Raw genomic sequence first — 129,687 nt, forward strand, 5'->3', positions numbered from 1 at the left:
TTCAAAGCCCTTTGCCACTGTTCAGTGCCAACCTAACGCCTTCCGAACACTCTCTGTATTGGCTAGAGTCACAGCTGCCCTAATGGAGCCCCCCTCAGCTGTGGCGCAGAAACTATCTGCTGCGCTACAGCCAAGGTCTGCAATACCGCCTTTGTGCACATCACGTACCTCTGTCCCTACGCTGCGTCAACTATACTGCCTGAATCCACCGCATGCATGGACCTCTGTTACTCAGAGGCCTTCCTCAAGAAACAGGACAGTCTTCCCAGAGAAAAACCAACCTTCACAGCATCAAATGACTAAACTGCCTTGAGGTCAACACTGCCTATTTCCTGCTACAGAAGGTTACAAAGCCTCTTCCTGATAAACAAGGCTCATGCAGGCATTTCAGCTGGGTCCTGAATTCCTGCAGGAAGGAGGCTGTGTGCACTTCTAGTTGGCTAGCTAAAACATTGAGACCTTCAGCATGCCCTGCACTGTGGAAATCAAACGAGCACCATCTGTGCAAGAACTCGGGAAAGCCATTTCAGGTGGAGAGGAAGCTTCAGACCCCAACATAACTGGCCCAGCCCCACCACCACCACCTACAGGCTTGGCTCCTGGGATGGGAGATGAGTACGCAGTGCCATTGGCACATCAGTGGTTCAGGTTTAGTACAGTAACAGCTCTAAACAGAACACGTTGACCTGCTCTGCTAAAACCTATAGTTTATGTTCCCAGCACCTTCAAATACTGCTCATGTCTCACCTAATAGAGACTCGGTACTCATATTCTCGAAACCCGCAGTGCTCCCCTTCCTCTCTCGCTGATATCACTTGCCCCAATCCCCTGCAATTCTGATCCTGCTACCCGTTCTGTATCTATGAGATTATCACAGAACAGTTTTACTTCCTACGTCCAGGGGTCAGGCACCCTTAATGTAAGTCCTCTGTTAGGTCTATCAGCAAGCTCTTCCAAGCCTGAACACTCCTCAGGTGGCTCCTACCTTCATCTATGTCCCCTTCAGACTTCTTGCCTGGTGTTAAGTTACATTGTTTTTATGCTGAAAAACTCGGACTCTCATCTCCTCCTTACCTGGAGGGCCTGAGTGGACTGGCAAACAGCTTTAGGAACAAATGCAGAGGCAAGGATTCGACAAATCTCTGCAAGAGGCAGCAGAGTACTTCATGTGAAAAAAACATTATTCACAGCTTTAAATGAAATAAAAAACCCCAAAGTGTCCAGCTAACACACAGTCACAAAAAACAAAAAAGAGGAGGGGAAAAAAAAAAAAAAAAAAAGGTGTTCCTAATTCACTGGAGGTATTCCCCTTTGCCTAGTGGATTAAATACAGCTGTATCTTGCTTTCAGGTGTCTTAGGGGCGATTCTGCACCAGAAATTTTGCAGGGGACTCCTCACACATACATTCCTCTTCAAAAGCAACTTCCGATAACCCACTGCCATCCATTTCACTCTCGTGGTATCCTGATCCTAGCCTCACAAGCAGCATATGGGGAGCGACAACCAGCCCATCAGTCCTTGCTGGGCAGTTTCTGAAGAGACAGGATATACAACCTTGTTACCGTATTCAGACTCACAATGCAAAACTCAAACTTTCCCCTTCCCCCCGCCCCCAACTTGGATATATGCATCTGCACAAGTACACAGGGAAGAGCTCTGGATACACTAGCTAGTGATTAATGTTGCTGCATTTGCAGGGGACTGCAGGACTGTGAAGTCATTTCTAAAGACCTGTACCATCCTACAGCAGTTTGTAGATTTGATAGCAGGGGCAGGAGAGGAAGAGGAGGAGTCCTCTGTTTTATGAGGGACAGCTGACTTTCTCCTGTGGCTTTGTCACCTCTCTGAATGGCAAATTAATCACATACTTTGTGCTCCTTCAAATTGCAGCTGACCAGTGTATGGTGAGAGCCCTGAGAAAGGGGGCAATGAAGAGGATCCTGTTGCAGCCAGCGTACACTGCTGGCTATTGATAGATAGGGTCAACTGCTTTCAATGAGGCACTTGTGCAATAGTTGTTACTGCCATCATTTGTCATGGACCCATACTTAGGATTTGTTAGTACAGCAGCAAGAAATCAAAACAGGGCATGGAATAATTACAGTTCAAAGATAGTCTGGACTCAGCCCGCTCCCTCAGAGGGCAGAGCCTTTGCAAGCCCATCTCCTGCTGAAGTCTGCCAATTTTCACAAGGCATCTCTCCCCCAAGCACAGCCCAGTGGCCAGAGTGAAATCAAAGTTAAGATTCTCACCAAAAGAGCATGGAAAGTTCCTCACGTAATGCTGCTGGTGGTTTTGGAACAAAGGGAATTGACAACAGTATGGAGAAGAGGAGGTGAGAAGCCAAGTTTCCAGACCTTACAGGGACTCTACAGGTGAAAATTCTGTGGCAGGCCAGCACCATGAGAACGCATTTTCACTTGCATCAGAATAGTGAGAGGCATCTGTGGGCCTTGTACAAGAACTGAGAAACAACAAGGCAAAAATATATCACAATCACCTCAGCAGGAAAACAGGGACCTTGCCCCTTTACCCATAACAGAGGTTAAGAGTCTGGTACAATTATTTGCTAATCAGATTATTACACTAACTCTTAGATGTGGAGATTTATGGATTTGATCAGTGGAAGTCCCCAAGTGCAAAGTCTATAAGGTCTGTTACTGTATCAGAAAGTAACAGCCTACTTGAAAACAGCAAACAAAGAGACAAAAAAAAAAAGGAGAAATTTACAGTTTAGGTAAGTAACAGAAAGGAAAAAGACAGGCTTGACATTAAGCATCTTAGCACTGAAAACTAATGATAGAAAGCAAATCTCCGTTCCAAGCTGTTGAAGGCTAGATGCATTTCTGTGGTGAAGGTCCTGGTTTTCCTTGGCATCTGCTGTTGGTGACCTTGGTACTGGGCTATAAGAACCTTTGAGAAGCAGGAGCCCAGGCAGTAGCGTTATAGCCTTGGACTTTTAAAGCAGGCTTTGATTTGCAGCAACACCAACTTTAGGAAGGCAGTGCTCCACCACAACCAACATCGGTCATTCTAACTCAGTTGCCTCCAAGCACCATTATACCCATGACAGTGCCCACAGGGCCAAAAGACAGGTTTCTTGAGGGTAGCTTGGCAAGTCTCCTACCAGCTATCACACTAGCTGCCAAAGGCTGGCACCTTTTGCCGTTGCTCCCAAAATGCCCTATGGTCAGTCACAACTTTTGGGAGCCCAAACTATTGCCCTGGGCTGCACAAAATCGCTGTCCTCCTCCCTGCCCACAGAAGCCCTCCTAAGTCCCAAACTTCCCGCTCCACAGGCCCTCCTCAGCCTACCCCCCCCTCAAAGTCCTTGCGCCCCCTTGCCACTCCGGGCTCCTCGCCCCTCATTTGCTCCGGCCCAGCGGCCACCACAGAAAAGACACATCCCGGGACCGAGAGAGCGGCAGAAGGGAGGGAGACGGAGCAACAACGGCCCGTCGGAGCCACCCCGCCCGAGCCACTGGCCGAGCGCTCTCCTGCCCGCTTCCAAAATGGCGGCAGGCGCGCGCGGCCAGGGCGGGGCGGGGGAGGAGCAGAGGCCGCCCCGGGGCAGCGGGGCGCATGCGCGCCGCCCGGCGGCCGGGCCGGGCCGGGCGCAAGATGTCGGCGCAGGGGGACTGCGAGTTCCTGGTGAAGCGGGCCCGGGAGCTGGTGCCGGGGGACCTGTGGGCGGCCAAGGCCTGGCTCATCACGGCGCGGAGCCTCTACCCCGCCGACTTCAACATACAGGTAGACGCCACCGCCGCCCCGCCGGCGCAATATAAAGGCGCGGCGCGGCGCGCCGCTCCCCCACACGGCCTTGCGGCGGGCGCTGCCTGACTGAGCGGCGCTTCGGCCAATGGGGGCGGGGGGGCGGGGCGGCCGGTTGCCGCGGTGACGGGGGCCGGCAGCGCCTGCAACGACGCCGTTCCGTCCGTTACTCGCCGTGGCGGCTGCGGCGGGGCCCGGCCAGGGGGGCGGAGGCGGGCGGCTCCTCTGGCGGGGGCCGGGCCCGGCAGCCGTAGCAGGGGCCGGAGACAGCGCCCTGACAGGCGTCCGGGCCTGGCCCCCAGCTCGAGGCCTGGCCGGGCATCCCCAGAGGGCTCCGGCCCGGCAGCCGTGAGAGGGCCCGGAGCGGGCAGCCGTGCTCTGCGGCCGAACGCCCTCTTGCAGACTCTTCGTCGCGTTTCGCTCCCCCCTGAACGCACAGGGCGGCGGTCGGGAACGGCAGAGCCGTGCGGCGGCGGCGCGGCGGGTGCCCAGCCTCTCGCTGTCGTGTCCGGTGGTTAAAAATAAAGTGGTCGGCTTCTCACTGCTCGTTGTCTTTCACTGCAATAAAATCCACTCCTGTGAATGCTTTGTGAAAGAGGTGGAAGTGTTGTTTTTTTAATAACTGAGGGGAAGGTCCCTTTCTGCTTCTTGTGTTTGCACGTGATGAAACATTGGGGTTTGCTGTTGTAAAAAAAATAGCCATTTCTAATGGAGATTTAAAGTACCTCTCTTGCCTATGGCTTTTGTAATAGCCTGGGTTTTTGCATTGCATTTGACAGGAAACAAACCCTGGCCAAAGAGCTTTGAATTCTCACAAAGTTTTTTATTTGTGTAAAAATGAAGCCAGCACGTTAATATCAGAGTACGTACGTTATCATAAAGAAGTTTATGCGTAATTTAATGTGTGGTTAGATAGCCTAAACTCGGCTCCTAATTTCTGCAGCAAATGTTGCCATCCTTTCATTTTCTGTTATTCAGACTGCTCTGGCAAATTGGGGACAGTTTTTTAGAGTGGAAGGACTAATCTGATTCATAAATATGTTTAAGAAAACTAATGTTCTCTTCTTCCATCTTGCAGTATGAGATGTACACTATTGAGAGAAATGCTGAAAGGACAGCATCTGCAGGCAGGCTGCTCTACGACATGTAAGTAACCAGAGCTGGAACTCTACTTTTATGCCAGGTGCTCTTTTCCGTAAATGTCAGAGTTTCCAGAAATATGATGTGGGTGTTCTTGGAAATCCATGTGGATAAATTAAGCAGAAAAGGTCTTATTAATTAAAAATAAACAGTAAAAAGGAAGGTTTTATTTTCCATTTGCCCATGCACATTCTTTCATAGGAAGGTTTTGTCTTGGAAACAGATTTTGAGATCACTGTGCATTCCTTGCCTCAAACTTTATTACAGGTTTGTGAATTTTCCAGACCAACCTGCTGTATGGAGGGAGATTAGCGTTATTACATCAGCATTAAGGAATGACTCGCAGGACAAGCAGACACAATTTTTAAGAGGTAAGGATTCTATTCAGTGAATAGGGAGAGTCTTGAAGGAATCTAAAGATAAGCCCTCTGCTTACATATCTAGCGTGGCAAGTAAATGTCGGTCTTTTTAACTTTACTTGTGAACTGCATACGTTTTTTGCTCAGTTCAGCCTTAGAGACTTCATTCAGTGTGTTAGGTTAGATTTAGGAGACACAAAGGGACATGAGAAGCTGATTCCCATTTCTTTGTCTCTGATATGGGTAGACTAAGTCTGTCAGAATAACAAGCACTTAGAAAAGAAATTGCATAGGGAATAAGTGGCACAGGACTTATGATCATTGTCCCACTGATTGCAGAGTGGGACTTTATGAATGATCATAAAAATGGGGGGAACTCGTACGCATTAAATGAAGGTTATGAAAATGAACAGTGACCGGAAGGCCTTGGCGTTCACTGCTGGCAACCACGGGCAGTTTTGAAAGCAGGATTTACACCTGGCAAATTATAATCTGCTGTTTGAATATGTGCTTCAGAAGCTCTAAGGATAAGCAGTGTGTAACTCTGCATACAGGATATTCCAGTTAACGAAACATTTGTTTTTTCGTGTTTCTTTTTCAGAGAGAATACATAAAACTTACAGGGAGAATATGTTGGTTTCTTTTTAGTGTCTTATTGGAAGTTTAAATTGAAAAAACCTACCTTTTAATAATGAAAGTATTAATTGTAGAAGTGGAATGTAAGTAAAAAAATAAATGAACATTCTTGAAAAAGCATCTTAAATGTCAAATATTTAAGTATTAGAATTTTTAGTATTCCACTCATTAGCAGTCTTACTTGTTAATTCAAGTTCTGTGCACCCGAATAAACACAGATAAATATTCATATTGTCTTCTCTGAAAGAAACAGCCATTTTTTTTCCAGGCATAGATATTAAGAGCAGAAAAAAGCATAAGGAAATCTCTTTCACTCTGCATGGCAAGGTGATGTTGACTAGTCTTTTACCCTTTGTCAGTCACCTTTACAATTCAGACATAGTAAATTAAACATTTTAATTTTTTTTTTTAAGGATTATTTGAAACCCTTCCTGGTCGGGTCCAGTGTGAAATGTTACTGAAGGCCACAGAGCAGTGTTTTAACACATTAGAAAGGGCAGAAATGCTACTACTACTTTTGCGACGTTTCCCAGAGACTGTGGTGCAACACGGGGTAAGAGAAGAGAAGCTCATAGTAACTATTCAGGATATTGGCATTCTGTTTCTTGAGATTTTGCTGAAACGTATTTTCCTTTGCCTAGTGAGAGGGTGAGTCTTTTTATTCATGTTTAATTGTGGCTAATAGTTCAGCTTGCTGTATCTTGAGGCTACCACCAGGAAAGAATTGGGCAGAAAACAAATGGAAGCAAATAAAACAATTTTTTGTTTTGTAAATGCAAAGAATATTCCATGCTTTTTGAAAAAGCAGAATAGCACAAAAAAGAGTGTAGGAGAGTATTACAGTCTAAGAAAGAATACTGCTTCAGCTTTTTGTCAGTAAACTCTCATTGAGGGCAGAGTGCTTTGAGGTTATGACTAGACTCTTAACAAGCAGCATGTTTGCTTTGACTTACGAAACTACAGCTGGAGCTCTTTAAACGATGACCGACTTTATTTAAGGACAGTTTAAGGATACTTTAAAAATAGTTTAAAGACTATAAAACCTGTTAGTTCTGAGACTGACTTACACTAACACATTCTAGCTCGTACTAGCGTCAGGCAGAGTGCCCAGTCAGTTACTACAGCTCAGGTGACAAGCTGCAGCTCTAACGCCTGGTACCTCCATTGCTTTCACCTGTCTGTGCACGTCTTTACTGATAGAGTTGCATGCACAATTTGTCTTTTGGTCTTGTTTTGCTATCTTCTGGCATTGCTTTTCACCTGTTCTTAAGTGGGGATAGTTTAACTATCTATTTAGAGACTAGCACATGCAATTGCCATATAGTGAATTGCTACTTGTGCATCCACTGAATTATTGTTCAACTCCATTTAATCGCAGTTCAAAAAGTTTCTAAAACCACTGGTCCAGTGTTTGATTTTCACCTCTGCTTACACAGGTAGGCCTTGGAGAAACGTTATTAGATGCTGAAAGTATTGAAGACCAAGAATCCCCAGTGAATTGTTTTAGAAAATTATTTGGTAAGAAAATCTTAATGTTCTTGTTTTATTATACAACTGTTTAGTATCGCAAGATTCTGAGTTCAGTAAACTACTTTCAAGATATTAAGATCAGGAAACCGCTTTAGTCAGAAGAGGCTCAGGCCACATTAGGCCAGGCTGACCATATGGTACAACTGGTATTACAGTCATTCATGTGAGGTTCTTTGTGATCCTTTGTCGTGTATGGTCAGCCAGAGATGGAGGCTTACGCTGCTGATTGAGAAACCTTACTTAAGACAAATAGAACAAAAAACCCCACAAACCTAAAGGATTTTTTTGGTTTGTTTTCTATTTTAGTTTGTGATGTTCTTCCTCTAATAATTAACAACCCTGATGTTCGACTTCCTGCCAGCTTGTTATATAAATATCTGAATAAAGCAGCGGAATTTTATATTAACTATGTAACTAGATCTACACAGACAGAAAGCCAATATCAAGGTAAGAATATTTTTACAAAATGAACCTTTCTTAGAACGTATTTTAGTATTACTGAAGTGACGTCCATAAATGGAGAATGCATTACTTTTATATAATATACCCCGTAGACAAGGATTAATAGTAGTATTTGATGTTTCTTAGTTCTTTGATACCAAAATACCTCATGATGCTTCAACTATTTAGTCATGATGCTCATGATGCTTCAACATATGTACTGAGAGATAGGACAAAATGTCCAACATCTTCTTATCCAGCTTACCAGCTCTCTTGCACAAGGAGGCAGAAATGCCTACTGCTTCCTGTTAGCCTTCTCAGTAAAGAATGGTCACCCTGAAAGCTCCGATGTATATTTTTACATGTCTCCTTCTTGAAAATAAAACCATTTGTTTTATTTCTTTATGAAGAGAAAAATGTGCTGGTTTTCCTAGGTTCACAAGATTCCTCTGATATTATGTCTCCAAGCAAGCGTAGCTCTCAGAAGTATGTAATAGATGGTCTCACAGAGAAATCATCCCAGATTACAGATCCTTGGGAGAGGCTATTTAAAATATTGTCTGTGGTGGGAATGAGGTGTGAATGGCAAATGGATAAGGGAAGAAGGTGAGAAACGTGTACTTTTCTGGGTATTTCTTCTCAAGGAGAATTTTTTTTTTTAATTCTTAAGGAGATGGGTTGAAGAAGGATTTTAACATGAGGACATTTTGTGTAAATTCAGTGCGACTTTTTTGTCGAGACTGTACAATGTAAAGCAAAAGCATGGATCAGGGAGCACTTTTAAATTAGTCTCTAAAATAAATCTCTGTTGATAAAAGTCATGCATAAGAACCGTAGTCCTGTGGGGTATCCTTCCCTAGGTGCCTCAGCAAAGAGAAGCATGGTAAATGTTTAGTGAAGTTTCACTGGCATGCATTCCCAGCCTCCACTGACTTGCAGCTGGGGGATTTCCTCAGCCAAAACATTTTTTCATATTCACTATGGATTCTTTCCTTTAGTTTTGGAGTCTGTGTAACATCCTGAATTCTTTTTGTCTCTCTTTCTCAGAAGTTTTGGTGATATTTTGCATCGAATGAAAGACCTCTGCAGATACATCAGTAACTTTGATAGTGATGCACATGCTAAATATAAGAATCAAGTAGTGTATTCCACCATGTTGGTCTTCTTTAAAAATGCATTCCAGTATGTCAGCAACATCCAGCCATCGCTCTTTCAAGGTTAGTTTCTAATGTTTCAACTTTGGTAAAGAGTTCTTTGTGATTTCATTGCTAATGTCTGAAAGATCTTTTCTCATTAGTCTTTTGAAACTATCCTCTTACAAAGTGACGTGGGTCTTTTTTAAAATTCTCCCAAGCCGTCTTACCAGCAGAAGTAGTTCATGACAACTGCAGTAGTGGATCAGACCAAAGATCAATCTAACTTAGCGTCATGGTTTCAGCCTTGGCCAGCAGCAGTTAGTTGTCTAGCAAAGAGAAAAGTAACAGACCAGATGTCATGAGAAACATCCCTAGGGTTGATTCCTGCTCTGCCATCAGCATCGTGTTTGTTTGATTTTCTCCTCTGATTCTGTTTCTTAGAAGCTGACGTTTTCCTAGCTTCCTTCAGTCAAAAGACTGTACAAAAAGCTTCCTCAAAATAAGTGAAGATATTTCTGCATTAGGAACACATGACAAATTTATAATTAATCAAATAAAAACTGAATAGGAAAAGATTTCCTGAAATTCACAAGCTTCCAACTTGGCTTTCTTTGTATAGTTTAAGCATAATCTTTAAGGTGTGCTTTGCACATTAATCTTAATTTGTAATTAATTTGTAAATTGAACATTTAAAGCATGAATATTACCTGTGCTTTTTCCTACCCACTCAAATCCGCCTTTGTGGCATATCGGATTGCTTGGAACACCTTGGATTGCTTCTTCAGGGATTGACTGGACTTTTCAGGGATGGCCCAGAAGCTGAGGGAAGTTCTTTAGCCTTCAGTTTGTTTAGAACTTAATTGAAATAAACATCATCATAAAGAGGAATTTTCAACTCTTAGTAGTGTGCATTTCCCGCTTCTTCACTCACTGCTAGGGAATTCCTTGCTACAATAACAGTTGTCACCATAGGTAATTAGTACTTATTAGCACTACAATTACTGATTTGTGATAAAATTACAATTTTAATAATGTGTATTGTGTTCATAAGTTTCATCACAATTTCCTGCGTGGACTAAATGATCATTCGAGTAGTGAAACAATACAAATGATGGGTTTTAAACAACTTCACAGAAAGCTGGGTAATCAGGTGAACAATGTCAGTAGATAGCTAAGCTCAGAAGACAAATGACCTGGCAACTTGTATGCAAAGAACATGTAGTCACTTTAACAAATACAGGAACTACTTGAGTTGAGTTTTTTGTTCTGTCCAGAGGAAAGAAGAGTTACGGTGGGGCAGTGAGATACTTTAGCTGTGCATATAGTTTTAGCTGCTAGATTCGGAGTTGAGGAAGCAAGGAAGTAAAGTACTGGTGAAAATGTTCCTTCCTAAGTTGTGCAATTGAGTATGTTAAAGCTCGTGTTTTCAGACTGAACCACCAAAAAAAGAATGTACACTGAGATAGCACAGTGCAGTCCCGTTGGTGCAGCATTTCTGGTAGCCTCTGTCATTTCCTGACATCAGGAAAGTATTTCCAAGACATCTTTTACTCATTTCTGCTTTAGCATTAAAGTTCAGTGGTACTCAGTGCCTTTCATATCCTTTCTATCATTAGGGTTTTTACTCCTCTTTGGAGGGCTCACTGTAGAAATGTAGAATCCTACGTATTTTGGAAGCGTAGTGGTGGGGAAAAAAGCTGTCTCCTTAATCCAGTAGCTCCGAGCTTTGATCTGTGACTTTCTTCTCATGTGCACGGACTTGCAAGAAACCTCTTGAGAGAAAACTTCAATGCATTTCTCTTACATAATTCATATCTGCCTTGCCGGAGACTTGAGAAATGAATGAGGCAATTCACACCTCTCATAACTTACCGGCTGCCTGCAGGCTTGGCAGGAGTTGCTATTTGGGCTGATGCTTTTAGGGGTTTATTTATAACACTCTGTGCTAGAAATCAGTTAAAAACTCTGTAAGCTTAGATTCTAGAGCTCAATTAGACAGAAAAACACAATATTGCTCTTTGTATGGCTGTGTAACTTTCCGTAATGGAAGAGAAGGTTTGCAGCCCAAGTCAAGGGTGAGGTTAGGTTTTGTTTTGTTTTAGGACTGGAGGTTTTGGAATAAAGGCTACAGTGCACTTGCCTGCTACTGAGAAGAGAACATTTCTTTGGAAAGCAAAGCACTTAACTGGTATTCATTCAAATCAGTATGAGTAAAAGAAAAACCCACTCCTTTCTTCTTAGGTGTTAGAAGTAGGCAGTTCTTGAGATTCCAGTGATAAAACTCTTCCAGCGTCCCAGCTGGGGTACTTTCATATCTGTTTCTCATGGATGCTATTTTCTACATTATGACTTGGCTCTGTTTTCAGTTCACACAGGTTAGATTCCAACAGAGTGGAATACATGATGGTACAGGAGATGTGATTTCAATGTGTTGTAGCCTTTGTGTAGGGGTCATTTCAATGGTGGTATTTAGTTTGAACCTAGTCAAAGGGGATGACATTATTTGTTAAGTATGCCAGGGTGGTTGTTTCTTGTAACATTAACTTCTATTGTAGTGGACTCCTTACACATCACTTTTGAGTAGATGGGAAAAGCTTAATATGTGTTCTTTTATGTCAAGAGATGAAATGAATTGTCCTTATACTAAGCTCTCAAATTAGTTCTTTGCAACTATGAATGAGGCCTTAGCCTCACATTTTTCTGCAAATAGAAACAGAAGAAATGCACATACTGAAAATACTTGTCTGCACTACTGTCTTATCTGGTGGAGATTTCAAAAAGGGAAAACAGATTAATGGATTTCCCCTTTCCTTTATATTTCTCTTTGTCTGAGCTTTGCACATCTGTATACAACTTGATTGTGTAAAAGGAGAAAATGTTTTGGGAAGGAAAGCTTTCTCAGTAGTGGCCACGTACCAATGTTGTTTGAGATTAATAAGTGTTGTTCCTGTTTATATCTAATGAAACTTAAGCATTGAGGTCTGAAATAAGAGGTACCAGATCCCACCGGATGTTCTGTGACACCAGTGGACGTAGGAATTATGTCTTCTGTGCTTCAAAATGAGGCTTCTCTAGAGGCTTTGGGGAGTGATGATGGGCTCTGGCCGTCAATTAAAACTTTAATTCTGTACACTGAGATCAGTGGGGGTAAAGCTGACACTGAGTGATCCTGCTAGGGAAATCTTGTGATAAAATACACTCATTTCTTTGAGGCATCAGTGCCTGTCAGCATATTGCTTTGGTTTCTCATGAGAATGTTTTGAGAATATTGCTATGCTTCACAATATTTGTGGCTGTTAACTTCAGAGCCATTTGTTCTGTTCACCTGTTGAATAGTTGTACTTATATAAAAGCAAATAATGCTTGATGAGAGAACACCTGCTGCCCGAGCATATCGTGTGACTGCTTTGTAAGAAAAGGATTCAAAGATATTCTGAAGCTCTCAAGCAAACTCTTGTGACGTCTGGTAAATGCATTCTGACCTTTACCGTAAGGCTGCTTTGAGAAAACCATAGCTTTACCAGCATAGTTTAAGCTTATGCAACTTAAGTGAATTAATTTCAGATTGTTTTCTCTGTCTAGCGTTATAATTATTACTTGTGAGGGAAACAAAACCAGCTTGTTGTAGGCATGAGACCTTTCAGATCAGTTTAAAGCAATCTTGAATTAATTTATCTTTAAATCCAGGTCCAAACGCTCCAAACCAAGCCCCACTGGTTCTTCTCGAGGATGTGACCAACATCTATGGTGATACAGATATTGATCGTAACAAACACATACACAAAAAGAGGAAACTTGCTGAAGGAAGAGAAAAAACAATGGTAAATTTTCTAGACTTTTTTGTTCGTAACAAGAATGGCATTGGTACTGGAATTTAGACAATAGTGGTTTTGACACAGACGTAATAGACATATTTTTAGAGCTACCCTGGAATAGCTGTTTATGACCACAATTTGCAAACAGTTTTTTTTTTGCTAAAGCCAGTAAGAATAAAACAATTTTTGTAGCAATTGCTGTAGACACATATGTGCTGATGTGAATACTTCAACTTGAAGGAGTTCAGCAGAGACTGCAGAAGCTGTTAAAAGTGGTAGCTATAGCAGTCAGATGTTCTACAGCTAAATCTCCAAATTAATTGGCTTTTCACGATTGGAACCGTGAATACTGTTTATCACAGTTTCACCACTGAGTTTCTTGGTAGCAAACCAGATTGTTCTAATATTAAAACAAGCTAAGCAAAAAGTCACTTAAAGGCACTTCAACTAGGACCTTGGCATTTCTAGTACAGAGTTGTTTTCTTGTGTTCAGTGGGACTTCCGTGACTTTAGAGTCCTTTGAAATAAGTATAAATTAAGAAGTGAATCTTTTTGTTTTATACTGACTCTTAAGCAGAGCTCAGATGATGAGGATCCTTCTGGGAAGGCGCGAAGTCGCCATATTACAGTAAACAAGGCAGATCTTGCAAATTCTATTGAAGTATTGGAGAGCTTTAAACTGGCAAGAGAGAGCTGGGAGCTGCTCTATTCTCTGGAATCACTTGACAAAGGTAAGGCTAACTGCATGCAGAGTTGCATTTAGGCTTCATTGCTGTGCATAGAAGTCATTTTACTATTAAAATAGAATTCCTGTCATTGTGAATCCTTAAAATTGAATTTACTTTGGGTTCTGAGTATTTTTTATCTAAGTTCCAATAAGAAGCTTTATCAGTTGTTGCATTTCTGAATATTTTGTTCCTGGATTTTGTTTCATTCTTCACGCACCTTTGCTTATTCACCCCCACTTCTCTTGGAAGCAGCTTTTACTGAAGGAGCAGTTGGTTACTAGTAGTGCTGATAATACTCAGTGAGGATGTGCTGCTAATGGCTGCTTTAGTTCATGCTTAAGAATATGTATCTTTACTGTGTCTCTCACTTTCTGATAATACTTGGTGTGATAAACTTGAAAACAAATTTGTCTTCTAAAATGTAGGCAAATAGTACCACCTAGCTGCTTTTAGATTTGTTGGACACTGTGAAGAGAAGTATAACCAAAATATATATATCAGAAGAGAGTATCCTATATTTGAAAGAGTTCACAGTCTTACTGTTTTGTTTTTTCATTTTTAAATTCAGCTCTTTTTTTCCTAGATAATTGATTTTTAACCCAAAGCTGTGAAATGCTTCATTTTCTCTTTTACTTTTTCTTCTCTGACTACTTATGTAGAGTTCACCAGAATTTGTTTGTCATGGAAGACAGACACCTGGCTTTGGTTAAGAATCTTTCTTACAGACATGATCATCTACCAGGTAAAAAAATAAAGTAAAAACTAGTAAAAATGACACCATTACGTTGCTCTTGCTTCTAGTGAATAGCTGTTCTGCTTAGCCAGTTTGACTGCTTTAAGTGTCTACTGATTTTATCCTGTAAAGCATGACCCTTTTGGGGATGGAATCGTACCATTCTTACCTCAAACTAGGTACCCTACTGAGGATATTCCTGTCCCAATAGCTGTTTGTTGAGTCCAGCTGGTTTTGGCTTATGGAAGAGACCTCTGCGTTGGCTTTTTGACCAGTAGATATATTTAGCGTAGTGCATTTTATTCATCTGTCAGTGCGTTCTATTGGAACACAATCAGACAGAAGAATTTTCAAACAGCAGAAGATTTTAACATCTCAGTCGAAATTTGTCATTCTCCTCAGAAATTAGGCTGACTGTACTCATTCCAAATGCCATCTAGAGAACAAAGCTTGTTCTTTTATGTTTTTCCTTTGGGGGTCTTTTATTTTTGCCTGTACCTGTACCTGAACAAGAGCCATTTCAAACGTTATTAGTCTAAATAAAGTAATGATTAACTCTGAAGAGCATGATTATTTGTTTCAGTTATAAATGCAATTTTGTAAACAGGCTTTTTGAAGCAGAATTCTCTTGCAAGTCATCAGTTCATGCTCCTGTACACAGCACATCACCGGAGAGTGTTCTGCTAGATTAAAATTTTGAAGCCCTGTTGCTTGGACACGGTCTGTTTTGAAAGCTTTCTGTAAGGGATTTTTTATTTCTGTCTTTCTACCCATTGCATACAGAAGACCCTAACACTGTCTTTTTCTGTCTTTTTTTAAAGGGGCAGTACAAAAAAGCAATTAGCAGCCTGCACCACTTGGCAGCTCTTCAGGGTTCTCATTCTCCACAGCAAATTACAGGACAAGGATCACTAGAAAATCAGAGAGCACTAATCCAGTTAGCAACATGCCACTTTGCCCTTGGAGAGTATCGGGTATGTACAGCATTCCACACACTGGTCCTTCATCATCTGGCCCATTGGTTCCTGTTTGTCGTCTTCCGTTGAATTTTCCCATTAGCCTGCTTTCAGCAGGGTATCGAACGTAAGCCAGGGTCTACTGAAAAATCCATGCTTCACAGGGAGAAGAACTGCACTTCCTGGCACATTAACTGACTGTCCGTTACCATCTCTCTTATGTAGTCTATTTGGTAGTTATGATTTGGGGGGTTTAGTTCTGATTTTCCATAGCTACAAGTATTTGAGTTGTCTGTAAATGTAACCTTAAATTTGAATTCCTTAACTTTACTGAAACAGTTTTAAATATTGAGGGAAAATTCTTAGGTACAGGCTTCACGTGGCAGGGGAAAGAAAAGGTTGAGAGAGAGAGAGAGAAAAGAAACTTCTGTGATCATCTTAGAAAAGAATTAGTGTTCGACTGGCAGTATAAGAGACCTCAGAAGAATATTGTCTGGCGTGACCTCTGAACTTGCTTTACCTTTGCAATACATATTTTGTGTTTTTAATAATACAGGAGTGCACGGTGGTCTGAGGTCAGTCAGCGTCAGCACTAATAATAAAGGCTGGGTCTCTTAGATATAACATCATCCTAGTACTACTGGACAAGTCTTTTTGTCCCTTCCAGTTTACTATTTTTTCTATTGGAAATGTGATAATAGATCCCCACAGACCTCTTATTTTCTCTAGGAAATAGCATTAAAAATTCACTGCATTTCTGTCATGCTGTCAGATTCCCATTTTCCTTTCTATTTCTACCATGGACAGAACAAGCTTTTAAAAACAGATTCTAAGAATTCATTTGAAAACTTAATCCTTCAAAATAAAACAGTTTTTGCTTGCAGTTGTATTGATCTTACACTCTTGAAATGAAGAATGCCAATACATATTTTTTTACAATTAAAATTACTTCTGTAGGCTCTCAGAGATTGATTAATGATAGCTACATCTTTTTGCTCAGCCAAACTAAGTTACACATTAAGTCCACTCAAGTTCTAGCAGAGAGTTTTGTGATTGTGGGTTTTTCTTGCTGTGTCTGAAATTTTTAATTATTAACATATCTGAATTTTAAGAACTTAAATTTAGACTTAGCATTATCATGTCTCTCTTCTTCTTTTTATAGCAAACATGCGAAAAAGTGCTTGACCTCATGTGCTGTATTTTACTTCCTGTACAAGAAGGAGGTAAAGTACAAGAGGAGCAACCTAAAGTAAAGTCTAAATTCAGGAAAGGTATGGAGTTGCTACTACCCTAAACTCAGTGTCAACTCAATTCTAGTTCATGTGTTTCGGTTGAGTATTTAATTCTCTTCCTTTTGTATTATGGAATCCCTTTCCATAGTTCTTTATTCCCTCTTGTTTTTGTGAGTGGTTTTCCTGCTGGTACCTGTTAAAGTATATTGGTGACAAAGTCCTACCACAAAGAGGAACAGCAGGAAGGGGAAAGAGAAATGAAGAAAAAATTTTTAAAACGTGTAACTTCACGTTTTGAATCATTCGTAATTTACCTTCAAAGTGTTCCTGCCTACCTGAGATTTGGCAACTGTAGATTCGTTTTGCTCCATTCTGATTTCTTTCAAAGTTAGGTAATCACGAGACCCCTAAAGTGTTTGATAAACTGTTCTGTTGCAGGGTCTGATTTGAAGCTTTGGCCATGTACCAGTAGAGCCATCATGCCTTACTGCCTTCACCTGTTGTTAGCTTGTTTCAAGGTAAGCTATAGTCAAGGCCTCAAATCCTCTCGTGTCTCTAAGGCCTAGTTTATGTATCTGGAGTCCTGAAACTGCATGGCCTTATCCCAGTGGTGTGACTAGGTGTGAAGGGCTGTGCCTCAAGTGCTTCTCACCTAAATGGGTTTGTGGAGAGTCTTTTTGGGGGGGTGAGGGAGTGTTGATGGAGGAGGGTTTGTTCTCTCTTTTTTCTCTTCTATTTGTTTTAATTTTGGGCAGAGGAGATAGAATTAATCTCAAAATATTGTTGTCTGTATTCAGACTTCCCTTATAGGTTAGTGGAGAGAATTTGGTATTTTGGCTGGAAATTTCCAACCTATTTTAAGTGCATATATTAGGTCAGAATGAAATACGCTCCTAAAGACCTTGTTTTGAATTTGCTCAGATGTAGGTGAGATCAATCCCGTGTATTTATAAAAGCAACATGTGTTTCCTGATTGTCTCAATGTCAATTTTTTCCCTGAAGCTCCGAGCTTTCACAGACAGCAGAGATGATATGGCGCTGGGCCACGTAGTTGTTCTGCTGCAGCATGAGTGGCCAAGGGGTGAGAACTTGTTCCTGAAAGCCATCAACAAAATCTGCCAACAAGGAAACTTCCAGTATGAGAATTTTTTCAACTATGTCACAAGTATCCTTTCTCTAACCAAGAACGTCTTTTACATCCAGAACTATGTGCTGGCCTGTTGAAAAAGCTGTTAGGTAGTTTCAGCAGCAGCTCTCTCCATGAATCATATTCTGTATTTATTTTCATACCAGGCAAACCTCTTGTAATAGGTGGCAGTGCACAATGGACTATAAATATGCCTCCTGTCACCTGTTCCGGCACTTGAGAGTACGCTTAAGTACATTGCAGTTGCACTTCCATTCAGAAAAACAGCAGCGGCTTAGGCTGCTTGTGCAAGTGATGGCAGTCTGTTCAGTAAGATATATAGGGCATTATCCTACAAGGTTGTCAACAAAAACAATGAAGCAGTACCTATGCTTCAAGGAGTTGAATGATTTTGGCTATTGTTTATGAAATGCTTTGTGTGGGTAGGATTTTTGGGTTGAGTAAGATAATGAGCTGTGTCAAAGTTCATGCAAAGCATGTCTGATTTCTGTATTCAGATATCTGACATACGCTTTGACCAGCATACAGACACGTGGACAGTTCAGTGTTTAACCTAGACATCCAGCCGTGGTCTCCAGGAAGCAAGGGGTCTAGCTCCTATCTGAGACAACTAAAAAAGCTCTGCTGTTAAAGGAAGGGAAAAAAAGAAGATAAGCTAAATAAGGGACCAAAATAAAAAACCAAAAAGGGTGGTATGTGCCACTGTGGTGGCATTTCCTTCAGTCCCAGCCTCAGTATGCACTGCTTTGATAACCTGCCATGCAGGAAAAGGAACTAAAAATAACCAGGGAATTTGTTTGCAGAGATGAGCTTTCTTTACCTGTCTGACTGTACATATGAAGAGATGAAGAAAGAAAAGAAATTGACTGATATGTGTGGTTTGCACTTCAAAAAGCCATTTCTCATGAATTTGTGGAGGATTAGGAATACATGCTGTGATCTTCTTTATCACTTTTAAGAATGAGATACTTCAATAGCTGTTCACTTGGACTGTCCTTTCAGCGACGTGGCTTCAGATGTGAGGGATAAGAAGGAATGTTCTCTGTCATTTTTTCCCTACTCAAATCTTTAACGTTTTCTTCAGATATTGATATGTTGGAGGAATTTGCTTATTTAAGAACACAGGAAGGAGGGAAAATTCATCTGGAACTGCTGCCAAATCAAGCAATGTTGATCAAGTAAGGATAAAAAAGCATTTACTGTTTTCTTTGAAAAAAAAAGGGAGTATGTTCTGGTTGTCTTTGCTTTCATGTAATCTTCTGGATAGTAAGTTTGTCATGTCTTTGAGTTTAAATTTAAGGAGTTGCCTAAGGAGTTCAAACAAGGCTGTGAGTTTCTTTTTCCGATTCTCCTGCTAATCTGTGAATTCTTTTTGGGGGGTTTTCAACTTTAAGCTCCTACTTTTACAGAACTTTGTTTTCAAGTGTGGCATTTGCTTTAGAAGGATTCATATTAAAGTGATTACAGTATTGCTCTTTCAACCAGACACTTGCACTTTGCAGGAATTCTTTAAATAATTAGGCATGAGTGCAAGGTGGTGTTAATAATTTTGCTGAGCGGTAATGCTGAACAGAAAGCACTATTTGTTGTAAACAAAGTTATGAAAGACCACTGAATGATGAAAAACTTAGGTATAAAACATAAATTAAATTACACTCCAGGTAAACTCTAATAACCTTTCTGTCAGAACTAGCAGGTCATCTCTTGCTATGTACTGAACAAGCTTATTCTGCTTAGCTTATTACGAGATGCTGAAGGAAATTAATAATTTGGATTAACTTCCTAGGTGTTCTTAGTTTTGAGTCAAGACTGAACAAGTATCTGCTGCAGGGTTTTAGTGGCATAATGTTTTGGAATATCCTGGTTGTTTATTAGAACTTGTGGTATTTTGCTTTATAAGAGGGGGACTGCTAAAGTTTGTTGAAATTCCAGTTTGGGCCAGTGTATTCTGGCTATTCACTAACGAGAAATGAGCTAAAGTTTTCAAAAAATGGGAGCCTGACATTAGACAACTGGATCCAAATTCGGACTAGTAAATAGATTTTCCAGAGTTCTAGGTAACCAACACAAAAATGAGATACTAGGTGGAATTAAAGAAAAGAAAAAGAAGAAATACAAGTGCTTAATTATGTGACAGAGAATTTTCTCTTTTAAGCTCTAGATTTTCAAACTCTTACCCTTGCTGTAGCTCACTGCTTGTAACTAGCTGTATGAAGACAAAAATCAGGGTATGCTGCACTACGTATGATGTTAAATAACAAGCTTTGTCAGCGAGAGGGCTTAGGACTGAAGACTATGCCTGGTAACTTCTTAGCTGCTATCTCAAGTTGGTTGCAATAGTTCAGTGCTATTTCTCTGCGTCATGGCTTTTATTTTGATTGGCATGGTAGCTGTTACTGTTCTGACCCCACCAGTCACGACGTAGGTAATGAGCAGTGTTTCTAGCAAGACAGAAATCTCTCTTTGACCTCCTTTTGACAAGTGTTATGTTTCCTGAATGATGGAAATCCTTGTAGAAGAGAGGTCCATTTCTTTGTGCTTACTGAGCCAAAACAGTCAAATATCCTGTCCAGCTAGAAAAGCCGTGTACAGTGTCTTTTATGTGGCTGAGATGCGTAGGACAGGAACCACTTCATCAGAGAGCTGATGGGAGGGACAGTTCAGGGCATAGTCCACTAATCGGAGGTGACGTCTGCTCCCCTGGTACCCCAGATATTTTTTTAGCTGGACTGGCTGTGAGGCTCAGGGGTGCTGTCACCCAACGGCGTTGACCTCAGCAGCACTGGGTAGCTCACGGCCTCCCCCAGCTGGGGCTTTAGCTAAAGTGCACCAGCACAGCCCTGTTTCCTGGGGCAATGGTTGGTAGGCTCAAAATCTGCAGACTGGCTTTCATTTTTCAAAACTATCACCAGTTTTGGTTGTATGAGCTGCTGCACCATCCTCACAATAATTAGCAGAGGCAGCTCAGATACTGTTCAGTCATGCACAGGAAGACTCTGAGTTGGCCACAGCAGCCCAAAGATGAAGCAGTTGCTCCTTTGCCTGCTCTTTCCTTGGCAGGAATGTACGTAGCAATCCTCCATCTTAATTGATGGGAAATGTATTACAGATATTGTATGTTTTTTATAAGGACAGCTTTTTGTTTCATGACTTACACATTTTCTCCCCAGGTGAATTCCACATTCTTCTCCCAGTACTTTTCCTCAGTACCTTATACTTTATAGGAAATTATATTCATTTTTCTGAACCCAGGAAAGCAAACTGCAATGTGGTTTTCAAAAGCTGAAGTAAGATTTTGGTAGCCTGCAGACTTATAATAGGGTCCTGCAAAATATATATACAGCTTGTAAGCTTTCCCTTTGCTTGTATCCATTGTGGGAATACGAAGGTCCATGGTTTTGGTTTTAACTGGTGATACAGCCAGCTCATTCTGTTTGCAGTGTCAGCAAGACTTCTACGATGAGCTCTGAACTCAACCACTAAGTGCTTTTGAACTCCATTCTAGACAAGCCAAGTTTTATAGTTTTCCCGATGATACACGTCACTAGTGGCAGTGTTAGCTAGTGAGGTTAAAGAGGAAAAGAACAACATGCAAGAAATGACTGATTAATATCGTGTTCCTCTTTTTGATAAATCTTACTCGAATTAGTCTAATCTTAGCCTACCAAACTGCGTAAGCTTGATGTGAAAGCTGTCGAGTGTTCTGCCTCTACTCGCATTCCCATCACATCTCCACTTGGGGACAGAGGAGGAAAAGCTCAGTTGGTTTAAAGTGAAACAAAGTATCTTGAAAGTGTAATTTTTATTCTGATTGTGCACTTGGGTATGTTTAGTTCTGACTGCAGATCTTGCAACAGTACTGAAGAGACAGTCGCGCAGAATCCCTTTTGCAAACATCTGCCACTCTGGGACCAATAACATCTTGCTGTTTTTTATTTTCTGTTCCCCATGTCCATTTTTGCAAGTACTAGACTCATTCATACCAAGAACTCTTGAAAAATTCTCATTTGATTGAATAATTCTTGTGAATATTTTATTTCAGGTCATTGTAGCTATATTGTAGAGTGTTTCTGTACTACTAAAATGTCCCGTCTGTATTTGACTTTTATAAGCATAGCTCTCCATCTATATTCATTAATAAATTACAGACACTAACCAAAATGCCCACCTGTGAGATCTGAAGGTAGGCACCTAACTTGATATTATAGGTATTGATAATATAGGTATAAGGGCGAGTCTTGCTTCTCTGCTCCCTTCTTAGCGTCTGTGGGGGTGAACGATGCACTCAGTACTCAGGTGCCTAATAAGATGTAGGTGACATTTTGAGAGACTTGGGTTAAGAAACTAGACCTGTTCTCTATATACCAAAGTTCTCATTTCTCCTTAGGTGGGGCATTGGATTTGCTCTAGGCTGGCCGTGTGAGGTTATTATCTTGTGTTATAGATAGCACACAGAGATAAGGACTTAACTTCACAGAGAAGACAAACTGTCTTTCAGCTGAGACACCTTTTGGCGGCTAGTTCATGTGGTCCTGGTCATATATGGGGGGTTGCTCTGAGCGGGCATTTGTGGTCTGACATTGTGTGGTCCTCTAACAGCCATTTTTGTATGCGGTTTGAATTTGAGAAGGTGAAAAAGGCCATCTGTGGGCTAATGAAAAGATACTTAGGCAACCAGTAACAAACACTGTCATGTACTCAACTTGGCCGATACCCGCTGTGCATGCACTCGGCTTGGGCTCAGCAGCAAATCCCTTAACTCCAAGTTGTGGGCTCTCCCGGTTCGCTGGCGCGCTCTTGCCGGCTCTGCAGGGAAGCTGTGGTGTCAGCAGCGCTCCTCTGATTAAATCTTTTCTGATGGACACGCTTCCTGGGAAGAGCTACGACAGTTCATCGTAGTACAACTTTTTGCACCTACCACTGCGCTTTCTCCCGGTGTAACTGTCCAAAAATATGTGTATATATTTAGACCACAGTTGCAGAACAGCCTTGCAATGAAATCTGGGGGTATTTGCATGTGTGCTGCTGTTAGGGTCCTGCACCCCTTCGGCTGCTCGGTGGTCATATTGCTACGTGGTCTCACCCGCGTTCTTTGTTGCTCCTTTTTCTGGAGAGTTGTTTTGCACCGGAGGGGGAGTTGGTGTGTGGGTGTTTGAATGCTGCTATTTGCTGTTTTTTAAAGGACTTCTAGCCCTCCCATGGGGTTACTGCAGCAGGAATTCATACCTGTGCTACAGCCCAGCATACAGACTGCTGACAGGTACCAAGTGGAAAAACCCCGCTCATAGTGTGCTGTGTTTTGTCAACATGTTTTACTGCCCATGGTTTTCAGCAATTTGTTACTCAATATTTATCTTTTTTTTTCTCCATTTGTGCCTACATTGCCTGGCAAACCATGTTGTTCTATTATAACATTTATTTTTCTTTTTCCCATAAGTTGCCAGTATCTGTGTCCTTTCAATTTAATAATCACTGTTGAACTGAAACAAAAATGTAGAAAACCCCCAAAATGATACCAATGTTCAGTCACGTATTAACAAAAGTATAACCCTTTCTTTTCAAGATACTGGTTGCTGGATCCGTTTGTAGCTACTTTTCTTCATTTAAGTTGTTCTGAATTCTGTTTTCTGTTTTCCAGCTGTTACATGACACACGTCTTCAAAAGCACTGCTGGCTTGCTCAGCAGCTGTAGGTTGCATATTCTCCTTTAGGTTGTAACTGGCCATAGCACTCGGCTGCCAGCAATGTTTAAGACAGTCAAGATGGAAAACAGGGCTTCTCCCATGACCCCTGAACACGCTGGAGTGTTTTCAGTGCAGTTTTGCTTCACTCAGCCTAGCTCATCAATGAATTGCCCAGTAGTCTCCAGGCTAGTCTGTTCTTTGCCTTTTCCACGTGGTAGGGAGGTCTCTACTGTTTTGGCAGAGAAGTCTCTTCTCAAATGCTGGACTTGCTGATTTAAGGGAAGGTGGAGTGGTATTGTTGGTGAGGGTAATTCCCAGATGTTTCCCCTTCTCGTTTCCAGCATCTCTGGATTGGCATAGATGCCCTCACCCTTTATTTTTTATTTCCTTTCTGTCTTTCAGTGTGCTTGCTGGGTTCGGTCCAGCTCTTCCCTTCTTACCCATGACTCAGGACTTGTCTCAACGTTAGCATTACGCTTTTCTCTCTAATTTAACTTACACTGCTCCTTTAGTAGTGCTAGGGCTCTCATTTCAGGACGTATCTTTTGCTTCCCTTCCCAAGTAGGGCTTACAGGTAGATGTTAAAAAGTCTTGACCTTACTTAACCAGTTCTGGACCAGTGCAAGTAAAGCGTAGTGGTTTGGCGCTGCAGAACGTTGTTTAAAGGACAAGATTTAGGTATCGAGTGCTACAGCGTGAGGACAAAGAACTGTTCGTAAGAACAGCCTTTAACGGGGCGGTATCCCAAGAGGTTCCCTAGCCAGCATCGCTTTAGCTTGCTCAGTCGCTGGACCTTTGTGCTGTTTGAAAACAAGCCCTGAACTTCTGCTCAGAATAAATGTACTCCCTGCCTGGTGTCTGCTGTCTCCACGAGAGCTGGCTTCTGCTGACACAGACTGACAGCCTGGCTTGATTTGGGCTTTGTGTTGGCCTATGAAGTGTTCACTGCACCTTCATTAGTTAGAGTTATCAGTGCCCATAGGATTATATAGCTCCTTCCTGCACTTTCCTACTGGTACAAGATGTCCCCTGCTCTTTATGGTGGCAGCCATCTGTCCCCTTCCTCCAGAGGAAGCAGGTTCATCTTTTCACTCTTCCTTCAACCCCAACCATTTATAGAAGTGATTACAAGGAGGACGTAGCCTGGGCAGCAAAGGTAGAGAGAAAAAAAAATTCCTTTCCCCAAGCAAGAACTCTCTACACACTGAGTTAAGAGAATAGATTTTCCTGGTAGCCAGAACAGCAACACGTTTTTTTTCCCCCAACAGTCATAATCAAAGCAGCGAGAGCATCGACTTTTATGGAACTTCTAACTGTTGGAAGACTTGTAAGCTACTAAACACATGATTTTTAAAAAATAGCATAGCATGGGCTATTTGGCTCTCCTTATATAAACTCAGGTATGGACAGCAGATATATAGTAAGTGACATGCAGCACCTTTTAAATTACCGTAGTGCACCAAATAACCGTTATTTGATTTTGTCTGTCTCTCTTTCCTTCATGGCTTAAGGCATCATACAGTTACCCGGGGTATAACTAAAGGAGTGAAAGAAGATTTCCGCCTGGCCATGGAGCGCCAGGTCTCGCGCTGTGGGGAAAATCTCATGGTGGTCTTGCATAGGTTCTGCATTAATGAGAAAATACTGCTGCTTCAGACTCTTGCTTGAACGGACTGGACCACGATGCAGTGCCTCTTACGGAGAGAGGGGAAGGCTCTTAGTTGTATGAACAGCAGCGTGGCAGTGGAAAATCACTTGTCCAGAGAGTCAAAGGAGTTCCCTATGAGGGACAGGTTCTGCAATACACAAACACTACTCAGTGTTTGTTCAATGCTTAGTTTTCTTATGTGGGTAGATCAAACTTTATAAATAAAACTTTGTTTAAGAAGTCTTCTATAATGTCCTATTTGTTTTGCCTTTTTTTTCCATAGCATTATGCTAAGGTGCGCGTCTTAGTTTTTTCCGTCTTTATACATACACAGAGGACATAGCAGGGTATTTCATGCTTTTTATTAGCACTAGTTGGGAAATCACAGCATGAGTGAATTTCCTGAATTTCCAAAAACTATTCTCTTACATTGAATTGGTCTGCTATCTCTTCCTTTTTGGCTGCCTTCTACCTGTATTGCTGGTTTTCCGATTCAGTGCCCTCACGTAAATCCATTTATAAAGAGGACTGCCTTTGCCTGAACTTTGGAAATATCCAAGTGATGATACAAAGTCAACAGGAACTGGCCTTTCTGCACTCCTAGAGTGTAGCAGATGAAACTCGGGCCTCATCCACGCTAGGTGTGTCACGCAAAGGCCCAGAACACGCACCGACGGGCTGCTAACCCTGTAGCAGCAGCGTGCGGATTAACAAGCCAATAGAAGAGATCTCGGGCAGCAGGCTTCAGCAGGATCCTAAACGTAATGTTTTGATCCAAGACCAAACTGGAAGAACACAATGAAGAACAATCAATCAGGTGAGTCACCGCTTTGGGCAGCACGCTGTAGCCCAGCCGGGCCCCTGAGCTCCCCCAGGCAGTCACTGCGCCACCAACCCAAGTGCAGGGCTGAGGATGCTGCCGGTGCTCCTCAGCCAAAAAGGCGGCCGAGCTAAATGTGTGCCAGCAGCCAGGGTGGCACAGGCGTGCGGCAGGTGCCAAGGGTACCTGCAGACCCCAGGCCACGTGGGTTAGAGGGGGCCTCGCCAGATGCAACGACTGTTACCACAGTCCCGTTCTGATAACCCCTTGCACTCACCACCCAGATCCCTTGCAGTTCCTTTCGGAAGCACCGTCAGGCTGTCTTTGACTGCCCGACTCTTGCAATGTGTTCAGTTTCTCTATATGAAGGAGGGAGATCAGTAAAATATTTACAAAATACAGAAAACAGAAAGAGAGCAACTGCAGCAGACTAGTCAGTTTTTGCTAAATAGGAAAATACTGTCCCTTAAGTCACATAAAAGTCTTCATGACAACTTCCATGGCACTGTAAACTTGAACTAGTATCCCTTTTTAGTAATTCAGCCTAGCACGAGTGGCAGTATTTCAGGGTAATCCACCTGACGCACTTGCCCCATCAGAATCTAGGCCCACGACACCTTGACCGCCCCTATCAGATTTTCCAGAATATCCTTTTCCTGTAAAGTAAATACGATATTATGACCCAAAGAGTTGTCGCAGTGAGGTTTTGAGTCAGATGCTCTGCGTGGGATTGACTGTCTTGCATCTTCCACTTAAAAGGGAAATAGTTTTCAAACACTTCGTGTCCAGTGTAGACCAGGATTGAGTTCATTCCTGAAAGCAAGCACAGGTCATACCATCGGAAGGAGCAGGCGTGAGCTCGCTTCAGAGTAAGCAGGCAGAGGCACGCCAGGCTTGTGACACAGAGTGGCACCGAGACAACAGCAGCTCATCACAACAGCTGGTGTTACTTGCCCAAAGATGCTACACGCATGGGTTTTCAAATACAGTCTGAGGGGTTCTCTCCCCCAAAACTTTCATTGAAAAGAAATACAGACAACCTATACGCTAAATTGAAAATACAACCAAATCAGTATCCTGCAATTTTATTGACGAGAATAATCACAGTTATTGTCTTCAGGGCGGCCAAGTGCCAACCCTTTTGGTCAGATCTGTTGCCTTTACAAACAAATGCTGACTGCCCTTCAAAGCTCTGGGATTTCTGGTAGGGGATACGATACCATGCTGGCACCCTACCCCTCTTCCTGTCCGGACACCAGGCACCAAAGCTGCTGAAAGGTTCCCTCTGCTGTGGGTTTGCATTCCCTACTCGGATGTTTGTCAAGAGCCCGGTGTGGTTAGAACCGCAGTGGGATGCTCTGGGAGACAGGCTTATCTAAATACACAGAGGCAGAACCTACACGGCTGCCCGAGGGATTTCGTCTTCCACATCTTCAGAAGTGGTATTACTCTGTCGACAGGCCTTTGAGTTTCCCACTAGGTTACCCAAGTCTCAGCAGTCCTTTCCAAAACCAGCTACGAACCAGCTGTGGTATTTTGCTTGGTACTAGGCAGCTGTTCCCGGGGACCTTAACTCGAGACCCAACTGAGAACGGTCATTTGGCAATAGCAGCTTCCAGCCCTCTCTTAAAGACCTGACAGTCCCTCTCTCCTAAATACCTGGTTTCGAGCGTCCCAGTTCTACGCAAAGATTCGGCTCAAGTTAATCATTCTGGCATCCTTCAGCTTACCTCATTCTAAATCCCAACTCTTTTAAAGACAAGGGAAGTGCAGAAAACGTAAAAGGATAGTACCAGTGCAGAAAGAACTGGAAGGAATACGTTTCTTGCCGTGATTTTACTGACCTGGGTAGAAAAATGGAGCGCCCGACCAGAGTCTCTTGACATCCACAAGGTAATAGATCAGCAGTAAGAGGATGAAGGCAAAGCAGCTCATGGTCGTCACGTACGATATTGACCTACACACATTTTCAGTAGAACGATTATTTAGGGAACTATGTGATACAGACAGATCTCAATATAAGAAAGGCAGAACATTCTCCAAGGTAAAATGGTACTGTAACAAAATCATACTAGAAGTTGTATCTCTTTGCTTACCATAAGTTCTTGTTTACGGGAATAAACCCTTCTTCTTTAGAACATTTTGTCAAGATAGCAGAAATGATTCCCTGAAATAGAAAGTTGCTAAAGTTTATATAACCACTGCAACATGTTTCAGAAATACTAAGTTTGCGTTGCATAAAAATACATGTCTATGCAAGAGCTACATAACTATTTGTCTTACCATTGCTATGCTCCATATGAAGAACCGAGTCATAATTTGTTTGTGCTGGTCTTTGTAGAACAAGATAATTTTTCCTGCCTAATATAAAAAGAATACAAAAAATGACTTAATGCCCATAAATGTAACTACATTTCGGGAGCCAGATACATTTGCCAACGGCTACCTGTGCTAAGACAGAGAACACGAATAGGGTTTATATCAACTAAGTGGCTGAAAGGCTCGGCATGGGAACTCTTTGCAAAGAATGGACACAGATGGGGAAAATATGTAAATGTAACCCACTCAGCAATAGAGGTGCACCTTTTCTCCCTTCCCTACTAGGTTAACACTGAGGAAGGGGACGAGCAGCTTTGTTAGGTGAACACAATGTGACTCGAGCTCCACCTCCATCCGCAAGCGTTGCACAAAGGAACGACACCGCGTCGACTCCCCAGCCAGCCCCGACCGCTTCTCCACAGCGCCACGTTGCACCCTGGCCTGCTCGGAGCACGTGCTCCTTTTCACACACCACTAAGAAGTGTGTCCTGATGACTCGTGCCTCAGCGTCACGCTGCTGTTCCAAGCTCTGCCCCGCAGTTTTTGGTTTCTTTATTTAAGGCTGAGACTGGTTCTAACAAAACGTTTTCCAGAGCAATGCTTTCAGGCTGACTTAGCCTGAGGTGAGTGTCAGAGAAGTGGAATCTAACCTGGCAGTAGTTTTTGCCCGGTGCTACATGCGGTAACATTCCTTTCCCAGCACAAGAGTTTCAGTTTGGTTAACAGCTGCTGCCCAGACAGAAAAGCCAGCGATGACTAACTAGAGCTTCATCAAAAAGCGCCACGATACCCTATTTTAAACACGGTGGTGAGCTGTGAGCTTTGGATGTTGGTAACACTAATGTGAACCCCTGCCTCCCTCGTGTCTGGGAAGGTGAGCACACCCGTAGCACCTACGCAAGACGGCTAACACTGCACGTCAAGCAGAAAATTGGCAGCGGGGAACATGTACAGCTGCCACCTTTAAAATCACACGTTTAAAATGAAGCTGGGAAGTCCATGCATCTCTTGGCCCTGTTTTCCAACATGCAGAGCCAGCCTACTCCCAGCATAAGCCCAACCTTAAAACAAGCAAAGGAAGTTTCCGGGTGGATATTTTGCAAACTTCTTGTGTCCATCCCTTACAAAAACTGAGGAAAAAGTCTTGGTTTATCTAATGCAAGCTACTGCCAGGTTAGATTCCACTTCTCTGACACTCACCTCAGGCTTAGTCAGCCTGAAAGCATTGCTCTGGAAAACGTTTTGTTAGAACCAGTCTCAGCCTTAAATAAAGAAACCAAGTTGACTCCCCACTTCCAAGATTCCTTCAAATCTTCCCATTATAGCACACAGCCAGAAAGAAAAGAGGTACCTGCAGTCCCAGAAATGCCATAAAAATGGTATTTATGGTCCCCAGGATCCCTTCAGGATCATATGGCATCGTTGTTTGGTAAATCACCTTAGAGAGAAAACAGTTGTTACTGGGCACCTGAGCAACCAATCTCCTTTCTCTTCCCCCCCTGCATGCATCATTCCCAAGCCTCTCCTGACAGCTGTGTTCAGTGCTCGCCCGCGGCTTCATGCTGCAAACCAAAAGCTACTTACACTTGAAGAGGGATGCTGATATATATGCTTTTCTCCAAGAAGCAAACGATCAATGTAACCAGCCGCTCCTCCAGTGCAGTTGGGATACTTTCCAAAGTCTCCAATGCCCCCAGGACCAAGATAGCCCCTAGGACAGAAGCAAACAGGGTACGGCACAAAGCGCTGGTACGCTCCACCGGAATAGTAGCTGGTCCAGTGGCCCAGCACGCTAAACGCTCGGATGTTTTCCCTGGCCAGAGGCACACAGTGAAACACAGGTCCTACGTGACAGCTAGCTGGTGGCCACCCTGTTTTGATCATCGCAATGCCATGGGCAGCTGGGTGATGAGGGGACAGGCGGGATTGGGAGCCTAAAGCAATGCTTCAGTTCAGCCCTGGCTACCCAGCCGGCTGCTCCACTTGCTCTGCAGGTGCTGACTCTTTAAAGGGGCAAAGACAGAGACAGGGATGACATTGCGATGATCGTGTATTGCTGTACACACACCTCAGGTAGATTTTAGTCCTCTTCTTTAGATAGAGGGGAACAATGATGTCACCTTTGTAACACCTGGTAATCTAATACCTAAGTAAAGAAAGATTTTTCATATGATGAATGCTTCCCTTAATCCCGCTGGCCTAAAAGCTCTCCTCGTCGTTCTTTCCCTGCGGCTAATAAAACGTATGTTGTACTCCGTGGAAGAAAAACAATCCGATGCCCCATAGAAAGTAGTCTGAGCGCACGGTCTTACCTGGGACAACCTGGCACTGGTAACAAAAAGGTCAGGCAGAGCCAAACCGCTTCTAACATCAGAATGAAAACCCACTGTGGCCAATAGGGGAGAATATCCTGCAGAGCAGGACATGGCGTCTCCTGCGGGAGATGGAGGGAGGCGGGCGTTAGCTGGCAAGTGAAAACCATGCCCTTGGGGACATCCCGTACTTGTCGTTACAAAAGGGGGTTCTACCAATAGACCTTTCATCTGGACAAATGATTTCCAGACACTTAGTCACTTGGGGGAGGGGGAGAAACAAACCAAAACAAAAGCCCACAATGTTTTTTAGCTTGGAAAATGTCAAAAGGAATTTTGATTCATGAGGAGAACAAAAGCCTTTTGGGAAAACAGACTCCAGAAAGGCCAAAAAGCAATATTACTTTCCCCTGCTGTGAAAAAACACTGCCAAAATTAACTGGGCAAAACACAGGCCACAGGACTTAGCATAGAGATGCCTGTCCCTGGGGTCCTTTGGTGGTGGAAAGTCACCAAAAGCGCCTGGGAATGCCTGCTTCTACGCACCATCTGAATGGATCGGTGAAATCCTCAAATACGGCAAAGCTAGATGTGATAAAATGCAGACTGGCACACTGAAGGGTGCATGTTCCCCAAAATTTTTGCCAGGCCACACTGCACGTCAGATAAGATGCCACATGTTTTCTCAACATTTCTCAAGTGTTCTTTGTGCCCAAACAAGAGCAAAAGCTCCCAAACCCCACTCCAGTATCACTTGTCATCTCCCCACATAACTCACCAAGGTCCCACTCTCAGCCCCAGCTCTTGTAGACACGAGTTCGAGAGCAGCAACCACCAGGTACGTGAATCCCAGCCTCTGGAGTACCCCAGGAATACGCAGATCATCCCAGGACACTGAAATACATGCAAGCAATGTGGAAGAGGAGCAGACATGGGCTCTTCTGCAAATATGAAAGCTACCCTTCTCCAGGGAGAGCCGAGACCCGCTGCACCTGCAGGTACAAGGGACACCTCCACTCTGCCACCTCGCTTTCTGTAAATCATAACCCTGGGAAAGCCACCACTAAGAGGATAAACAGCGGTCAGCACAGGGGTCAAACAGAGAGAAGCGCATCAGTGCAGAACTGAACAGCACTCCACAGGATGCCATCAAACTGCCACCATGCAACTGACCAGTACAGCAAGGCTGACGCTGTTTTCTCAACAGCCCAGCCAGGAACAACAGTTGCAGAAATAGAAGGAAGAGAGCAAGTTCCACTCACATGGTCCAAGGCAGTAATTGGGATTCACAACTATGATTCCCAGCAGGATTAGCAGACAACTCCTCCAGAGGATTTTCCCGAGCACCTTCCGCTTGGAACTTCCCCACCTCAGCATGGAGCTCAGTGACAGTGATATCGATGTCCCCATGATGAACACAAACCTGGAGAACAGAGCAGGTGGGAAATGGAGCTGACAGATGTCTCATCACACACGTGCATGACAGCAAACACTAAAGCTACCAGAGTAGCCTGCATTGGCCCAACAAAAATGCATGCATTGAGTGAAATTGGACAGCTTTATTTCCTCTGTTTGCTAGGAATTCCTAGACAACTGAGCTTGCACTATGCGACCTTTCCACCTCTTTCAGTGGTAAATTGAGGCAATAAAGTTTGGGGAAGTAATTGCATTCTGGTATTTTTGCAGCAATATATATGCCACCAAAAAACTCCATTACCCGAAATTAAATTAGCATCTTCAGAGCAGCAAAACACAAGCTGCAAATCTATGATTCAAATTCAGAACTGACCCAACTCCTCCCTTCTAGATTAGGTTCACAGTCCAAGTCCAGCCCTCGTCTTCAAGAGTAACCACAACCGGTGTATGTTTTAGAGAAGTATGCTAGGGGCAGATGGGATAACTGCTTCCCTGTAAGACGATTCTCTAGTTACAGAGAGATTAGCTTAATCCAAAATTCCCTTGGCTATTTTACCTCTGGATACACATCAGTCCAGCTTTGAATCTGGCCAGATTGACTGCCTTCAACGCAGTAGCGTGGCAGCGAGCTCCTCAGGGATACTGCAGGGTAACCCTGAGCCTCCCACTGAGATTGGGGGCGGGGGGAGGAAGGAGGATGTGGGGCAGCCAAAAGCACTTAGCTCTTCTACTGGTTCATAAGGATGATGCCGGGGCAGATTCCTATCATTCCTATCAAATTCACCCCTCCAAACACATCTCCACATGGAGGCAAGGCGCGCGCATTCTCCTTGCAGCCCTTCACATAAAGAAACACTTGATGCAGAACTATCCTTCAGGAAGACTTACCATGGAAACACCAGATCTGCCACTGTTAATCCTACAGAGAAATATGAAGGAACACATTATTTACCTCGAACCCTCCCTAAATTTTAACAACATTATTGTCGAGTTTCCAGAGGAATTGCAGGCAGCTTGCAATTATTTGATGCCTCAACATCTAAAACACGTTATAAACAAAACTTACAAATTGCTAATCATCTTGCTTCACTGCTTTTACCATTCTTCAAAAATAGGGTCAGAACTGATTGGTGTTTCTTGGGAAAGATTTCAGGGATGGGGTCCTTGCTGTCCTCCACTAGGGCAGCACGATGCCTGACCCCTTCCCCATCAGCTTGCCAATCAAGGCATTATGTTTGTACAGCATCGAGCACCATCAGCTTGACTGTGGTCATTAAACAACAGAGAAAACTTACAGATATGAACCTGTGTCAAAAATGAAAAGGTTACACACAGATGGTGATCTGAAACCAGTCCGCCACTGTGTGACAAGCGGGACTACGCACTGCTTTGCCCATTAACCTAACAGGCCAGATAGCCTGCTGAAGCAAACTGGCACAGCGTCCCAGCCTTCAGCTGAGCAACAGCTCGCTGCAGCAGCTGCAATGCTAACCATATCTAGATACTGCTACAGTTAAAACCCAGATTAACTGTCTCAATTGTACTTTACCATTCCAACTCTCATGTTTGAAGAACCAGTATTTTCCTCCTCCATAGTTAACAAACACCATAATTATAAGAGAAAGCCTAAAAAGACAACAAGAAAAACACACACAAGGTATCACATGTCGATGAAATACATATATATGAACACACAGTTAATGTTTACCCCCATTAAAACATTTCTAACTGTGAGATCTGGTTTATTTTATTTTTAAAGCAAGATTATGTACACGGTTTCCAGCTTTGCCAACCAGGAAGCAGCGTTTCAAAGATCATGGGTGGCGGTGAACCAAAGTAAGCTCCTTCACATAGCGTTTTCGCACTGAACATATGTTGTTCTTTTCCACCCTCTGCCACAACTTCAATGTTTCCTCAAACTAGATCAACTGCAAAGTGTTTTGGAAAATCCAAGAATTAAAACCTTGATTATCTTCCAAGTAAAACAGACCCCCTTGAACCGTCCATCTGCTACATATTTCCATACACTGTCAAACCGCCATTGGAAAAATCTCATTCCCCTTGGAAGAGTTGCTTTTGAGCAAGGTCTTATGCTCACCCTCGGAAAGTGTCCAGGGAACGCAGCCGCTGCCGAGAGGCTGTGCTCCACAAACGCAGGGTGGGATCACTGCTAACGGAGTCTGTTGTGTTCGGGGACCCGAGCTCCTTCAGGAACAAACCAGACACATGAAGGGCAAGTCAGCAGCTGCATCAGCTGCCTAAGGAACAGAGGTCAGCAAACTGCAAACTTTCACATACTGTGTTTGTCTTTGTTCTCCCCATCTTCCGTTTTGTTTCCCCACTTGCTACTTCTAACCCCTTCATGGCTCCACCATATTGCAGCAATATTTGCAGATGCTCCACACTCCACCTTTGACCACGGTGGCAACAACAACACAGTGAAAAAGAGCCTGTGTTTGAGACTCATGAGAGTTAGGTCCAGTCCAAATCAGCCACAGGCTTGCCGTCACTGAGTGCCGCTTTACAACACAGCTGAGCAGATCCAGTTGCTGACTCTCAAACAGAATCCGTCCCATCCCACCCCATCAGAACTTGTCTGACACCACAGAGAGACTGTTTAGAGAGGTAAACTAGCAGAAAATGAATCCTTTTAAACGCAAGAGTGGCTTCTTTCCAATCGAGTTCCCTAAATAATCAGCCCCAGTGACAGCATACAGAAGCAGACATCGCTGTAACACAGCTATGGGAAGGAACAACTACAAGAATTGCTGCAGAGCTCTGCTCTCAAGTCTTTTAATTCTAGACAGGTTTGGACTTCCTAGATGTGAAGCTCAGACTGTGATGATCTATCTATATTCTAGTACAAAACACGGCTCACACAGAAATGTCAGCTCTAGGGCTGCCAGAGAAATCTTAAGTGTAGATCCTGCTAAAATTCCTACTGTGCTGGAAGCAGACATGAAAGCTGGCATTTCTTCCTTTCCCTTACATGGTCTATGTCAGAAGGGGACAGTATTTTCACCGACAGGTTTGCTTCAAGGGAACTAAAGAGGGCACAAAGCTGTATGTTCAAGACTTGCAAGAGCTCTACTGGGAATCCACTAAACTTGTGTGGAAACCCAGTCTAGACTCTCCATTGACATAAAATTGCCTGTCTGACATCAATACAAGATCTGCCAAGGGGAACACGCACAAGGGGAAGATGATTACTAATAAACAAGTCCCTCGATGTCTAGATAAGTGTGTGTTCCTCAGAGCTGAAAACACTACAGAATGCAAATTAAAGATACTGTGGTCACTCACAGAATTAATCAGACGATCGGTTTCTCTGGGGTTCAGTTTCTTGTAAACCCAGTTTCTGACTGAATCAATTCTGAAAATTAGTAACAGTTTAAAACACAAAACAAAACAACTTTATAGCCAATTTCATCGTAATATCAACTATTTCGCAGCATAAATCAAAGGTTGGGACAGTCCCTATTTCTGTTTTCCCAGCTCACATACGTAACGCTGAGATTCAGCCAGTACCTGGGACCGCAGTTAAGTCCAGCTATGTAATTACACCGCCACAAGCTCAGGTTCAGGGGCTTTATTCTCGGGTTGTTTACAGGCAGGGATGACTCACGTCATTCGGTGCACAGGACAGAAGGCTGCATGTACTACACACGCTTAGGTCCCACTGATGCGTATTGCCGATTCAGGGCTAGACCCAGGAACAAATCACGGGAGGGTGAGGCAGGGTGTGCGCGAGCTTACAGCAGATGTCAGCCGCTCTGCAGTAACCGTTCTACGCACAAACTAACAAGGCCGCAAAATACCCCTCGAGGGAAATCGTATCACTCTGTATTTATTATCATATGGATAGCTACCGCAGCTTAACTTGTACGTGGCAACCTGATAACAGGATCTGATCTGCAGGCAGGGCTACAGCGGGACTCTGAAGCACTACCACACTACGATGCGTGTTTTGAAACTGCCAGCCCCACTTCACGTGCGAGGAGGTATTACAATACTGTTCACTTACTTCATAAAAAGGCGCCCGACAATCAGGATAGCAAGGATCCCCATGTAAACCAGGAAAGCAAAGAGAATAGCTACATGAAAGAGAGAAGAACACAACTCTATAAATGCTCTAACAAAACCATTCAGCAGCCTGGGCTTGGCCAAGTGTGACACGAACATGACAAAAAGCCCAACCCACCAATCTTCACACCACCCTCTCCATGCAATACATATCCCCATCCCGGGTCCCAAAGAAAAAAAAAAACCCAACCCAACAAAACCCCAAAACAAACCAAAACAAAAGCAGGCTAGTTTCAAAGTGCAGCTCAGCGACTGCGCATCTTGGCATAAAAAAGGCAAAATAGAACTGCACTGCATCACAAAGCAATGGTGAGGAAAGAGTCGATGTGCTATATGTTCTGAAGAAGAAACTAGAGATTTAGAAACAGCCTCAACATGAGGAAGACAGGGGAGAGGGTAATACAGCAAGTTTGCAAGCATGGAGAATTTTTCTTTACAGTTGGAAAACTGGAAGGACTGAAGAACAACTTAATGTAAAGGAAAAGAATGGAAGAGACGTAGACAAGTTTGAAACAGCCCTGGAAAAGAGATGAACAAAAAAGCAATATGTGAGGTTTAAAATTAAAAGCGCAACAACAAACAAAAATCCAAACACTGTATGAATTGTTTCCTATTTTGTGAGAGAAGTAAGGCAGATGGAAGAAGAGGGAGGATTCTGTGTACATACATAAACATTAGGGAAACAGGAACTAACTATGAAAATATTTTCCTCTGGACACATACCCACTGATTTTTCTGGGCTAACCCCTGCTGCAAAAGGGCTGTGGCCATACAGTATATCGTGTGAAGAGGCCTGATCCTGGTCAGGGCCTCAAGATGGGTATACAAAACATAAGGAGGTAAAGTGCTGAGAGGGAAGAGGAGCAAGCCCATGACACATCAGCACAGCGTGACTGGCTTTTTAGGAAGTTGGTTCTGCTGCGACACATGCAAGTTGTGGAATGAAAGCGGAAAACAGAGCATTACATACGGAGGTAGCTGTTGATAGGGCCTTCATTGACGACTAGGTCACAAGAAACAGTTTTGGTGCTTGTACTTAGGGTCTTTACCACAAGGGAATAATTGCCAAACTCTCCAAAATGATACCGAATCCTGCAAAGGATAAAGGAAACGGAACTTGCTGAGCCATCACCGCTATGTTCAAGTACCACAGCAGCATTTGGGGGGCTGTAAGCCTGAATGCTTGTAGGAAAGGCAAGCTGAAAACTGGGCCTAACAGCGTGATCTAGCAAGGAGCTGCCTGGCTCTGCCTTTGACAAGCATTACCCTCCCCTAGCCCAACACAGATGCTTTACCACACGTGCGCTGCCTACTACATCACCCGTCTTCTTGAACTACAGCCTCTCTGCAAGAGAAACCAGGCGCTCGCACGTGCCGCCTCAACACATACCGTTTCGGCTCCTGCTCGCGCCTAGATCCTTTCAGCACAATTACAATGTACAGTTACAGCGGCGGGGGGAAGACTGAGCTCTAGGTCTGAACAGTCAGGAAAAAGGAGGTGATGAGCAGGCAATAAATAGGCGCATGGCCTCAAGAAAAAAAAAATAAATAAACAAAATATAGGATAGGGCTACGCAGGTGTTCTCTGTGGCCGGGCCACGTACTTGCAGAGCTCTCCGTCACCCACAGAGCCGTTGAGCAAGAGGGTGAGTGGATGCTGGGTATCGACCGCTACTGCCGCCGCGCCCGGTTTGCTCAGGCTCCCGTTGCTTGGTGGGACGAACGCCAGGAACTGGTACAAGCACTGGGGAAGGAGAGGGCGGAGGGAGCTCATTAGTGCCGAAGGAGGGTGAGAGGGGGCCCTGCCCTGCGTAGCGGCCAAGGGGAAGATGCCCAGGGGCTGGAGCAGCTCCCGCTGCGGGGCTCCCCGGCGTCCCGCTCGAAGGTAAAACCGAAGCGACCCGGCCGAGGCACCGGGAGACGCCCGACAAGCCCAGCAGCCCCGCCGAGGGCCGGGCCGTCAAGAGCGGCGGCCGGGGGTGCACGCACACGGCGCAGCCCGGCCGCGGCTCCCTCCGCTCACCTGGTGGCAGGCGCCGGAGAGGGCGGCGAGGCGGAGGCCCGGCGGGGGCAGCTCGTTGCGGACGAGCAGCAGGGCCTGGTCCATCCGCCCCGGGGGGCGCCGCTCCGCCGCCCCGCCGCGGGGCCCGGGCCCGCTCCGCTCCGGCGGGCCCTCCCCGTGCGGCTGCGTGAGGCCGGGCGCCATCAGCAGGGCGCCCAGCGCGGCCGCCGCCGCCGCCACCAGCCCCGCCGCCGCCGCCATGTCGCTGCGCTCCGCCCCGGGGCGGCGCCGCCGCCACCGCCCTGCGCGGCCGCGGCGGGGCCGGGAAGCGCCGCCGGTCCTTGCCCGCCCCGGCCGCCGGTGCTGTGTTTTCCGGGGTGAAGCGTCCCTGCCCGGGGCGGCCGGCAGCCCCGGCCCTCCCGCTCGGGAAGCCCGGGGGATGAACAGCGAGGCGAGCGTCGAGCTTGAGGCCGCCCTCCGGTCCCCGCCGCCACGCCCGGCCTTCCTCCTAGGCCGCGGGCTCAGGCCGCGCAGCTGCTGCGAGGCAAGGGCGTAGCCTGCAATGAGCGTTCCCTGGGCTGGGGAGAGGGTCCCGCCTAGCCTCCCTCTTCCACGGAGATGCAGAAGGCACGGCCATGGAAAAGAAACTGCACTTCGCTAGGAGGGAGTTTCCTCCCAGGGAGGCGTCGTCCCTCTCCTTGGCGTTACTGCTCGCCGCCGTCCTGCTCCTTAATGCCCTTCTCTACCTGTACCTCAACAAGTTTTACGTCTCTTCGGGGCGCGCCGAAGCGGACCCCGGCCTCTGCTCTTTCGGGTACTTCAGGTTGGGAGCGGCGAAGAATTGCTCCCCGTGGCTCTCCTGCGAAGCCATAAATAGGGAAGTCAGGAAACTCAAGTGTGTTGGTGAAGGCGCCGTGAAAAAGGTGAGTTTGGGTTTCTCTTCTTCTCTCCTGTGGATAAAGAGCTTTCACTGTTTGCTGGCTAATTAATGCCCGTACCGCTGTTATAATTATCCTCGCAGCAGCTAATTACTGTAGACATCCAGGGGCGTATGGCTACTGATGAGGTGCACAGAACAGGTAGGAGAGCGTGACCGGAGCCCTGGGCCACCTCCCTGACACCGAACGACATCCAGCTATGCAAGAAAAAGCACAGAGATCGGTGAAGCGCTTGTGGAGCGTGGTACAATCGTGGCAGAGTAAGACTGGCTGGTTGGGTGCTACGAAATAATTTAATTCACCTGCCTTGCCCATTCCAAAGAAAACTTAGGAACTCACGGTGTAATTACGGTGTCGGTAAGGGCTTGCTGTGACAGGTACGTGGCCCTGCCCAAAGGCTTGACTGTGCCTGGTGACTGTAATTTGCGGTTGTGACCAAGCAGTCACTTGGAGGTCAGCGGCAGCTGGTAGCAGTCCGTGGAAGAAGGCTCTCCACGTGTCTTACGTGTCTCTTGTCTGTTCTCAGGTCTTCCTTTCCGAGTGGAAGGAAAACAAAGTGGTCCTTTCACAGCTCACCAACTCAGAGCTGAAGGAGGACTTTCTCCACGGACTGAAGATGCTGAAAGCACTTCAAAGCAAGCATGTTGTCCGGCTGCTTGGCTACTGTGAGCACCAGTTCACAATCCTCACCGAGTACCATCCTCTAGGCTCCCTGAGGGGCCTGAATGAAACTCTCCACATCCCCAAGTACAAGGGCATGAACACCTGGCATCGCAGGCTGATGCTTGCTATGGACTACGTGAGCATCATTCAGTACCTGCACAGCAGCCCTCTGGGCACCTTAGTGATGTGCGACTCGAATGACCTGGACAAGGTCCTCTCTCAGTATCTCCTCACAAGTGACTTTCACATCCTGGTGAACGATTTGGACGCTTTGCCTCTTGTGAACAGGAGCGCCGGCAAGCTGGTGAAGTGCGGTCATCGGGAGCTCCGCGGTGAGTTTGTAGCTCCCGAGCAGCGTTGGCCCTATGGAGAAGAAGTGCCCTTCGAGGATGACCTCATGCCCCCCTATGATGAGAAAACAGACATCTGGAAAATCCCAGATGTCTCCAATTTTTTCTTGGGCCACGTTGAAGGAAGTGACATTGTGCGACTGCATTTGTTTGACATCCATGCAGCATGTAAGAAGAAGGACCCGGCTGAAAGGCCTTCTGCCCAAGAGGTCTTAGACACCTACAGGAAAGTTTTAACTCTGCTTATTCGGGAGGCGGCCATGCCTGGTACTAGGGAAATGTTATAGTAAATCACAAAACAAACAACATACTGAAGTTGACATCTTTCCTATTTATTTAGCTTGCCTGAAGGGCAAAATCTCTGTCCCCGAAACTGAGAAGATAAGAACAACCGAACTTGTACCTTTTGATGTAAAAAAAAAAAAAATAAATCCGCCCAATGCTGGAGTTGCACAAGGTTCCCATTGGCATGTTTAATCTATCATTAGAAGAGGAGGAGGGAGAGAAATGAAGTTGTGTGGGTGTGGGGGGAAATTTGTTCCTCAAGAAATAATAAATTTTCTTTTGCAACATTTACACAAAAACTCTTTTAAAAAAATTACAGAAAAATAGTTAAAAAAAGAAAATTGGCCCACTTTTAAACTGGTTGGCAGAGGACTGGAGAGCAGAGACCATGGCATGTCCCCTACAAGCTTTGTGCTGATTCCTGTGGCTTTGGCCCATGTCTTACCTACAAAGTCCTCACCCACTTTCCCATGGAGTAAAAGCAGTGGGTGAAGCCCGACGCCAGAGCCCCAGCAGCAGTCTCTCCCTGATGGATGGGGAATAGGTTGTTTTTGGAGCTGTACGACCATTGCTCTGTGGGCCCCGCGTCCCACACCAGCAAGAATGTGGCCAGTTAGTAAGCACGCAGATGATGCAGATCCCAAAGAGACTGCTTACAGACACGTGCTCTTGGTTTTTAAGCCTTTGCCCCGTAGTGTTCTCAGATGGGCTCAGATGAAGCTGTAAAACAGAAGTCTCTTGCTCTTTTTTAATCCACAGATGATACGCTGAGCACTTTGGAAGAGAGCTGAAGCACATATTTTTTTTCATTCTCTTACCTTTGGAAAGCTTTTGGTACCTACATGGATGCGGCAGCCTTGTACCAACAGCTGGAAAGGAAGAACAATGATGCCTTAATCCAGCAGTAGGCTCTGTTTGGTGGGATTGGGATGTACTTGTTCTCTCGGTGACAAAACAGGAATAGTATGAATGAGACACATGGACTCTACCATTACGCACCTGAGGACTTTCTGTTCTGCAGACTAGGTCTTTGAAAGACCTAAGGGCCCGAGACAACTTTCATGTTTTGACCTGAGACGTGATTTGTGAGCAGAGAAGTACATGGTCCTTTCTGCTGGAGAGTTTGGTTCTGTTCTTTGCTGTGCTGATCTTCCTCTTCACCTAAACAAGCCGTGTTATGACTGCACTGGGAACATGCAGTCGGTTTGTATACATAATGTTCAAACACATGTGTGTTCAATTGCTACCAAAGTTCTATTATAAATGGGAAAGCTTTCCTGCGGATTACTAAATTCATACCTGATTTCATACAATGCCAGCAGGAGCCCTTTAAAGGCTGCTCATTATGGCTTTCCTTTCCCTCTGGGCAGTCTATTTTCTTAAATTAGCTGATTTTTGCCATTTTTCATTTGTGTAGTCCTTCCTGGCAGTTTTCCTGCTCATGTTGTCAGGAAGCAAAGCTCAGAAGTCAGGGTCTCCAAAAGAGAACAATGATTTTGGATGCTTCATGTTTGTTTTGGACTTTGACTCAAAACACCTTAAAGAAGCCTGGGGAAAAAGAATGCTCTCTCTGTTGTAATTGTATCGTCCAGCCCATGAACTCTTGAGTTGTTATTATTAGGGTTAGAGTTCCAGCACGAATCCAGGATGTGCAACAGTTGGAAAAGCATCCTGTTACAGCTCTTCAAAGTCAGGGATCAAGCTTTGAAGGGCCAAGAGTCAAATCTTTTGCATGTGTCCCCAGCAATAACTTGTTACCTCTTGTTAGCCATCATGTATACTTGAAAGAGAAATCGGCATCTGTTGGCCGTGAAGTAAACGCACCACGCGTTTTTTATGAGAGTAGCAAGGACAGACAAGAAGAACCTGCCAGGCTTCTTATGCTGGTCTCTCTTGGTTAGGACAAGCTTCTGCTTGGATTCTTGTCCTGTTGTGTCCCTTTGCACCTTGCAAACAGCCATATTAATTTCACAGAGTGAAAAACAAATGAGGACAAATTCTGGTTCTGAGTAACTATCTTGCCGTGGAGATGTCTCTTTGTTCCTGGATGAAGTAGTTACAAATTTTTCAAGAAAAGGTGTCTCCCTAAATATTCACCCTGAGCACTGGGTCCTCCGCATGTCTCTTCCCCATTCCTTCTCCTTCAGCTTGTGTGTTGTCCAGCGTTGTATTTCAGCAGGAATAAATTACGTTTGTTCTGAATACAGCATTATGGAGCTTCGAAGTTTCTTTTTTGGGATGTTGTTTCTGTCTATCAGGAAACACTAGATGGCAGCATGAAGGTCAGCTTGGCATTAGTCATTAGCGGTTGCAGTCTCTCATGCCCAAGCATAGCCAGGATCTGGCCTTGGAGCCAGTATTTTTCTAGCAAACTTCCACAAAATCCTAAAAGATCTCATTGCATTTGCATTAGCAAGTCTGTAGTAACAAGACAGATAGATAGATATAAGGGCTGTCAGAAGAGCCGCACATGCCAGTTGAAGGGGCTACCTCCCCTTTAACTTGCTCATGGTATCTGTGTACTTTACTGTCCCTTTTAATCTCAACCTGGTGCAGCCTCAACCAAGTTTGAGTGTCACCTCCTTTCAGTCTTTCAGTAAAATCTCTTTCAGAGTTTGCACCCTCTCCATCTTTCTGTTTTTCCCCACTAACCCCTTCCACAATCTCAAGATTGGATGAATCCCATCCTTCCCACGTTTCCAGCTTCTTTTCCCTTAAAGGGAAGAGCCAAGGCCTCACGGAGAAGGAAGAAGAGGCAGGACAGCCCTACATGCAGTTGCCTCCCCTCTTTCCAATTCTCTGTGCTGGCTGTTCCTGTTTCCACCGCCAATGACAGCCTTGGATAAACATTCAGGGGCTTTGCTGCCTCAGTACAAGCAGCTCTTAATTTGTCTGGTGGAAAACATCAAAGGATGAAGAGCAGGAAGAGGCCTGTTCACAGCTGGAAGCCTGCAAGCCCCTCTCTCCTCATCCACTCCCCAGCCAGCTCTAGGCCAGTGGACATGACCTCCCCTGCCAAGACCGCCGCCACAGCTCTGCCTAACCTCAACAACAGCTGCTGGTTCCCATCTCGAGCTCAAATCAAGGGCCCCACGCTCCCTGTCCTTTCCCACAAAAGATGCTTCTCCTGGGATGGTTATTGCCAGGTTTCCTATTGTATTCCTGTTCCTCCATCCCAAAAGTCCAGCCAAAGAAGCTGCACAAAGACACAGGCCACACAAGGAGAAGGACTGCTACTGGTGCTCATCTCTTGCAGAAAACCTCTCCTTCAGAGGAGGTTCCCCAAACCACCCTAGGTGGTCAGTGTCCAGGCAGATATGGGCCCAGTGGGTGCAGGGTTTTTGTTTGCTGCCATCACCAAGATGAAGGCCTTGGGCCTGGCCCCTTGCCCAGGGACAGGACCACCCTTTGCTGAGGTCAGCGGTCTGCACCACCTTGCCTTTCCCTTTTGGCCAACACCTCCTCTGCCATCCCTGCAGCAGTCCCACAGCACGTCCTCCCCACTCCATCCGAACAGCTAGACAAAGAACCAAAGCAGAGACCATCTCCCAGACTCAAGAAATAGCACCTGGTTCCCAGACCGAACCCCCCTGGGACACTGCTCTGCCAGCAGTGGAGGAGGCAGGGCGACCTAGCCCATGCCAGCTGTGCCTGCTGACTGGCTGAGGGTGCCAACTGTGTCAGGGCACCTGGACCCACTCCTGGTATGGTATGCTGGACCCTTGGTCCGATACTGTTGCCAAAAAGAATTCCCAGTGGATTTCCCAAAAAAGTTCAGCCCTTCCCAGGTAGGTCTGTACCACAGGATACAGAATGGAAACAGCCTGCCTCAGAGCGGAGTCCCAGATTCAGTTCAAACTCACCGCTCCTTTCTTTTCCTCCTCAGAGTGATCCAAAGAATAGCACCGTCAAGGTTATCCTGTTTTCCTTTCCAAACTGCCTGCTAGCTGCAGACTCCTAGGTGGCTCAAGTCTGATGCAGCGTGTTTCCCTCTGTGTGCTCAGACTACAGCCTAAAAGCAGTTCTATAACACTAAATCCTGTGCAGGTGAGCAGCCTTTACGGCAACTCACCTGTATGTTCGACACCATCAGATGTAAAAAGTATTGCATGCACATCCACAGCAGCTGCTATGGAGGTCTGGGTAATCGCTGAGGAAATAAAATGGACACAACCTATTTAATCGAAGAGGGTTTATTTTTTTCTTTTTTGAAGGATACTTTTGAAGTCCGTGTTACTCTGTATGTAATAGAGGGGTAACGATTAAGTGTATCAGAAGTTTAGAATACCACACAAACTTTTTGAAATTCTATCACAAGCTCTAGAACAATATTTTCCTTTGGTGCCACATAAACAAAGCATCAGATCATTATCTTTGTGAAACAGAGGCAGCACTGTTTGCCAAATATAATTTGTGAGATATTTGGCAGAATTTGCAACTGTAAACCGATTCTATCATTATGACTTACCAACAGTCAAGAGACCCTGGGAACAAGAAAAAAGTGGTTCTCAAGTTCTTGTAGCATGATATAATGCGTATATTTGTAGAGTTCATCCAAATAAATTATATGCTAGATGGTACTTTTAAAAAAGAAAAAGGATTTTATGGTTTTATTTTAATTGAAATACTGTATACTTGAGAGGACCACATGATTTCCAATAATTGTAAGTCTGTGTTCTGAAGTCTATAATCCAGTATTTATCAGGATTAAATGGTGAATATTTTTACATTACAGTGATATTTATGTCTCAGCGATTTCTGATTCTGTTTAGCTCTGGGTAACTCAAAATCCATTAAAAATTATATATTTATGTATAGAGACACATATATACAGATTCTTTGGCCATAATTTTCAAAAGAACAAGCTTACTGTTAGATTCCAGCATTCACATTTTGAATATGAAATAACTGGATTTTCAAAACTGGTAATATTCAGCAGCTTTCAGTCAAATTTATAGTAGTTGCTGGATGCTAAGGACTTTTGGAAAGTTAATTCTTTCCTTGTAGAGCTGGAAGACCCTTTTCAGCAATTCTCTTGATAAATCTATGGGACTGAAGTGGGTGCTTTTATCAAGTACATGCTAGATTTCTTTGTGGAATGAACCAAGTTCCCACTTTTGAAAAAGTTGGGATTTTTTCTTTTTTATTAATTAAATCACACAGCTATGTGTATTTCTCCCCAAGAGCTGGTTCCTGTGTGGGGTTGTGTCTGACTCAGCTGAAACTCACCAGGCTTATTTGCTACTGTGTAATGTTGAAAATCTAGCCACTAAGCTTGGGTCTCCATTAGCTATGTTTTGCCAGAACAGCTTACGCCAATGCCATATATTATTATTATTATATATTATTTGTTTGGTGCCTACATGCTTTGGTCACAGGCCAGAATCCTGGAGGTCAGATGCTATACAGGCAAAGCACAAAATGACAGTCCTTTCCCTACAAGCAGCTTTAGTATAAGAAAATAGAAAACAACTGATGTCCTCATGCGTTAACAGCACAGACAAGCGTTGGTTATCCCATCCCACCTCATCCAAGCTACAAATAAATATGCTACATAATCTACATGGGCAGGTCACACCATTTCTTGTGCACATAATGACAACTGCAAGGCCTGACTTTGCTCTGACCAAATTCAACAGCAGCTTGCATTCCCATTTCTGAAGGTGTTCCAGGAGCCTAAGACTGAAACAAAAGCCCAAAAAGCTGTAACAGGAAACAACAGTGTACCAGGACAAGCTAACCTAGGCTTAGGAGTCAACCAACTTTGGTATTTGAACGAGATTCCTCAAGGAAGTCACGCAGAAGGCCTACACCCCCAGAACTCCTATTGCTACAGGCCAGCAAGTGGGAGATCACCCCTTTTTGCTAGGTTTGCAAGGCTGTCACACTCACGGCAGCTCCAAATGTTGTGCTCCTCAACCTAACCCTGTCCTACCCACTGCTTAACATCTGCTAACTTCAGAGGGGTACGTGGGGGAAGAAAAGCTCTCTCTGCCTATCTTCTAGGTTGGGGGTGGGTGGATTATCTGAGACTTAAATCGAGCATTTAATTAAATCAAACCAATCAGGCACCTGCTGAGTGAGGCAGAGTGTTCCTGCGTGCTGGAGGCTGCAGAGAAAACCCCGAGACCCGAAGTCAGGCTGTGCAGATGTGGGCCTCGGTCTCCACCAGATGGGAAGCCGGGGGCAGAGTCCTGGGGCGTTCCAGCCCCGTCACGGGTTGTCCAGGGCAGAGCTGTGGGGTTAATACAAAAAGTGCCTTTAGATACAGCTTAAACACCGCTTCTCTACACCCTGTATGAGGGAGCCTGATCTCTACTCAGGTCTAGAGGTAGTAGTGAAATATAAAAAGCACCCAAGTTACTTATGTTCATTCTTTCCACTTTTCTTCCAGAGACGTGTAATGCTTTCTTGTCAGGCACGTTAGCAGAAAAGTTCAACATACTAAAAAAGCAAACAAAAAGCCTCAACTTCACGAGAAACTCCTTAAAATCCCTGTAAAATCATGCTTAATTAACTGTCTTGTGTCATGTTGCGTAAGTGATAGGCTTTTTTTTTTCTCTTAGTGGTTTCCACAGTTCTGTGCATGGGTGCCATCCCGATTTAATGACCTAGAATTATGTCTAATTGCTGTCCTACTCTTCTTTCCCACACCATGTGGGGCAAGGAACTTTTCTCATGATAACAGTGCCTTAGCTTTTTGGTTTTTTATATTGTCGTTTTCACTGATATCCTTTTATGCCCTGATCTGAGGCCTCTTAAAATGAATCTGTTCCATAGCGTGGAAAGAGAATGGACTTGGCACATCTTGCACTGAGAAAATGGCTCCCCAAAGGACGCAGTTTCTCCAGGCTGTCGGGACATTTGCAAAGCGAGTGCCATCCAAGCGAGGTGTCTAGACTCCCTCTACTCAGTAAGGGGTCAGAGCACTTCCCGGGCACAGGAGGACTCATTCTGAATGTTCGACATAGGTTAGATAAATCATGCCCTAAAAACACCTGGGTTTTCCCCTTATTGTCTTATAAAGGGTGAAGACAAATAACCGCAACATAAGCACACACCCCAAATATGCGTAAAGCAAAGGGAGATGAACCATGATGTATACGTTGTAATAGTTCGAGTATCTGAAGGAAGATATGGAAAAAGGAAATATCAGGGCCACAGGTGGACAGAAAGAAGCAGGGGGAGAGGACAAAGGACAGCACACCTAACCTATCGTGTAGCTCAAACGTGCCACACCAGGCGGTACAAAAAACAAGTGGATATGCATGTTAGAACGTCCTCTGCCCAGTTAACCCGCATCTCCTTAGGCAGTTCTGACGACTTTTCAAGTTTCTAAGCTGAAACGCTTGCTCTGCTCCACCTTTTCCGCCAAAGCATCATCCTAGGATTGTGCTTTCGGGCATCGGGAGCATACGGAGCATAGGAGTAAGCGATGTTGCTCCCGCATCTGAGCACCCAGCAACTCCCATTTTGGCACCAAAAAACAAACAAACAAAAAAGGCAGGCAAGATTTTTCGGCCAGCGCCGTTTCTACTTTGACAACCTGAACTGCCAGATGCAGCTCCTGCGTGGAAAGGGAGAGCTCCCGGCAATCCCACCCTCTTTTCCTCTCGACGCTGAGCCGCGCCCCACACGACCGGGGGCACCGGCACCGGCGGCGGGCGAGGGCGCTCCCGGCCGGGCGCCCGCCGGGCCGCTGAATTCACACCTCTGCCGGCCCTCTGCCCCCGCCCGCCCGCCCCCCCTCCGGCGCTGGCACCGCGAAAGCAAGAAGCCTGCTACCGCCCCGGGGAGACGCTGTCGCCCGGCTACGTCCCCTGCCGCGGGGCGGCGGCCAGCGGGGAGAGAAAAGGCGGGGGGGGGGGCGGCCCGAGGCCCCCGCCGCCCCCGCGCGGGGCCACCCCGAGATGGCGGCAGGGAGGCCGAGGCGCGGCGCCTCACGCCGTCCCCGACAGCTCGCCTGACGTCACTTCCCGCCGCCCGCCCCTCACGGCCGTTCTCCCCCATGGCGGCGGCGGCGGCGGCGGCGGGGGGGGCAGGCGGCGGCGGCTCGGCGGCGCTGGGCGACGGCGGCGCCATCGACTACTCGGTGCACGAGGCCTGGAACGAGGCCACCAACGTCTACCTGCTGGTGGTGCTGGCCAGCCTCGCCCTCCTCGTCTACGCGCGGCGGTGAGGGGGCCGCGGGCGGGGAGCGGGGCGGCGGGGGCGCACGGGAGCCGGCGGGGCCGGGCCGCTCACCGCCTCGCCCCCCGCTTCGCAGGAACAAGAGGAGAATCCTGCGCATCTTCACCCTGCCCCCGGCCGCCGAGACGCCGCCCGAGCCCAACTTCTACGACAGCGTGAAGAAGATCCGCCTGCGGCAGCAGCTGGAGATGTACTCCATCGGTGAGTCGGGGGGAGCGGGGGGCCCCCCGGGGCCTGCCGGCGGCCGGGGGCCGCCCCCGCAGCGGCGGCCTCGAGCCCGCCGGCCCTCGTGCGGCGGGGACGGCAGGGCGGAGCCCCGGCCCGGCGGCGCCCTGCGGGCGGGGGTCCCGCAGCGGCGCGGGTCGCGGGGCCGAGGCCTGCGGAGGTGAGGCAGCGGCCGCGCCCGCTGCCAAAACGAACCCGGTGTCGAAGCGAAACAGAGGTGGGAGCGTCCGAAGGAGTCACCGGTCTGTGCAGCCGGGGGAAGAGGAGACCGAGGGGAGGCCTGACCGCGGCCGGCAGCTTCCTCACGAGGGGAAGAGGAGGGGCAGGCGCTGGTCTCCCCTCCCTGGCGACCAAGGATAGGACCCGAGGGAACGGCAGGAGGCTATGCCAGGGGAGGTGTAGGTTGGACGTCAGGAAAAGGCTCTTCACCCAGAGGGTGGTGGAGCACTGGAGCAGGCTCCCCCGGGAGGTAGGCAGGGCGCCAAGCCCGACGATATTCAAGAAGCGTTTGGACAACGCCCTCAGACATGTGGTGTGAATTCTGGGGTTGCTGTGCAGGGACAGGAGTTGGACGCGATGATCCTTGCGGGTCCCTTCCAACTCAGGACATTCTATGGTTCTATGAAAACGTGGATGGATTTGTAAAAGTTGAGAGGACTGTGGAATCACGAGTAATTCAACTTCATAAATTGAAAATAAATGAGAACTTTACTGTACCAACAAGTGTTGCCGCTCCCATCTTAATGTTGAAGGTCAGGATGGAGGTAGGAAGGAGCCCCATGTCTGTGAAACTCCAGAGGTCCAATTCAGAGAAACACCTGTACTTGCTTCGCATCTGCCATACCTGCATGCCTAGAGGGAATATGGGCAAGAAATACCTAATGAGTTGAAACCACCTTTTAAATGTAAAGATCTAATGTAAAGATTCTTAAACCAGGCCATTGCATTCTGTAGGAACAAAAAAGGATGTGCTTCCTACAGAGGAATGCCTGCTGGCATTCATTGTTCGTGTTTGTTCCACCGCACACAACTCTTTGATCTCCCTTTGCCTTGCTAACCAGATTAATTTTGAAGTCAGTGTAGTTGTTAGCTTGTGGCTTGCATGTTGTGGAGGAGATGAGTGATGTGGAGATCAACCGTGTGACTAATGAGTCGTTCAGGTCATCTGTAATAGTACTTCTGAAGCCATAGTCTTTAATTTTTTTTTTTTAAATGAAAGGACCTGAGTGGAATCATAGTTCTCTGCCATTAATTTACTGACCTTTTGCCGTGACCCTACTGTTCAGCCTTTCCAAGACCGTATGCTAAAGGCCTAGTTCCACGCGGTGACTGAAACTTCCCTTTGTGTGGCTAAGCAGTGCAGTTACATTCTCTAATCTCAAGTCTATTTCTTGATTGTTATCATACTTATACGTGTATATATAGAGATATGTATACACGCACACACATATATATATACATGTGTATAATAAATGGTATAATCGGTGTTGATTGGTGTTTCTTTTTTTCAGCAAGGAAGTATGAACAGCAGCAGCAGCCACCAAAACAGACTGAAAGCGTACAGCTCTCAGTGGAGTGAAGCCCACAGTTGTAGGAACTCAGGATATATTTCCAGTGCTGATGATAAGAGTCAGTGTGGAGCTATTTTCAATGCCTCTTAGTTGGTACATAGCTGAAGGCAAGGGGGAAAGGAAGGGGACTCTCCTAAAAACTTTGTTCTCAGGAGCTTTTATCTGAGCCCTGTGAAGTAAACCGAGTGCCTACTGAAACATGCAGCATGGAAGTACCCAACATGGGGCAGACCTGCTCGGAGAAACCTCCGAGGGTAGAGAAGTGCAGTCTCACCAATGTTTTAAATTATTTCTCTCTCTGCCGGCACGTTGGAAATCAGCTCCTACCCTCTCTGGTAATGGCACCCCAGAGAAAGCAAGGCAGTACCTGTCTGCCAGGAAACCCTTTCCTTCCTCGATCACGCGTTGTTGAATTTGCTGAACGCGTTCAGTAAATGTGAATGAAGATTCTGTGGCCGTACTGCCTAGCGGAGGTGAACAGCATCGAGAGCCCGGAGCGTCGCTGGCGGTAGCGCAGAAAGATTCTGCTCCCTCGTGTTTATACGGGGGCTGCGTATGCAATACTGTGAACCTTTCCTGGAGAAACTTTGAGAAGTACACAGTGAATTGCATGTCTGGAAGACACTGAAAGCAAATACTATGATGTTAATTGAAAGGTGGTTAACTTAATTTAGTGAAATTGCTTTAAAAAATGGGATCGCCTATAAATATTTGTGTAAACAGAAAGAGCTTATCCAGAAGAGACATCACACCCCAGTTACTTTTTTCTTTCTAGGTAAAATCAGTTAAAGAATACTGCAGAAATGACTTCTTAATAAAAGCATCTAATCATGAAAACTACTTGAAGCTGTATCATGCTGTAATTCCTAACGTTACGTGAGGCGAGCAGGCCGAGCGGCGGACAGAACGCTAACCAACAGCGGGGAGCTGAGAGCGTATGCCCAGGACGAGGGTTTTTTCCCCAATTCTGTGCTAAAATACGTGAGGCCTGGGAGCAGCGGCAGGCAGCCCCGCAGTTCCATTCAGATACGAGGACGCTTGGCTGTGTTCACCCAGTCCTCCGTACTAGACTGAAACTCCCCGCAGCTCAGCGTCCGCAGGGGCAGGGCGGTCAAACGTCCCCCGGGCCGCGCCGGCGGCGGCAGGCGGCGGCCGAGCGGCTGTGCCCCGTGGAAGGGGCTCGGATGAGACCCTGCACCCGCGCCCGGGGCCCCTTCTGGCAGCCTCCCCGCCGGCAGCCGCGGGGAACAGCAGCCTCGCTCCGCGGGGCTGGGGCCGGGGCGCGCCCTTCCCGCGCAGCCGCGGGGAGGAGGCGGGAACCCCCGGGCCCGCCGGCGGCCGGGCTGCGCTGCCCGCCCTCCTCCCGCCGCTGCCTGCTCGGAGGCCTCCCGCCGCCTGGCCCTGCCCGCGCTGCTCCCCGCGGCCCAGCGGTACGGCCGGGACGCAGCCCCACCGCCGGGCGCCAGGCCCCCCCCCCCCACCCGCCGGAAGCGGCGCCCTCCTCCACCCCCCCCGCGCTGACCTCACTTCCTATCGCCGCTTCCGCCTCCGGGCCGTGCCGGCTGCCGCCACCGCTACCGCTGCTACCGCTGCTGCCGCCGCCGCTGCCGCCGCCGCTCGGAGGCCGGAGGGCGCCCGCCGGGCGGTGAGTGGGGGCGCGGCGGGGCACGCGCGCGGGGGCGCCCCGCCCTCGCCCCTCCCCTCGCCCCGTCGGCGCTGAGGGGAGGGAGGGGGGCGCCGCGCCGGCGGCGGGGCGGGGGCCGTTGTGAGGCCGCCCGGGGCGGGGGGGGGCCGGGGCCGCTGGAGGCGCGGGGGCAGGCTGCGCGCCGCCGGGCCGGGTGGGCTTTCCCCTCCGTCGTGGGCGGGAGGGCTCTCCGCGTCCCGTGCCCGGCTGCACCCCGCGGGCGCCGCAGCGTGGTCCCGGCGCCGGGCTGGCGGCCGTACCGGGGGCTCGGCCCGCTTCCCGCCAGCCCTGCCCGCCCGAGCGGCCAGCCCGGGAGCGGGCAGCGCCGGGCTGAATCCCTGCTCACGGCGCATCGCCTGCAGCGCTGCCGGGGCTGCGGCGCCCGGCCTGCCGGTGAAGCAGCGCGGCAAAACGAAACCCGTCCTCCCGGTTTGCTAAACCCAGCCGTCCTCCTCTCCGTAGCTAATTTTCTTACAGTTTTCCTCTCAGCTGAGCTGGAAGCACCGTGAAGCACTTAGAAATCTCGAGCGGCTTGCAGCTCCGCTCCCGTTCATCGACCTGAGGTAGCGGCACAAGTATCTCACAAACTTACTTGTGGAAACAAAGCGTTTTTAAGGAGAAGCAACAAAAGCAAAAGCTTTTCCAGAGCGCGTACCTTTTTGCGTTCGCTAGGGCATTAGAAGAGTGCTGCTTGAGCCATGAGCGAAGGATAGGTAGCGATTTGTTTTCCTGACTTAAGTGTAGCTATTGAGGTTCTGCCCCAGCAAAACTATGCCCCGTTTCGTTGGGGGGGTTACATTTCAGTTTTACCGTACGACGGAAGGTGCAGTCAGCTTTTGAAATTTTACCTCAGATTTTTGCAGTGATTTTTACCCATTAATTCATTATATTGCTTCTGGGGAAAAAAGTGCTTTCTTTAATTGGTAGTAAAAAATCGGTGCCTAAAAGCAAAGGCAAATAGGATAGAGGCAATAGATCTATTTTTTTTGCATCCATTCGTAGTAGTCAGGCTTGTAGGCATGCACAGGAACGGATTCTCAAACTCTCGTGGAACTCTGTTCATGCTGAATTATTAGATGTCTTGCATCAGGAAAGCTTCTGACCTTTAAAAAAATTGTGCCAAAGTTATCTTTAGTCGCGTTTATTTTTGAGAATGCTGTACAGAGGCAAGTCTTTCTAGCTTACCCAATACTGTTTAAAAAGCTATTATGATATGTAGATTTAGTGGTGTCTGATCACCAAAGCATGCGAGGGAAGGCTTTCAAAGCAGTTAAAACTTTGCATCTATAAGGTACCACAAAAAACCATTAACAAGTTGCTCTCAATTATAACTTGGATGTTTTTAAGAATCTGACCGCTCTCTTGTGTCCGTGGGAGCTGCTGAACAGTCAGATCTCTGTAAATGCAGTCTTCAGATGGAGTTACAACTGTGACTCTATAATCTTATGTGAAAACTATAATCTTCTTTTAAATCGTGGAAAAGTCATCTCTCTCCTCATAACTAAAATGTGGCTGCCTAGATTTTATACTCAGCGCTGCAGAGAAGATCAAAGCTTTTTGGATAGAGCTTTAGAAATTCTGTGACAAGGCTCAAGAGGGTCTTAAATATTTCTAAGCTATGAGTGTGGCCAAGTGTAAAGCTGAAGACTCTGTGGGCCATCGTAGTGAAAATATCTTCCTCCGTGCCACGAACATTTTGAGTTTCAGTCCAGCGTTGCATGCCCGGATAGTATGAACTGGCATGTGCCAGCCAAGCCCAGATGAGAACGCAGCCTGTAGCAGCTGCCGTGGTGCCTTATAGCCATAAGAGTTACGAATTTCAGCAGCGTGACGCTCGGGTGGTGCTCAACTTGCTCTCAAACTTCCCTTCCAAAACTGCCTGATCCGTTGAAGAGACCTGCAGAGGAAGCCTTTGCCCTACCACCTGCACTACTGCCGCCAGTAGAAGCTCTGAAAAAGGGGAGAAGATCCCAGTGCCTTCGTCTGAAGACGGGTTGCAGGAAAGCTTCTTAGGCGCAGTGCAAAATTATTCATTGAGAATATTCTAACCTATGATGAATCTTTCTGTAATTTGCGTTTTGCATATATGATTAAGCAGCATTGGCCAAAAGCCTGGTGACAGCACAGGGCTCTGGAATGTCTCCCTGTTGCCTGGGCAGTTTATTCACGTTAGCTTACTTCCGTGAGCATAATCGCTCCTTTTAAAGTCCTCCTGGACTCAGGAGTGCCGCTGCTGTTGAGCAAGCTGAAATTATACACGCTGCAGAAAGAAAGGTGGGTATGTTGCAACTTAACCTCTCTTTCGGAGGAATTGAAAAGATTTTGCCCCGGCCCTAATTTCTACATTAAAGAGATTGAAAATTGTCACTACATGCCTTCTTCAACGGGGAGGAAGCCCCTTGTTGGAAAACGTGTTATTAACTCCATGATGTCTTTGGCCTGTTCTGCCTAAAGAGCAACAGCGTTTGGAGGAGGCTTGCTGACAAAGTGCAGTCTTCAGTCGTGGTTGCTTACGCTCCCAATCGGAATTAGTGATCAAAAGGTGTTCCCTTTCCCCTCCAAACACTTAAACTGTGTTTTAGTCATGGTAAGGAACCTGGGTGATGTCACCTACTTTATTAACATAGTCACTCAGACAAAAAGGCAGCACTTGATCTTGTCCTCGAGTCAGGGCCGCCACTGAAGAGCAGAAGGTTTCAGTGCCTCAGGCCCCTGAGAATGGAGGTAAGATGCTTTACTTTGCAGCCCCGTTTCTGTTGTGGCATAAGAGTTAAGGGCCTAGAACAAGTTCCTTGTCATATGACAAGGTCCATCAGAACTTGGTGTCGCCTGGGTCGGCGGGACTCCCTGCTGGCTGAGGGACGGATACCGAGTATGACCAGAGATACTGACCGCTGGCAGAACACCCCAAAGCCAGCGCAAATGTCTCAGGAGAAATCTGATGTCGGGGAGTGGAAATTGGTGCTACTTCTTCTGTAACAGAAGACAAGAAGGGAGAAGGAAAAAAAACGTACGTCGTGTTAAGAGCAAAAGGCTCAGGATTTTTTTAGGCAGGAAAAATCCTGCCTTAATAACTTTTTTTCCCAACTCTCTCATAAAAAAAGGCTGATAAAACTTCTCAGTGCTCAATTGTCTCTCAGAAATCTGTGTTTACAAGGAAAAGGCTAAGAACCTTTTTAAGAATGAAGGTGCTTTGCCTGATTTTTGCAAGGAATGATTAAGCTTTGGGTGTTCCTTTAGTAAAAATAATTCCTGATCTTTTTATGGAATATCTAAACTCTGGGCGTTACTTTAATAAAAATAACTTCAAACTCCAAGATTAACAGAATTGCTAAAAGGAGTTAGTTCTCAATGAGAAAAACAATAAGCTGAATTTGGAATTTCTGAACCAAGCCCTCGAAGGCAATTTGTGGCAAAACTCCAGAAAAAGAAGAAAAAAAAAAAAAAATCTCATTTTTATAAAATAGTCGTATATCTTCTTTCTCAATTATAGCTAGGCACTGCTTTGAAAAGTGATTCTCCCCTTGCAGAGGCCTAGGAATGAGATGTTTTAGGAAAACTGGGTTTAATTTTAATCTAACAGTAAAATGAATTAAGAATACTAAAAAGTGGCTGCTCAAATTAGGGATTTGCTGAAATTGGAGTCTGAGGAAAATACCTTACGTTGCGCATCTGAAGAAAAACTGAGATCCTGAGTCTGCGAAGGAGTAGTCCCCTTCAGTTTCTGTCAGGCTGTCAGACTTGCTGGAACTGGTTTTAGACATCCGTGATGTATAAAAGGCATGCATGGATCTATAGGTTGCTCCTGAGAAAGGCTGCGGTTTGGACAAGATCATAGAAACGTTTGCTTTTCTTGTAATGGAATAGAATGAATATTTTGAAAAGACTCTGCCGGCAGGAGGGCTGTATTTCCAAAATACCCTCTGGAACATCCTGAAAACATAGTTTGTAATATGCTCTTGACTGACAGCGTAGGGTGTGAAGCATAAATTCCTGAGCAGGAAATATGTATGTTGGTTGTGCAATGGGAGACTCCATGTGATCTCGTTATTTATGGCACTTCTCTCAGATGTCTTTCTGGGGCTCGAACAGCTGCTGTGAACTTTACCCAGCAGCGAGTACTCGGTATGTTTGAATGACTCTGTTTTGCCGTTGCTCAGATCGTGGTATAGGCTCCGATGAGCAATATTAGAACCAACTTCTGTGACACTGGTTGTAAAAACAGGGCAGAACTTAGGGAACCCTTTTACTGATTGAGGAAAAGCTTGAAGAGGAAAACAAGTAAGAATATCATCTTCCATAGCTTTGGTTGGTGGACATCAGGGAGTGATAGTTGAAGGCATCCAATTTCTTTATACTGCAGTATGGAGGTCAGGGTGGACTGACAGAAGAGGAAGACTTGCTTTTTATTTTCAGAGGGAAGGTCGGAAGGGTAGAGGCAGAGGCACAGGCTTTTTCAATTTTATCTCTTTTCTTCGTGACCGACTTGTTAAATGGCAGCAACCGTTGTTTGCAGGAACTTTCCCTCCCTTTGGTAAAGAGCTGTGGCTTGTCATGTGTTTTGATATGGGGCAGTGCCATTGCTAAATCGATCCAAATCTACAGTCAGATAAGGCTTGGAATAATTGATGTTCTTAGCTCAACTAAATAAGCGAGTTCACATGATCTGTAAGTGGCCAGCGGATTTTTTCTTAGGCAAAGTATGTACTGCTTGTATTGCACATTTATTTAAAGCTAATTTTAGCACAACGGATTGAGAATTCTAGCAGCCAAAAATACCTTTGTTGAGTCCGTTAAAAGATTTCCTTACCCAAACTCTGTTTTTGTGCGTGACAAACAGAAAATATCACATCTTTTGACTTCATATTCAGTAACGACCCAGAAGTGGTGAAAGCATTGCACTCAAGGCCTCCAAGATTACTTTTGCCACTGCTGATGGGAGAATTGTTCTGTATCATTACTGTCTTCTCTTTCAACCTCAGCAAATCCTGAAATGCCAAAGGCAAACCACTCGATGGCTGATCAGAGGTCCTGGAGATGCTGGTATGGCAGTGCTCCGAAACTTGTGGCTTGGACCGCGGTTTGAGCATTGCCTAATAGCATTGTAGAAGTACTCAGTTCAGTATGTCGTCTTTACACATGTGAGACAGAAGAACAGGAAAGTGCTTATAGCCTTTTAGAAAGGAAGTATTAAGATCATCACTCTGGGACAGAGTATCTATGACTGCTGCATAACTATTAAACAGCGTGGGGAGGTCATTGAGAAGTATGCGATGGGACAATTTAACTGCCATTATGAGACCTGTGATTTTATTGACTCTAATCAGTATATGATACTCAAATAGAGAAAAAAGTTGCATGTGGTTGTATTACTTAATGAGCTAACAGGTGGCAAAGTGGTGCCTGTTACCAGTTTTGTTAGTGCTATTTTGATCATTAAAGAGCTGCATTTGTTTAAGGACCATAGGCTGGGACAGGAGTTTTCTCTCGACCCGTTGCTTGCCTGAAGATCCTTCTAAAGAGGGATGAAATGGTGTAATTTTCTTTTTGGTTGAGGCAAACAAGTATTCTCCTGCCGTAATTCACCAGTACCAAGCCTGTAATCAAAACACTTGCGGTAAAACAGTGATGGCTATGTGGTGTTTCTCACAGATGCTGTAAAAACTCTATCATCTCCTTGGGGGGCCATCTTCCCATGGGATATCAGCCGGACCTACTCTTTCTCTCATAAAGATTTTGGGATTAAGAACCTGTGGCCTGGGGTCCAAAGTTTTCTCTCCAGAGGCTGGGAGAAGAAAATGCAGCTGATACAGTTACTGAAAGCAGGACTATGTTTTGGGGAGACGAGAGGATCCAGAACCTCAAGTTTGCTTTAAGAGTCTCCCTTCCTTGTCTGCTGCTTGCATACATAATTTTTTTTTTTTTTTCTCCAAACTTTTGTTGAACGTGAGTGTGGCTTTATACCTTGATGCTTCTTGCAAGCGTTGTGTGAGCAGAAATGGCAGTGACTAATCGCACTGGAGCTTTAGGAAGTACTTGGTGTAATAATCATGATGAATACATCGTGAGCTCATCCATAAGTAACAACATAGGCTAAAGTTATTGCACAGAGGAACCTGCAGCCCACAGGAACATCAGCCAAGAACAAAATGGGATTGGTTTTGTTTGGTTGGACACTGTTGTTCTTTATTCAGGCATGGAGATGGGAGGGGAATTCTTTGTGGGAATTCTTTGCTCAGAGGGAGAGGTTCCTGTATGACCTTGAAAAGCTCAGCATGGTATGCCTCTTGTCTGTTCTTTTAGAACTAAATTTATCAGAATCTCAGGGGTTTCAAAGAACACAACACAGGGCAAAACAGCGTACTTATAAGGATGGCAGCTCTTGAGCGGAAAACGTCAGAAAAGTGAGCTTGCAAGATCTGGAAGTGGGTAGGGCCTGGTGAAATTCTGGTGGAGCTGCCAACTTCCAGCAGATCCCACAAATTTAGCGTATAGAAGCGTTGCTGGATAACTGATAGAATTTGCGAAGTTGTTGCCTTAAAGGCCCTCAGATTATGTTCCCGCTCTGTAACAAAGCAAAGTATGGCATGGGAGCTTATGGTGCAAGCCGGGCTGGAGCCTTCGGAGGGGGAAGAGAGGTGGTTAATAGCTGTGCTAGTTCCCATAGCGCAAGAACAAAGGGACATTTAAATGAAATTGAAAATTAGTACATTTGAAACCTGGCATAATTACACCACATGATATTACCAAGGCCAAAAGTTTAGTCGGATTCCAAGCAGACCTGGACATTTATATATATAATGACAATGTCCAGAGTTGCAGTAAATATGATTAAAAATAAATTAAGCATATAAACCTTCATGCTAATTGATGACTTCAGGAAGGAATTTCCCCTTTGGGTGAGTTACATCATTGTTCACTACCAGAGCTGTTCTCTCTTCTGAAGCATCTGGTCCCGATCACAGGAGGCAGGATTCTCAAACAGATGGACCAGCAATCTGACCTGTTGTGGCAGTGCTTAGCTTACCCTGCCTGGGAAAGATCTTGTTGAAAGGGTTTGAGAAGCATTTTTTTTTTTTTTTAGGGTTTTCTGAGGCCACCTGTACTGCAGTCTGTATCTACTTTCCAGTTTCTCATTGGCGAAAGAGGACAACTGTTGACCAAGTGCCTTTAACGAATCCTGAGAAGTGCCTGCTAACACATCAGCAGCAGCCCGCATAAAGATGGAAGCTGTGATGGGCACAAAAGGCATTGCTGTATTGCTCCATAGATTAAAAAGTAGCTCTGTGAGCAGCTGAAGCAGTGAAGATGAGTTTCCTGCAGCTTTCTGCGTTTTGGTGGCACTGTGGTACCTTAAACATCTCCCCTTCTTTCTTTCCATTACACAGCAGTACCGTTAGCATCCCTGATTTTCCCAGCAGCACACTGCCTGAGCAGCCTCTCACCGCTTCGTAGTTCTTGGGTATATTTAATCAAAAACATGATGTCTCCCTGATGTTTGTGAACCAGGCACGTTGCTCAGGGGGCTGCCTCGCTCATTTATTCCACAAACCTGTTGTAGGAGTTGAGGACCTGTGAAATCTCTGTCCTTTTCTGTCAGATTAGGTTGAACTTGGCCTAATAATGTGTGTTTCCGCGCATGGGACAGTTGATGTGGTTTTGTAACCGTTGTTTCCTTGGGAAAGAAGGAAAAAGAATCAGTTTTCCAAGCGAGTTGCCATGGAATGCTTTTTCTCTCAAAGCAGTTAGGTGCATGAACAGTTACACAAAATAATTGAAGCACGTGTGCCTTTAAAACATGCACTGTTTAATCTTAAGACTTTCCCCAAGGTATAAGGGGAAGGCTTCCTTGCCAAAATACTGTAATTGAGTTAACAGTCCAGGAGGTTTCTGTGTTTTGTTACTGAGCTACAAAATTCTTCTGCTGGTGTTGGCTGCTATGAAGATCAAAGTTAGAAGTACCAGCCTGCCAGTAAATTGTCTCTTCAAAAGAAAACTGAAAATTCCTCGATTGTTTCAGGTGACAGCCAGCGTCAGATCTTTTTGACAACTATTCATCTTTTTCTTTCTGTTCTCTTTCTGCATGCAACAGTGAGCAGCCTGGATGTCTTGTAGTCTGTATGGTGCATATGCTGAGTGTAGACATCTGATTAACGAGTGAAGATGTCAATAATAAATTGAATTACTTGTTCGCAGTTAATTTCTGGTGCTTGGAGAGAATATGTGTAGAGTTACGATGATTATGGAACAGTGAAATTGTGGTTTCTGTTTCTTGTATGCAGTGATCATCATGATAAAAGATTAAGGATCACTGTGGTATAAAATAATTGGATGTTATCTGGATGTGTCCTGGATGTTCTGCTGATGGGACATGTGTGGCTGCCTTAGCTTTTGTGCTCTGTAAGCTCTTGAAGTCTGTGATAGTTGCCTTTCCTGAGTAGGCAATAGCATGTTTCTCAATAGCAGGCATGATCACTGAGGCATAGGCGTTCAGGACTATTTGCCTCCTAAGCACTTTTGAGGGTAAGGACTTCTTCAGGAGCTCAGAATTGAGGGAATATGTATTTTTATTTGACATATAATCCCTGCACAGCAAATACATTTCTGTCCGGTTACTTAAAAGCTATTGTTTCTGCCATACCCAAAGCATTGTCAGAAGGCTTCTTACTTTGACCGTCCAAGGCTCAGTTATCTGCTCTACTGCAGTGTGCAAGAACCAAAGCCAAGACTTTTTGTGCTCGGGTGGCACTCTGTCCCTACAGCTGTCCCTCATTTTTAGTGTGAGAGAGCCGAAATGACCCGTCGTTTCGCTGGGAGGAGTTGGCGAAGGACTATGCTGTCTTTCTGAGTGATGTGTGCCCCGCGTATGGAGCATGCTGCTGTCAAGTGCTTTTGCAGAAGAAAGGGGGATTTCAGATGGGAGGTGGAATTCTGAGAATTTGAGATGGTAGCTGATAAGAGGTAGAATCTGCTCTGCCTCTGCTAGGAAGAGATTTTGGTGCTAATGTTTATTTAAAGATGGCCTTAACCCTAAAAGGGAGAGATAAAATTGCTTTCATGCTTCTGTCTCACGGAGAGCTGGCTGGCAGAATGGTTTTGGTGCCTGCTTATCTGCCCTGAAGGCGTCATGGCTGGGGCGGCTGCAGAAATCATTTCTCCTGCACCCCCTCATTCAGCGTTCGGGCAAAATCGTGAGGCAGGCAAATGGTTTGGGCTGCTTGTTTGGACACAAGATGGCTGTGTCTTCATTTTGCGGATGAGTCATCCCTCTGCCTTTTTGTTGTTAGACTCTGAGCAGTGCTGCTGTTGGCTTTGGGCCCGCTTGATCCCAAGTTTTGGATGGCAGAAAGAGATAGGCAAGTCCCCTCCACCCCAACCCCAAACTTTATGACATGATTTTGGGGAGAAAGACATGTTGAAAATACCTTAGGCCTTGGTCACCTTGCAGTTAAACTGCTGTAACACAGAGGAATCGTCTCCTCCGGTACCTGACAAGTGTGTGAAATCAAACGTGCTGTGGACGTTGCGCAGATTAAGGAGCAGAGGGGAAAGTAGAGGAGAGGCTTGCATCTTTGTTTTTCATCTCAGTTGTGGGCTAGAGCTCTACTTACTTGGACAAACGGGTCCTGGGTAAAGATAACTTGCGTTGTTTTCAGTAGCGGATAAGTTAGTAGATGGGTCAGCGGTTTCTTTCAGTTGAGCTGGCTGCTGCAGACTAGTTCTGCAAGCTTGGCACCCGATGATGTTTTCCACAGCACGTAAGGCTAGCCAGTACAGGATTTCTCCTGCTCATCGTGTCAGAAACGGAGGTGCAGATTGGGAGATTTCATTGGTTACCCCAGTTTTGGCACACGATGTTTACATACCTAGTTTGGCAAAACCTTGCTTTTGTGAAAGGAACTCTTATTTCCTAAAAGGAACTTGAATGGAAGTTGGGATTTTATTAAAGACACAGAGGCATATTATTATTCATCTTTCCTTGCTTCATCCCTGTGATGTTTCCTGTTTTGCTTCTTGAGATACAGGTGTCATGATGAGGAGCTTCTCAGAAACAGAAGTGGATGATGAGTGGAGATGAAGAAATCATACATTTAAGAAGTTGGCTCAAGTTTCCGTTACAGGCATGGAAAGTTTCTGAGACCAAGCCATGCGAGAAGAACATGAGTAAAGAAGAGGGAGATGTAGACCCAGACTTTCTAGAAGGGATTGCAGGATTTGAGAGGACGCTGCACAAACGTCACGTAGTTTGCTTGCCTATTCATTTACCTGCACCCCTGGATTGTAACGCTTTGTTTGCATATCTGTTTGGAAGTTGAAAAATTCCCTCACATCTGTGTCTTTAATATGATCGTGGCTTCAAGCTTGTTTTAGGAAGAGCAGAACATCGCTGTAGTTTTTATTTGTGGATTAGATAGCTGCTGCTTTGTACTTGAAATCAATTTTGGGTTTTTGTAGAAACATACATTGAATATGGAGAAGATCAGACCATGACCGTTACGAAACAGGAAATCAGGGGTTTTGCTTGTATTTAATAAACAGCCTTTGCATAAAAGTGTGACAGGTGCATAGGTAAAAGAAAAAAAAAGATAGTGCTAGCCCTCTGAGTAACCTTATAATGTATTGTTCTTATGCTGTCCTTAGACAGATGTCAGAATCAAACATTAACCAGTTCAATCTTTTTTATTTGACTGTTGGTCGCAAAAATATTCCAGGTAGGTAAGATTTCCCGGCAGGGCTGTGGGGTTTTAAGTGCAGATTACTTTGTATTGAGTTAGGGTAGAGCCTTTTAGAAAGGTGTTTTTTTGAACATCTTGGCTGTTACGTGAAGTATCTCCAAAGAAATACTGGCCATGCAGTCCAGCAAGTTACAATGCTGTGAACAGACTTAGTTGTAGTAAGTCTCTGATACGGAGTTACTAAGACTTTCACATATATGTATCTAAAATTTTAAAATTAAATGTAATTTCCTATATTGGACAGTGTTGCTGGTAGAGGCAAAGAGCATCTTTATCTTTCTTATTAACTCTTACCTGGTGTTTTATCCTAAATAAAAGGCTATGGTTATTTTCGCGTACTGACTGAATATTTGGCCTTTAAGAGTATATAATTAGATGGAAGAGTAAAAGCAGTTGTTAAAGGACTGTTTTTCTAATGAAAATAGTTTGAAATCATATAATTTTAGTTTCTTCCAAATAGATGTGATTAGTGTGTTGGAAATAGTTTTACAGTGGATATAAAGGGAACAGTTGAGAGACAGTGGCTGAGAATGCGTCCAGCTATTTTTGTAGCTAACAGTTATATTTTTTTCAGTCTCTTTACTTAGATATTTCCATATAATTGAATAGCTAAATTACAATTGGATACAAAAACTATTTGCACTTAGTAATATTTATATTTTAAAATAGATTTTATTGTACTAATTGATAAGTAAATCGCAATGCCTGTGAGAAAATCCTAGCCTATATTATTACTTTGATAGAAATTTGAATATGGGATAGTATTGTCTGTATCATATAAAAATGTTTTCATGGATTTTTAGCTGCTGAAACTGAAATCAATAAACTTTAGTTACTGTTGTTGACTGGAACAAGTAAATCTGCACATTTCTGTTTTCTTCGTGTTACCTCTGCCTCTATGTTCACCTAGTGTTTCTTCCAGCATTACTTCTTCCATGGTATTTGCCTTCTTTAGATCAACCCCTGAGGCACTCTCAGTGTGGGTTTTTGCATGTTCTTGTGGAAGACTCTCTTGATGGAGAACTGTGCCTCTGAGTTTGTGCAATTGCTTTATGTTTTCTGAATAAACCGTAGAGAATCCCAGGTTTAGTAGAATAGCCAGTGGCTCAGTTCATAATTTTTTCATATTTTAGATATATTTATCAGTAATTGATGATTGTGTTTTAAAGTAGATACAGAATGGTCTTCTGCACACCTGAATTTCACGTTAAATTAGTGACACCAGTGTATCCCAGATTTAATGTACATTAGTGAACAATATGGTCTATGTTCTGGATTACTTTGGAGAATGGAAAATACTTTTTGCTTGGTTGAGAAATTTTTAAAACCGGAAAGGATGATGTTTATTTTAAAACCCTGGTACTTCATATTTGAAAGAAACGAACTTCTAATATAGCCCAAATTTACTGTAATCTGTTTAGTTATTTGCATTAAATGAAGTGATTCAAAGGTGTTCATGTCTGCTGAAGTTTTAAAGAAAACAAAATCAAATTGCAGGAGGTAATTGGTTAAACACTTGGAGACAGTGTTGATTGAAATGTTAAGCCCATTTGGGGAGTAATGTATTCCACCATTTCAGAGCAACTGTTTTCTTCACATCATTTTATTAATTTGATTTAATTCAATATCTGGTTAATTCAAGGCTGAGGAACTGATTGACAGTTGAAAAAATGGCATAATTAATTTTCCCTTTTTAATTTGTGTGTAGAAGGGATGGAAGAGGAAATGATTTCTGTGGCTTCTGAAGGTCTTGGTGACCAGGAACAACCAGTTGTTTATTAATTATAGATTCCTTGTTTACTTCTTTAAAAGAAAAAATATTTTATATACCTTTTTTTTCTGAGTATTCAGTGTTCTTTACATGATGATACACTTGCTCATTTGTTTTATGAATAACAGTGAGTGATTTTTCCTTATCAGTATGACAGAGGTAGACTGTGGTCCCTTGCAGGTCTTGCAAGAAATGTGCTCCACATGTGCTTCCATACTCCAGAGGACTCTCTTCACGTGGCCTGGTTCTCATACTTGGCTGCCGTAGACTTAATTTTATTTATTTTTTTAGGTTCTTTTCTCCTTTTTTGCTTGATTTTTTCCAATACCTCGGCTCTCTGGGAATTTGCACCCTGCCTTGGAGTGGCGTGGCTCTTCTCTCAGCGCTTGCATGGAACGGAGAGGTCTGTGTCAGCGCTGTGCCATTCCCGTTGTCGGGTAGGTCATTTTCTGCAAGGGAAGTGCATAGGTCTAGAGAAGTCCCCGTTCAAGCCATGGTGGGCATAGTGGGATCCTGGCATGGCTAGCTCTGATTCTCACACTTCTCCAGAAAGGCAGGGAAGAGGGGAGGATTCCTTGTGGAATCCCCTTTGCTATTCCTGACCCCTCAGCAGCATCCGTGCTATCTTTCTTCCTCTGGGCAACCGTCGGGGTGCTGTAATGCATCACTATCATCAGCAGAGCTTAGCTATAAACACCTTTTTCAGAGGATGAGGCACACTAGCCACTGGTGCTGCTTGCTGGTGCCATGTACTCAAATATCTTCTGCTACCTTAACGACTTTCTCTTCTCTTTATAGCCTCTCTGTCAGCAAGCAGAGAAATTCTAGCTGTTCAAGCCCTTGCCGCAGATGAATACGCTTGTCAGTTCACTGGAGGCAACATGTGTCCCGTTATCCTGCCTGTACCTTTAGGAAGACTCTTTGTGCTCCACCTGGACAGCACTGGACCGCTGAAGCACAAATGCTAATGTTACCAGGGTTTGCTCCCAGTCTAGGAAAAGCCCACATAAAACATGGAGCCATCTCTCCATGAGCAGCCACTCATCTGAGGGAGAGGGTTCTTGATAACAAGATCCCTGACCAAGCCACTATATTAAGCTGGTTTGTAGGTCCACTTTTCCTATGATTTTCAGCACTAATTCTCACGCAGGAGAAGCACTGGAGAGCAACATTTTCTGTTGTAGAGGATAAAGCCTAGCTTTTCTTGACCTGCTTCACAGGACTGCATGCCCTTAATAAGTCCTCTTGGAGGCGTTCACTAAGCCAAGTACCTGACTATGGGATGTTCTTTGGTGTGTTGCATTGGCGATGGTTTAATTCCTAGCCAACGTGACAAGTCTGATGGCCACCTGTTTGCTCCAGCAGCATCGTCAGCCTACGGTGAAGCAGCCGGCACATTGACTCTGCCTTCTAGGTGGAACTCAAGGTTTTTGCTTCACCATCATGCTCCTCATGTCTCTAGCAGCAAAGGCTACAGGAGATAGATATGGACCATTACATGGACTCTGAAGAACAGAGATCAGCAGGTATTGGACTTTGAGGGGGAAACAGGCCTATCAGTTGGCAGGTACCATTCTTTGCATGGTCTTCAGACAGTATTAGGCACGGTCACCAGCCTCCTGGTGTAATATTTAGCTCCTGTTCCTATGAACTGAAGCCAAGGTCACAGCTTTCATTGCTGTTTCCACCTTTATGTCTTTATTACTGCAATGCTTGTAGAAAAAAAAAAAAAAAAGCAGAATTTCCATTGCCGCAATCTATTGGCCTCATCTGCTTCCACTTACTCCCATAACCATGGTCAGCACCTCTGAGTGTCATCATCCCTCCCCTCTTTGGCTACACCCCTGGTTCTTTCCTCCTTTTGGCATTCAGCTAGCTCATTTCAGCAGTGCTGGGTCTTCTGTCCTGCTGGCCACACCGATTTTGGAGGTTGTCAGTGAGCGCCAGCCAGTGTGGTTTGGCGTGTTGATAGCTAGTTGCTCACTCCAGCTCCCTTTGAAGAGAGAGGGCTGCTGGACTCGGGGGAGCCCCAGCCATCTCTTCTGGCTCAACGAGAAAAGACTCCACAGCAGTTATTCTCTGAAACCCAAACCGAGATGGAAATGGCAGGCAATCTGGGGCTTGAGGTGTCAGGTTTCCTTTATCTGAAAAATTCACATTGTTGACTTTTGGCAACCGCACTCTGGCTTTTTACCAAGGGGATCTTTGCATAAGCCTCTGAATTTGCAAAGTGCATATTTTTGGATTGCTACAGGAGTGTTTCATGGGCAGTTTTTATGTTCTGTGTAAAGTCAGTATAGGTCCGTTAGTAATTCAGGATAATGCTTCTTGAGTTGTCAGCAGTAGCCAGGGCTTTTAGAAATACTTTGCCCACGCTGACTGCTTTCTTTGGATATGGGGCTGGGGAGGGGAAATGATGGGTTAAGCTCAGGGAGGCTCAGAGCAGCAGTTCACCCCTTTCCTTGGGCTTAGTATGGACATAGTACGCTCAGCTGCTGGTGAATCAGCCAGGGTCGCGGGCGATACGAGTCCGGTTTGTGGCATTAACCGGGGCAGTGCTTGAATTGGCGCTGGCCGAAGCCTCGCTCCTTCAGAATGGGTTTGCTGCCTTTGGACTCCCGGCTCGGCGTGGGCTTCTGCTGTGGCAGCGGTTGGAGCCAGCCTGGCTCTCCCAGGCCACACAGCGCCCGGAGCCTGTGTCATCCTCCGCGCCAGCCTTGGCCTCCAGCAATTCCAGTTGTGGGTTCCTCCTTTTCATTTTCCCAGGGCTCGCTCGCTCAATAGACAAGTGTGATCTCGAGCAGAGTCACCCTCCGTAACGTGGCAGCTCTCCCTGCGTGCCTATGCAAGCACAGCCAATTCACCTCGACCATCAGGAGTGGAAGTCTCCTAGCTGGGGGGGGATGTCCTCTTTGAGAGCCCGGGGGCTTGCTGGAAAAAGAGGTTTGGACGAGTGTGTGACAGAGTTCAGAGCCATCAAGAAAGCCCATCCAAATGGTCTGCTTCCTCAGAGCAGAGGAGTCGCTCCATCCCTGAATGCCAAGTGACTTTTTAATTTTTATGTCTACCACAGTAGACTTTCCAGAGAGTCCCTGAGATGGTTTCTCTTGCAGTGAAACAGGGATTCATCTCTTTCTATTCGGAGATTATCCTAATAGGTAACAGAATGTGTTGGAGCTTGCTACCCAATATGCAAAAGCTAATGTGCTTTTGTTGGTTGGAGCTGGCTCTTTCCAGCTTGAACTGTGTTTGTGGCTATCTGCTATCCGCAGAGCTTGATAGCTTCAGAGTTTTGTTGGTGTTCGTTAGGCACAAGGGAGTTACCAAAGCACCCAGCAATGGTGCTGTGTTCAGTGGAGCCGTGTTAAATCTCCATTAGCCTCAAGGACCTCAGGGCTGATTTCCAGGTAATGCTCAGCGTGCGGTGCCCTGCTTGAAGTCCCCCATGGTGTAGATGGTCACGGGGGCCTTCAAAACCAGAAAGCAGGGTATTGCAAGAGCTGGATTTGTTTTGAGATACTATGTGATACCTGTGCAGTCATCTGCCACCCATTTTCATTCCTCCTCATTAATTTTATTTTCTTTGTTTTGTAGACTGAGGGGAAATAAGGGTTCCTAGGCAGGGGCAGGGGCACAAATACTGATAAGGGAAACAAAAAGTCCCTGGTTCCAGCTGCTTATTGCTCCCAATTTTTGCGTACCGCCAGGTATGTGAAAGCCTGAAAGCTCCTGTTGCTGGTCAGTAACCTTATTTAAGTTGGCACACTGTAACTAGAACAACATCCTGCAGCTTTCGGATGTTTTTATTGTATTTCTCTTTCTGACCAAATGCAGTGTACAGGTACTCGGGTTCCAATTCTTACAGGTTTTTATGTTAGAAAATGATACTCATCCCCCATTATTTTCTATTCAAAATGTACGTATTTTAAAATAAGTATACTAGCTTAAATATGTAGCCTTCCCATCCGAATGACAAAAAGGCCAGTTACATTTGATATAGAAGTTACATTAAGTTGCAAATTAACATTGTTTTAGTGGTTCCTGGTAAATGAGAACCTGGGCATCTTTCAGAAAATAGCTGATGTGGAAATGCAAAACAAAGGGGGTTTAAAATTAATTATTTAAATTGGCATGTCCTATTACATTATTTAAACCAGAATATAAATCTGCCTAGTGTGGGTTTGTTGAATCAAACAGGGATCTCTCAAGTGTGCATTTACCAGAATAAATTACAATTAAAAAAAAAAATTATGATATCTGATTGAGATTGTAATATATAATATTTATGATTTCTACAAATACTTGATTTGATGGGAACCAAACTGGTGCTGCCATTGCCAAAAGCCAATCCTCATCATTTATTTTGTGGTCGTATAAATTTTCCTTTGCCTGCTTCTTTAGTGGTATCCCAAATTGTAACTCTTTTTAATGGTCAACCTATCTTGGCTTGAACTTTCCCATGCCTGAGGTCCACAATGCTGATTTAGCAGAACAAAAACTTTGAAGATATTTCCTTTTCTCTGTGCTGTTTATTATATCCTTCGCTTTGCGTGTAGACCGAGCTCTGAAGCTTAGGTCAACAAGAAACCACCGTTGTGGTCAGGCTGGCTCGTGGGAAGCGGCACTCAAATGGTTCCAGTGTGGTGTTCTCCTGGGTCCGAGATGATTCCCACAGGTCGGGCTGGCAACTTCTGGCTTTTGAAATCGATGTAGATACCTCCCAAATAACATGTCCTTTCGACAGGCTTTTTACCTGCATCTACGCGCTGGTGGTGGTTACTCTAGGCTGGGTGAATGGTCCTTTAAGGAGAACTAGGGTGGGTTTAGCGCTTGGACCATTCGGGTTTGAGCTTTTCCAAGGCAGACATCAGCAACTTGTCAGCTATAAAGAGAACATGAAATAATATTTTGCGGCCTTTTTTTTTTACTTTATAAAGTTAAACAAGTGCTCCAAGGAAGTTTCTGTGTTTGTTTATTCACTTTCTTAAAACCTTGGAATCCAGACCTATAAATGCAGGCTGACTTCATGTTTACAATTACGATCGCTCTCACTTGAATTGATTGATGCTACTTGCAAAAAAAAAAAAAAAAAGTATTAAGATATGTTTTGATCTGCAGGAAAAGATTAATATTCTTGTTAAACTATGTTGCTTTTGTACATAAGGGAAAGCCAGTGTGAAAGTATCAACCTCTCTCACTTTTCTAAAACTAGGAAGCCTGTTTGCCAGCTATCACAGAAGTAAAAGGAAAGACTTTGCAGCCAGACTCTTTAAGAGATGCAGCTTTTCACAAAGTTAGCGGCTATATTGCAAGCTTAATAGTAGTTGGACATTGACCTTAAATAAAGAGCCAGCATTTCTTACGATGAATTGTGGCCTGATACTTATAATTCTTTTTTTATTGGGGATTTGTAATGTCATTTCTGCGTTGCAGATTTCTAGCTGGAGCTTTTCCCCTAATTCTTTTTAGAAGATGATGTAGGCTTACTAATCCATGTGAGTTTTCTTAAGAAATCTAAACCACTTTTCAGATTTACCAAATTATCCGTGAATATAATCTGCAGCTGAATTTAACCAGTTTAGAAAACTTTTGCCACCTTGTTAAGAAATATCCTTTATTCAAACTTGAAAAAATAGATGAGGTAAGAATTATGCTTCCAAGTCTGTGTTTACAAATCTAAATCAATGATTTGTTTTTTCTCAAATGTTCAGGACGCAGAAAATTTGCCAGTTTAAGTTAATTGTGTTGGAATATGATGCCATGGCTTTGAGTGACTCAGAATGGAGGAAAATCTAAGACTTAAATTTAAACCATGATTTACTTATAAACCAGAAATGTGTTCAAATAAATTTGTGTCCGTCAGGTTTTTAAACTGTGACAATGCAGTTTTGATTTACATTCCTTTTTGCTGAATAAAATGGCTTAATTGCACTATATAGTATTAAAGCAAATATTTATATAAAGCTAAGCCGGGTGCTTTTAGGCAAACATTGTTTTTGCCTTGACATACATGCAAAACTGTTTCCCACTTAAAGGAAAGTGGTTGAAGGAATTTGGATTGGGTAATTTAGGTTGAACTGTTGAAAGCGAAGTTGCTTGCTTAGGCATCGATCCAGTCAAAACCCGTGCACATCTTTAACTTTCTGCAATCTGCGTAGCCTGTGAGACCTCTACTGACATGGATAAAGTAACAAGCGTGCAACATCTTTACCGATTTGGATGTAGGTACCCTACCGTTGCATGCACTTGAATTAAGCGTGTGTTTAAGTGTGCTTGCAAATAGAAGACCTGGGGCTCCTCAGGGGTTACCTGATAGCACCGAAATGCCCGGCTGCTGGTCAAAAATGAGATTTCCTTTCTCGTCTATGCCTATGCTTGGATAAAAAAAAAAAAAAATAAAGGGAACGTTGTGTTGCTTTTAATATGAGCTTCATTGGATTGGTTTGTCTCCCTAGTGCAGCCGTGACGCAGTGTTGTGTTTTATCAGTGCCCACCCCCAGCAGAATTCTTTGCTTAAGAGGAGGCAGATTTTCACCTACTGAATAAGACTCTGGACTCGCACTGATGCTTCTCGGTGTTATCTTGTGTGCTCTCCTGTGCCAGAGTGAATTTTATCCCCGGACTGCCTGGTGTAAGTTATAGCCCTCTTTCTACCCTCTGGAAGTTTGCATGTTCAGATGTGACTGTGCTGAATGATAGGATGTCTATTTTAGACTTCAGCCTGTATTTACAACCAGGAGGGCAAGTCGGTGGAAGAACATAGCTCCTTTTTCTTTTGAAACTACTTTTAAATACTGGGTGAGTTTTGAAGATTTCTCTGCATGGTTTTCTTTTATAAAACATGTTTTCCATAACCATGAACACTTGTTTTCTCTGAATAGATCTTAAAAATCTGTAGTGTCGAATCATAAAAACCACTTGCTTGTTAGAAAGACTTTGTTCAGTTACTGAAGGATCAAATTGTCCTTTAGTTAGAGAAAAAGATATTTATCAGCATACGCACAACGAGGACTTGTTGATAATTTACCTAGCTTACTTGCTTGTAGAACTGCTGTTTAACTGTGACTGCTGCCTGTGTTTTTAGTGAATGTTTTCAGCAACAGAATCTCACGCTAAATATTTTATATGTGGTTTTGACATTTCAGTGGTGGGAACAGAGGTTGATAGGGGCTAAGAAAAAGAAGCATCCTCTGGAAGTTTTGGGAGCTGGCGGTGACAGTCCCTCGCTGCAATGTTAAGCTGGATGGGAGTCCTTGGAAAGCTATCAACTTCAGTCTTGTTTCCATATCAAGTAGTAGCATGAAGTATGCTTAAACACATCGCAAACGTTTTAAAGTAGGAACTGATTGATACAAAACCTGCTTCTGTGGATGTGGTAATTGATTTTTTTTTTTTTTTTTTTTTTTTTTTTTTTTAAAGTAAGTCAAGGGTGCTTTTTGTGTACTGGAGCATTAAACTTGCATCATGCTTGGCCTTGTGACAAGTCCTGTGCATGTAATTTAGAGCCATATAGGGATGTTCTTAGTCTTGAAACACTTGAATTAATACCACCTTTCATATCATGAGTGTAGTATTAGTAATTTAAAGTAGATAATTTGTGAGCCTTGTGGCCCGAGCACAAACTGGAAACGATAAGGACTATTGATGTGAACGATGAGCTTTGGTTATACATCAGGCTTGGTTTCTATGCAGTGCTGTGTTTAGCACCAATAGACTGGAATGCCAGATCTGGTATGAGTTTATAGACATAGGTGGGAAGCCTGACAGATTGGTTTTATATAAAGAACAACATACAGAAATTAGAGAGGTATGGAATAACCTCCTAGAAGCTGCTGTCTGGTAAGCATTTTAGACAGACTTTTCAGCCGCTGGTAACTAGAAGTGAACCTGCCTGTCAGTACAAATTCAATGCCACTGTCTATCATGAAATGTCTGGTGTTTTCCGCACTGCAGGGGAAAAGAAATCGTCCTCCCGTCTGTCTTGTCATAATGGGAAGTGGAGTAGTTGTAAGAGTTATCTTGAGAAATGCTACGCTAGCTGCTGTCTTTTGATTTTTCCTCCTACTTGGGCAACAACAAAACGGTTAAAACTGGGCCCTCACGGAATCTCTGTCCCGTCTGGAGTAGGAGAAAGTTTTCAGCTGCAGCATGGGGCAACTTCTGAGAGCAGAAGGGCTGCATACAGCATGGTTTGTGTATGGTATGAGCTGCATACGGGATGAGTAATATACCTTTCAGTGTTTCATGAGTGCAGTAGGTTCTTCCTTAATTTTCTGTGAAGAGAAGATTAAAGGACATTTACGGGGTCTCTGTTTGTTTCCTTCATGTCACACAGTTGGATTGCTGGTGGGTAATGCACTCTGCTTCTCTAGACTTTGAACTTCGTCCCGAACTTTTATTTAACTGTTTGTCCCTGTTGTTAGACATTTCTGCATTCTCTTTAGCAGCAATTTGTTTGGCAAAAAAAATAACAGCTGACAACTTTGTTTTTCAAATTTCGTATTATTTTTTCACTAAGAACTTGTCTAGGCTTAGAAGTGTACTGTAAGTAGTTTCCAAAAGAGCTGTCTTAGTAAATATCCGTACATAAACATGTTCTAAAATGATCTCCTGGTTACCAGGAGATCCTGACTTTTTCCTGAGGATTCACTTGTCGTTCTGCATGAATCAAGGTGCTTCCTTACCTCAGTTTTGTCTTCATCGCTCCCTTAGGGAAGAAATAGCACTTTGTGTTGACAGAGTTATAACGAGATGTTTAACTAGCAACAAAATAAAGTCCGAGGGGGGTGTCTGGATCATCTGCCAGTGAGGCAGAGCGACGTGCTTAGCATTTCCAAAAATCAGAATTTTCTCACTGAGGTGCAAGTTCTGTAAGTTGCTAAGTCCACTTAAACAGTTAAAAGCTTCAACTCAGACCTCCTGATTATGGATCGTAAGAAAACTGTATTAGCTAAAAATCTTGCCTTAACACAGAATTAGCTTCTCACAACTTGAAATTTCATCTTTACGCATTTCCCTTTGCTTTAACAGCTATCAGAGATGCACGCTCCAGCTTCAGGTCCTGCAGCTCCCTGGTGCTAACACAGTTCTTCTGCCCTGCTAGCGCCCAAGGATGAGTTTGCAGCACGGCCACTGCAGTGCAGGTGGGGCTGGTGCAGGAAGAGTTATCCAAAGCGTAAATAGGAAAATGAACTTTTCCACCCAGAGTCCGCTGCGGTAGCGTAGCGCAGCTGGCTGCGGAGGCCTTGGCGGAGAGGTGGTATCGGTTCCGCAGGTAAATGGGAGGATTTCCTAGCATCCAGCAGGTCAGGTTGAATTGCATTTGGCATGCATAGAGGCACGTTGATGAAATATAAATGAGCGCAGGAGAGAAACACGGCAGTGACTTCCAGCTGTCATGCAGAAAGCAGATCTGCCATTCCCTACTGTATAGCGTTTTTTCCAGTTTCTTTTTCGTCCCAGTAACAACATGAAATACCACAGGCTCTTGGGTTAGATTAGGTGATGAGGGGCATAGCTCAGCGTGTCTGAGCATGCCAGATGTATTTTGGGCTCTAGAAAGAAGCATGCTACAAGATTTAGTCTGTATTTAGTCACTGGCCTACTTTGCAGGATATTTCGCATTTCTGAAAACTTTCTCAGCAGAGATGTGCTCTTTTTTTCCTTTCTGTTTCTTTCTTTAAGCGTTTAACATCGCTTACAGTTATTTAAGGTTGAAAGTTGTAACACCTAGCCATTCAAATGCTGCCTGCATGTTAATTTTTAAACGTGCGTTTATTCCCTTTCCTCTTTTCCTTTTGATTTTCATCTTGTTAAAGACAAGGCTTGGCAGCTGCTGTGCTCTGTTACTTGTGCAAACGCAGTGGACGTCAAGTCGAGCCTCCCAAGTTCTGGAGGAAGCTCTGTTTTGAACCATCACCTTGCATAAAATGACAGGAGGGGTGACTTCTTGCTTAAGACATCCTTTTCTCCCAAGGCCATATATCCCATTCCACAGGGAGGGAGGCTATGTAGCTGCCTCTCTGAGCTCTTTGCCAAGAGCCCCGCTGACAGACTTTGGGAAACTCTGGCCTTCACAAGGAGTTTTAGGAGCACACATGCACACGCTTGAAGTCTTAATTTCTTTGGGACCATCTGGAGTTCTTCTCCCCCCCCTCCCAGGGAAGCTAATAAAGGCAACCTTGTGACTTAGTGGTTTATTTTGGAAGCTGCAGGAACTCGCTGTGGCTGGCGAAGCCAGATTTGGCAAACGTTGTCCCGTGAGCTCCGTTGCGGTGGGGGAATGTCACAGTCCCCCTGTTCTTCCTTATCCTAGAAATTTGGTCACTGCAGTAAATTGGTAGGTTGGTTAATAAGTGGAGAAAAGACAGATCTCTGTTGGGAATAAGGGTGTACTTTCATCTTGCGAGTCCGAAGGAAACGAGTCTCTCGTAATCACAGCATCTGTGGATGCATGCATGGATCTCAGTCAGCCTTGCCCATTTTCAGGAGAGGAGACTGGGGCACTGAGGCCGACTTGGCAAAGGTACTGCCTAAACCCATGCAGGATGAAGTGCACTTCATCTCCTAGCAAAAATCTGATACACATAATAGAAATTTTTTAAGAAATTAATTTAACGGAGTTTTGTCTTCCTTCACAGGCAAACGAGTGCGAACTCTAATTGTTTCTTCCAAATATTGTTAGCCTTTTCTGTCTCTGTCAAGTCCTTCGCCACTCAATGGGCTGAGTGCTCATGAATTATAAAAAGGCAACAAGTCTTCAAACATTAAAAATGCATTGGTGCTTCATTTTCTCATGTTATCTCATAGTATAAAAATCCTTATACAAATGTTTTTAGCCATTAAGACCTTCCGAGATGTTATTTTAGACTGTAAGGCATTCAAGGATTGATGTCTGCTCCATGTCTGGAAAAGACTGGAGCAACAGTTGTTCAGCCAGTGTGGAGCCTGGAGAAAGAAAGAGGGACATCTTTTCTGCTGAATATGTATATTTAGAGAAAGCATCAATCCTTGACATCAACTTAAGGATTTTCTAGGAAACACTTACATATAGATGTGGTATTTTCCTGTTGGTTGTTCTCAAGGATCCAGCATCTTGGGAATATGCAAAATCTCTTTTAATTTTTAGTTTTGCCATTATTTCAGAAGTTTCAGAGACCCTTCCTCCTTGCTACCGCAGGACCTACATTACACTGGGGTCATCGAAAGAAATTAAGCATGGTCTAGAAACTGTGGATGTGGGTATATTGTATGAGACTGAAGCGACTGTGGGGAAACTGAGAGAGAGCGGGAGGTGGGCTTGGGGCTTTTCATCTGATATCCTCTGATCTCTTGAAATGCTTCTTAAAACATGTGGAGTTGGCTGATGGATATTTGCTGCTAAATGTTCATTTAACCCCTTGCCACCTCCAAAATGGCACTTTTCTGGAGCCAAACAGCGTGGATAGGAAAGCAGAGGGTGGCTTGGGACGTCTTTGTGGTGGCTGCTAGCAGAAGAGAAGCAGCCCTCAGAAGAGGCAGATGGTTTGGGCAAATTTACTGCTAGCTTTTGACCATCTTGACATTGGTGTGGGCCTTGTTGCTCTGCTTAGTGGTCTTTTGGATGGTGAAGGTTTTATTTTTTAAAGTCCATTTTTCTCTGTCCATTTTTTGGTTTGAAAGAGCTCCCTCTTTTTTCAGATTAGACTAATTAAGGACTAATTAAGATGTAATTCAGAAGGTGATTATAAAACCGAAACTATCAAAAGAAATACTAAAAGATATCTATAACAATGGTTTGAATATAATAACTGTTAGTAATTGGTAACCATCTATAGGAAAGAGCAGAGAGCTCAACTTTTTAGTTAACCTTTTTTTACAGACTTCTCTAGATCTGTAGGGATACATGGGAATATTGCGATTATTGTGCCATTTCAGTGACTGAGAAGCTGTAAGAAAACTGTATTCTTACCGCATGGGATGTGATAACAGCAATAGATGAATATTAATGTTCTTCAGAGTATTCTCAGTGGTGTTTCCTAGACAGACACATAGATAAAATCATTTTTCAAAGGAGTGCATCCCTGGCTGCAGCTGATAAAATGTTGAGAGCTCTGCTGAGGTTGGTAGAGCTAGGTGACATACATCAGCTGGGAATCATATATTCATCATGGGTCTATATATTCTACGTGTCTTATATTCACTGGGTGCAAAGACTCAAGAAGAATCCTCCTTCTAGAAAGAGAGCTTATCGCACTGCTCGGTAAATTCAACACAAACAAAACCCCCAACCTTTCTAAAGCCTTTTAAATTGCTCAAAAGATTTTCTCGGTCAGTGATATTGCAAGAAACATATTGCTTTGGAGGTGACCTAATTTTAACCTTTTCTGAATTGCTTTATGATTAGAACAGTCACATGCCGAGGCAGGACCCCATTAGTGGGTTTAAATCATCTGTTTACTTCTGAAAACGCGCATTGTTATGGGCTCCGCTGAGTATTCCCTTTTTTTTTTTTTTTTTTTTAAATTTTATTTTCTTTTTTTTTTTCTGTTGCAGGACAGAACATCGCAGTTGTACCAGTTTGGGAGCAAAATATGGAATGTGTTTCACTGCTGACCGAATGCAGCCAAATGAACAGTATTTATAGTAGTTTGAAAATCAGCAGTTAGCAGTTTCTTCACATTCTAACACTACCCAGCACTTTCCAGAGAGAACTCATTGTTTACAAGAAATCTGCTTTCCAAATCCGTTGCGGTGCCCTCCAGCCTTGACTATTAACTATTTGCAAAGGGGAAGCTAATCTGCGGTTTGGGGAAAGATGGCAATGGATGACTACCTGTGGATGGTCATTGTGGGTTTTATCATTGCTTTTATTTTAGCCTTTTCGGTTGGTGCAAATGATGTTGCCAATTCTTTTGGAACGGCTGTGGGCTCTGGTGTCGTTACTTTACGCCAGGCTTGCATTTTGGCTTCAGTTTTTGAAACCACTGGCTCAGTATTACTGGGAGCAAAAGTAGGAGAAACAATTCGGAAAGGTATCATTGATGTTAACCTGTACAACAACACTGTCCCACTGCTGATGGCAGGAGAAGTGAGTGCAATGGTTGGTAAGTAATACTTTCCTATTCCAAGTAACGTTCATTGTGTATTTGTCATCCTGTTCATTGTGAATATTGTTAATTAAGTCTTCCCATCTTCTGGACTTGCACGTCTGGTTTTGTGTGAATGCAGGGGCCTTTTTTAGTCTCCTATGTTTTTTAAATGCTTCTAATAATTTACATTTTTCAATGGTTCACCCATTTAACTAATAGAAGAAAAAAAATGTTCAACATAATGGATCATATATATGTATTCCTAGAGTACTGAAAAAATTATTTTGGAGATTTTTATGATGATAAATGGAAAATATGTAAGCATAGCATTTGTGACTGTACAGAAGGTCCTACAGAAATAGCAGTTTGCAGTGAATATGTACAAGAAGGAATTACCTAAATTGTTTTTAAAAATTACAGAAAATCCAAACATATTTGCTTAAAGTGATTCTCTAGCTGAGTGATTGCAATTAATCACAGACTTCACCCTTGCCCATGGCAAAACTAAAGGAGCAGTAAAGATAGATGCTCATACATTTAAGGTCTTTTTAATTTTTCTGACTCAAACCGACAGCAGTTCAGTGTACCTTAGGGTCTGCTCCGCGTGCTTTTGTTTGCAGTTAAATTAATATCCTTTTAGAACAAATAGCATATTCTGAGGTAAGTAACATTAAGCCACGGTATTTACTCTTTGTTTATATGCAAGAGGCTTTGTGAGCTCTTGGAGAGCTCCCTCAAAGATCAATAGCAAACCTGCTTTTAAAGGGCAGGAGACAGCAGGAAGGAAACCCTTTCGCTGTGGGAGAGGCAGCCCAGGCAAGGAGCCAGCCTGCCCATCCCGCCACCGCATCTTCAGTCTGACAGGTCTGTGGCATCCCACGACAGGGCGGCGTGATTTACACGAGCATCGCAGCATCCTCTGTTAGAAAGGGATGCTCCACTCAAAGATTTTCTTCCTTAAACCTCCTTAAACCTAACCTAAATATTATTTCCACCTACCCCCTCTAACCTCCCCACAGTTTTCAGGCAGGACCTGCATGTGAGATAGGTGAATCCGTGCAGAGGTATACTACATGGCGTTATTTTCCCATTTCTTTGGGGAAATGGAAAAATTTTGCCTTTTTTTTTTTTTATTTTAATGGATCAAGATGGACATTGAGTGCCAGCGTCTGGACTCGTCTGAGGTGGCTTTGTGTGCTTGAGAGCCGGGAGGTGGTTCCCTTGGGCTTTCACTGCTCCTGAGCCTCCTGAAGGTTGGCCGCCTTCCCCTGCCCAAGGGGAAGAGGGGTTGATTAGCGAGAAATCGCTGCTGGGACTGCAGCTGCTTCCCCAAACGGTGCCTCTGTGAGGCTGCCAACTTAAACCACATCAAATGCTATTGGGCACCCCCCATCAGTTCCTCTTTCCCGGTATCTTGCAAGGTCAGCTGCAGATTTCTGGTCTTTCCCTCAAGCTGTAGGGTGGCTTCTTAATACCACTCCACTTGCATCATTTAGCCTTCTCCTTCCCGAGATAGCTCCATCATTTCCCACGGGCGTGTGCCTGGGAGCAGCGTGCGCTGTCTGAAATGTAAGCGACCTGCCTCTTCTGACCTTCTCATTCTTGATACTCACGGTCCCCGTGGAAGGAAGGGTCCTTTTCCTTTTCTGTATCTATTTTTGGCATCCTGATCCTGGCCGGGCAAATTTTTAAGTCTCAAATGCCCCCTGCGGAGGCAACTGGCCAGAAGCTCAAAGAAAACAACTTATTTGCATGCATATTTACATAAGCCTGTGTGAACTTCATGACCAGTTGCATTCCCTTCCTCCAGTAAGGGCATTAAGAAGAAATTCCACATTTTAAATCTCAGAATTAATCACAAGTTACAAACTGCAGATTTCCATTTTTTTTTTTTTCCTCAAATCCATCTCCAGCTTTTCTCTGGATATATGATATTTTTTTCTGTGTTTTCTCTGAGCCTTCCTGGATGTTTTCTTTTCCTCTTTCTGTTTTTGCTCTGCATTTTCCCCCACCGTTCTCTCATGCGTCATGATCATGTTTTTGTGAACAGACTTAGCTTCTGAATTTCGATGAGTCTTAAATGAGTCAACAGTCTGGGAGAGACCAAAAGTCGCTGTATCCTCTTTCCAGATGTTGGTGGAAGATCCTTTGATGCTTGCTGCAAACAGCAGATGGTGATTTTCAGGGCAACCTTCTCTCCTAAGAGAAAAGAAAGCAGGGAGTAATGGGATTAAAATTTTAAAATGTAACATTTTGTATTAATTTGTAGCATATTAAAATGTTGTTTGTTAGGTAGTTGGGAAGTTAGGGACTGTTGCTCTTGGGAGTAAATTGTAGTACTTCCCTAGCATTAACTAATTGTCAGGTTATTGTCAGGAATTGCTCAAGTGTTGTTCTGGTGATCCCGGTGGGAGCTGAAGTCAGCAGCTGGTGCAACCGAGGAGATGCCACCAACAGAGAGGACATCCCAGCCAGGATGAGCAAAGCAAAGAACTAACCCAGTCTTGCAGGTGGTGTGGCACTCGACGGGGGCTGGCGGCTGGCATGCAGCACTGGAGCCTCAGGAGAATAGACGCGGTGCCTTCAGCAGCAGGGGAGCATGAAACGCACCCTGAGCCGAAAGCCGGCCCTGGCGACTCTTGGTCAGGGCAGTCCGCAGCCAACCCTCTTTCTTTAGGAGATAGCAACCAGGAGGAAAGGGTGTGTGGCCACGGTGTCAGCAGGCGTGAAGAGTCTGAATTTGGGACTCTGTAACAGGTCTAGTGAGCTTCCTGCTTCCTAAGTTAGTTTTGCAAAGATAAAAATTAGGAACACGCATTTTATGTTGAAGAGGAGTTAAAGCTTTGATGTAGGTAGTTAAGGCATTGCAAGCCCCAGAGGAAAGTCCTGCTCTGGCTTGCTTTGTATTTTCTTCTGTTCCTTAATGTGCTTCCTTAAACTTCTTTAGACCATGCATTGTCTGTCTCAGACCATCCATCAATCCTCTACCACTTTCCCTCTTGCTCTCCTCTTTGTTTCCAAGGCGAAGTTGATTAAATAAGAAATAGTGCCATACTTCCTTTATTTCCCCCCCAACAAAAACCCCAGCCCTCATTACACATTTGCAGTGCGGCTGTGGCTTAGTTGCATTTTCCCTATTTTTTAGACTGAGTATTTTGTAATTACATATCTATGGCTGGCTTCTCGGTTTGTTTGGTTCTTTACAGATGTTGCCATCTGTTTTCTCTTTCACCTCACTTCCACTCACTGGTCTCTAGGTTCATGTCAAAGGTTTCAAAGTGTATTTATTTTTATTTTAGTACAGGGGAAGAGAAGCCAAAAAATTAAAGAGCAGGTGTTCCTTGTTTGATCTAGAATTTCCAATAGCAATAGAGTACCAGTTATTTTGGGATACTACCCCAGGAGAGATCAGTTTTACAAACTGATTGACTTCCAAACGTAGCTGTGTATGATGCCAGCAAATCGCCATTTGCAGATGGCTCCGTTTCAAGACCTTCAAACCATCCTCTCCTGTTGGAATTGAAGATGGAGGCTGAGATTTTGAGTAACAGCGTATGTTCAGCGACCTTGCTTTATCACCTGTGGCTGCTGCAGATCTCTTTAGAGAGGTGGCACAGGCCAGAAAATACGGGATCTCTTGTGGCAGTTTGATTGCTGCCATTGCGGCCTCTTAACACATGAAGATTTAGTCTTAAGGCCACGAAGTCTTAAGATGAAGAAGAGATCTTTCTAAGAACTCTAATATTAGGCGAGATCCGCGGAAAGCTTGTGTCACTGCCAAAATGATTTTGTTGTCCTGAGGTTAGCGCCACTTCAAGAGGAGCAGGGAACTCGGGTCCTTGCAATGTGAAAATGAGTTGGAGCATGGAGCTGCGTGCTGGAGGGCTTGGTGGCCAACTGTGGTCTGATCTAACTAACGAAAGTTGGGACTGAAAACAAATACAAGGCATCCTCTCTGGTACTTGGGGTCTTCCCCCGCCACACACACTCTTGGCAAACATCCTTCCTTGGGGTGTCTGTTGGGACACCAGATGTTGCATTTACTTTATAGACCAGTAGCCACCATCCCTTAGTTAGTTAGGGGATCTTATTTCCTTATGCCGAGGGTATCTTTGGCTACTCCACGACCAAGATAAACCTCTTCTGCAGTTCTGAATTTCTCCAGTGCTGCAATGAGCTGCAAATGAAGGCAGTGAGAGAGTCCTTATTCCCTTCTCAGTCCATTTTTCCTATAGAGGACTCCAGATGGCTGCACATCACTGAGAAGAGGCATAAAAGCTCCGTGCCCCACAATTTGAGCCTTTCTCTGGTAGCATCTGAATTCAGGAGCATGGGTAGTTCATTAGTGAAATGGTGGATGCCTCCTCACACTGATCACTTGGAGGCTTCCAGCTGCAGCTCTCAAGAATGAGGTTTTTCCAAGCTTGATGCAGACTGGGAGCAGTTTGTGTATTTAATCAGACAGGCTGTAAATACTGAAAACCTTCAGAGAAAAAAAAAAAAGCAGAACCGTTGTTCAGTGTAAAGAGCTGTTAGTAATAAAAAGTCATAAGTAAGATGCAGCATTCAAAGCTGCTATTAAACTGTCTTAGTATCTGCTTTTAGAGACAGAACAGGAACAAAACTCTCTTTAGGAGATCTCTGTTGTGCATGTGGAGTGTAGGCAGCGCTCGTAAAAGAATGTGGGTACGTGGCGAAGAATTTTCTGCATGACGTTATTGTTACTGTTGTTGTTTATGCCATATGGTTGTTTTTTTTTCTAGGTTCTGCTGTTTGGCAGCTGATTGCGTCGTTCTTGAGACTCCCGATATCGGGGACCCATTGCATCGTAGGTGCTACGATTGGATTTTCTTTGGTGGCAATTGGCACGCAGGGAGTCCAGTGGATGCAGCTTGTCAAGATTGGTAAGTGTTGTTTCCTTTTATGCATGAGGGTATGTGAAATAGTGTGCACTGCCTGCAAAAAACGTTCCCAGAAATCTGCTTTGTGCTGATAGCACTCCCTCCTTAAATCGTTTTCCACCCCAGTCCTGTCATTCAGAAGATGCACTGATGCCATGTTTGTTAAGGGCTGCAGTGTGTCTCAGATGGAGAAAGGGGTAAGATGCAAGTTGCACTTCCCCAGCAGTAAGCTGAGGAGACATTGTCCCTCAGAGACGTGCTTCAAGGTGACATTCCTCCTCTTCTAATTCTTTTTGTGTCAGCTCATACCACCTCGTTCTTGCTCTCAACAACACTAGCCATCATGTGAATGCCCACAGTCATGTTTCTCCACCCACCAGCTTCAGGGAGGCGAAAGCTGGGCATATAGCACATGTTTAACTCACAGCCTCCCACGGCCAAGATCAGCACAGCCAAGCAGGCATGTGAAGGAGTTTTCATTACTGTTTTAGAAGCCTTGTAAACCGAGTCGCAGCCTAAACCCTGTATTAAAAGGATTTGATGCTGAAGGCACGGAAACACAATTGAGCTTTAGAGAAGTTGGAGCAATGCATATTTTTTAAAATTCTGTTGAAAGTAGAAGAGAGTTTGCAATGACAGCAGAATCAATCTGTTAACCATGCCACAAACAATAAATCACTCTGGATGAGATTTCCAGAGCGCTGCCCTAATCCGGTTTTATTGAAATCAGTGGGAGTTTTGCCACCTACTTCAGTTAAATCAGTCCTGGACACTTGCAAATCTGGCCTGCAAAAAATATACGCACATTATTCATTACAGTTGATGCTTCTATGGCATTTTGGAAATTAAGACTTTTACCCTGCGAGCAGCATGGCATCCTGCTAGATGCAGTTGCTTTCCACTTGCTTGCGAGATTTGTGGTCATGGTGATTAGGAAATTACAGGGCTTTCTTGGTCCACTCTGCATCAAACTACAAGAAACTTTCCTGATGAATTTGATTGCTAAACTTGCAAAATTATCAGGAAATGCTTTGGCTGATGTTTCTAATAGTGCCTAGCATTACTTTGACTTTCATGAGTGTCAGTGGACATTGAGTTGCACCAGCTGTAAGTAAACATATGGAACATTCATTCCAGTTGTACAAGAACTGTTTTAAATTTATTGCTCATTAACTACTTACTTAAACAGTATTCTTGCATAATAGTTATTTCATGTTTCATTCTTTCTTTTCTTCAACACAGTTGCCTCTTGGTTTATTTCCCCACTGTTATCTGGCTTGATGTCTGGAATCCTCTTTGTGTTGATTAGATTCTTCATTTTAAACAAGGTAAAGAAATCTCACTGCTATAATGAGTGCTTGGTATGAAGGCTGTGTTCTAGCCTCCCATTTGAGTGCTGGCATTTCCAGAGTTGAAAGTTTGTGGCTTTCTTTTTGGACAGGAGACCAGTCATTTTTTTATAGCCATTGGAACTGTACTTGCTTTTAGCAGTTCTGTAAGCTCAGAGTAAGTAATTTGGCAGGTATTTGAGGCTTAGAAGGTGCTACGTGATAATTAATACTGTATATTCTGTTTGATTAAAGGATGGTACATTGAGATTGCTTCTGTATAAGTACAAACTTGTTGGCATTGACTTAGCCTCATGATAGCCATTCTGACTGTTATTTAAACAGAACAATCCTCCCTTGGAGATACTCTAATCGGTATTTCATAGTTGTGAAATTTTAAGCTTTGGTTTTCTAGCACATCAGACATTAGAAGATGAGCATCTGCATATTTCCTAGATTCTAAAGGAACCTGAATCGATGGGTTTTAGTCACCTCAGTCAAAAGTGGCAGCTCTGAGGTAACATCAGTCCATATATCTCCAGTGCAGAAGATGATTTGCCTGCCACCCAGCATGAACTGGAAACCAGAACACTTTTATCTGCCCTTTTCATTTCTCTCACACCATTCAACTTGCTAAAATGGGGGAGTGCAGCGCATGACAATGACCTAAAATAAGGGACACTATATTAGCAGTTATACAGGGAACTTAAATAGATGAGGGATTAATTCTTTTGCTATAAATAACACCACCTGTAACCTCAGCTTCATCATTCTTTATTTCTGATGTAAATAAATGCCAGTGATAAAAGCAGATGATAAATTTGATTGGACTTACCTTTGAATTTAAAATTACTCAAGTTGCATAAAGGATGAGGAAAAGTTCCTCTATTGCATTCAAAACCTAACAATTTAAGAAATTAGTCATCAAAATCACATGAACTCTGGCATAAAAGCCACATATTTAAGCATTCAGGAGGCAGAAAAAGTTTAAGCTAAGGAAATCGTCTTCTGACCACCATCTGTGCCATTCACAAAGTAGTAAGATCTGTACAGCTTCTGGCATAAGCAGGTAGCGACTTGCGTTGTGTGTGTGCATAAAAAAAAAAAAGAGCAGCTTTTTAGCTTGCGAGTCCATGGCCTGGTGCAGGGGTTCATGCCCTCGTTGGGGGTGTCTGTGAATAGCAGCTGGCCCTGCGGATACAGCCCGTGCTGCATCACGCTTCGGGACCGGGGCATAGCGCAGGGCGGCCGCAGCCTTTTCTCAGCTCCCTTTTATAGCTCATGGCAGCCAAAACAAAACCACATTAGCCAACCCTTAGCTTCGCCAGGCTCTTTGCAAACACGTGGAGCCCCTCAAAAGGCCAAAGCGGTCTCCTCACAAAGGCTTTTTCCATGGCTCGCACGGCGCGCTTCCGCTGCGCCGTCAGCTGAGCCTTTCCTTGTGAGCGCCGAGGGCACGGGACCGCGGCGAGCAGCAGGCACAGCGGCATGCTAAACATTGCACGCTCGCTTTATGTATGTTACCTCTTTAATACGGCCAGACACTTAATATATCAGAGACTTCTGTTAGCTGGTGGAAAGTGCCAGGCTGTCTCAGTCGAAACTGAGAGGTTAGGAATAAGGTTTTGCGATTAACATGTTGCAGCGATGCTTGTAGCCCTGCCCCAAAAATATCAAAGCCCTGTCCTGCTCAGCACCCTTCAGTTGTGCCGAGTGAAAGCGACTCCTCATCTTGGAGACAAGATAGGTAAGAAAACACTCGCAGGAAGAAACCTGCCCCCAGGTCACCCAGCAGGTCTGCAGCAGGCCTGAAAGTACAACCTGTCTCCCTGGTTCCCATTAACAGTGTCAAACTTCCCCAGAATGCTGGTGCTTGCCAGGACCGGCACGGTAGATTTGGGTGTAACCAGACAGGTCACCATCCTTTCCTCACCATCCACTCAAAAGCTCCACCTGCCTGGCACTGACTCGGGAGCACGTGTTTTCCCATGGCGGTTCATGCTGACATGAATCTGGTGGAAAATCCAGCTAACGTTTCCTTTTTTTTCCCCGATTTCTGTGCAGGAAGACCCTGTGCCCAACGGTCTCCGCGCACTTCCAGTGTTTTATGCTGCTACCATAGCTATTAACGTGTTTTCCATCATGTACACGGGGGCACCAGGTGAGTGAGCCGTCCGCAGCGGGAGGCACGGGAGGGAGGCTTCCCGCAGCGTATAACGATGCTCTGCCAGTGTGCTGTCAGGTAGCTGTTGACACCGCACAGTTATCTCCTACGTTAGGAGTTAACGAGGGCAAGAGTAAATCATACACCTCCCTGCATGCTCCTATTCGTGCTTGTGTTTTTGTGACTCCCCCCTGATCACTCTGGTTGAGGGGAAGAGCGCAGCTACAAAAAAAATCCCTCTTTAGAGGAAGGGGAAATATTGAGCGGCCAGCTTCGGCTGCGTAAATCCGGGCACGTGTTGAACTCTCAAAGGTATTCCAGATATGTGCATCAAGGAGGGAAAGTTCAGAGCGGGTGGTAAGGGCAGGTGGGCTGCTTGCACTCACTCTAATGCTATAGCTCCATTGAAATCAGCAGAGTCACTGTTCTGGCAGATCTGGCACAGAGCCTATTAATTAAATTTACTTCTTTATTTTCCTTCAATGATAAGAAGCCCTGAGCCTGTTTCTGTATTTAATGCATCTTCTTTCTTGAGTGCTGTGGTTTCATTGCAACTCAGTAGAAGGAAATGATACATGCAATTTTCGGGACTTTATATTTTTGTATATTTGTATATTTTATGTGCATTTATATGTTTGTGTTTATTTGTATTTGTGTTTATATTTGAACTTAAATTTATATTTTTATATTTATGTTTGTATATTTATATTCACACATTTTATGTTTATAGATTTGCATTTATATGTTTATATTTAACTTTACTTAAGGAGTGTACATTTAAACACGCATTTGTGGAAAAAGAGTTCAGAAAAAAGATCTTCCATGCTCTTGACTACTTTATTGAAGACTCTGGTCTTTAAATGTTATCTTTAGATTCGATTATTGCCCCAGAGCCAAGAATGAACAGGCAATTGAAGAGAGACTCCTGAAAATGCCCCTGAATTAAGAAAGCAGGCTTAGAAAGTGACCTTTTTTGAATAGAAATGTGTTTTCTCTAAAACCTGACGCACTAGATATACTAGATAAATGAAGTCGGTAGACTCTACTTCACAGCATAGCATTACTGAAATTAGTAAAAAGCTTGAGAGGTTCCCACTTTGAGGGTAACATAACTCAACTATTCCTTTTTCTTAAGTCTAATTGGCTACGAATCCAAGATGTTTCACAGTAAATCAGCTGTATAACCAACATTTCCTCATTAGTTGTACTGCAGAAGTAGGTCAGGCACTCTGCAGTGACTCATTAAGCAAAATAAATGAAATAAGAATCTTAATGTCCCTTCTGTTTCAGCTTAGCCGTCTCTAAAGTGCATGAATAAAAAGGTGGGACTCCATTTTTGATACTCAGGAAATACATATTTAGTCTCCAAGGCTGCCAATGTCTACTTGCAAGGATGAATTAATCACATAGGTTTCAAGATAGGCATGCATATATGGGTGTGAAAGATCAGAGTCCAAGCTCTTTCTTCATTAAGGGTCTGATCATTTAATTGAACAAGCACAAGGAACTTTGTTGGGGTGATACAGGAACACAAGTTACCGACATGATTGCGCATTGCAGGTCTGAAACTTCAGCTTTCAAGTGCTACATTAAGCTATTATCATAAGCAGATAATGGTTCAGATTAACCTAAGCATCAGGCTTTATTGACCAGAGCAAAGGGCAGGTAAATACTTACCCTAATGGGCAACGTCGTTTAACAGGCATTAGTGTATAAAATCACTGCAAATTTGTTTTAGTGGCCTTAATGGGGGAGTTTTGCCCCTGCCTTCTTTGGAAATAAGGTCACAGTGGGGTAACAGAGAACTGGAAGACTAAACCTGCAAATGTTTGCATGTCAACTAGACCTTAAATACTGCATTAACAGATATATATGTTAAAAATGATTAGCTCATTCATGTTACTTTTGAATACATTGTGAACACAGGCTTTTCTGCAACAGACTGCTCTTCCACTGCCTGAGATAATTAAGTCGTTAATTTACGGTTTGCTTGGGTTTTATTTCTTTGTCTTCACAGTACTGGGACTGGTACTGCCAATGTGGGCCATTGCTCTAATATCAGTTGGTGTATCCTTAGTATTTGCCATCTTAGTGTGGATTTTTGTGTGCCCCTGGATGAAGAGAAAAATAGAAAGTAAGTAGTTGCTTGATAAAATGCGAGTGATGTAAAACCGTGGAAAATCTTGTTTCAGAGCTGGAAGTGCCCTTGAGAAGTCACCTAGTCCAGTCCCCACCCACAGGCAGGATGTGCTTAAACTATTCCTCATGTATTTGTGTAACCTGCTCTTGAAAACCTGCCGTGGCAGAAATTCAAAACCTTGTTAGGCAATCCATTGCAGTGCTCACTTATTCTAGAGTCTAGCAGAAACAGGAAAATAAATCCTGGAATATAATCTGTTTTATATTTTATTAAGGAAACGTTAGAGAGGAAAAATCTAGCAGAATGATGATCTTGAAGTGGCTTCTTTAACTTTACAGTAAGTTGGGCTGATCACAGCTTTTAGCTTTACAGTGTTTTGCTTGTTTGCTACTCTCAACAAATCCAGTGTTTAAAACACAGAGAAAAGTTTCAGATTTCATTAATAAATGAGCAGCTCGGTGGTTTACTTCAGTTACCTACTTTGGCGAATTTTGTAGGAAGAAACAAAGATGCTCTAGAATTTTCTCAGATTAATTTAGTAAAGATAAGTGTTAGAAATAAATAAAGAATGTGTATGAAATGGAGCCAGGTTATTGTATCCACATTGATCTATGCCGTTGATGCAAACAGTGGAAACACAAGAAGCAGGACAGATAAGTTGGGTTTAAAATTACAGTACTGTTATTTCCTTAGGCCGGTTAAAGAAAGATGCTGCACTGTCAAGGATATCAGATGAAAGTCTTGATAAAGTTCAAGATGAAGAAACACCAGTCTTTAAAGAGCTTCCCGGTGCCAAAGCATCTGATGAGAGCACAATTCCCCTTACTGGCTCAGTAACAGAAGCTGCTGGGGCATCAGATGCTGTTGCAAATGGAAACCATCCACGTGTACCGTATGGTAAGAAACTAGAACAACACAGAGGGTTTATCTTCTCCCTGTGTCGACAGAGTTTCTTAACTGCAAGTAGGTCTCTCTGGTAAATGGTAAGTTAATGTTTGGGATTTCCAGCTCTAATCTGTCTTCAGCACTTGTGGGGAAAGATGCTCATTTACAAGTGATGTTTTCTAGAGAGGACTTAAAAACAATTACATTTTGTTTGGCTGTATTTCAAGTTTAGAAAGAGCTAAAAACAAAAATTACTTTCCCTTTTGCTTTACTTTGTATCGTTAATGGTGTTTCCATCCTTTTAAGCAGTGGAAAAATACAGAGAACACAAATTGCTGATGTATGAAGGTTAAATTCAGCATAAAGATGATTAGCATACTACCACAGGAGATGAAAAGATTTGGGCTTTAGTTGACAAACGTATGACCGTTTGGAGTGTGTCCACTAGAAAAATCTCACGCATTGTTTTCTGAACCTATATTTATAAGAAGTAGGCTTGTGTGCATAAAGTTCTTTTTGTTCTCCCACGTGGTGGGATCGCAGCCCCCCCACTTAGCAGTCTGCTGACTTTGAATCACTTTGCTACCATCTACACAGCCCTGTAATTTGGTTAATAAATGCCTAATATATTCAACTGATTCTTACAGAATCAAATAAGTCATGACGTGAAGCCCTTTGAGTGTGTGCTTCCAGTTTAAAAATAGCTAAAACCAATTCTGAATGTTGCACAGTGGAAATCTGGGAATTCAGGAAATGAAAAAGATAGTTTCTTCAGAAATATTGCCTTAGCTGTGACGTGTCCTACAGCGTACGCTCATGTTAAATGTATACAGGGGGAATAACTATCCTCAAGTTCATAGAAATAAGATATACAAAATGTTGGAATAGCTGAGGAAATATTTCTGCCAAACATGAACTTTTTTGCTTTCTGTTTTTTTTTAAATTATTTTTAAAAGTTATGTAAATGTCTCTTAAACATAGGTACTTTTGAAAGGTGACCTCATATTCAGTATGAAATTACTGAATTAAACCACCTTTCCTGAAATCCTTATTATGCCTATTCAACGTAGACAAAACCTCAGAAAAAGTAGAGCTTATTTTACAAGAAAGGAACTTTATAGAAATTACTTTTTCAAAGAACCTGATGATTTAACCTTTGAATAGCTGATTGGAAGTGACTTGCTGCAGGTCATACAGCATGTCTGGGGGAGACCCAACGCTGGAACGAAGCTCTTTTTGCACAGAAGATGAGAGAGTTTATTTTGTAGTGAATTGAATCTTGGCTTATTCACTGCATATATTGCAAACTGATCTTCTTTGTCCTGTACTCTCGGATCGCTGCTGTTTTATTGTCTCGTGAAGTGGGAAGGAGGGGGCTTCTGTATTACACTTCGTAGAAATAAAACTCTAAATCTCTGCCTTTTTAGGAAGGGCGTTTTCGATGACGCACACCTCGGTGAAATCACCTGTTTCCAATGGCACCTTCAGCTTCGATGGCCAGATGAGGAGTGATGGCCACGTTTATCACACTGTGCACAAGGACTCAGGTTTATACAAAGACTTGCTCCACAAAATACACCTGGACAGGGCCACCGACGAGAGGCCCGCTCAAGAAAACAACTACAAACTGTTACGACGCAACAACAGTTATACTTGTTACACAGCTGCTATTTGTGGCATGCCCGTGCATTCTTCCTTTAAGGCAGCGGATACGTCAACTCCAGAGGACAGTGAGAAGTTAGTGGGCGACACTGTTTCCTACTCCAAGAAGCGAGTTCGCTATGACAGCTACTCCAGCTATTGCAACGCAGTGGCCGAGGCGGAGATCGAGGCAGAGGAAGGTGGGGTGGAAATGAAGTTGGCCTCTGAACTTGCAGATCCTAACCGTCCCCCAGTTGATCCTGTGGAAGAGGATAAGGAAGAGAAAGACACATCTCAGGTCCATCTACTTTTCCACTTCCTCCAGATCTTAACAGCCTGCTTTGGATCCTTTGCCCATGGAGGTAATGATGTCAGGTAAGAGGATGAGATCTCACAAACCAGCAATTGTACGGTTTAAGAGCTTGGAGCAAGGTGTGCCAGCTTGGCTGGTCGGAAAGTGTATTCATTTCTGCAGGCAAATGATCATCAGGGCTGTGTTTTGCAAAGCTTGTGACACTGATGTCCCCAGTGCATTCCAGGAGTTGGGCTGCTCCATCTATGGTTTATTTTCTTCTCAATGGTAACATCTTTTTTTATTCACTGCTAAATGATTGTGCAGTAATTAGTTTAATTCAAGTTTAATTTTGGCAAGCTTTGAGGCTCTGAGACACTCCCCCTGGTGTGCCAACCACTGTAAAAGCAAACAGGACAGTCCCAGCCCCACAGAGTTCACAGCCTATTTTAACTGCAAGATTGGAGACCATCAGCAAATGAGAGGTTTAGACTATTTTTGTCATTAGATGAATTTCATCTCTTGTCACATTGCAAAAAGAGGTGTGTGAAGAATGTCTTCATTTTGATTGCTGCAGCCCTTATAGACTTCCCTTTGCTGAATATTTTGCTTGGAGTTCTCCAGGGGTCTAGGACTGTGTGAGGCAGTGTATCACTAAATAGCCCAGAAAATCTAACAAGCCCTAACAAGTTCATAAACTGCACATACGACTTCTCCAGCTGCCACAGTTTTCTTACCAAAATAAAGGGAGCTACGCCCGAGGAGCCCTGGGCACGTTCCTGTGCCCCATGCGGAGAGGGGAGATGGGCTATGGCTCATCTATGAGCTATAGCGCTCATTTAAGAAGCTTCCAATCTCCCGGCATAGTTCTGGTACGCAGTACTCCCCAGCAGGAGTTTTATCCAGAGCCGCTATCACTGTTGAGTTGCTCCTTGAGTTTGGAAGAAGCCAGTGAGTTCATCCTTCAGTCATTTGGCTTAAGTGTCTCTGTCCTTAAATCCCATGGCATTAACATAATTTCCCAGGAATAAAGGAAAAGGATCATCCTCCAGGAGTCTTTCTCTCGTGTTCATATTGACTCAGACAGCTGAAAAAATCTCAAAGTTGGTCTCAGAAATGTTTATCTGCGCCTCTTTGCCCTCTATCGTCTAGTCAGACCCCTGCGAAACAGCGTCTCTTCACTCACTCGTTTGCCAACTACTTTCCCTTCAAAGACTTGGATCTGTTTTATTCTACAAAGTACAAGACTTTTGACTAAAGGACATAGGATGTAGGCTCAGGATGGAGCGTTTTATACCTTCCTCTCTGCACTCACATTGCTCATCTGCTTATAACATTGCTTCATCTGCAGGGCCCTATTGCACCTCACCATCTCAGTGGCACGTGGCTGAAAGGCAGTTTGGGTGTTTTTGCTGTGACCCTGAGAACATTGCATATTTTTCCTTTAGGATTTGGCTGGACTGCCTCTTCCCTAGGCCTGGAGTAATCCACTTGGTATTTAGTAGACACTCTTTCCTTTATCATGATAAGGTGCCCTGAGAAATCCACTCAGAAGCTGCTGGTCGAAGCAGCGTTCCTTATTTGGGTTGTAGCTGGGGCCGTACCGGGTCCCCTTCCCACCGAACCCTCACCATGTTAGCCGTGCCCTGCTGGTGTCGGTTTCAGCATTTGCAGTGGGGCTTTGCAGCGTTCATAACTTTCATAGTCCTCCTTAGGCATCTGGGCAAATGCTGTCCCCCGCTCAGCAAGGAGAACAGTTATTGCTCCTCACTCTTGTCAGCCACCCGATTTAACTCACAGGTCATCTCGAAAACACTTGCAAACGTGTCCCTTCCCTCCCCGTCCATCCAGTGTCCTGGGAATTCAGAATAGGGCTTTCTGAAGAACCTTCTTGCCCTCGCTCTTGTGATTACTCCCTTTGTATCCCCAGGGATCTGGCTCTGGGAAGGAGTTCAGGGTCCCCTCATCCACTGCATCTGAGGGCAGCGGTGCAACTTTCTTTCCTCTTGGACGGTTTCTGTTGATCAGGACCTCTGCTCTGAGCGCACTGGGCAAGAGCAAAGACCCGTGGAGGCCAGTACCCATGCTCTGCAAGTGGCCAGCAGCGAGTGCTGAGGGGAACATAGGAAAAAGGACAAATGCTGCTGATATTTCTTGTAATGTACCCTGGGAAATACCATTGCAGAAAGTTCACAGCCTGTCACAGTAGGCGCCCCTGCTCCTTTATTCCCTGTACGTGATATCTGTATATACTCCCTGAGGACTCACATGTTTATGCAAGCATCACTTGCCTTTTCCGTAGGAGGCAAGGGTAGTAGAGTTTGTTAGAAGTGATCTGTAAGCATGCAGTCAGTTCAGAAGTCAAATTTGGTGTTGATAGGAGCTGGACAGGATGAAAGACAAGGTTTAGACTCTGTGCAGTATGCTTTGTGGCATCTTACAGCCTAATTCCCCCAGAATTCTGCATTTGGACTGGCTTGTTGCCTTGGCAATATCCTTTCCTGAAAATTCATATTTTTAGTGTTTTGCAGATCTCTACTTCTGTTAGTGATCCTACCAAATTTGCCAGCAAGCGTGCATTTTTATTAAATGCTGTTTATTCCAAAATGTCTTCTTAAGCTGAATTCATGTAATTGCAAAACTAAAGAACAAGTTAGCTGCGTTTTGTGAAAGCTGGTAGAAATGCAAGAAGATGGTCATGGGTGTAGGAATCCATCCTTGCAATTGGACTGAGTTCCAGCTAAGCAATAAAATTTAAAGACTCCTTTGTGTGCCAAAAAGGTTGAGTAGATAAAGCACTCTAGGAATGCAGATATCTATCCTGTGGATTATGTAGTAGAGACATTTTGCCAGTCTTTGTCTAGCAGAGCAGAGGACTTCTTACTGGGCTCTCAGGTCCTCCACATGTCACATGAAGATCTGCAGAGCTTGAAAGGCAGTGCGTTGTTTTAGAAATAATGCAGTAGAACCTAGCTAGTAGCACAGCTTTCTGTCCACATTTCTGTAAGAAAGCAAGCCTTGGCAATCTATCTTCTACCAAAGGCTGCTGTCTTTTCATCTCCCTCCTTCGTTCACTTTCCTTCTGCTCATTTTAGGTGCTGCTGTCAAGCTCCTTCTCTATTTTTTTTTTTCTCAGCCTTGAATCCTGTTGATAAAATCCCACTTTCCTCTGCATTTGGTTTTAAGCTCCTCACTCATATATTTAGGGCAGCACCTCCATTGTCCACATCTTTTACTTTGGACTTGTCTCCTACATTTTCCTTCCCCATCCTGGAACTCACTCTCGTCCCATGTTTTCTATTTATTTTCCATCAGGCTATTTGCTGGTATTCCTTGAAGGAACAGGAGCAGATAAGAGGAACAAAGAAACAAAAATTAAAAGCTAATATAAAAATTAAAAACTGCAGGTAGTTAAATGATTGACCTGTTTTAGAGCATATTTAAGCATGAGACATACGGTACGGACTGAACCATGATGCAGCTCAGAAACACTTTATGGAGCAGAAGTGCCCCATATAGTTTGGATAGCACGTTAGTGGGCAAAACATCATATGGAAATCTCCCTTGTTTCATTGTCCAGGCTTTTCCCCTGGACCTGGAAGAGTTAAATCAGTGTTTTTGCCTTCGACTGCAGAACTAACTAATAATAAGAGCAGCTAGACCCCAGTTTCTTCCAAGATGATGCTTTTTAGCATGATAACGATACCAGCCATCTTTGCTGTAGGAGCTGACGTTTGTGGCAGTCAGGGCTCGTGTTTAGGCTGACATCAGCAGGGATCCTGGCCGGGGCAGTTGTGCGTTAAAAGAAACAGGGAGTCATGGTAGCGCCTTATTTGGGTGACTGTTTTGTTCAGACCATCCTCTCCTGCCCCCCTGCCACAGAGCTTATATGCGCTGTGTCAAGGATGCTGGAGCCCTTCCAGGGCTGGGACTAACTGAGCCGGGCCGAAAGCCTTGTGACACCATCATGCACATGGGCTGAATGAAATCTAAAGAATTTTAAATCCCGACTAAATGTGTTGGGACAGAACTGCTGAAAAAAAGTTGTTGTTTCACTTAATTAATGGCGCCAAGTGAGCAGGTCCCACTGGCTCAGCACCCAAGCACAAAGGGAGCACGTCATTGCAAGGGCAACGGGAGAATAAAAAGGGCAGGATGGAAAAAGAGACCTGGGCCAGGAGCGTGACACAAGGAGAACTGCCAGCTTCCTAAATGCTTGTTCAGAGCCAGCTTTCCAGAGAGGCCGGGAGGCTGGGCTTTGTTGGCCAGCAGGGATTATACGCATCTATGGTTGAGTTGGACTGAGCTTATTTTCTGTAAATATATGTTGGTTCAGCAGGAATCGTGATGATCCAGAGCTCAGCGCTGCAGCCGCAGCAGCCTACCTGTATATATGCAGGTAGCGGGAGAGTCACTGAAGCTGTAGGGTTTATGCTGCGTTTCAAAGTCTGGAAGCATACCCGAATTAACTAGTTCCCAAAAAGGAGGGCAGTTGGGCAGGCTGTTTTGGAAATGGCTAGAGAGGACTGCTATCCCCATAGCTATCTCCTGTGCTCAGCACAACCGTCGCTGTGGCTGCTTTGCTGCTGGGTTGGGAATGAGAAAGCTATGAGCAAACGGTGCATCAGCCCTGCAGCCCATCCAAGCAAATGGGAAGATGCTTTTGTTGACTCAAGCAGCCTCTAGAGCTCGTTATTCCTTGAATTCTTGCAATCAAAGTGGGATGACCCACAGAAAGATGCTGTAGGTTGACGTGAGGTTTGCTGATTAAAATCTGCTGTCTATGCTGTGAAAAAAGCCTAAGCCTTGTGCTCCTACACACCTGTCTGTGCGTGTGTTTAGTCTTTCCTCATACAGATTCCTTCTCCTGTAAATTGGTAGCCTCTTCAGTCCCTTCCTACCCGCCCCGCCTCAGGCCATCATTTCTGCTGTCACAGGAGGAACCCCGGGAATGACAGAAGGAGCTGCGTGCCCTGGCTTGTGTGAGCAGGCATCGACCCTGGGATCGTGGATTCCAGCCATGGAGGAAGGTGGTTTACTACCGTGACAGCGGCAGGAGCCGTGATGCTCCAGCTGAACAGGGTGACCACAGACCGTGCTGCCTGCCCGTGTCTGTGCACGCCAAGGTGCGGGCAGTACCGAGGTTTAGCTGGTACGTGCTGTAGGGAGGAGAAACCTGCTTGCAGATGTTTCACGGTTGTGCAGGGATCTCAGTTTTGCTGAGTTCCTACTGCATAAATTATTTGAATGTGGATGCTCTAATTAAATTTCACGTGGAGGACTTCAGGACTACCCTTGCATATGCATACTTAGATATTATAGGAAAAAGGGGTCATTCATGTTAGAGTCTGCAGGTAATGCCATATAGGTTTATGGCACAAGCTTGACAAAGAATGGCTCTCTTATTACCCAGACGATATAGGCTACATTACTGAAGACAGGATTTAAAACTATTTCAGAGCTATGGTAAAAATGTTTAGTATTTTTTATATATTTCTACACATTCTCTCAGTGGTTTTAGGGAAAACTGAACTGCTACCAGATAGGGAATTCATTGTTAAGCAAAGCAATGCAAGTGAAACTAGGAAATACCTGCTTGCCCAAAATACAGGGAGAGGAAACTTCTCCTTTCACCTTCCTACAGACTTCACTGGAGTTTTAGGTCAGAGCACACAAACAGCAGTGGGACTCACCTTTTCCCCCCTTCCTAAAGTAAATGCAATGGGATTAAAGGAGGGAAGGGCTAGAACATTGTCAGTATCTCACTGCACACAGAGAGCTTAGTGGGATTCGGTCTGTTGGCTAAATAAGGAGTCTAAAGGAGCTATAATAAGGCTGGATTACAAAATGAGTATTTCTTATTTCCTCCCTGAGAGCTGCAGTCGAGATCACTTAGAATATTTAGGAAGCTAATCTGTCCATTACGATTACTGAGAGCAGCCTGAAATCTGATTTCTTCCCTTTCTAACAGCAGTCCGTCCTGAAAGTGCAGCCCATGTCCTGAGTAGATATGAATCTGCACTCGTGTCCCTAATCATGCAGGTACGTGGCATCTTTGTTGTGCCACGCAGCCAAGCCAGAGACGAGCAGCAAGAAACCGGGGGCTCCGGTGGGCGCGGGAGTCCCTCCCCATCATGCTGTGAGCAGGGTCCCCGACCGGGCTTGCCGGGGGAAGGCTGGGTGCTGGTAGGCGAGGAGGAGGATGGACCCAACCCTCCAGGGTCCAGGGAGTTGGGGTTTCAGGGCCAGCATTTACAGTATGCCGCGATGAGCTGCAGGAAGAGATACGTAGCCTTCCTGACTCATTAATGCGCTCAAAGCTTGCACTTCACGGGGCACAGCTGTGACACACTTTTATTGCGCTATGGTATACGCACTATTTCAAAACTGCCTGATTATTGGAACTAGGATAAAACTCTCTCAATCATCTGAGATCTCTGGAGATTAGGACATTTTTTTCCTGTTGGTACATACAGGCGTATCTTCCTTGCACCCTTACTCAACTGGGTGATGTCTCCAGGCGTAACTGCAGCATATTCAAAAATATCATCCCACTTATTTTCCCAGTGAAAAGTTCGTTTGTGAAATCCTGGTTTAGGAAATAGTCAAATGACTGGGGATTTTGTAATTATATTTGTAATATTGGAAGCCTAATGTAGATTTCTCAGATGGCTATTTTGCTCGTCATTCAGTTTTAATCAGTGATAATGTATATGTCAAGCTTCTTTCACGCAACTAGAAAAAGTGGCTAAAACACAATCTGCTTTTTCAGGTAGCAGAGGATCAAAGCATGGTCATCAAGTAGTCTGTAGATTGTGGATTATAACACAAAGCTTATTCAGAGCGTAGCATTCAAATATAATTAGATTTTCTTTTGGAGCAACTCGCTACTCCTCAAATAAGAAGTAGCGAGGTGATAGCAACGTTGCTAGTTCATAATATATTATGACAAGTTTGATGGGATTTGGTGATAGAGCATTCAGCTGGTGGCATCCTTCCATTACTGAAAAAACCTAATTTTTACTAAAGAAGAAAAAAAAAAACTTGTAGTCCATGTTCCTCCAGAGAAGGGCCTGGACTTGTGACCCAAAGGTACCTAAAAATCTCTGCTCATGTGTGTGCATGGGAAACTGTAATTTCTAAGCCTGTCTCATGACAGCTGAATGTGGGGGGTTTTTTTGTCGGTAATACTATCTGTCTCACAGGGGAGAGGAGAAGCCAACTCTATTTATAGTTCAGATTCACTGTCAAATGCTATCTTTCACAACAGCTTTATAAATTGTGGGGGACAGATTCTCAACTGGCACAAGCGAGCAGAAAAAGAGAAGTTGTGCCAATTCACATTAGTTGAGAGAGCTAGCGAAATCATCATGAGGGTCAGACAGCACTTCAGAAACACTCAGCAGCATTTCGCTGAACCACCGTGACACGCGTCTGCAAGTACAAGCATTACTGTAGATGGCATTTTATCCTGTATCGTGCCTCCAGGGAAGGCAAACAGCCCCTACGCACCGCCCCTGCTGCAAAGTCCTGTGCCTTGCGAGTAACCGGGGCCGGCGGAGCCTGGCAGAGATGGTGAAAAATACTGGACATGGAGAATACACTTCACGACAGGTAGACTCAAGAAGTTGGGCTCCTTATGCCATAACGTTTCATAAATTCATCCTAAAATTAACTCGTAATGGCTATCCTCTTGTGCTCAGTGGAAAAATGCATATTAGGTGTACAAAACTAATTTAATACCATGACAGGAGTAGCTTATCTTGGCTTTTAAACCCAATAGCTAAATAATATGGTAACATCCTCGAAAGCACTTCAGTTACGTAGGAACCTAATGGCAGTTTTACATACAGATAGATGCGGATAGGGGTTCAGAGCCCCTGGGTGAGCATCTCAGGCTTTTTTCTTCTCCCTTTAAACTACCACGAATAAGACTTGGAGCTCCAGCAAAAAGGAGAGTTAGTTAAGGGAAGTAAAAGAGCTGTGTGGGAGAGTAAGAGAAAATCACTTCTTGAAAATAGACTTGTGAAATGAGTCTTAGCCAAATGCATGGAAGATTTGAGGTCTGCTCTCTTGCTAGTCATGTCTTGAGTCAAATGAGATAGAACTGGTGGGAGACATTGTGAAAGCCACATCCCAGTCTAGCCAGCGTCCTCGTGGTTCATCTGCTTAGTCACTCAGCTGTAGGAGACATCTGTTAACCGCAGAAGGTCTCAAAGCAAAGTCTCTTATCTAACAACGCCTTTTTTTTTTTTTGATGTGTTGTTTCTCTCTTACTCTCCTGTTGGGACTGGTTGTTTTCTACTGATGAACTCTTCCTAATCTCAAGGATGGTTGATTGCACATGCTCATGGTAACGTCTAGAAGCTGATGTCTGCAGTACCAAGATCCTAGTCTTTGCAGTTCGTGAGTCAGACACGTTCATTGTGAGCTTTTGGCAGTTCTGTGGTGGGACAGGCCTAATGGCTTCTTCTAGAGCTGTTCTCTGTTGGCATAGGAAGCGTTGATACCACAAGGCCCTGGGACCAGACCTACCGAACAAATCCAGAAGCCAAAGGAGCCCTCTGAAGACCCATGATGGTGATAGATCAGAGCCACCGGCTGTGCACCACTGCTGGTTTGCTGGCTGTTGGTAGCCACTTGCAGGTATTCAGGCTGGGAGATGCCGTTGTCCCTAGGGGCTGAACACTTAAGTCACATTGAACGTGATTTACAGGGAGAGGAGAAATGTCTCTCTGGTGTAGATAGCCAGTGGTGCAGATACCCACAAATGAAAATGCATTTAATTACCTTTTTGCCTTTCCAAGCATATATGGATCCAGTGCTCCTCTGCTTTCTTTTCCTACAGGGGAGGTATCAGAAGTGCTGCCTCTGTGGGCATCAGTGTCATCTCTTCTGATCTGTTGGGCAGCATCAGCTACTCGGATCCTTCAAGGCTGAACATAAGTCAGCAGAGTTTTGCCTTGCGTTCCGTTGCCACAAATAAGAAAATAACCTTTTCTTCCAGGATTAAGCTTAGTTGATTCACAGAGGTGTAGCATTTGCAAATAATTAAAACTGGATTTTGGTACAAAAGAGCACAGTTTGCTGCTGTAGTTTTTGAAGCCTTTTCTGTCTTCCCATTTACATTAGGACTGACAAATATCCGTCCGTAATCTCTCCAGAACAGTAGGAATCAATGCCTGGGCTCGCTCCAAATGTACCTGTTATTTTTAACAGGGAGGTTGTCCCCATGTCATACAGCACTATAAGAAGGGATGATCAGTTTTCCCTTTATTCATCTGATCAATGTTGTAGTTGCCTTTATCCATCCTTCCGCATCCATCAGTTGAAGGTACAGTGAACTACCTTTCTTTTTCTGTGCACAATAAGGCATTTAAATGTGCAAGTAATTTAATCCACACCTGAAAACACTGGCAAAGAAGTTCCAGGTCAACTTAAAAATACTATAAATGCTTTGATCAAGAATCTCTTCTTCCTTGAAGGTAAAATAATTCTTGCATTTAGGCACTAAGGACTTTTCACATACCGTCCTTCCACTCACACAAAAACTCAACAAATCAAATGCATACTCAGGCACAGTATCAGGCCAGGATTTTAAAGTATTTTTGCTAGTGGAAATCACTCTGCATTTAAAGTGTATTTAGTTCTTCATCGTACTACCCAATGTCTTCAAACGCACTGAATTTTATTACGCATAGTAGCTCACTAATTTATTTCCAGCATCTTTCTCAAAATCCATAAGAATTATTCATTCCTTTTCATATAAAAGAACATTTTAAAGTATTTTAGTTTGCCTTGCAGCTTGAATGTTGTTGTGTGTGTTTACAAGGGAAAATTCCTTCCTAGTTACTTTGCTCCAGGACTGCTTCTCAGGGTTCAGAGCTCGATTTCTCAGGGACCAGAAGAAAGAAGGAGGGTCTGGTGTTGCTTAGATGCGCCGAGCTTTGCAATGCTGAGGACCCTCGTCCCTTGGCGATGAGCGCTCAGCCCCTAGCCACTCGTATCTGGTAAAGATGGGATTCAAGTAAATGATTAACTGTTGGTTGCGGTGGCTTGGTTTGCACAACATTTGGCTTAAAACTGGCCCTTACTCCATCTGTGTGCTTTGGAGTGAGACCAGGAACTAAATTTAGCTGGTCTTGGCTGCAGGGCAAGCGTAGCTGTCAGTCCTGCCTGCGGCGCTTGCCGCGACCCGCTCTCCTTATCGGTTTACAAAGAGGGGAGCTTCCTCTTGGGTTTCAGACTTTTTGAATGACATTGGACACGTTTGCTCTGCTCTTCTCGTGATTATTTAGATATAAGTCCAGTGCCGCCTCGCTTCTTATGCTTTTTTGGTTGTGGATAAATGCTGCTCAGCAGGGCAAGCAGCTACTTAGTTTAGCAAAAGAGCTGCAAAAAAAGGGATGTCAAAGTTCTTATCTGCTTTTTAGTATTTAAGCCTCTAAAGTAACTGGATACCAGCTTTCAAGTTTTTCTTCTAACTCTTATGTCTAGAAAGTTGATGCTTTTTTAGAATAAACAGAGTGAGAAGTCTCGCTCCAGGCACTGGAGACTCCAACCGCCAATATCGGGTGACCTGCATTAGGAGTGGGAACTTCAGTGTTGCTGACTTTCAGTGTTTTTCTAGATAGCAGCAGCAGGTTAGCAAAAAGGGCTTACGCCAGCTCTGTGTCACCAAGGAGTCCTCTCCGATCCAGTCCAACTAGCTCTACAACGCGTTTGAAGAGGACTAAGTCACCTTCCCGGCTGCATTCTGATCATATCTCCAAACGTTACAGGTTGCCGGACTAGATTATATTTGTATCTTCATGTCTGCGATGGTAATTTTGTTCATTAATTTCTCTCTTTGACAAAAAGAGCTAATTTAATACTTGAATTTTAAAGATGCAGAGCTCTTGAATTGGTAAATTTTGAGATAATTTCAGTGCAATACTGAAAATACTGGGTTTTGTCCCAGAACAGACATAATGAGGTATTACCCACTCTGACATTTCAGGAAACGATTTGTAAAAGAGAAATTCCTTTTGGCATTCGCTACAGTTACCAGAGATGAAGTGACAACTGAAAAAGCAACATGATAAGAGTCCCCTGCTGCAGCCTTTCCAAGCCAGAAAGGGTGTTGCCTGTAGGGTCAAGTCAGAGCAGTGCTGCACGCACAACGAAGAAAAATCATGCAGAAAATAGGAGACTTCTTTCAAGGCAATTATCTGCATTTTTATAACTCAGGTGATGTCTTTCTGTTTCTCCAGCAATGCAATTGGTCCCCTCGTCGCGCTCTGGCTTATCTACGAGCAAGGTGGTGTAATGCAAGAAGCGTCGACTCCCGTCTGGCTGCTGTTTTATGGAGGTGTTGGGATCTGTGTGGGTCTCTGGGTCTGGGGCAGAAGAGTTATCCAGACCATGGGTAAAGACCTCACTCCAATCACACCATCAAGGTAAGTGCACAGTTGTCATTACGGTTGTGTGAACTTTGTGCGTGAACCAATCTGAGAAATTGCTGCTCCAGTATTTCATTTGTAATGCAGTTTGCTGGATTTGCTGTGCTTTGATTTTGATGATAACCTGGCTTCAACTTCTCCATCTTTCTAAAAAATGTAAAAAAATAAAAGAGGAAAAGGACAGAAAAAAAGAATGAGAAAGAGAGAAAGGAAAAAGAGATAACCCTGTAAACTAATACTGAATGCGTTTGAGACGTAGAGGTCTACGTGAACAGAGTCTTCTGCTGATGACCTAATTAACGTGGCAGAAGGTGCATTTGGAAATGGCAAGATTACAGTGGCTTTCCCAGTGCGCTTCAGACTATTAAAACCATATGTATGTATTACAGTAATTTTCGTCCTTAAGGCATACTCGACCTCTGCTGGTGCTTAACCGAATTACTAATTAGGCATGATTCACCGCCGCGTAGAGTAGTAAAAGTCCCTGACGCAATGAGCCGTGCAGCCGGGTTACTACAGATGACTAGCCTGGGCCGTTCCCATTATTCAGCCCTTCCTTGTTCTCTAAACTTATTCCGATGACAAAAATCAGTCGGAGATAAAACAGTCAAAAGAAGAAACGGGTAAGACTTTGGCACGCTGCACAGTATCAGTCCGAGCTGATGCAAAGAGTGATTGTGAAGTGTTTTCTTATGCTTCCCGCAGTGGATTCACTATTGAGTTGGCTTCGGCGTTCACAGTTGTGGTAGCTTCCAATGTTGGACTTCCAGTCAGTACTACACACTGCAAGGTATGCCTTTGCCCAGCGACTGCAGTCAAGGCAGCCTGGACTATCCATCTTAAAATTGTGCCGCTCAAGCCAGCGGATAATGGCACGGCGAGGGGAAAACAGCTGCTCACGGAGGACGGTTAGGCGGAGGTGCGTCAGCGCGTCTCAGTCGTGCCAGTGACACTGGAAAACAATCAGGCTTCCAAAAAAATGCGTTGGAGTTGTCACAGTAAAGTCGCTGCAGTCGGGCACAGCGTGAACTCCATAGCTGTGGTTAAAGGAAAACAGCACTTACAAAAACTTGACCTCAATTTTAAAGCAAACGATTACAAGGAAGAACCTGGTTTCCTCCGATGGTGCCATTTGAACCTGGCCGGGTAGCATTTCTCCCTTGTTCAGAGGCTGCGCACCACTCATCATTTATACTTCACTTTCTTGATAAGTGCATGGCATGGGATTTCCTGCATATAACTCTTTTACTACAGGTTTTCCATCTGTCTTTTTTTTATTTCTTCACAGTGGATTTTGCATTGAAGTAATGTGTGCGCTAACGGTACTTGTAGCCTCAAATGTGGGTATTCCAATAAGCTCCACCCATTGCAAGGTATTGGAGTTTGCAGTGATCGCATCAGTAAATCACATCACTAGGACAAACCATAACAAAATACGAGAGATAGCGATGGTTGCAGATTGCCTTCACTATGCGATGCGCCGTGCAGACAGCGATCGCAAAATAACGAGGACCGCTTTTAAAGCCGGTACGGCTAAGCAAAGCCAGAGCTATAAGTAACTGCACAAAAGTCTGGAACATCTCTCACCCTTACATGATCGCATTGAACTAATATAGACATATTAAAATAATGTAGCCTCGTAGTTTGTGTGATCCTGGTTACATGTATTTTAGAGCCACCTGTATAAAAACCACTGCTACATCATTAAGCTAATATTTTAATGTCTCTCTTCTTTTAAACCAACTTGTCCTCACTTTTGTGCATTATAATACAGAATCCGGCCCTTGTAATTAGTTATTTGAACAAGATTGTTGGCTTTTTTTTTTTAAAAAAAAGACCAGTCTGAAGTATAGATATAGGCTGGGTAATGAGCAGAATTTAATTGTGTCGTATGATACACTGTGTGAGAAGACATTTATATTGCTTGTAGGCAACAGGGAGCATGTGGACACTTACGCTGCTGGAAGAATAGAGTGGGAATTTGGAATTTTGTTCCTCAGGAAATTCCCAAGTCAAATATCCCATCTTTCTTTCCTTTGCTTCCCCATGGGCTCCCAAGCTCTTGGACAGGCAGAGCTGTCTGTGTCCCTCACCCCCTGGCAGGGTGTGGGAAGCCCCCCTGAAATCAGAGACCCCAGAGCGGCAAAGCCCCTCCGCTTCAGGACATACCACCACGCCCTACAAGAGCCAGATCCTGTAGGATTCGCTACTGCACCCTGGGGACCTTGGAGCCCTTCCAGCTCTGGCTGAGGCTGGGAAAGGCAGGTTTTTGGGGCTGACTGCTCCGTGGCGTGGCAGGCGGGCTGGCAAGAAGCCGGCCATCCTTGCCTGTGACATTGACCTGGTTTCCAGTGAAAGAGTCAATGAAATCCACACATCCTGCAAAACGCCCCAAGTTGGTTCAATCGGCCTTTTTTTAGTGAAAACCATTTCTTCAGAAAGCCTTCCTCTATTGCAAAATCATTTCTTTCTTCTGCTGTAGAGCTCTTTGAGAAGCAGCCAAGACTGAGCTGCTCTGAAAGGCTGTTCAGATTTCCTGGCATTGGCCAAACACTAGTTCCTCTGAATCAAGCAGGGAGGGGAAAAATAATAACAACGTGATCCACTTCTAAAAATGCTAGCCTGAAACCACCTCCCTTTAAGCTGACTGGTATATCAAATGCGTGATGAAGAATTTGCCAGGGAGAATAATACAGCTTTGATTATCCCAGTTGCGTGCCTGAAGCACTTCTAGCCAACCGTTGTAAAAGAGAAAATAAATACACTTTGGTGCAGACAAATAGACTGAATTTAAAAAGAGAATGTCTCGGAAGCCATAAGCTAATGAGAGGGTGGCGTTAGGAGGTATTCATTGACTCAATGCAGTTAAAAGCTTGGTCTTTTCTAAGTGCAGAGCAAAATAATTCTTTTTAAAAAATACTTCCATAAAAGCAGTTAATGTGGTTAGTTCGTGTCTGCTCCCTGTAGTTTGCTGTATCTCATTAGATGGATCATTCTTAATGGGAAGATCCACTTTGCAGTAGGATTAGACTGTTCCAGGATGTCACATTATTATAACTGATTCTGTGTTTCAACAAAATGAGATCCTGAGCTGAAAGATCCTAAGTGATCAACACAAGATAAAGCAAACACTTGTAACAGATGTATTCCCTGCTTTCTTCGAGGGCCTGGTGAAGGAATAAAAGAACTATTATATATCATTTACTCCATGGGAAAATGCCTCTCTGAAAGTGCTGTCAGCCATTGAGACAGAAATGCCTTCTTAAAAATCAACAGAAAAATTATTTTGCCCTAGAAATCAAAAAGAAAATGGGTTCAAGGTAAGCCTAGTCCTAAGCCTCTAGCATCAGGGAGTGGGAATTATTCTTTGCCCCACCATTTGCTCCACAGCAAAACAGCATTTGCTAAAGTGGGAGCCCTGCTGAAGGGGTGTCAGTCAGCTGAACGTGCAGCAACTAGATAAACCTGATGGCAAAGAAGGAGCAGCGTGAAACACCTTAGGCGGAGAGAGACTTTTTCGAGGTGAAACAATAGACTATAATGAAAAATGGAGACCAAGTACGAAGGAAAGCTCTGAGCAGCAGTTTTCAGGTCTTGGAGCAGATGTGGTGGCAAACTGGAGATTGGTAGCAGGAAGAAAAGCATTAGCTTCTGAGAAAGACTCGTCAAGCCCTCTCAGATCAGGAGTTGCATTTGGCCCTGAATCAGAGGCTTTGGTCTACATGAGGGAGCCACCGCCCAATATGCGTGTCCTCAATCTACAGCCCAGCAGCTTTTCCACGCTCAGTGCCTGCTGAGAGCCTTCGTCCTTGCCACGAGTCAAAGGGGAGAGGAGGGCCCCTCTGAAAGCCTCCCAAGTCAAGAGGGCCTGAGGGAGAGACCTAAACTTTTGAGCCTCCAGAGGAATTTGTGGGTCTGAATATGGTAGCCACATTGCTCTGCCTGCACCCGTTCAACCTGCCTTGGGGTTTAGCACTGAAAAGCCAGTGTGGTGTGAATGCATACCTCGCCTGTCTGCTGCCCAGGTAGGCAAATGATCATACTGAACCTTAGAGTGCCTGTTATTTATTCTAAGATATGAGATGTAGCAATAGACAGGCATTTCTCAGCTGTAACAGATTGAATGTGTTCCCATACAGATAAAATTAGAGTGCAGGTGTTAAATGCTTTTTCTGTGCAAAAGCGACTTTGCTGAGGTCATACTGTCAGCTCCAGGTTGCTATTACGATTTTGGGGTTTTGAAAAATATTCTGTGTGTTGCTATGATGGATTTATCATGTTCTGTGTGTTATTCTGATACGCCATTGCACAGGAGCAAGGGAGCCAGAAGCATTTCTGTAATGCTTTAAGCAGAGCATACTGAAGGCAAACTGCACTGGTTTCAAACCAATCTCAAAGTAGATATCATCTGAAATTCTGCAGACGGTGTAGTGTCCCTACACCCGAGTTTTAGCTACTCTCCTAACCTCTAGTCCATCAAAATCACTATTAATAAACTAAACTTTAATAATGTTTAAAACAGATTACCAATGCCATCATTGCTGATACCTTCTAAATTTCAGGAAAGACTCCGCGATTATTGTACGTAGACTGCAGGCTCGCTCAATAAGCAACGCTTCTTGTTGCAAGCATGACAGACGGATGCTAAGGACGTGCAAAATGTAAAGCAGAGCCTAACAGCTGAGCTGCTGAAAAACCAAACGCTGTTTCCTGGGGTTAATGCTTTGATATAGTCAGAAGTGTGGGGTTCCTCTTAGCTGGGCACCACCTTAATACACTTACACCTCCTAAATACAGAATAGCATATTGTCCACTCAAGGGGTATTCAGATTAAATATTATCTAACAGATTTCCTTATTGGATCAAGCTTTAGACCGAGGCCTTTTCAGTCCTAGACTATCAAGTTTACTTTTCCCTTGTTCTGTCGCAGGCACTTTTGAGAGTCTTATTTCCCTAGAGTTACAGGGTCTTCCACAAATAACTCTCTTCTCCAAAAAGAAATGTTAAGCAGTAGTTAGAAGTTAAATAGGTGCTAACAAAAGATGCGGATTCGATATCCCCGTCCTATCTCTCCCTGCTCCCCTGTCCTCCCAGCATTTATAATTTTCCTGGCTCCGCACATGGGGAGCAGCCCGTCTTCTAATTTATAGGCAGGGACTGATACTCCCATTAAGAAAACAAGCAGGGAAGAGGAGGCAGGGATGGCATTTCAGGGAGCACAAGCTCTGCTGTGTCTTGGAGTTTCCTTTCCTTCAAAACAGGATATTCCTTCCACATTTCTTGCTGCTTTACCGTGTGCTTTGAATAGACTTGCACTGATTTACACGTTTTTGTTACCGGCATGGAGGGCCACTTCCAGGGCAGAAAGAAAACGCACTGCTTCTGAAGTTTTTGCATCGTTTTTCACCGGAAATGTTTTTCTCAGTCCAGTTCTTTCTTAAAAAATAATATGCTGGGTTTATACCCGAGCTTATTAACTGAAAATACATTTGAAGGAAGAAAAGGTTGTAGCTCTGTCCATGCCACAGTGCGCATTGTCTTCAAAACCACTGACCTACCCAGCTGCCCCAGCAGCAGTGCCTTCGAAGGACATTTTGGTCGTTTATCCGTTCCCCACCTGAAGCCAGACCTCTTGATGTCTGTGCAGTTTGCGTGCCCCATAGCATCAGGCTGATGTCTCTGTCCGCGGGGAGGATTTTAGCTCTGGATGCTTTGCTTGGCTGGCTGGTCTTCCTCGGAGGGCTCAGACCGATGAGTTTGATGTCGGGCAGCTCTACTGGGTCTAACCTTGCTCTGTCTGTCTGCCCCCTGCCAAGTTACCATCGCTGTTACAGGGTGGGCTCAGCTGCTTACATTGCCGTTGCTGTCCTGTTTATAGCCCACAGTACTGAAATATATAGGTGCTGTTTGGAGTCAACTCCATATGCCAGGCTATAAGATGCAAAGGTTCAGCGGCTGCTGAGTGACCAGGCAGGACATCCCAAACCAGCAAGAGGACAGGCAGGTGGGACAGGGACCATACTAGCTATCCTGACCACGCCACACTCTCTGGCAGAGGGTTAAAAACAACTTTCCCGGTGTTTTCATGATTTAGACCGCAGTCTGGCCAGACCTGGTGGACGCTTGCCCTCTCCCCTACGGACTGAGTCAGGCACTGGATGGGTGGAGGGCTCCCTCAGTTGCACTCATGGCTGATCTGCGAGCTAGCAGGGCAGAGAAAAACCAGCAAATGTATTTATTCTCCTTTGGCTGACCCTGAGATCCATGAAAAACAGGAGATCATTGAAAAATATAGATTAAAGCACCCTAGAGTTGTCACCCTCCTGCCACCCTACCAGAACAGAGCCATCATCATCATCAGGGACTCCTTTATCTCAGAGCATCGCTTGGTATCAGCTGACTGGCATTGGTGTGGCCGTGGGCATGTTACGGGCGCTCGGACCTACCCCTCACATCTTGTCTCCCTCTCTCTTTCCCCGCACTCCCAAGGTCGGCTCCGTGGTGGCCGTCGGCTGGATCCGCTCCAAGAAAGCCGTTGACTGGCGCCTTTTCCGCAACATCTTTCTGGCGTGGTTTGTGACTGTGCCGGTGGCCGGCTTGTTCAGCGCCGGGGTGATGGCGCTGCTGATGTACGGGATCCTGCCTTACATCTGAAGAGCCTCCTCCGCTGGGAAAAGGGGAAATGGCCAAGCTACTACCGAGGGGAGAAGCGTTCCCGTGAAAGAACCAGTCGGAGAGGATCCATCTTCCATATCTAACTTCTTATCTACTGTACATAACAATGTGTCATATTGGTGACATGGTGATGTGGTGCCATTTCTTATATATTAAAGAAATATATATGCATATAGTAGGTAACAATACCTAAGTTATATTATCAGTGGGGTGAAAATAATTGCCTAGAATTTAATATTTAGTAAAATTTGTACATAGTGTATCATTTTGGTGGCAATTTTTTAATCTTTTGAAGAAGCGTATGGATTAGGAGATGTTTCTTGTCCATTTGATATAAGAAGAAGCGAGGTACAGGACTGCATAACACATGAATTTTTTTAAAGCATTAAGATACTGGAACAAAATAAAATGTGCAGAAGTGCTTTTCATAAAATAACTTTGTCCATATCATATTGATCTTTGTGTGTCATAGCGTGATGGTTATGGCTGTGTAAATACTTACAAACAGTAACTTTTAAATGGTGCGTTTCCCTTATATATTTTGGATAAGAAGGTTTAGGAAGTACCAAAGAAGCAGGGGAATAGCTTGCTGATATTATGTTCTTGTCTACACGTGTGGGCATGTGTTGTGTTTCCCCACCTCTAATTCAACATCGTTTTCACCGAGCTCCCACCATCGAGGCTGGGATAGTACTATTCATGTCTTAATGTAACTTTAAAAAAAAAAAAAAAAAAGGCACACAAAAAAGTTAGTTCTCGTTACTTAGTAGGTAGACCACGGTTCTCCACATTAGCTGATAGTAGACCGACTTCATTTTGTGGGTTGAAGTATCTCACTGCTCACCTTCTACCTTTCCCCTTCGAGTCTCCGTTCCCGGTTGCCCTGCTATCAGTTCCAGCAGGAGCGCGGGCCGTCAGCCTCCCCTTTGTCTGTCCATCCAGCCACAACCACGCGCTCTCAGGTACAGCAGCGGGACCGCGGGGTGCACGGCACCCCCGCGTATGGCAGCGAAGGGCAGCAGCGGGTAGGCAACGGGCTTAGCTCTGGTTTTGTGGTTGAAGGTATGGGTGCCCGCGGGAGTGCTGACCTGTGCGGGGGCTGGCGCGAGGAGCACGGCGAGGATGCGAGCAGATGCTGGGTCCCCCCGGGTGAGTCCCATCCCATGCCACAGCCCGCCAGCCTCCCGCCGTGCTGCCGACTGCGAGGAGGCGGCGGGAACCTGGTCCTGCGTGGTGGGAGGTTGCGTGGTGACCAGCATTTCGGATGAGATTTTTTCACGGCGGCTCAGGGGGAAATGGCTAGCTACATCCCCTGCACAGCTTTGGAAAGCACATTTGGGTGAAGGTTACTGTTTCGTGGGTGGGAGGCAAAGGGCAAGGGGTGCCTGGAGGAGGTTGGGAATCTATTACTGTTTAAATGCTGCTAAAATTTTGATAAAACGTTCTTGGTACTCCATTGTGACTTTTCCATTGGTCATTCATACTAAATTTATAATAAAAAGATAAACAGCCCCTATCACTGTTTGCCTCGTGGGTTTTTCGAGCGTTACTCAGCCATGCCAGCCATAACGGGAAGGCTCCACGGGCAGCTAAAACCTACTCCTTGGCATCCGCTGCCTTTTGTTCTTTGTCCGCCGGGGTCAGCGGGGATGAAACCGCGCTCTGTGCAGCGCTGACAAAACCTCCCTTTTCGTCCTGCCGTCCCGGCGGCCCCAGCGCCCAGCCCTCGCTCTGCCCGGGGCTTGGCTCGCGGGCGTCTCCCCAGCGAGGCCTGGGAGCTCGAGGGCTGCTTCGGATGCGTTCACCGCGCACTCGCTGGCTCCGACTGCCTCCCTAACCCTAACTCGCCTTTCTGGGGCTCCGTAAGCATCCCTGTCGCTGCTGCACTGTGGCGCTCGGTTTCCAACCCCTCTGAAACCCTAGAGCCGTGGTATAAATAGCGCTGGCAAACGGGTGGTACCGATGAGCAGCGGCTGAGGGACCGGAGCAGCCAGTAAACGCATGAAGACAATTTAGGAGCTGTGGAAAAGGGTGGTAGGACTCACGCTATCTTGGCACTTGCATTAACAAATGCCTGCCAGGTGGCCCAGCAGCTTGCCACCTTGTTTTATCTACAGAGACAAACCAGACTTCTCTTCTTCCACCACCCGGCTGCAGCCCTGCCAGACGCAGGCAGCATGCGGAGGGCTGTGCCGGAGGGCTCCGGGGGGTATGTGATAATCCCCCAGCACACGCAGCCGGGCATCTGTCAACACACACATTTATTAATAAAACTGTTATGAGGGAAATGGCCAGCAAGGAAGCACCTCCAAAATACCCCCATCCCAAATACAATAACCTTTAATCTGGAGGGAGATGCAAAACCCTAAGTGACTTTCTCCGCGCCACAGAGGGGTCCTTTGCCACCCCAGGGAAGCAGAATTGCTGCAGGGGAAGCACAGCTGCTGAAATGGCCTGCAACTATGGGCATGGTTATGACGCCCTTCACTCAGGCAGCACTCGAAATAGGTACAGGTCTATTTTCAGAGCAAGAAACTTTTTTTGGGCATTTTCGCAGCAGCGTGGGGGCTAAGTGGGACCCAAGAGCCTAGCCTCGCTTAGCGAAGACCTGTTTAGGAAGCAGACACTGATGAACCTCTACAGAGACAGGGGATGCTCTGCACCCCACAGAGCTGCCTCGTCCCCTGAGCTCTGCTACGGCAGAGGTTTTCCCACCGCAGCTGGGAAACCTGCTCATGTCATGGTAACCTGCGCATCCTGGTCTGTCCTCCTCAATGGAGCAGCCCTGTTCTGGAGCTCCCCGCTGCTGGCCTCCTACCCCCAAGGTAAGTGCCCTGTGTGCTAGTGACTGGTCAGGCTGGCTGAGCACCCCTTGGGGCTGGGGCTCTGCCTGTGCCACAGGTACTACAACTTGTTCTGGTGTTGGTACCTTAATGCTCCTTGCAGGGCCATGTGTGGTGTGAGACCCCCGAAAATGCAGCTGGGCAATGCATGGGGCAGGGTGACACAAAGGCACAGGGCCCTTAGTTTGTTTGCAGCAGAGAGACTTGGGTTACTTTGTGAGAGCTCCTAGCCCAAACCTGGGGACCTGGGTGCCCCTGGACTGCAAGATGATGCTGAAAAAGGCTTGGACGGCTACATATTTTTGGGTCGCAGAAGATGATGTTTGAATGAGGGTCTTGTGCAGTTTATGCGTGCTACTTCTGTAGGGAAGGCAACTGATGAGAAAAGGGGTTTTTTTTGAAAGGTTTAAGGACCTCTGGGTTTGTGGTCTTCCTTTTGTTGAGCTTGCTTTAGTGATACTAATGAGATGGCCTGATGGATCTGATGGAGCATTGATTCTGTCTCCTGGTTGCCAAAAGAAAGTCTGAAGTGGAGTAAGATTTTATTGCCACTGTGAAGCTTTGTTAGCCTCCTCCTTCTAAGCAGTAAAGCAGACCAGAAAGGAATTATAAAGAACAAACATATGAACTGTGCTTTTTCCAGAGTTTAAAGGTGAAGTTGTACAAATATCAGAAAGTAATTAAGCTGACTGTGTGATATTTAGTTATCTTAGATCCTAGGAGAAAAATTGATTTCTGTTGCACTGAATTAAATTACATTTTCATACTGATTGACAGAGGCAGGCTTTGCTTCTACTTGTCTTGCAAAAGTAACCATTATCTGACTTTAGTTCTTTAAACTAGGCTACTGGACTTTTACAGTGATGCTATTTTAGCGCTGTATTGATGAACAAACACTTTGTCTGGGGGCAACATTGGTTTGAAAGATCTTATACACATATTATATCACTTTTTCAACTAACTGCAGTTTTCAAAAGGGTGTTATTTTTCCCAAGCAAAACAATATTTTTAACTTGTACAAATATGCTGTGCTGTTACCAGCTTCCAGGTGCAGAAGCTTTTTGTGTGAGGGGGTGAATGCAAGTAACAAAAGCTTGTTTCCTTCCTTAACTGCAATCAGCTTTTAAAGCAAAGTTGGAGCCTGGAAACCAAGCACAACCATGTTTGAGTTGCATGGCTCCTTGCATCTCCCCCAGCTGACCCCAAATAGCCAACTTCAGGAAGATGAGCCTTAATCTAGCTGGACTCATGTCAGCTGCAGGGGTCCTAATGGCCACCAGTGGGGCATGTGTGCAGTGTATGTGGGAGGCAACACCTGCTTTAGCCCACTGACTGGCCTGCTTTCCTCTGGGGTCCTTCCTTCCATGACCTCTTTCACTGTAGGCTGGTGCAAGCATGAATTAATTAGACTGCTGTACAAATATGTGCCTCAAATCACAGCTTTTCATCTGATAGAAACCCCAAATTCAAGGATGTGACATCTGCTACTGCTTGGCAATGGTGCCACAGTGCAAGTATTTACTGTAGATCATTATTCATTGCTGTGCTTCAGAGGTAGGAAAAGGTGTGGTAGGTGCCCAGCTGATGGCCAGTCCTCTTCATTGCCAAGTTGCAGTCGGCTCCTGGATGGGATCTTTCTGCGCAGCAGCACGGCGCGTGCCAACTCCTTTGCTGCGAGTTGCTTGTGCAGCTACAGAATTTGAGATGCTGCTAAAGAACAGGATCCTCGTTTCTCATCTCTCATTGCAAGGACAGCTGAGGTTCTCAGCCTCTGAAAGCCAACTCCACCAACAGTCCATACCCCTCCTCCAGCACAAAGGGAGAAGATGTGTGTACCTGTGGATGAAGTTGCCAGAGTCAGGGAAAGACAAGGAGGATGTAGTATGCTGCTCTTAAATGAACCAGAAAGATAGTCCTAACTAGGTGGAAAAGCACTAAAACATTTTTGGATGATACTAAAACTGCTTTTCTACTGGGAGAGAATTTATCACCTTCTTTGCTTGAGGGGAAAAAATATAGGAAGGTTAATCTGAAAATGTTATCTTGCTATCTTGATGTACTTTGTAATGGATGATCTTCTCTTGATCTTGTAAGACAATTTTGAGAACCCTCTTGATTCCTATGGAAAGCAGGCACACATGGAACTGCCCAAGGTTTCTGGTCTGAATAATTTTCTGCCTGCCTGACTCCTTCCACTCATTCACGCTTCTCATGGATTCCTGGTGATCTCTGTAATGGAAATTGCATGTGGCATGTCTTTCACACTCATGGGCTTATCGAGGTAAAGCTGACAAGTTCTCTCTTCTCAGCCTCTGACTCTGCATGACAACCTGTAGTAAGTCTTGGCCACTTCCAGACAGACGATGACTTCTGTTTCCCACAAGACCAGAGATGCTTTGTTACACTGATAAAGTGCCTGTCACAGAGTGCTGGGGTTAAGTGCTGCTCAAAATACACCAAAAAGCAATGGGGAACTGGCACAAGAAATGATGATGAAAGGGAGAAAGGAAACTTCAGGCTAGACCCAAGCACTGTGAAGAGCTTGGTCACCTTATGAGAACGACACAAATTCATTTCAGTGGACAAGCGTTGGATAGTAGACATAGGTGAATGCACCCAGTTTTCTTGGGTCACAGCCATGTGCTGTGTCTACCTGTTTTCCAAAGTTTTAGATAGGTTTTCTAAGTACTGTGAACAATTTGGATACAGAAATCTGTGCCCAGAATCTTTGAGACAGCACTTCTTCAAGAGCTACATTACGCAAAGGCTGGCTAAAACCCCTTTCTACTTATTTGGGTTATTGTTTCTGAGCACTGCAGAAAGAGGTTAAAAGGCTGTATCAATTTGCAGGCTGTTCTGTTCCATAAAAACCTGTCCTTCCTATCCCAACTTTATCCCAAATAATGTTCATTAAGGCAGAGTTCCCCATCCTTTATGAAGGCTGAAGGAAATGCTCTTTTAGATATCATTTGAAGAAAATCTCCTGGATTCAGAATATTATGACAAAGACTTTTTACTTATTTGCTTCATTCTTTCATTTTGGGTAGTTTACATCAAATCAGTGTAAAGATATTTCCTTTGTTACTGAAAAATCACTCCAGTTCCCCTTCACACAAGAATGTGTAGAGACAAAAAGTTCTACTTTGTAAGACCCCTTAACAAATGCAAGATGTCTGCAGATGGTGTTGATAAAAACTGCAAGTACGGCGATAAGCAGAAAGGGTAAAAATAAATGAGGTTGAAAGGATATACTAACAATACCAAAATAGCCTTCAAAGATCAAGAGGTTGTGGCTGAGACAGATGAATAATGGTGGGAGCACAAGCTGCTGATGCAAAACCAGAAGAGAAATGATGGCTACAGAGATGACAATGGCCCTCCCCTAAATTCACCAGCTTACATGGCCTGTTAGAGTAGATTCAACTTGCAATCTGTTGCCTTTATTCCCAAGCCAACATTAGATATCGGGTGGAGGTGGCCACTGACTTTTCAGATGGGGGCCATATGAAGGATGGCCACAGAGCAAAGCGAGCAGTCTTTCTCCTGTGCTAAACTATCCTCCAACCCACCAGGGCGCTTGCTCTTATTCTGCTCAGCCAGTTTCAGAAGCAGTACTCAAGGACTAAATTTCCACTTAATTTAATTGAGAAAGGCTGTAGGGCTTTACTGCTATCATTGTTTAGCAGTTATTTTTCCTGAAGCTGCAATTATCGCTGCCAATGCAATTCAGTGGGTAATGGAGGAAGTCAGGACAGTACATGCTTCAAAACCTCTCAGGTGCTGCCTACCCATGACACTTTATTTGTGAGGCTCCCACTCTGCTCCTCTGTTGTTCCAGGGAGAATAAAAAGCATGAGCTCTCCCTGGTTTAAAGCTCTAGCCCTCTTTTACCTGTGCATTTGTAGAAGTAGTGAAGGAGTGTTGGGGGAGGAGGGGAACAAATTCAAAAAGTTAAACAAGGGTAGTTACACAACAAAGGTAAGAAGTCTGTGCTCACTAATTGAGCCCTCAGGGGAGCTGATTCAGTGTCAAAGTAAGGGATCAGACAGTTAAAGTCACGGTCAGGAAAGATTGCTAGCAACTGCATGGTGGCCGAGGTAAAGTCTTCAAAAAGAGATTGTGGGATTTAGGCCTTGGTAAATCCAAGGGTCATCTGGCAGTCGTTTGTACTGAGATGCTTCCAGTTTTCCCCTTGAGGTTCTCATTCAGAACTTGGATCCCAGCCCTTGAACAGGAGATGCTCCTACGACAGCCAGCCACCCTCCGAAGATTTCACCTCAGTCCCTGAAGCATTTGAACTTCAGGTCCTGGTCAGTTACATTTGCCATTAAGATTCTGCATATAAAGAGCTAATAAATGTTTTAATACATTCTTCGTGAAGTCATAAAGTCCAACAGACCGGCAAGTTGTTTCTACCTGTGGCCTGTAACCATCTGCAGCATTCGCTGATGTATTTATAACCATCTAGAGATAAGTGGCATATGTGGTAACACTTCGTGCTCATTTACTAACCTCATACAGCCCACTGGAGAATGTTCCTTTGATATGAAGTTGAATCATAATTTTATTACTCAGAGGACATATATTAATTTCCATTTACTGTCTAGCCAAACAGAAGGTATTCTTGTTTAGTTTCAGTAGCAATTCACTGCTGCTTTTGAACCAAAAGGACAAAAGAAAACCCTGAACCATGCATGAGCACATGCAACGGACAAACCTGCTACAAACCTTCTGATAGAGAGAAAGAGGAAAATACTGGGCAAGGAAAATTTGACACCCTTGACAGAAAAGTTTCAGTAAGACAAAGGCAAGTTTCTTGCCAAACTTACTGAAAGAATGAAAAAGTAATGAATTATCCAGGCAATATCTGGGATTAAAATTGCAAAATACAGGGTTTTCTTGGTGTAATTATTTTGTATACCCTGCTATTTCCTACTCAATACTACAGTGTTAGATTCCTTTAATCAATTAAACAGGTACATTCATGATGCAAAACAAATTAAGTGGAACAACTTTGGATAGGATTTGCTTGTTGATTTGTCCTGCCTTCAGCCTGCAGTGTGGTAATGCAAGTGTGCCATCAAGCGGTACAGCAAGAAAGAACTTGGCAAAGAACTGATCCTCTGACTTAAGCCTATTAAATACAGGAGACCTGGCGTCCCCTGAAATGCCACCTTTTTATCTGTAAATAACAAGTGACAAATATTGATATGCCACCATAACACTAGGTGGGAAAGAGCTCTATGGCTGGGGTTACTGGGCACCTAACTGCAGGGGCAAATGTCTGTTAATTCAACAGCCTTCGAGGCTCTTGTAACAGGCTTATATAAAAACCTGACCTTTTCAAAGTCTGCCCAAAGCCCTAATTACCATACAGCGTGGTGTATGTCCCACATAACAGCACACAGCAGCTCCTGGATGACCCTTGTGAGGACCTGATGAGCAGCGTGACTTGTTCAGACAGATGATGCCGACTTCAACGCAGCTCAGTTCAGCCCAGAAGGGAAACTGCGGCTGCCATCTGGGACCTGCTGGTAGCGCCTGGCTGGTGAAAGACCTGTACGCCCATGTGGGGACACCAGGAGATCCTCCATTCGCCTCCTTGCACGGCTTCCAGCCATGCTGGAGCTGATGAGTTAGGCTCAGAAATGTCTGATTGGGGTCGGGGATATGAAGGGATTACTTTAGGTACATGAATAATCCTTGTTGGAGAATTTCTGGGGGACCTACACCCCTTCCATCACCAAACTACCTCACTATCTCAAACCTGAATACATCAATCCCTACGTTACTGTGAGGAAACGTTTTACTGCTTTTTTTTTTTACATCCAAGTAACTTGAGCACGTACAAGGGAAAGGTCATACTTGAAGAGCTGCTAAGGCACCCGTACTCAGTAAAATCAGTAGAAGTTAACAGCCCCTAAATACCTGTACAAATATGGTATTAGGTGATATGCCTCAGGGCATACAAGTACATACATTGTACAAACCCACCGTCTCCCTAGCCCTAGGTGTAGCGGGTGGTAAGACCAAGAGCATCATAAAGCTGATCTGCTAGTTTTCAGACTAGCCTGGCACATATTCGCTTTTACCTCATATATAGCGCTTATGAGTTACCACTGCATTTTCAGTTCTGGTGGAACTAAGCAGCAGATAGTCCCCTGTGCAGATTTTTTTCCCTGGATATTGCCTGATGCCAAACACATCTCAACGCTGCCTGCTTCCTTTGATGAAAAAAGGTAATGCAGTTGTGTTAGAGTGCAACTCTGTAAGAAATACAGTGTGTGGTTAGCAGGTAATCACAGACGTGTTGAAGCAGACGTTTGAAATAACAGAATAGGAGAATGTCAAGAAAAATAACAATATGCGCAATAACGGAAAGATTTTCTGGAGAGCATCAGCATTTTGTGTTTAGCAACACAGAGATGTTTGAATCAGGACCACAATCATTTATTTCCTAAAAGCTAACAAAACAAGCCTCCTTTCCAATGCAGCTTGTTCTCACTGTCAAAAGCACTATGAGACATCCAGCTTTCCTCTTTTTCACTAACTGTGGAGACTTACATTCAATACAGTCATCCATGGTCAGCTGAGCTGGGACATGTCTGTATTTGCGTTCTCACCCACAGCCAAGTCCCCTGGCAAAAAACGTCACAGGAGCATAAAGGGGGCCCTCATTTACTCCTTGGGGAGTATCTGTCATGCTGGCATGCTGAAGTCTCCACGTGTTGTATTCTTTTTATTATTAGGATTCACATGGAGCTGGAGATAGGAAAGCAGAGGAAGAAAGGACATGGCAATACATTATATGTCAAATAGAAGAACATTGCTTCCAATAGTTAAATGGCTAGAGCAAAAATTAGACTTTGCAAAGATTTTAAGTTACTGTATTTGCATGCTATGTAATTTGTAGCCCAGAAAAACTGGGGGGAAAAAACAAAGGGAGTTTCATTATTAATATCATAAAGAAAACAGTAAAATATATTACATGCTGCCTCACTTTCTAAACTACCAAGGAAGCGTGAGTGACAGGGAAAAGTTCATCAGAAGACAATGGCAAAGAATGAAAGGTAATTTAGTAGGAGATGTGTACCCAATTACCTGGGAAAGCAAGGAAAGGAGGGAGGAACAGACTGTTCACTAAAAATAAATACACATCTGAAAGCGTTCATTATTAAAATTGCAGTTATTCTCTCCTCACTTCAAATGCTGCTGGAAAAGTAAACCTGCTGGTGGGTGAAGGTACGGCTAAGACATGTTACTAAGAAAGTAACATGTGAAAAGCAGAGGCTGTGCTTTAAAGTGGTCCAAGAAAGAACCTCAGAACTTCCCAGGCTCTTCCAAGATGCTGCCTCCTCCCCACCGTGGTGAGCCGTCCTTCTGCCTCGCCGCGCGATGTGACTGCAATGCTGGTTCATGGGAAGGGCAATTCACCCTCTGCTCTTCAGCTCTTCTATGGCAACACCCTGACTTTTTTCTTTCCTCTTTAAAAAGCAAACCTTAAATGAGCTTTTCTGTTCCCCGCAGTGTGGATAATGTGATGCACAGTCCTACACACCCAGGCTCTCGCTTTCTGTAGAAGTCGGTCTGAAGTTTGCTGCTTGCAGCTCTGTATCAAAGAAGGGTCATCAAAGCCGAAGGCAGCGTTAGAGGCAGCACCCATCGCAGGGGTACTCATGGTCTCACTACATTTGCTATAAGCCCTACGCTGAGCCTGCAGAAATGAATGAAAAGACTCCAGTTCATAGAAAGCTACTTCCCAATAATGTACTATTAACCTGAGGAGCTTTCAAGCGTCTCTGTTCATGTATGTAAACCTCCCTCAGGGAAAGCGGGCCTAGAGTTGAGGGAGACTAATGCTCTCTACATTATAGGCTGAGCTACTGTGCAAAGCTCAGAGGACCAGAGCTAATGGTGTCAGAAAACTCAACGGCAGAGAAGCAGTATCTCACAGCAGTACAGGAGGATGGAAATTGCTCACCTCTCTTCACTGTCTTAAAAATGACAAAGTTGACTTAGATGAGCTTTTAATTGAATTTACCTTTTCCTTTCATCTGCTCTTCAGTCTTATTGCGACTTGTAAGGCTTCGCCAACCTCCAAAGTGACCAGGGCTCAGAAACACAAAAAGTCCTGCATTTTGGGGGGCGCTTGAAAAACAGAGACCTAGTAAGCCCTGTGTTTTGGGCGCTTGCCACCAGGCTCATTTGGGAAGTTGTAGGTCTTGAAGCAGTCCTGGGTTTCACCGCTTGAAAAGCAGAGGCCGAGCCCTGTGTTGTCAGGGCTTGGAACCAGGCTCGTTCGGGCGGTTTCAGGGTTTGAAAATGGAGACCAAGTCTGTTGTTGGGCTCAGAAACAGACACGAAGCCATGTGTTCTTTGGGGGCTTGGCACTAGGCTCGTTTGGCTAAGTTTAGGGCCTATAAACTGAGACGAAATCCTGCATTTTGGGGCTGCAGAGAGAGAGACTAAAACTGTTGCTTTTTTGAGGCTTGAAGCCAGGCTCATTTGGCCAATTTTGGGGCTTGGAAAACAGAGACCGAGCCCTGTGCTGTGGGCTCAGAAGCAGAGACCGCGCCCCGTGCTTTGGGGCTTGGACCCGGGTCCACGCTGCTGTTCCCGGGCCTGGCAGCGGAGCCCCAGCCCCGCCTGCTCGGGCTCAGCCCCGGGGCCGGGGAAGCCCCCGCGCCGCCGGCCGTTCCCAGCCTTCACTCGGTGTCTGCGCGGAGCCGCCGCTCCCTGACGCCGGCCCCAGCCCGGCCACGGCCACGGCCGCCCCCGCCCGCGGCGCCAGGATCGGGACACAGCGGGGCCGGGAGGCGCGTGCGCGGGGCGGGGCGGGGCCGCAGGGCGCCTGCGCGGCCCCGCCCCGCGCAGCTCTGAGCCCCGGCGGCCGCCGTCCCCCCTCCTGTCTCCCCCCGCGGCCCCGGGGCGGCAGCGGCCGGGCCCGGCGCCCCCGGCGGGGCCCAGGTGAGGCGCGGGGGGCTCCGACCGGGGCCGGGGCCTTGTGGGGCCGCGGCCCCGTGGGGTTTTGGGGCCGGGGCGGCGGCGGGTGCGCAAGTGCCGGTGCCCGGGCGGCGGCGCTGCCGGCGGCTCCGCGGAGGAGCAGGCGGGGCTCGGGGCGCCGGGGAATAAAGCCCGGAGGGCCGGAGCCCGGCGCCCCCGCCCTCGCCCACAGGGGGCCCGGCGCCGCGGGTCCCCCCGGCCCGTTCCCGAGCAGCGCCCGGGGCTCCCGGGCCCTCCCGGGGCTGGGGCTGAGCCGGGCGGGCGGGGGCCGAGCCGCGGCTGCTGGGGCCGGGAGCGCAGACCGGGCCGGGCCGTCCCCAGGCTCGGAAACGGAGCCCGGGTCCTGCGGCTTCGGGGCTGGGAAACGGCGCCGGGGCCGGGCCGGAGCCCTGCCCGTTTGGGCTCAGAAACGGAGACCGAGGCGGCTGCTGCTGGGCTCCCGCCCGGGGCGCGGGGCCCCCCGGGCCGGGCTCTGGTCCCCGAGGCTCGGGAGGCGCCGGGCTGGATCGAGCGTCTGAGAGGCGCGGGGGAAAGGCCCGTTCCCCGCCGCCTGCGTGTCTGCGGCTTCTTTCGGGGCGCGTACAGCAGCCGCGACAGCCGGTAACTCGCCGGTCCCTGTGTCGACCGTGCACAGTGGTGCCCCTTCACATGCAAGTTACGGCAGTGATCGAGGTACGGCCCTGTCAAAAGCCAGGATCATTTGAACAAGCGCAAGCTGTAATTAACCAAATCGGAAATTAACTGGGGCTGGAGCCGAAGTGAACCCAGAGAAGATGAAACCCAGCTGGAGCCTAGAACGTGCTGGAAGCCAGAACAAGCTGGAGCTGGACCTGAAGCACACTGGGGGCAGAAACAAACGACCTGGAGCTGCAACAAGCAGGAGGTGAAATGAGCTGGAATCATGGATGAGCCGGAGCTGAAACACGGGGGAGCCGCAAACAAAGCGCAGCCCCCCGTGAGCCGGGCCTGAAGCGAACGGGAGCTGAGACCGGGCAGCGCCGTCCCCGAGCGGGAGCCGCAAAGGGGCTGGGGCCGCCCAGGGGCTGGGGCAGGACCAAAACAAAACGGGGGCAGAAGCGACCGAGCGGGAGCCGCGGAGCCCCGCCGCGTCCCCGGGCGGGCGGGGGCGGGCAGGGCCGGCCCCAGCCGCGGGCAGCCCGGCTCCTCCGGGGGGCCGCTCCGTCCGTCTGTCCGTCCCCGCGCGGGGAGAGGCGGGGGACAGCCCCAGCTCCCGGCGGCCCGGCCCGGCCCCAGGAGCCCCCGGAGCCGCGGCCCCTGCAAACCCCGCTGCCTCCTCCCGGCCCCTCGCCGGCCCCTTCGGCAGCGGCTCCCGGGGCCGCGCACCCGCGGCGGGAGGGGAGGGGAGGGGAGGGGAGGGGAGGGAGGAACGGGCGGGACAGCAGAAACCCCCCCTTTCTCCCCGGACGGGGCCGGGCGCTCGCTGCAAACCCAGCCGCCCCCCGCAGCAGCGGCACAGGCCGGTGACCGGCAGCCCCGGGCCGGGGCCGGCCCCGCGCCACGGCCAGCGGGATCCGGGCCGGGCCCCGACGGCGCCCGCCAGCCCCGAGGGACGCGCACCGGCACCCGCAGCCGCCCCCGGCGCTGCCCCTCTCGCACCGGGACCCCCCCCCCCCCCCCCCCCCCCCGGGGGACGGCAGCCCCGGCTCCCGCGGCCGGGGACAGGGCCCGCGGCCCCCGCCCGCCCCGAGGCCCCTCCGGGCGCTCCTCGCCCCGGCGCCGGGAGGCGCCTTCCCCGCGCTCCGGCACGGCCCCGCGGCCTCGCCTGCGCCGCCGGTGCCCGGCCGTGGCGGCCTCGCCGTGCCCCCCGCGGGGCTGCGGGTCCCGGAGCGGCCCCCGCCCCCGCCCCCGCCACAGCAGGGCTCGGGCTGTGAAGAGGGGCTCGGTGCCGGCGGGGCTTCGCGCAGGGCCCGGAGCCGCCCCCGGCCCCGCCGCGGCAGCGCCCGAGGCTGCCGGCTCCGGCCCCCGGGCAGGGCCGAAGGGCCGAGCCCCGGCCGAAACCGGTTCCCCCGGCCGCGGCTGCTGTCGCCGGTGCGAGCTCTGCCCGGCTCCGGCAGAGCCGGCGCCAGCCCGGGGGGTCTGGGCTGGGGGCAGCCGCTCCGGAGAAGAGCCGGGGAGAAGAAACCAGCCGGAGCCTGCTGCGGGAGGGGGCAGCCCGGTGGCAGGAGGGGTCTCCCCCGGGGACACCTCCCCCGGCACAAATATTTACTTTCTGCGCATCCGATAACGTATATACGTCTTTCATAGCCATAGGTGAGGGAAAAGACAGGAGGTGATGTTTTACTGACGGCCCTAAAGTAGCCGAGAGGGTTAGTTATTAAGCTGTCAGCGAGAGCGACTGCTAGGCGAGGGGATGCGCTGGCCCACTGACCGAGCGGCGGTAGCCCGGGGGCTCCCACGTGCTGCCAGGAGTCCTTGGTGGTGGTCGGGAGGTGGGGGATCCTGGTGCGACTGCGTCGGGCTGACGTGGTCGTGGGGCTCTTCGCTCTTTCTGTCGGTCCTTCGCCCGCGGCTTGGATCGGAATGGCGCAGATTGGCGGGCAAGCGCTGATGCTTGACCTGCACGTCGCTGCCGTAAGTGCTCCGTCGCTGAAACGCTGCAGCTTCAAACTGGGTTGCCTCCCTCCCAGAAGCACTGATTTACCAGGGGACGGATCATCGGGCAACAGAATCCCCCTGGAAAAGTGTATTTTGGGAAAAAAAACCCGAAAACCCAACCTGTATGAAACTGGGGCTAGGACAAATACCTTGTTCTTTATGCCTAGGATTTTTATAAATAACTTTTAATGAGGTAAACATTTTCCAGTGGAACAAGAACTACTTTTTATAACACCCTTTCCAGTGAGTAAATAACAAACACTAAGAAAATAAGTATTCTGGTATGAACGGCTTGGCAACACGTGACATTTTTCAGAGTGAAAAAGTTTCGTCGTTGGTACGTATGTATCAACCCACATAGGAAAAGGAAGATGATGTGTCTCATTTCAAAACAGCCATAGAAATGCAAATTTGAGAGTGGCTTTGATTCTGTCACCGCTGATTGACTTTGAAGACAAAAAGAAATCCTCCCAGCCATACTCAGTACATCATCTCTCTTGTAGCATTCATTTAGAGGCAGTGGTGATGGCAGATACAATTAGATTCGATACCATTAGACAAAAATGATGTCAAATAGTGTCATATTTATACAAACATACGGTCAAATCAGGCGAGTTCCTCAAGCTCCTGGAAAGCTAGCTATGCTATTTCCATCACAGCATCTGGGCTTCCCTGAAAAGGCGTCGTGGTTTAACCCCAGCCGGCAACCGAGCCCCACACAGCCGCTCGCTCCCCCCACGGTGGGACGGGGAGAGAAGCAGAAGAGTAAAAGAGAAAACTCGTGGGTTGAGATAAAGACAGTTTAATAGGTAAAGCAAAAGCCACGCACGCAAGCAGGGCAAAGCAAGGAATTCATTCACTGCTTCCCATGGGCAGGCAGGTGTTCAGCCATCCCCAGGAAAGCAGGGCTCCATCACATGTGATGGTTACTTGGGAAGACAAACGCCATCACTCTGAACATCCCCCCCGCCCCTTCCTTCATCTTCCCCCAGCTTTATATACTGAGCATGACGTTGTATGCTATGGAACACCCCTTTGGTCAGTTGGGGTCAGCTGTCCCGGCTGTGCCCCCTCCCAGCTCCTTGTGCACCCCCAGCCTCCTCGCTGGTGGGGTGGGGGGAGAAGCAGAAAAGGCCTTGACTCTGTGTGAGCCCTGCTCAGCAATAACAAAAGCATCCCTGTGTTATCAACACTGTTTGCAGCACAAATCCAAAACCTAGCCCCATACGAGCTACTGTGAAGAAAATTAACGGTACCCCAGCCAAACCCAGCACGAAAGGCAATACAGAACAGCTTGCAGTGCTGCAGCCACAGCTGTGGCTTTTTAACGAAGCACTACGCCGTGACAAATGAACCCCTGCTGTACGTCATCAGGCAGTAAAAACTACCTGTTTCTTCAGTCTATTGTGGCAGCCTTCCTTTTACTTCATATCACCCCCTCCGGCACCATTTTTTCATTTATTTCGGTCAAATCCCACTGGCTCATACTTTGAGGGCTTATAGCTTTACTTAATAGCAGATCTTGAAATTGAAGCTTGTGTTTTGAGCAAGAACTGTATCTTTGAATGAGGCAAGATAATGATTTTCCCCTTAGTGCACTGAAACTCTGGAGTATCGTTTCTCGGTATTCCCACGGGCAGATGCGAGGCACCGCGGCACAGGATGCCGCTGCTGTTGGATGCTGGCGTTCTCCTCGCTGCAGCGCTCCCGCCGTCCTGCCCGCGGCTGCCCAGGCAGGCAGGGCTCCGGCTCCGCGTGCCCAGCAGGTTCAGCAGCCGAGTGGGTGTTTTCTGACGGCATAGTCGGGCAACATTCACACCAGCAGAAACATTTATTCTTCCTACCAGAACTGAGACCAATAGTTTGTTCCTGAGCCGAGTTCAGACTGGTTGCCTACATTTTCACAGCCTCTGAAATGAGCTGCTGAAGCGTGGGCCTCCAGCAAAGGCGCGAGTGGGAAACTAACAGGGAGAAGTACGAGGCTGGGACTCGGAGGGCGATGCTCAGTTCCCAGCTCTCCCGTAGGCTCCTCTGCAGTCTCAGACAAGTCTCAGCTCCCAGCTATGACCCCTCCCTATCTCCCCAAGGAAAGCACTGCTTTCAACCCTCTGCCTTTTTTCATTTCCTTAGATATGAGCCTTCAGAAACAGGTACGACTTCTTACAACAGGATTTTACAGCATCAGATGCCTGGAGGTTTGCAGGTAGTAATGGAAAGTAACTAGCAACATATGCTGCCTTCGTGAACAGCCTTTGTGGCAGCGGACTCTGCCACATGGGAGACCACGGATCACCCTGCAACAACATTGCCTGTGTCGACATAGTATCACATGTGTAAGAAGTTATTTGGAAGTGAATTTCTTAAATTACATCTTTTCAGTGTGTTCTCTTCAGCCACGCAGAAGGTACACACACGTTTTTAAAGCAAGCATGCATGCATGTTTTAACCACACCTACCAACAAGCTTGGAGTACGGGTCTGCATTGCTGTTGTACGTTTTCCAGAGCTCTGCGCCCTGAAGAGCGCATCACAGAGACGGACAACTTTTATATGCAGGCTGAAGCAGCATAAACTTGCTGGTCTCAAAATGTCATCCCACTTAGCTTTGAGATTCCCTTAAATGACCTATGTTATGTATGCCCCTCTTCCTTCCACCTTTACAAAAGGGGAGATAAATTCCAAGCCTTTCTCCTTCAACGGAGGTAAGGAGGAATTAATCAAAGTTATATGATACATTTCCCTAAAGTTCTAGTCTTTGGGCTACCCCTCCTTTAAAGCTGAATTCGGACACCTATATTTTCCTAAGCCTGTATGTTTTGGCTCACTGGATGATGAAGTACACGAAATAACACCATCTCTGACAGTTGCTTTGTAGATTAGGGATTTACTGACTAGGAACTGGGTTTGAGTCACGTAGTCCAATTGCAGAAACCCTCCAATAAGCCCCGAGGTGACAGCAGTTGTGGTTTTCCTGGCGACCTGGATGAGATCTGAATGGTTGGCTAGAGCTGGAAAGGTTTCCCTCGTGCCGCGGCTCTCGCGACCGGCTCTTTCTGCCCAGGCGCCCGCGTTTCTGCTGAACTGCACGGGAAGGGGAGGAAGGTGCTGCAACTGTTGAGCAATTTCTGTTAAACTGAAGAGGGAAGCGTTGCTCACATCATTGGCCACGAGATTATCAGCTTTTATGGTCACAAGTAATTGACTGTCCAACCCAGGATGCTGGGGGCACATTGCTACAATATACAATTTATTGAGCAAACCAAAAGCAAGCAGGCAGAATTTAGCAATAACTTAAGAACCTAATCACTTAACTCCTTTCTTTCTTCCTTCTACTGCAACGATGCTAACACAGATCATATCAGCTTGGTTGTTCAGTAGGAAATAATATCACTCCTGCCTCCACGCCAGAGAAATCAGGTATTTGGAAACAGAACAGTATTAAGCAAATTAGAAACTGTGTTATCTCAGAAATGAATCTTTCAGTTAAACCAGCCAAAGTCAGAGCAAAGATGAGGTCAGATAATCTCTCTGCGTGATACACAGTACTGCAACGTGTTAACAACCAGGGCAGGGGAAACAAGTAGAAAGGCAATCTCTGCAGACTGCTTCACGTGGTCCCCCTGCACCGACGTCTCTGGTGGAGCGCAAGCGAAACTCAGCTCAGCTTTTAGGTGTAGCTGTACCAGGGAACTGGGAGAAATCTGCTTCAGAGCCAGAGTCCAGTCCCCCCCTCTTGCAGGCAACCATCCCACGGCATCTCTTTTGGAAACAATTTTTTTTAGCCTAAAACCAACTTTTTTTTAGCCTAAAAGCCGTTTACAGTTCTTGTCATCACTGATGCTACTGCTTCAGAATCTTACTCAAACGAGGGTTTGAAATTTTTCCTACTATCTGGACTAAAGTTGCTAACAGTCAGTTTTTACCTAATTACCCTTAAGCCAGCATCACCCTTTCACTTCGTTTTCCCCCTATGCTTTGCCATATGACTTCATTTTACCTTTACAAACAAGCCAGCTTCCATAAGATTTTCATTTTCATGAAATCACCTCTGTACCAGATTGAGTTTGTTGTTTTTATCTCTCTCTCTCTCTAAATAAAAACTAACAAAATTCAGTGCAATGCTATGAGTTGTTACCCGTCTATAGTAAAAATACATTGTCCAAAACACGCTAGGATTCTATTTTCTGACAGCCACATCTTATTCTTGCCTCCTGTTTATCCTGTGTCCAGCTAAAACTCCAGCTATCCTCCTTTGCCCCTTTCAACAGATGAGCTCTTAGAGTGCCGCCTTACGAATTCAGAACTACGTGAGCTTGCACATCATACTATGGGAGTTACTCCCCCTCCCTTTTTTTTTGATTTTTAACTCCAGGCCTTAACTCCGACGCCTTCTTGCATAATCCTTCCTATTGCTTCTGTAAGTTTATTAAATGCCTGATTCTCATGCTACCATCACTACTGCAAATATAAGCGAGATAGGTGTACAGACCTCACTGTGAAGAATTCCCCTATAAAACTTCTTCCAGTCTGACAGCTTTTCCTTGTTTCCCTTGCCTCAGTTTGAGTTATTTCCCTTTTTCTTCCCATATTGTATGAATACTTTACTGATTTACAGGTAGGCTGCATCTGCCACATTTCTCCTGGCTATGAAATCAGTTATCAAAAATACATGGCTCTAAGAAACAAACATTATATTTTATCTAGTTTTGTGAACAAGGATAAGTTTTCTATTATAGAAATGACACATAGGGCACACGCATGGGAAGTCTCAAGTAAGCCATTTTAGAAAGCACAGCAGCTTCCAGCTAACTCTAAGGAGTCTGGGCGTCAGGCGATGAGTTCAACGATTTTACTGTTCAAAAGGCAAAATAGGAAACGGAAGCAAAAGATACAAATGTGCTAAACTTCCTGGAAAAGCCAAATACAGGAAAAGGCTTAAAGCTATTGTTATTTCGTTTCTTAAAGGAGAAGACTCACATATGAAAGTGTCAAAGCCCCATTATGATCACACCAGGCTCAAAAAGCTGAGCTTGCTGAAGATAAGCTCAGAAGTAAGCCATCAGGCACATAAATAGTTTAAATTCCTTGTATGACGCTCCGCATCCAGCACAAGTTAATGCTACTGCAGAGCTTGGTTCCCGCTCTGCACTTACCACAAACAAGCAGGGAGCCCCTCTGCGGAACAGAAATGGCTTTTCCGAGACCAAGCAGGAACACGCTTCAGCGTGTTAAGGGTCTAAAAGTATTCAAAAAATGGTCTGTAGTAGTTCATTTTTGGAGAAAATAGTGATTGAACTGATGCAGAGAAGCACTAGAAAAGCCTTTTTTCAGTACCAGGACAAATTTGCAGTTTGGCTCGCGCACGTCCAAGCGTACAGTGCTGAGAAGAGCTGGTGATCTCCTGAGAGACCGTACACAACACAGCTGACATACACAAATCAAATAAAAGCTCAATTTAGTTACCCGACCAATAGCTCTTCAGGTCACCCAGAACTCCGTAGTCAGTCCTAGCCCTGTTTTAAGTCATCTACAGCTGATTTTGTTCTAAACTGACAAATAACACCCTTGTATGAGTGGTACCTATTGGCTTTCTGATGTTGCTGCTTTTCATTGCTGAACATCCCTCTCTGTGATCCTTAAAATCGTTTGATAATTCATTCCCATCTTCACGTGAGCTTTTGCATCTGCAAGACGCTTCTTGAGAACAGTTCTATAAAGAGGGAAGTGCACAGCCCCACACTTACAGCTGGGCCAGGGAAATGCCATGCACAGCTCAGGGAAGGAGCTGGCTCCTTCCCAGATGCCCAAGATTGCGGACCCATGTTTCAAGAAATAAGACCCTACATAAATGAAGATACTGCGTGCAGTATCTTTTCAAAAATCCTTTGTGAAGACATTTCAAACTGGGTTTTGTAGTGCCAACCTCCTAAATACTACAGTAGTTTCCATTCACTTGGTTTCCATTCATTCTTGGTTGACAGCCGCCTGAACATGAGCCAGCAGCTTGCTCAGGTGGCCAAGAGGGCCAATGGCATCCTGGCTTGTATCAGGAACAGTGTGGCCAGCAGGACCAGGGAGGTGATCGTGCCCCTGTACTCGGCACTGGTGAGGCCGCACCTCGAGTACTGTGTTCAGTGTTGGGGCCCTCACTACAAGAAGGACATGGAGGTGCTGGAGCGTGGCCAGAGAAGGGCAACGAAGCTGGTGAAGGGTCTGGAGCACAAGTCTTATGAGGAGTGGCTGAGGGAGCTGGGGTTGTTTGGTCTGGAGAAGAGGAGGCTGAGGGGAGACCTTATTGCTCTCTACAACTGCCTGAAAGGAGGCTGTAGCCAGGTGGGGGTCGGTCTCTTCTCCCAAGTAACAAGCG

General features: G+C 45.4%; 5 protein-coding genes and 1 long non-coding RNA gene across 35 annotated transcripts; 4 read left to right on the forward strand and 2 right to left on the reverse strand.

The window, feature by feature from the left end:
• Positions 1-3,597: 3,597 nt before the first annotated feature.
• On the forward strand, positions 3,598-25,165 carry INTS10 (integrator complex subunit 10). Of its 8 annotated transcripts, none has more exons than XR_014228476.1 (18): positions 3,598-3,751; positions 4,851-4,918; positions 5,180-5,283; positions 6,321-6,460; positions 7,344-7,425; positions 7,744-7,884; positions 8,313-8,484; positions 8,926-9,095; positions 12,702-12,833; positions 13,393-13,560; positions 14,217-14,299; positions 15,112-15,264; positions 16,409-16,517; positions 16,917-16,996; positions 17,481-17,643; positions 18,710-18,803; positions 24,578-24,709; positions 24,821-24,892. XR_014228476.1 is itself a non-coding variant. In XM_082314865.1 (18 exons), the coding sequence occupies exons 1-18, from the start codon at positions 3,623-3,625 to the stop codon at positions 24,975-24,977; spliced, it is 2,214 nt and encodes a 737-aa protein (XP_082170991.1). In that variant the 5' UTR covers positions 3,598-3,622; the 3' UTR covers positions 24,978-25,165. The 8 variants fall into 8 exon arrangements, 7 of the variants coding, with proteins under 7 accessions (XP_082170991.1, XP_082170992.1, XP_082170990.1 ...); XM_082314865.1 differs by lacking the exon at positions 24,578-24,709 and adding an exon at positions 22,808-22,885 and having other exon boundaries at positions 12,702-12,835; positions 13,404-13,560; positions 24,821-25,165; XM_082314866.1 differs by lacking the exon at positions 24,578-24,709 and adding an exon at positions 22,808-22,885 and having other exon boundaries at positions 12,702-12,835; positions 13,407-13,560; positions 24,821-25,165.
• A 104-nt stretch (positions 25,166-25,269) lies between these two features.
• Positions 25,270-38,170, reverse strand: HGSNAT (heparan-alpha-glucosaminide N-acetyltransferase; the record flags this gene model as incomplete). Its single annotated transcript, XM_082314876.1, has 17 exons — positions 25,270-26,590; positions 27,622-27,734; positions 27,874-27,944; positions 28,061-28,138; positions 29,448-29,534; positions 29,681-29,807; positions 30,409-30,530; positions 31,187-31,302; positions 31,671-31,831; positions 32,713-32,743; positions 33,374-33,450; positions 33,923-34,029; positions 35,128-35,197; positions 35,849-35,918; positions 36,878-36,999; positions 37,512-37,651; positions 37,931-38,170. 17 exons carry the CDS (start codon positions 38,168-38,170, stop codon positions 26,409-26,411), a joined length of 1,914 nt encoding a protein of 637 aa, XP_082171002.1. The 3' UTR covers positions 25,270-26,408.
• A 40-nt stretch (positions 38,171-38,210) lies between these two features.
• POMK (protein O-mannose kinase) lies at positions 38,211-42,424 on the forward strand. Its single transcript, XM_082315634.1, has 2 exons — positions 38,211-38,832; positions 39,374-42,424. Exons 1-2 carry the CDS (start codon positions 38,545-38,547, stop codon positions 40,145-40,147), a joined length of 1,062 nt encoding a protein of 353 aa, XP_082171760.1. The 5' UTR covers positions 38,211-38,544; the 3' UTR covers positions 40,148-42,424.
• Positions 42,425-42,476: 52 nt separating this feature from the next.
• Positions 42,477-47,800, reverse strand: LOC309592357. The gene is made up of 3 exons (XR_014228555.1): positions 47,692-47,800; positions 46,218-46,380; positions 42,477-42,563 (listed from the first exon to the last, which is right to left on the reverse strand). It is a non-coding gene; the product is annotated as an uncharacterized lncRNA (long non-coding RNA).
• A 204-nt stretch (positions 47,801-48,004) lies between these two features.
• SMIM19 (small integral membrane protein 19) lies at positions 48,005-50,958 on the forward strand. Of its 3 annotated transcripts, XM_082316555.1 has the most exons (4): positions 48,006-48,320; positions 48,412-48,536; positions 48,776-49,029; positions 49,119-50,062. In XM_082316555.1, the coding sequence occupies exons 1-4, from the start codon at positions 48,154-48,156 to the stop codon at positions 49,203-49,205; spliced, it is 633 nt and encodes a 210-aa protein (XP_082172681.1). In that variant the 5' UTR covers positions 48,006-48,153; the 3' UTR covers positions 49,206-50,062. The 3 variants fall into 3 exon arrangements, with proteins under 3 accessions (XP_082172682.1, XP_082172681.1, XP_082172683.1); XM_082316557.1 differs by lacking the exons at positions 48,776-49,029; positions 49,119-50,062 and adding an exon at positions 50,072-50,958 and having other exon boundaries at positions 48,021-48,320; XM_082316556.1 differs by lacking the exon at positions 49,119-50,062 and having other exon boundaries at positions 48,005-48,320; positions 48,412-48,919.
• Positions 50,959-51,673: 715 nt separating this feature from the next.
• SLC20A2 (solute carrier family 20 member 2) lies at positions 51,674-110,276 on the forward strand. 21 transcript variants are annotated; one of them, XR_014228469.1, is made up of 14 exons: positions 51,674-51,776; positions 76,857-77,407; positions 82,156-82,296; positions 83,536-83,621; positions 85,686-85,782; positions 87,803-87,919; positions 88,619-88,822; positions 90,238-90,826; positions 95,681-95,895; positions 98,232-98,357; positions 99,073-99,389; positions 99,592-100,753; positions 101,374-101,566; positions 101,996-102,113. XR_014228469.1 is itself a non-coding variant. In XM_082314852.1 (12 exons), exons 3-12 carry the CDS (start codon positions 77,119-77,121, stop codon positions 108,836-108,838), a joined length of 1,959 nt encoding a protein of 652 aa, XP_082170978.1. In that variant the 5' UTR covers positions 51,674-51,776; positions 52,278-52,378; positions 76,857-77,118; the 3' UTR covers positions 108,839-110,276. The 21 variants fall into 21 exon arrangements, 9 of the variants coding, with proteins under 9 accessions (XP_082170978.1, XP_082170977.1, XP_082170979.1 ...); XR_014228470.1 differs by having other exon boundaries at positions 99,073-99,149; positions 99,220-99,389; positions 99,592-101,566; XR_014228471.1 differs by having other exon boundaries at positions 99,073-99,149; positions 99,241-99,389; positions 99,592-101,566.
• The last annotated feature ends 19,411 nt before the right edge of the window (positions 110,277-129,687 follow it).

The sequence above is a fragment of the Platalea leucorodia genome, assembly GCF_965183815.1.
Source record: "Platalea leucorodia genome assembly, chromosome: 6".
In the NCBI taxonomy this organism is placed as follows: domain Eukaryota; kingdom Metazoa; phylum Chordata; class Aves; order Pelecaniformes; family Threskiornithidae; genus Platalea; species Platalea leucorodia.

Excerpts from the sequence above, each read along its gene's own strand:
- INTS10 (XM_082314864.1), top strand. The coding sequence starts at position 3,623 with ATGTCGGCGCAGGGGGACTGCGAGTTCCTGGTGAAGCGGGCCCGGGAG. Across the intron at positions 7,885-8,312 it reads GACAGAAAGCCAATATCAAG|GTTCACAAGATTCCTCTGAT; the intron begins GTAAGAATATTT and ends TGGTTTTCCTAG. Across the intron at positions 9,096-12,701 it reads CCAGCCATCGCTCTTTCAAG|GTCCAAACGCTCCAAACCAA; the intron begins GTTAGTTTCTAA and ends CTTTAAATCCAG.
- POMK (XM_082315634.1), top strand. The coding sequence starts at position 38,545 with ATGGAAAAGAAACTGCACTTCGCTAGGAGGGAGTTTCCTCCCAGGGAG. Across the intron at positions 38,833-39,373 it reads GTGAAGGCGCCGTGAAAAAG|GTCTTCCTTTCCGAGTGGAA; the intron begins GTGAGTTTGGGT and ends GTCTGTTCTCAG.
- SMIM19 (XM_082316555.1), top strand. The coding sequence starts at position 48,154 with ATGGCGGCGGCGGCGGCGGCGGCGGGGGGGGCAGGCGGCGGCGGCTCG. Across the intron at positions 48,321-48,411 it reads CTCCTCGTCTACGCGCGGCG|GAACAAGAGGAGAATCCTGC; the intron begins GTGAGGGGGCCG and ends CCCGCTTCGCAG. Across the intron at positions 48,537-48,775 it reads GCTGGAGATGTACTCCATCG|AGGTGGGAGCGTCCGAAGGA; the intron begins GTGAGTCGGGGG and ends GAAGCGAAACAG.
- SLC20A2 (XM_082314852.1), top strand. The coding sequence starts at position 77,119 with ATGGCAATGGATGACTACCTGTGGATGGTCATTGTGGGTTTTATCATT. Across the intron at positions 77,408-82,155 it reads AGAAGTGAGTGCAATGGTTG|GTTCTGCTGTTTGGCAGCTG; the intron begins GTAAGTAATACT and ends TTTTTTTTCTAG. Across the intron at positions 90,827-101,995 it reads CATGGAGGTAATGATGTCAG|CAATGCAATTGGTCCCCTCG; the intron begins GTAAGAGGATGA and ends CTGTTTCTCCAG.